The sequence below is a fragment of the Oncorhynchus masou genome, chromosome 25, assembly GCF_036934945.1.
Source record: "Oncorhynchus masou masou isolate Uvic2021 chromosome 25, UVic_Omas_1.1, whole genome shotgun sequence".
Lineage (NCBI taxonomy): Eukaryota > Metazoa > Chordata > Actinopteri > Salmoniformes > Salmonidae > Oncorhynchus > Oncorhynchus masou.
The window spans coordinates 10,924,845-11,038,262 of NC_088236.1; the positions used below are offsets into that span (position 1 = coordinate 10,924,845).

The following is a 113,418-nucleotide window of genomic DNA, read 5'->3' on the forward strand; positions in this document are numbered from 1 at the left end:
GGTCTTCAGTATTCATTCATTAATTCTTACCGGGTAAGTACACTATTTAAAATAATATAATTGTATTGTTTTTGTGTGCCTTTACTGTATTTACCATGCTTTGATCCAAGATCACTTGTTGAATGATTACAGCTAAACCAACCTCACACGAAAACCCTGTTGATTACAGCTACAGAAGTAAAGTGGACTACAGCTTTTAAGACTTGTATTGAGGGTAATTTTCTAAAAAAATATGCAAAACAGCTAATCTGACCCAAGCCAGTGTAATGGAGGTGGTTAGGTAAAGCCTGTTGGTCACATTGGTGCCTGTGACCAGGATGGTTCTCAGTGAAACGTAGGGGGTCAAATAACAAAGGCAGTTTGGCGAACCATGTTTGACCTGAAGACTTGCATTAGCTATAGAGCAAATACAAAGGCTTCCACTCAGTGGGCTAACACAGAAAGATTGATAATATCTTCTACCAATCAAACGATTGAACATACAGTTGTTTAGGTAACCGCATCAACGACCTTTCTCTCAACGTTGAAAAACAACGGAACTTTTAACCACTTTCCCAACAACACACACAAAAAACATGAAATCTTGGAATGTTTCAAATGTGAAATCAGAATAGAAATAGTTGGTGGAACAAACTCCCTCACGACGCCAGGACAGCGGAGTCAATCACCACCTTCCGGAGACACCTGAAACCCCACCTCTTCAAGGAATACCTAGGATAGGATAAAGTAATCCTTCTCACCCCCCCCCCCTTAAATGATTTAGATGCACTATTGTAAAGTGGCTGTTCCACTGGATGTCAGAAGGTGAATTCACCAATTTGTAAGTCGCTCTGGATAAGAGCGTCTGCTAAATGACTTAAATGTTAAATGTAAATGTAGTTACTTCTACAGTTTGCATATTCCTTGTGTAGTAACCTGTGTGTAGTTATTTGTGCTGAAATAATTATGTGATCTAATTCCCTCTGCCTCTAAAGTAATAAGGTTGATATAGTGATCTATCAAAGAAATCAAAATATATGTATATAATATATATTTCACTAAATTTAGCCACTTAAATGTCATGCATCTATTATTTTAGAGGAGGAACGAAGTATATGAGGATTGAGGAGTGGTGGTCCAGGTCGGAAAATGTTTCTTTTTTCAAACACCGGAAACATATTTTTCCTGCGGTCTAGAACCTTAATCGTTATGCCTAATTCTATGTAAATATATATATATTTTCTGCATAGGTTATCTAAGCATGGCTCTTTACGTGTTTCAGTTTAATTAATGATGCACATTGATTCTTTAACATCTTAAATGTAAATAAATTAAATATAAAATGGAATCTACGTAATCCCCACAAGTAACTATTTATCACGAGAATTTTCCAAGCTGTTTAAACTTCTGACCCACTGGAATTGTGATACAGTGAATTATAAGTGAAATAATCTGTCTGTAAACAATTGTTGGAAAAATTACTTGTGCCTTGCACAAAGTAGATGTCCTAACTGACTTACCAAAACTATAGTTTGTTAACAAGAAATTTGTGGAGTGGTTGAAAAACTAGTTTTAATGACTCCAACCTAAGTGTATGTAGACATCCGACTTCAACTGTACTTTGCACACAAACCACTTCTCGTTTGTAAGTAAGAAATCATGAATGTATTTACTTGTGAATGCCTTCGTTCAAAGTTTATCTCTGTCGGAACCAGCCCTCCTTTGGAAGGGTGATGGGTTTTTCAGCGACACGCTTGTAAGGCTCTGATTGTCAGAAAGGGGTCCCCACTTTCTCTTCTTCTACTGTTGTTCACTCTGGAAAATGCTCATTGAAAATGTCACACCGTTTCACCTGTCCTTGTGATTGTCTCCACCCCCTCCAGGTGTAGCTTATTTTCCCTAGTGTATATATTTCCTGTCTCTCTGTGCCAGTTCGTCTTGTATGTTTTTCAAGTCAACCAGCGTGTTTTCCTGTTCTCCTGCTTCTATTCTCCTTTGCTAGTCCTCCCGGTTTTGACCCGTGCCTGTTTTCTGGATTCCGTACCTGCCTGCCTGACCACTTCTGCCTGCCCTGACCTCGAGCCTGTCTGCCACTCTGTACCTCCTGGACTCTGAACTGGTTTTGACCTTTTGCCTGTCCACGACCATTCTCTTGCCTACCCCTTTTGGATTGGTGAATAAATATCAAAGACTCAAACCATCTGCCTCCCGTGTCTGCATCTGGGTCTCGCCTTGTGCCCTTATAACTACTTTGATTTGAGAAGAGTAGAACAGGGGTCCACTTAAATTTGCTATTCTAGATACTCTTCTTAGGACAGCTAATCAGCTGTATCAGTGATTGTCTGAGAGGGGAGTTTCTTGCCTCTTCCTTGTGTTGATATTCACAGTTCATACCACTTTAGACATGGACTGCAGCTTCCCGTCTTTCCTGGTCTGTCTGGGAGTTTGTCTTCATCTCGTGTTGAGGTTCAAAGTTCCAACTGTTTCAAACGTGTAGCTACTGCTTCATGTTTTTCTGGTTGAATGTTAATTTCTTTACCAATCCTTTTATGTACTCTGAGAGATAGGGCGGTTCCGTCAGGGCGACAAGCTCTCTGATTTCACTCGGGGCGTGACTACTTACTGTGCACAGTTTATGGAAGACAATTTCTCTTATGGCTTCTAAAATCACATTCCTATCTTAACAAATGTTTTTTTTTTCATATTTCATATACAACGTGAAGGATGGAAACTTGCCAGATAAAAGGAATGTACTTTCAAAGTTAAAGTATTTCCTTTATAGCCTTTTTAATGACATCACAAAATAAAAGCCAATATGACATTATGACATACACGTTTTCTATCGATCATCTCTGACTATTCCCCACATTCTTATGTTAGAAATATTGTTCCAGTACTCGCTTTAAAAACTCTTTCGGCATGAAGACTGTATAAACAAAGGAACATTCCTTTTGTTAATACTGGAGTGGGAGACCCTAGATCTCCTCTCCTTTAATTTATGACAAGGTGTGAGCTGTCAACCCCCACCAGCTCCATCCTCCCATCTTCTGTGAGTGAGAGAGGTCTGGTTACAGTCATCCATTGCCAAGCTGATCTGACTCATTGGATCCTCACAGGACATTCATGACAACTCTCTGATCATGAAACACCAGATTCTCTGGTCTGATAAAACCAAGATTGAACTCTTTGGACTGAATGCCATAGAGGAAACATGGCACCATCCCTACAGTAAATCATGGTTATGGCAGCATCACTAGTCAGGATCGAGGGACAGATTAAGGGAGCAAAGTACAGAGAGATCCTTGATGAAAACCTGATCCAGAGCACTCAGGACCTCAGACTGGGATGAAGGTTTACCTTCCAATTGGACAACGATCCTAAGCACACTGCCAAGACAACGCAGGAGTGGCTTCGGGACAAGTGTCCTTGAGTGGCCCAGCCAGAGCCTGGACTTGAACCCAATCAAACAGCTGTGCAGCGACGCTCCCTATCCAACTTGACAGAGCCTGAGAGGATCTGCAGAGAAGAGTGAGAGAAACTCCCCAAATACAGGTGTGCCAAGCTTGTAGCTTCATACCCAAGAAGACTCGAGTCTGTAATCGCTGCCAAAGGAACTTCAACAAAGTACTCAGCAAAGGGTCTGAATACTTATGTAAATGTGGAATAAGTTTTTTATTTTTAATAAATTGGCAAACATTTCTAAAAACCTGTTTATTGCTTTGTCATTATGGGGTATTGTGTGTAGATTGATGAGGGGGGAAAACTATTTAATCCATTGTAGAATAAGCCTGTAACGTCACAAAATTTGGAAAAAGTCAAGGGTCTGAATACTATCCGAATGCACTGTACATTAAACAGAATTTGTTCTGTGACACATTTTGATATTGTACTAAATATAGTACAAGGACACAAATGGGTTTTAAAAAGGTAAGTTTGGCTCCTTGTCTTTGAGCTCGAAACAGCACCGGATGTGGCACTCGCGGGCTTCTGGGAAGCCAGGCTTCCCATTTTTTTTTTTTATACCAATATATATTTTTATTATTATCTTTCGTCTCTCTGTGTTTCATAATTTTTGTTCAATTTGCAAGAGGCTGAATGTTTTACAGAAGAAAGCATCCGAGCAAGCACCCCTCTGTCTCTCTACATGTAGGCCACATATCTGATGCTGTCTGGCCCAAACGAGTATGATATTGTTGCCGCCTGTGGCATTGAATGCAAAGGAAGCCAGCAAGCATTTAGCCTCTTTTGATAAAAAAAAGTATAAAAAATATGCCAATCACCATTGAGCTAAACTGAGCGAGCTCAACTGTGAATGGTCCTGGTGCACCAAAAAAAGTGTAAAGAGAAGCCAGCTTGGATTTTGGCATCACTCCTATCAAATCGCATTGAGAGCATACGTCATTGACAGAAACAACTTTAGTTGTTGCATCTTGTTGTGTTGTTGTCCTACGGTGTGGTGTTGTCCTATGGTGGGGACAGTAACATTAGTAATCTAAAAACATTATACTTTAAAATGTTTTTTTTTTAATTTGTGTTTTTTCAGTTCACATCCGAAATGGTGTAATGAGGTGTCCATATGCTATCAGAGGTTTGGAGTTCCAACTGGGAATTTTCATTTGAATGACCCTTCAAGTTGTAATTTCTAGTGGGGAACTCTGAGTTGCTGAATTGTGAAGTTTTACCACTGACCTTTCACTTTTGCAACCAAAAAATTACAACAAATCTGTTTTTGACAGTAACAAACTTATCAATGTGGAAAATGTAGCTAGTTTGGCCATATTGTCAATGTTAAGCTGTCTAGCTAACTTTTTTTTTATTTGCAGCAACAATAGTTAGCTTTTCTAGCTAGCTAAAATCTTATTGGTTGAATTATTGATCTGACTTTAAAAGCACTCGACACAATCATGTCAGACTTGCGACCTACTTATTGTAAAGTTACCTACTTCCAAGGAGCATGTGAACGCCTCGTGTTTCAGACACACGTGTAACGAATGTCATCGGGATAAGGAGAAGGTGAGGACCAAGGTGCAGCGTTGTACATGTTCATCTTTATTTATGAATTGAACACTGAATGAAAAAAAAAAAAGAGAGAATGAACGAAACCGAAACAGTTCTGTCTGGTACAGAATACAAAAACAGAAAACAACTACCCATCAACACAGGTGGGAACAGGGTACCTAAGTATGGTTCTCAATCAGAGACGACAATTGACAGCTGCCTCTGATTGGGAACCATACCAGGCCAAACACATAGAAATACAACACACAGAACAAAACAGAATGAAAAACATAGAATGCCCACCTCAACTCACGCCCTGACCAAACCAAAATAGAGACATAAAAAAATAACTAAGGTCAGGACGTGTCAGCATGTATGTCTCAGCAAACTAAACTCTCGTGAGATAAACTCAGCTATTTGTGTTGCTATTTAAGTTCACACAACACTGTTTTTAAAATTAAACTCAAACTGAGAAAGAAACAAATCATTAGGTTAGTGGAGTATTTGATGTCAGCTCAACAATTTCCCCATTTTAAATCCAGCCAATAAGGATATTGCTACATGGACTTTTTCTAAGTAACTTTTGCCTTTAAACAGCATATATTTTATTTTATTATATATTTGTGATTCATGTATAGCATTTTAATGCTTTTGGGCTGAAATCACAAACTAATTAGAATAGAATATATATCTCAGTAACTGTAATTGCCAAAATATTAACATGATTGAATGTAGATAGTTTTTACTGTTTTATTCTAGTTGCTGTGGTTTGACTAGGCTACATCAGAGGGATTACACTGTTTGTTTGCTTCTTAGAGGGAAGTCAGAGACGCCAGAGAGAGAAGGAAGAAGATGGGAGAGGAATGCCCATTGACCATGGCTTCCCATCCAGAGGAAATAGAATGTACGTTCATCCTTCAACTACTTGTAGTGAATAATAACAACACAGATTCCATTGACTTCATTGTTATGCTCATTAAATTGTTATTTTTGTCGACAGTGAAACACTGGCCAGTGGCTTCCGAACTCAACCCAGGTAAAGTTCATGTCACTGTCAGCTGTCACTATATCAAGTTGGTCTTCATCTCTAACAACCTAACAAATACCAACATATAACAAATAACAAATTGAGCTTCATCACTAAGTATTTTGTCAGGCCAATGCAGTTCTGTATGCTGCAATTATCAATGAACATAAGCTACATGCTGATGCTATATATTGGCCAAAGAAAGTCTCTGAAGCCACCATCCACCATATTGGTACTCCTCAGAAGGAGCAGTCCTCCATAGGAATGAATGGAATACTTCAGTATTTCAATGTAATGTTTCAAGGACAAAATTACACGTATTGAGTATTTATTTGTTGTAGTGGGGACAGGAACATTGGCCCTGTTTCCAATTATGCAGATTTCAGCTTTAAGGTTTCTGTTATAGGTTGTTATCCATAAAATACCACAACAAGGTGCACAGCGTTCGATTTGCCTGCTGAGGGATTGCTAAAGAAATGTTACCATTATTGGGTTGTAACATGATGAGCAGTCAGAAATACTAATTTCCGATTTTAGCTAGCTAGTTGAGGTACCTAGGTTGGTGAAAACAAATCTGAATATATGTCTGTGTGAGCATTTAAATAAAAATGTTTCTAGCTAGCTAGGCAAATGCAACCTACTGCTACACAAGAAGAGTCTACAATGGATGTGAAATCAACATAATCCACACATATGTACTTGTCAGTTAATAATACAGTCTTATTTTATATCAGTCAAATATTCAAATAATAGTGGCCAATCTTGAAAAAAAAGGAGAGGTGTAATCAAGTTGTATTTTCGCCCTGTAATACATGAAGCAGGCTGTGCTTGACCCCCATCCGGGAACGGAATGTTTAGAAAGAAGCTAAAATATGACGTCATTGATAACAACCTATAGAATATACTTGAGACAAAACAAATGTAGACATTAATAAATTCATTTCTATATCTTCCAAGATGTTTTAAACAATAGCGGAAGAGTACAAAGATGGTGGTGCAGTGGCTTTCGAAACAGTGCCCCCTGTCTGCCATTTAGTGTTTATGTACCTCATTAACAACCTCACTGAGTTTCCCTGTTCTTATTTTAGGTCCTCTGAAGACGTTACTCCACAAACTTGGTCTGGAAAAACAATATCCTAATAAACTGACTCTTAGATCTTTGCTTGAGATCAACAAGGACAGCATATCTGATGTCGCTGTTGACTCACTCAAAGCAGTACCACTGTACTTTCTGAGGAAACTATTGATTGTCAATGCAGACTGTAGGAGTTGTACATGTTTACCTGAGGATGAAAGTAGCATAGACCTTTATAGAGATGAGAATCCAGAGGATAATGAGGTAAATCTTCTAGATCTCATCACTGCACTCTTTCTCTGTGCTGACAGTTTCCTGCAGCAGGAAATGGCCCTCAAGATGTCCATGTGCCAGTTTGCTGTGCCACTCCTGCTACCCCAGGGCACTGGCCATCAGAGCACCCTCATGTTGTGGGCCTTGAGGGCTATCCTTAAAGAGTGGCGTCCATATGCTCTATCAGAGTCAAAAGGGTTTGAGGAAGGTAATATTGTCTTTGAGCAAATACCTTTCATCTCCTTTGTCAGGCTTCGAGACTGTAGCGTTTCCAAATCGCAGCTCTTGAATCATATCTTTAGCAGTGGCCAACAGATTCAGAACATTTTCCCTCACAAAGACATGGATGGAGGGACAGCTCCAAGGATGATCTCAGGTGGCTTGGTAGAGGCTTGCTGGTATCTTCCATGTGGAAACAGAAATGTTGATAGATATCCTGAACCACTAACCGTTGCTAATTTGAGAGGAGACATTTGTGCTTCACAAGCACAATTTCGTTTTCTAACCCAAGTGTCAACAGCCATCTTCGTCTTCCTGGACAGTGTTGATGAAGATGAGCGGAAGTTGTTGCTCTCTCTTGGCGTCATGGGATCCAAGCTGTTCCTCGTGGTCAATTCCAAAGGAGAGGTGAGCCGTAATGCTGAAACGTCGGTAAAGGAGATAATGGAGGCATTCAAACTAAAGTCAAACAATACAATAACGCAGAGACCAAATGTCAACTGTGCAAGATTCTCACGTCAGATCAGCATAGCCATTAACAATATTTTGAAGGAATCTAGTTCAAGGATAAGCATAGAAAGTATGTCAAACAAAGCTATCGAGCTGGAGATATCTGTTGATGAATGTAAGTATGAGGTTTCAAAATCAGCAGCTGAGGAGATTCTGAAAGGCATTGGAGACCAGAGCATAGTGGATTATAAGAGGAACCAGCTGCCATTGCAAGGTGAACACGGGAAACAATTAGCTAAGCTTGAGAAAGAGGAGTGCAGGTTAAAAAACTCAGGGGAAAGCAGACTGGAAGAGTACAGAGCCAAACTCCAGGAGGATAAACGGAAGATTAGAGGAGAGCAGAACAAGTCCAAGACTACCACAGCAATGGCAAGCTTTCTAGGATACCTGGCAACCACCGATAACGAGGAAAGGGCCCTATTTCTGAAATGGTTACAGCTCAAGCTGGATATGCGTTCACGGAAAGACATGTCATCTCTGCGCAACAGATTCCAAAAACAGTCTTTGGTGAAGGAAGGTAATAAATGTTTGGAAGAGCTAGATCAATGTATTTTGGACTCGTCTCTGGGAATCGAACATTTCATGAGAGAGATGGGACAAATCTACGAGGCATCCAGTCTTGGAAATCCCCAAGCATCAGCAGAACATTGCCCTCTACCTGCCCTGGCAGCTGAGCTGCTGTTGGATGGCTATCCATTTGAGCTTTTGGATGGAGATGCCTCCAACATCCCAGAGAAGTGGGTGACTGATGTCCTGATGGAGCTTCACAGAAAGGTAGGAGAGAAGAGTAAGCTGTTTGTACTAACTGTATTGGGGGTACAGAGTACAGGGAAATCAACACTGCTCAACACCATGTTTGGTGTGCAATTCCCCGTCAGCAGTGGCAGATGCACAAGGGGAGCATTCATGCTTTTCCTCAGGGTTGGAGAGGACATGAGGAAAGACCTGCATTGTGACTTCATCCTTCTAATCGACACAGAGGGTCTCAAGTCACCGTCTCTAGCACAGCTGGATGAAAGCTGTGAACACGACAATGAGTTGGCAACTGTAGTGATCGGTCTTAGTGATATCACAATCATCAACATTGCCATGGAGAACTCAACCGAGATGAATGATGTCCTGCAGATAGTTGTTCATGCCTTCTTAAGGATGAAAGAAGTTGGGAAAATTCCAGTTTGTCATTTTGTGCACCAAAATGTGGCAGGGGTGTCTGCACACAACAAGAATGTGACAGACAGAAAATATATTCTGGACCGGCTCAATGAGATGACACAGATTGCAGCTGAGATGGAGAAGCGGCCCTCTGTGAATAGATTCACTGATGTATTGGATTATGATGCAGACACAAACAACTGGTATATTCCTGGGCTGTGGCAAGGCACACCACCAATGGCACCTGTCAATACAGGTTACAGTGAAGCTGTTTTGGACCTCAAGAAGAACCTTCTAGAAGTTCTTAAAACATGCAGGAATAAGGATCCTTCGCCGATCCCAGAATTCATCGAATGGATGAAGAGTTTGTGGAAAGCTGTGAAATATGAGAACTTCATTTTCAGCTTCCGAAATACTCTTGTTGCTCAAGCATATGACAACCTCTGGAAAGAAATGACTCAATGGGAGTGGGAAAGCCGAAAGAACATCTATACATGGCAGACGAAGGCAGACCTACAAATCTCAAATCTTGAGGTAAACAGCCTTGAAATTGAGTCAGAAATCCAAGACTTGCAGAAATTGGAGGAATCTTTAAAATCTGAGGCATTGAAAATGGTGGCAATTCTGGAGAAAGAGATGACAGAGAAACTGGATGCATACTACAAAAAGAAAGACAGAAATGTATCCCTGATAGAAAAGAACAAAATAGATTTCTTTCATCATATCCGGGATGTTCACAGAGATATCTTAAACACACAGAATAATAAACTTGACATGGCCGTTAAGCTTAAGATCAGCACAATCGAGGCCGATGATATTCATAGAAAACAGAAAGTCATGATTGAGCAGAAGGTATTGCAGCTTCTTCAAAACTCCAGTGACAACAAAACCTCACTCTCAGACGAGCAGCTGGAAGATGAGTTTGGGAAGATGTGGAGCCAAGAAGTTGTGAAGATTTCAGGGTTGGAAGAGCAGGATATTCCTTCTTACGTTTTCAAGCAGTTGAGAGGAGATTTCTCTAATCGCAATGTGAATGAGGAGTTTCAAAATGTAGAGACTCTGACAGACTACGGCATGGAGCCTTTCAAGGCCAGGGATAGACACATTTGTACTATGACAAAATTCAAACTGAAAATGATGTTGTTTGGGAAAAAAAAAAAAAAAGCGAAAGAAAGTTTGCAGAGATTTTCAGAGAGCGTTATTGATACCTGCAGAAGGATTATCCTAGATTCCACAAAATCTCAAACAGATTACCATGACGCTCTTACAAAAGAAGTTCTTGAGAAGATAAACGAATCTCTGAAAGAAAACCACAAGGACTTAAAAACAAATACAAAGTTTGAGATTGACCTGAAACTGCACATATGTGGTATTGCCTCAAGGGAATTCCTTCAAATGCACAGGAATTTCCTTCTTCGCAAAGATCCTCAAAAGCGTCTGGAGGAGTCCAAGAATCAGTACTTGTCTGCTTTCATAGACTTATACAGAGAGAGAGACCATTGCCAACGCAAAGCACAGGACTTTGTTCAGCACTGTCTCCGACCAGCGATCTTACAATACATCAATAGGTTCCTTGGGACTGACATTGTAGATGAAATGGTGATAAGCAGCCACGCAGCAGAGTACAGCTCACGATCATCCTTCCAGTACTCTGTCCTCAAGGAGCTGCTGGAAAAAGATGACTTCCAGGCCTTTGTCAAATACTTTCAGAAGTACGAGATCTATGTTAAAGATTTGATATGCCAGCACATTAAAGAATGCTTTTCAGCTGAGATGTCGTTTGACATGTTGAAAAACAAGAGGCTGAAGGAGATCAATCAAAAGATAATGGAGGCCATTGGAAAAGCTAGCCAACCTCTGCCCAATGACACTAAAAGTGTCACAGAGTTTATGAAAAACCTGTGCAAACATCTTGACAAAGACATCTCCATATCTATGGACGCTGTTGAGGTGGTCCTCTTTCAGATAAGTACTACCTGCGATCGTTTCACCACGAGTCTCCACGAGTCACTGAGTGACTTGAAGCAGCAAATGCAAGATGAATTCTCGAAATCCATTGACATCATTGAATCCCTTTACACCCTTCCCATCAAACCTCAGGACGAGCTCTTCATGCGTGTGTCGGGTTGTGCGAAGCAGTGCCCCTTCTGCAAAATTCCGTGTGATGCTGGAGGTAAAGAACACAGACAGCATCACGCAAATGCACATCGACCACAAGCACTGGGCAGCTACAGAAGTGTTCAGACTCAAGAACTGATTGAAACACTTTGCACAACTGATGTAAACAGTAAAAAATCATTCAAAAATGGAGACACTGACTGGGAGCTTCACCCTTACAAAGACTATCGTACCTATTACCCAGAATGGAACATCCAACCAGACTCAACCGATGAGGCTTCTGACTACTGGAAATATGTCCTGGCGACATACAACGACAGGCTGGCTGTGATGCACAATGCCAAGCCAGCTGTGATTCCAGAGGCATGGAAGAGCATCACAAAAGCACAAGCATTGGAAGGATTGAAGGTAGCTTTTGGTATAAAAGTGTAGGTGGTAGCAGAATTTTCCACCTGAGTGCAATTTGAGCGACGACTTCATTTATGAAAATCAATGTTCAAAATGTTGTGCTGTGTAAATTCAAAATCATGTTGTAAGATTTATTCTCTGAATGCTCAGTAGATGTATAATCTGTGTTCCAGGTAAATACGGTATCTCCCATGTTTAGACAGGTTGGCCTCCCGCTAGAATGACTGTCCCATGTACCTAATTTATCCTCAATGACAGGAAGCTAAATTACTGTAAAATAATCCCTTTAAAAAAAAACTTTGTAACATGCATATCTGTCTCACTGTTCTAGGTAACATTACTGTAAAATAACCATCCAGATTAAAAATGATAATAGTCTAATCTGTCTCACTGTCCCAGATAATGGCATGTTAAAAATCATTTGAATCATGTTTAAACTTACTTTGAATAGGTTAGAGATATAATTTTTGGGGGCAAGATGAGACAGATATTTTCGTGTTAATTTCTTGTTCATTTAGTCTCTTGCTGTTATGGCCTCTCTCCCACTCTCTCCCATTAATTGTTTGATGTTTGGGTTTGTTTTGCTGTTGCTTTTGTTTTTCTTTATTGTAAAGAGACTTTGTGTTTCAGAAACGAGCTATATAAATACTATGTATAATTATTATTAGATGACGATGACACCTAGAATCTCTACAATGTTCAACAACGGGAAGAGATGACATGACTGAAGAGGGAATTGATCGAGTGGCACTAATAAGTTCACCCTGATCATGTTCACCCTGATCATGTTCACCCTGATCATGTCGTTTTATCTCTTTTAATGGAACTGTGCGTGTAGAAATATTGTATTCAAGACATGATTCAACTGTGACAAGGAGAAGCTTTTTAAACAATGTGTCAAAAGCAAAATATACTAATTAATTAAATCTGATTTGTCATTTGTGGTACAATATTGGTGAGGTTGTACAATAATTAACATATTGATGAAATTATGTTAGTCACTGTAGTCTTGAGAAAATATGCAGAATGTAATAAACAACCTATTAATTTACTTTGACTTAATCAGTATATGATTTATATAAATCTCTCTCTCTCTCTCTTTCTCACTCTCGTTTATGTCAATGGATTTGATTTTTGTAGTTCACTTCAGTGGAGGACTCCCTCTACTGCTCTATTCTGGTAACTCAAGTCACTACATGTCTATAATGTTCACTAATACAATGTAGTTTAACATAAAGTCTTACACACACACACAATAATCCTCTACACTTTTTACATTAAGAGATAATCTGCTCAGCAACCGTTCTGAAACAAGACACCAGTCTTCACCATAGTCAATAGTTACACCAACTGGATTGCGGTAACTTGTCACCTAGACATTGTCGTGTCTTTGGCATCATTAAAACTGAAGACATATTCATCAAATAACACTATGTAATTATTATTATGTGATTAAACTAGCATAACAAACTGTTAAATAATGTTTCTAAGTAGTTTATATACAGAAAGGGTTACAGTCATGGTTTCACTGAAGTGTGGAACCACAACACCACATCTTAACGAGTCCAAGGTTTGGCAGGGATGCCAGGGATTAGTCAATCACAGATGCAGCAGAGAGTCAGTCATCATTACAACACCTGGAAAGTCTAACAGATGTACTGATGATACAATAGGAACACCTAGAACCTTCTATTCGTTAGAGTTGAGTTAAAGGAGCAATCTGTAGTTCAAACAACAAAGCGCACTCCCTGCCACTGTTTTGGTAAAAAGCTGAGGGACATGTAAAAATATAACCACTCTCAAATTCATAGACAGAGCTGTGGAGGCAAGGACTGACCATCCGTGATATCAAAAGTACTGTTTTAATCTCTATTTCGAGGCTATACAGTTTTTGTTTACAGTTACATTTTGGGTTCTGATGGGTGTCACAGTTGATCTGAGTTCATGAGTCATTTCTAAGTTATATTCTTCAATAATCAATGAGTGCTTAAATGCAGTAGTTGGGTACTCATCAATACATAATGAGAGAAGATCCAACATGACTGTTAATCATATCCAGTCAATGATTGGTGTGTATGAAGACTAAAACAATAACATTGTTAGAGGTTACTTCCTGTAGCGTTTCACCAACCAATAGTAAGTGGTCACAGGGAAGTCGTAAGGGGTCATATGACAGGAAGGATAAGATTAAATGTCTGGGGGTGCACATTTGGCCAGGACATCTGGATATCAAACGTGGGTCAAGGCACCATGAAAACTGACCTTTTCTGTTCCTGGGACAGGGAATTAATGCATCACAATCAAACGTGAGAAAACAACTTAAAAATACACTCATTTTATAAGAATGTGTATCTGCAAGTATTAATGGTTAATAACTGGAGGTAAATATTGTCTCACTATTTGACAAAAACTGACAGGTTGCAATATTTTGATCAATACGACAACAGTTTATTAATGGTTAATAATGAATTTACAAATGATTAAATAACTGTTAATAACATAATTATAAACCATTTATAAACCCTTTATAAACGGTACCTTACTGTAAAGTGTTACCAATTGAACTACTTTTGGCTATTTAATATAGGCTCAAAACTTTAAATGAATCCAAACACACCAAGACAGTTGTGAAGAGGGCACGACAACACTTTTTCCCCCTCGGGAGACTGTAAAGATTTGGCATGGGTCCCCAGATCCTCAAGAAGATTTATACAGCTGCACCAGAAAGCATCTGATGGCATCACCGCCTGGTATGGCAACTGACCGTAAGGCGCTACAGAGGGCAGTGCGTACGGCCCAGTACATCACTGGGGCCAAGCTTCCTGACATCCAAGACCTATATATACTAGACAGTGTCAGAGGAAGGCCCAAAAAATTGTCAAAGACTACAGTCACCCAGGTCAGAGGTAGGCCGTCATTGTAAATAAGAATTTGTTCTTAACTGACTTGCCTAGTTAAATAAAGGTTAAATGTAAAAAATAAAACAAAATAAAATAATAGTAGACTGCTCTCTCTGCTACCGCACGGCAAGCGGTACCGTAACGCCAAGTCGAGGACCAAAAGGCTCCTTAACAGCTTCAATCCCCAAGCAATAAGACTGATGAATAATTAATCAAATGGCCACCAGGACTATTTACATTGACCCACCAAGTATAAACTCTGGTGTGTGAAGACATGTTCTGTCACGCCCTGATCTGTTTCACCTGTCATTGTGATTGTCTCCAACCCCTCCAGGTGTCGCTTATTTTCCCCAGTGTATTTATCCCTGTGTTTCCTGTTTCTCTGTACCAGTGTATTTATCCCTGTGTTTCCTGTCTCTATGTACCAGTGTATTTATCCCTGTGTTTCCTGTCTCTCTGTACCAGTGTATTTATCCCTGTGTTTCCTGTCTCTCTGTACCAGTGTATTTATCCCTGTGTTTCCTGTCTCTCTGTACCAGTGTATTTATCCCTGTGTTTCCTGTCTCTGTACCAGTGTATTTATCCCTGTGTATCCTGTCTCTCTGTACCAGTGTATTTATCCCTGTGTTTCCTGTCTCTCTGTACCAGTGTATTTATCCCTGTGTTTCCTGTCTCTCTGTACCAGTGTATTTATCCCTGTGTTTCCTGTCTCTCTGTACCAGTGTATTTATCCCTGTGTTTCCTGTCTCTCTGTACCAGTGTATTTATCCCTGTGTTTCCTGTCTCTCTGTACCAGTGTATTTATCCCTGTGTTTCCTGTCTCTCTGTACCAGTGTATTTATCCCTGTGTTTCCTGTCTCTCTGTACCAGTGTATTTATCCCTGTGTTTCCTGTCTCTCTGTACCAGTGTATTTATCCCTGTGATTCCTGTCTCTCTGTACCAGTGTATTTATCCCTGTGTTTCCTGTCTCTCTGTACCAGTGTATTTATCCCTGTGTTTCCTGTCTCTCTGTACCAGTGTATTTATCCCTGTGATTCCTGTCTCTCTGTACCAGTGTATTTATCCCTGTGTTTCCTGTCTCTCTGTACCAGTGTATTTATCCCTGTGTTTCCTGTCTCTCTGTACCAGTGTATTTATCCCTGTGTTTCCTGTCTCTCTGTACCAGTGTATTTATCCCTGTGTTTCCTGTCTCTCTGTACCAGTGTATTTATCCCTGTGATTCCTGTCTCTCTGTACCAGTGTATTTATCCCTGTGTTTCCTGTCTCTCTGTACCAGTGTATTTATCCCTGTGATTCCTGTCTCTCTGTACCAGTGTATTTATCCCTGTGTTTCCTGTCTCTCTGTACCAGTGTATTTATCCCTGTGTTTCCTGTCTCTCTGTACCAGTGTATTTATCCCTGTGTTTCCTGTCTCTCTGTGCCAGTGTATTTATCCCTGTGTTTCCTGTCTCTCTGTACCAGTGTATTTATCCCTGTGATTCCTGCCTCTCTGTACCAGTGTATTTATCCCTGTGTTTCCTGCCTCTCTGTACCAGTGTATTTATTCCTGTGTTTCCTGCCTCTCTGTACCAGTGTATTTATCCCTGTGTTTCCTGTCTCTCTGTACCAGTGTATTTATCCCTGTGTTTCCTGTCTCTGTACCAGTGTATTTATCCCTGTGTTTCCTGTCTCTCTGTGCCAGTGTATTTATCCCTGTGTTTCCTGTCTCTCTGTACCAGTGTATTTATCCCTGTGATTCCTGTCTCTCTGTACCAGTGTATTTATCCCTGTGATTCCTGTTTCTCTGTACCAGTGTATTTATCCCTGTGATTCCTGTCTCTCTGTACCAGTGTATTTATCCCTGTGATTCCTGTTTCTCTGTACCAGTGTATTTATCCCTGTGTTTCCTGTCTCTCTGTACCAGTGTATTTATCCCTGTGTTTCCTGTCTCTGTACCAGTGTATTTATCCCTGTGTTTCCTGTCTCTCTGTGCCAGTGTATTTATCCCTGTGTTTCCTGTCTCTCTGTACCAGTGTATTTATCCCTGTGATTCCTGTCTCTCTGTGCCAGTGTATTTATCCCTGTGTTTCCTGTCTCTCTGTACCAGTGTATTTATCCCTGTGATTCCTGTCTCTCTGTGCCAGTGTATTTATCCCTGTGTTTCCGTCTCTTTGTGCCAGTTCGTATGTTTTCAAGTCAACCAGCATGTTTTCCCCGTGCTCCTGTTTTCTAGTCTTCCCGGTTTTGACCCTTGCCTGTTTTTATCTGGACTCTGTACCCGCCTGCCTGACCCTTCTGCCTGCCCTAACATCAAGCCTGTCTGCCACTCTGTACCTCTTGGACTCAGACTCTGGTTTTGACCTTTTTCCTGTCCACAATCATTCTCTTGCCTACTTCCTTTTAGATATAACTAGACAAATCTTCCTCCTGTGTCTGCATCTGGGTCTCGCACTGTGTCGTTATAATGTTTGTTGTTTCTTTTCTTTTCATGTTCTGTTATGTTCTAGCACTTTGAAAAGGTGAAGTAGATAATCCCTTTTTAGATAAAAATCTTAAGGCAGCGAAATATGAAGACTGTCTGAGACATGTGCAGACTTACACTAGGCACTTTACCTACAAACCTAGTGTTACGACAAATGAGTGAGGAGGTGTGGAGTCAGGCGCAGAGAGCAAAAGATGTGGGGAAAAACACTCTTTAATGTCCAGAAAAAATAACATGAACAAAAGTAGGAAAACAAATGATCAGAAATAATAACGGACAGCGCGAAACCCAAAATACAAACAAAATACACTCAAACACAGAACAGACGAACAAGCCAGCACGAAACAGAAGCGGGCTGAACAAACTATATATAACCCCACCCTAACAACGAAACAAGAAACAGGTGATACCAATCAGACAAAACCAAAGGAATATCATAATATTTGATCTGATCTTCATCTAAGTCACAACAATAGACAAACACAGTCTGATTAAACTAATAACACACAAACAATGATATGTTTTCATGTCTTTATTGAACACACCGTGTAAACATTCACAGTGCAGGGTGGGGAAAGTATGTCAACCCTTGGATTTATTAATAACTGGTTGACCCTCACTTTGGCAGCAGCAACCTCAACCAAACATTTTCTGTAGTTGCGGATCAGACCTGCACAACGGTCAGGAGGAATTTTGGACCATTCCTCTTTACAAAACTGTTTCAGTTCAGCAACATTCTTGGGATGTCTGGTTTGAACTGCTCTCTGACTGGGCGTATTTTCTACTGTTAAAGCCATTGTGTTGTTGATTTACTTGTGTTTTGGGTCGTTGTCCTGTTGCATCACCCAACTTCTGTTGAGCTTTAATTGGCGGACAGATAGCCTAACATTCTCCTGCAAAATGTCTTGATAAACTTGGGAATTCATTTTTACGTCGATGATAGCAAGCTGTCCAGGCCCTGAGGCAGCAAAGCAGCCCCAAACCATGATGCTTCCTCCACCATACTTTACAGTTGGGATGAGATTTTGATGTTGGTGTGCTGTGCTTTCTTCTCCACACATAGTGTTGTGTGTTCCTTCCAAACAACTCAACTTTAGTTTCATCTGTCCACAAAATATTTTGCCAGTATAAGAATGGTTTTCATGGGAGGACACCACGGAAGAAGCCACTGCTGTCCAAAAAGACTTACATCTCCCTCACTAACTATAAGCATCAGCTGTCAGAGCAGTTTACCGATCACTGTACCTGTACACAGCCCATCTGTAAATAGCCCACCCAACTACCTCATCCCCATATTGTTATTTTCTTTTTCTCTTTTGCACCACAGTATCTCTACTTGCACATCATCATCTGCACATCTGTCACTCCAGTGTTAATGCTAAATGGTAATTACTTTGCCACTATGGCCTATTTATTGCCTTTCTACATTTGCACACACTGTATAGAGATATTTCTATTGTGCTATTGACTGTACGTTTATTCCATGTGTAACTCTGTGTTGTTTTTGTCACACTGCTTTGCTTTATCTTGGCCAGGTCACAGTTGTAAATGAGAACTTGTTCTCAACTGGCCTACCTGATTAAATAAAGGTAAAATTACATTTAAAAAATCATAATAATTCTATAAGTCTTCAGCTGACACTCTAGGATTCTTCTTAACCTCATTGAACATTCTGCGCTGTGCTCTTGCAGTCATCTTTGCAGGACGGACACTCCTAGGGAGAGTAACAACAGTGCTGAACGTTCTCCATTTACAGACAATTTGTCTTACCGTGGACTGATGAACATCAAGGCTTTTAGAGCTACTTTTGTAACCCTTTCCAGCTTAATGCAAGCCAACAATTCTTAAACTTCGGTTTTCTGAGATCTCTTTTGTTCGAGGCATGGTTCACATCAGGCGATGCTTGATCTGAAAAGCAAACTCAAATTTTGTGAGTGTTTTTTATAGGGCAAGGCAGCTCTAACCAACATCTCCAATCTCGTCTCAGGTTAGCTGACTCCTGACTCCAATTAGCTTTTGGAGAAATCATTAGCCTAGGGGTTCACATACTTTTTCCAACCTACACTGTGAATGTTTAAATGATGTATTCAATATAGACAAGAAAAATACAATAATTCTTGTGTTATTAGTTTAAAGCAAACTATGTTTGTTTATTGTGGATGAAGATCAGATCAAATATTATGACCAATTTATGCAGAAATCCATGTCATTCCAAAGGGTTCACATACTTTTCCTTGCCACTGTATGTAATTATCCCTTACAATGCAAAGATTGAATATTGGTTGTAACAGGAGTGGCCTAATATTTACAAGTAAGACCACAAGATGCTTGAGCAAATGTTTGATCACAGCAAGTGGAAACATGGAATTTAGCCAAAAGATATGTGAGACTAGGGTCATATAATCTCAAAAGAACATAACAAAATTATACACATAACCACAGTGGCATATCAAGACATACTTCATCCTTTACAAGACATACTTCATCCTTTACAAGACATACTTCATCATTTACAAGACATACTTCATCCTTTACAAGACATACTTCATCCTTTACAAGACATACTTCATCCTTTACAAGACATACTTCATCCTTTACAAGACATACTTCATACTTTACAAGACATACTTCATCCTTCACGACACAGACTATTGTCTATCTGTAAGATATCCTGATATTTACAGAGTATTAATTCATTGAGCAAATGTTTGGTCACAGAGAGTGAAAACGCACACATGGCATTGGACAAATTTCCACCCCAACCTTGGTGGAGACGACACAGAGAGACGACACAGAGAACATGGTCATTATTCACATCCAGCTCTCCTGTAACAACATTACATTTTCACTCTGTCTGTGTTTTTTCACTTGGTAAATGTGTGAGTCCCGAAAACGTCTGAACTAGTCCATTCAGGATTTAGTCCATTCACACTCCTATGGAGAAATTCCATTCAAATTGAAGTACAGGAATTGACCCCAACTCTGGCTGACAGACCTGTGGTTTGAAAACAAGAGGGTGTGCTAGCACTGAAACATGAGCCACATCAGCACACATGGTTTAAATAGGGGAGCTGGGAAATAGTCAAATTCAGAACTCAATTAAAACGCAATTCATTATTTATATTTCACTCCACTTATTTTCATCTCACATTACACTATTATGAGACCTGCAGGACCAGGATCTATTATGAGACCCACAGGACCAGGATCTATTATGAGACCCACAGGACCAGGACCAGGATCTATTATGAGACCCACAGGACCAGGATCTATTATGAGACCCACAGGACCAGGATCTATTATGAGACCCACAGGACCAGGATCTATTATGAGACCCACAGGACCAGGATCTATTATGAGACCCACAGGACCAGGATCTATTATGAGACCCACAGGACCAGGATCTATTATGAGACCCACAGGACCAGGACCAGGACCAGGATCTATTATGAGACCCACAGGACCAGGATCTATTATGAGACCCACAGGACCAGGACCAGGACCAGGATCTATTATGAGACCCACAGGACCAGGACCAGGACCAGGATCTATTATGAGACCCACAGGACCAGGATCTATTATGAGACCCACAGGACCAGGATCTATTATGAGACCCACAGGACCAGGATCTGTTATGAGACCCACAGGACCAGGATCTATTATGAGACCCACAGGACCAGGATCTGTTATGAGACCCACAGGACCAGGATCTATTATGAGACCCACAGGACCAGGATCTATTATGAGACCCACAGGACCAGGATCTATTATGAGACCCACAGGACCAGGACCAGGATCTATTATGAGACCCACAGGACCAGGATCTATTATGAGACCCACAGGACCAGGATCTATTATGAGACCCACAGGACCAGGACCAGGATCTATTATGAGACCCACAGGACCAGGATCTATTATGAGACCCACAGGACCGGTGTCAGGACACGGTTACGAACCTGGGTCTCCGGAGTGAGAAACAGTCACTTAACCAACTGAGCCACGAATAGTCAGCAGAACCCAGAAGATGAGGCAGACACAGCAGTACTTAAGACGGTGTATTTAATAAAGTAAAAAAAGGAGAAGTCCTTCAATACAAAATGGTAAATCCAAAAGGTGGTAGGAATAGCACAAAAAAGCCTCAAGAGATACTCAAAAACAAAAACAGAATTCCACAAGAGCATCCACCGGAAACGACAAGAATACACAGAACACTAGGGCTGGGTGCTAACATACAAACACAGAGCACAGAACTGAGGGAAACTAAGGGTTTAAATACAATCAGGGAAAACGAGGCACAGGTGCAAATAATAATGGGGAACAAGGGAAAAAACATGAGGTCAAAAAGCACAATGGGGGCATCTAGTGACCAAAACCCGGAACAACCCTGGCCAAATCCTGACAACCAGGATCTATTAAGAGACCCACAGGACCAGAACCAGGATCTATTATGAGACCCACAGGACCAGGATCTATTATGAGACCCACAGGACCAGGATCTATTATGAGACCCACAGGACCAGGATCTATTATGAGACCCACAGGACCAGGATCTATTATGAGACCCACAGGACCAGGATCTATTATGAGACCCACAGGACCAGGATCTATTATGAGACCCACAGGACCAGGATCTATTATGAGACCCACAGGACCAGGACCAGGACCAGGATCTATTATGAGACCCACAGGACCAGGACCAGGACCAGGATCTATTATGAGACCCACAGGACCAGGATCTATTATGAGACCCACAGGACCAGGATCTATTATGAGACCCACAGGACCAGGACCAGGACCAGGATCTATTATGAGACCCACAGGACCAGGACCAGGACCAGGATCTATTATGAGACCCACAGGACCAGGATCTATTATGAGACCCACAGGACCAGGATCTATTATGAGACCCACAGGACCAGGACCAGGATCTATTATGAGACCCACAGGACCAGGATCTATTATGAGACCCACAGGACCAGGATCTGTTATGAGACCCACAGGACCAGGATCTATTATGAGACCCACAGGACCAGGATCTATTATGAGACCCACAGGACCGGTGTCAGGACCAGGATCTATTATGAGACCCACAGGACCAGGATCTGTTATGAGACCCACAGGACCAGGATCTATTATGAGACCCACAGGACCAGGATCTATTCTAGCATGTTTTTTCTCCTGACTCCTGTAATACGACAGCTGGCCCAAGACTCAGCTACAGTACTTTTCCAGGAAAGAGTGTGTCAGGGCAGGTCATGGGCAGGGTCACAGGGGCAATGGACATACATACCTCAGATGCCACGCGCACCACACATACTAGTACACAGTGGCCTGCTACCAGTTACTCACAGAACTGTCAAGATGGGTATTGGGTACCTGCATTGACGCTGCAGAAGACCTGGGTTCACATACTATTTAAGGTATTTCATTTGTTTTTCAATACATTTCAAAAACAAGTATTCAGATTAGGGTGCAAAACTGCCGGTAATTCATCAAAGTTACAGGAATCTTCAGTAATATTGGTAATTAACAGAAGATCTAGAGCAATATATTGTAACTTTGGTAATTTATACTTAAATAACCCTTATAAATGTTTCCATATATGGTATTCATTTTTCATATCTGTCCATATTATCCATGAGTTTCTGGTAGATATGAAACAATGGAGAAAAAAATGTCATTACCTCTGCAACTTATCCAAATATTGACTTTTTTTCACAACTGCCACCAGTTTGACGCCAAAACATTGATAACAAATACATACTGACATAGTAAAACAAATAAAAGTGTGTAACATTTTCTGAAACCTATTTCATGCTGAAACCCTTATATTTAGGATATTGTTTTCCAGATTTGTCATTCAACTATTTTTCTAAATCATCTAATTAGATTATTTCATATATTTTAAATGTGATAAGGCCAGAGATAATTACAGACGCCTGGACTACAGGAAAAGGAGGGCCGAACACCCCCCCATTCACATCGATGTGACTGTAGTGGAGCGGGTCGAGAGATGCAAGCCTCCTTGGTGTCCACATCACCAACAAACTATCATGGTCCAAACACACCAAGACAGTTGTGAAGAGGGCACGACAACGCCTATTCCCCCTCAGGAGACTGAAAAGATTTGGCATGGGTCTCCAGATCCTCAAAAAGTTCTACAGCTGCACCATCGAGATCATCCTGACCAGTTGCATCCACGTCTGGTATGGCAACTGTTCGCCATCCGTAAGGCGCTACAGAGGGTAGTATGTACAGCCCAATACAACGCTGGGGCCAAGCTTCCTGCCATCCAGGACCTCTTTACACGGCCAGTAAAAAGCATTGTATTCGATGCGTGTGACAAATACAATTTCATTTGTGATTATCTGAAATACCCAAAATGGCCACTAGATGTCGTAGAAGATACCAAAAAATCTGTTAGTTTACAAGCAAACTTTAAAAGATACCAGTAATAAACATTCCCTTTGCAACCTTAATTCAGATAGATTTATCTGAAAATATTCAAATACATTGACTCAATTAAACTTCCAAACTTAACCCAGGTATTTCAAATAAGTGTTTGAAAATACTTTCAAATACAATTTGCTAGTCTATTTATTATTATTATTATTATTATTATTATTTTTTAAATAATTAGTATAATACTCAAATAAAAGTACTTAACGTATTTAAATGACAAATACTAAAATACATTAATAAATCAATCAAAAAGATATGTCCAAATGTTCAGCAATATCTTGCAGGTTAGTGGTAGAGCAGTACATCATCATGTAGTCAGTTAGAAATAGCAATAAACCAGGTTCAATATCAGAATTTGGGAATCATCTCGTCACTCTACAATCAGAGTGGGACATATACGTGATGATGATGTTTCCTACCAACAAGGTGCAGTTGACTGCAAATAGGAGCAGCTGCAACACAATTCAGACTTTAAAGGGGAAATCTGCAGTTGCTACATCCATTTTTGGACTTATAGTTAATTATATATACCCAATGATTATTGAAGAATATAACTTAGAAATGACTCATGGGCTTAGTTCAACTGTCGTACCAGAACCCAAAATACAAAATGGTTTAACTTCAATGTTTGTAAACAAAGTAAATGTAAACAAACACGGTATAGCCGAAAATCTATCATTTTGATACCATCAGTTCTTATATCCATATAACGTTCTGACTATGAATTTGAGAGTGGCTACATTTATTTCTGCGGCCCCAAACGTCAACTTTCTACCGAACCAGTGGCGGGGAAAAACGCATGGTTATTGTCTCAAATGTAGATTGCCACTTTAAACGACAACACTGTTCCATCTCAATAACTAAAATAACATTTATACATGCCACAAACGCTATTGATACCCTTGTGTACGGACACCTTAAAAACAATACTAACAGTCCACCTTAAGAAAACAAGAGGGGCTCGCTCAATTTTATTACGTGACGTTTCGGATGCGGATTGGAAGATCCGCAGCATTATGTTAATGACGGGCGGGCTGTGCAAAGTCCGTAGGTGACGTCATCTCCGAGTTCGCTTAGAGTGAAACAAACATGGCGACAGACTGGAGTGGTTGGCAGGGGTACACGCTAACTTTAATCATTTTACTATGGTGTACGGCGGGCACAGAAGCCGAGACGGGGATCCCGGAGACCGGTAGCCCCACCCAGGTCTTCGGCATGCGGCTGGAGAGGAGCGACAAGCCGGCCACTACCACGGACGACGGGGTGATCCAAGTAACAGAGGAGAGCAACATCTTGATGAGGTTCTACGGGCTCCAGATTCTTCCTGACACCTCGTCACAGATCAAGTTCATGGAACATGAACATGTTGATGTTACCAGCAATAATGCTAATTTTAACAGGACTTGCGCCGAATATACCAAAGATATCGTTATTCGGGGTGGCATGAACGTGAGCCACCTCGGAACCTCCGGGGTGGTGAGTTTGAAAATCAAGCCGCTACGGAAGCGCGAGCTCAAGAAGGAGTATGGGCTCTGCGTCCGGGACAGTCAAGATGGCAAGTGGTACCTGTTGGGTGAGGATGACGGGAGGCTGCGAGTGGTGGAGGAAAAGAAATCTATGCTTCCTATGTGGTTCCAGTGCATCCTCATCTGCGCTCTGTTGGTACTGTCAGGTATGTTCAGCGGGCTCAACCTGGGACTCATGGCCCTAGATCCTATGGAGCTCCGGATAGTCCAGAACTGTGGTACCGAAAAGGAGAAGAGGTACGCCAGCAAGATCGAGCCCATTCGGAGAAAAGGGAACTATCTTTTATGTTCCTTACTTCTGGGTAATGTGCTAGTCAACACAACTCTCACCATCCTCCTGGATGACTTGATAGGGTCAGGTCTGGGAGCAGTGGTCGCCTCCACTATAGGTATTGTCATATTCGGGGAGATCGTTCCCCAGGCGCTGTGCTCTCGCCACGGACTGGCTGTAGGAGCCAACACCATCATGGTGACCAAGTTCTTCATGTTGGTGACCTTCCCCCTGTCATGGCCCATCAGTAAACTCCTGGACTGCATCTTGGGCCAGGAGATCGGTACCGTGTACAACAGGGAGAAGCTGGTGGAGATGCTGAGAGTAACGGAACCGTACAATGACCTGGTCAAAGAGGAACTCAACATGATCCAGGGGGCGCTTGAGCTCAGGACCAAAACCGTTGAAGATGTCATGACGCCGATCAGTAATTCCTTCATGATCCACAGCGACGCTGTGTTGGACTTTAACACCATGTCAGAGATCATGGAGAGCGGTTACACGCGCATACCGGTGTTTGAGGATGAGAGGTCCAACATTGTGGATATCTTGTTTGTCAAGGACCTGGCTTTCGTTGATCCGGATGACTGTACGACGCTGAAGACCATCACCAAGTTCTACAACCACCCGGTTCACTTCGTGTTCCATGACACCAAGCTGGATTCCATGTTAGAGGAGTTCAAGAAAGGTTTGTTTTGGAGGCTGAATCCCAAATGACACCCGATTCCCTTTATAGTGCACTACTTCTGCCTGGGGCTCACGTGGAGGGAAGGTGGTTTTGTTAACATTAATTTGTTTGTTTACCTGATCAGTAAATACGTTATTTACCTAGTTTACTACCCTTTACCTAGTTTGTTTACCTTGTCAGGGACAGCAGTGGCTGATGGGGGCTCTTCCTATGGAAGAGTGAGGTCATGGGTGATGGGCCCTAATAGGATTTAACATGTGTGTGAGAAATAGAGACTTATCACTTTTATCAGACATACACATCCAAATATTTGGGCCCTGAAATGCATATTTTCTCTCCATTAGTGTCAGTGAACGTTGAGAGAGATGTTATGGATTCTTTGTGGGCTTGTTCTATGTTTTTACATGGCATCGATGAGTAGGCTGCATTCTATGAGCCGCTCGACTCTACCCTGTTCCTGGTTCACCCCATTGGATTCCATATCTCACACTGTAGTGTACAAACTTCTCATTCACCTAGCTTCTTTAGACACCACACACACACACACACACACGCACACACTCTCTCTCTCTCTCTCTCTCTCTCGCAGGGATGTGTTTTAATTAATCACTCTCTCCCAGGGTTTTGTCTCAAGGTCAGACACCTAGACAGACAGACAGACAGACTGTAGATGGCTTCTTCAGCTCTCATTCGCTGCCAGGTAGACAGACAAACAAACGGTCACACTGTATGTGTTTCTCCTGAATATACTTTTGTGTAGTTTTATTTTAAAAAATGTAACTTTTTAAACGTTTCACTCTTTGTAATTTTATAACATTCACTGAATAGGATGGTCCTCCCCTTAAGCTTTTGGCCGATTTAAAAAAAACAAACAAAAAAAACAAACAAACCTCTCATTGCAAAATAATGCTTTTTAGCCTATTCATTGAAACACTAGTCGATGTAAATACGTTTGACTGGTCAAGCTTATCAGTTTATAGGTTAATTTGCATAATATAGTGGAATTAAATTGGCGAGTGTGTACAGTATATTCATTATGTATCTTATTTGTCACATGCGTACAGACACAGAGCCTTTGAGTGGAAAATCTGTCACAGAGCTGCTGCTACTGCATCTCAAACAGCAAATGCGTAGGCAACGGGAAGCAGGCTTCCTCAGCACCTCACACAGCATAGGCAACGGGAAGCAGGCTTCCTCAGCACCTCACACAGCATAGGCAACGGGAAGCAGTCTTCCTCAGCACCTCACACAGCATAGGCAACGGGAAGCATGCTTCCTCAGCACCTCACACAGCATAGGCAACGGGAAGCAGGCTTCCTCAGCACCTCACACAGCATAGGCAACGGGAAGCAGGCTTCATCAGCACCTCACACAGCATAGGCAACGGGAAGCAGGCTTCCTCAGCACCTCACACAGCATAGGCAACGGGAAGCAGGCTTCATCAGCACCTCACACAGCATAGGCAACGGAAGCAGGCTTCATCAGCACCTCACACAGCATAGGCAACGGCAAGCAGGCTTCCTCAGCACCTCACACAGCATAGGCAACGGAAAGCAGGCTTCCTCAGCACCTCACACAGCATAGGCAACGGGAAGCAGGCTTCCTCAGCACCTCACACAGCATAGGCAACGGAAAGCAAGCTTCCTCAGCACCTCACACAGCATAGGCAACGGGAAGCAGGCTTCCTCAGCACCTCACACAGCATAGGCAATGGGAAGCAGGCTTCCTCAGCACCTCACACAGCATAGGCAACGGGAAGCAGGCTTCCTCAGCACCTCACACAGCATAGGCAACGGGAAGCAGGCTCTGTATGTGTTTCTCTCTATATATGAATGGAGGAGGGGCATCTCTTCCTCCTCTTCGTTATCAGTCATGTGACTGGGATGACATTGTGTGTCTCGTTCTCTGTTTTCATTCATTCAGAATTAGAACCTCAGTAGCCTTGTAATTCTCATTCAGACCTCTCTCAACCTTGAACAATGTAGGCACAATACAGACATAAACAAGGCAGTCTGCATCCTACTACGGTCTGGTAATGTAGCCTAGCCAGCCTATCACAATAGGACTGAGTAAAGTTGTAGTTAATGTCATTATAAGTGTCAGTATGGCAGCACATAAGCTCATTCTCTGGAAGGTCTTCAGAGGTGGCTGGCAGGCAGGCACGGCTACTGGACGACGAGTGAGATTTGGCTGTGAAACATTGTTCCACCTAATCTCTATTGGCTTACCCAGTACACCGTAGAGGGATAGTGGATATACATGACAAGGGTTGACACATTTACAACATGATCCCTCCACTGTGTTGTCTGGCTCTGCATCTGTCTGTTTCGTATCCATGGTGAGTTGGAGAAACACATGACTCCCGCAAAGGCATGTCGAGTTCCAGAGTTCCACTCCCTGCCGTTTGGCATCGGTTGCCATGGCACCCAACACTGTCTGCCATTTGCTGTTATCCTGAGTGCTCTGTCTGTACGATGCCCCACGCCTTGTCTCTGGTCCAGTCTAAAGGTGAATAGGGTCTAATGTGTTGTCATGGAGAGCAGAGACCAAGCTATTCCATTGTAAGGTAATATCCTTACAACAGAGTTGTGGTGGAAACCAGAGCTATTGGTGAGCTGGTAGATCAGTGGCTGTTCAAGATGAGGGAGGACCATCATTTGTTTCATGAGCACGGCCTTACTTCTATTACAGCATGTTGGATGACAGTCATTCATATTCCATTCATCCAGCTCAATGTAACATCGATAGGTTTGGGCTACTACATGAAACTTGAATTGTCCCTATACCCACCATGATGTTGCTACAACATAGCATATGAATGAAAGATTACAATGTAGGTACACAGGTTGAGAGACAAGTTGAGACAATATCTCACATGGAATAGCCTTCATTTCTCAGAACAAGAATAGACTGACAAGTTTCAGAAGAAAGGGCTTTGTTTCTGGCCATTTTGAGCCTGTAATCAAACCCACAAATGCTGAAGCTCCAGATACTCAACTAGTCTAAAGAAGGCCAGTTTTATTGCTTTTTTAATTAGCACAACAGTTTTACGCTTTACTAACATAATTGCAAAAGGGTTTTCTAATGATCAATTAGCCTTTTAAAATTATAAACTTGGATTAGCTAACACAGCGTGCCATTGTAACACACGAGTGATGGTTGCTGATAATGGGCCTCTGTACGCCTATGTAGATATTCCATTTAAAAAATCAGCCGTTTCCAGCTACAAAAGTCATGTACAACAGTAACAATGTCTACACTGTGGTTCTGATCAATTTGATGTTATTTTAATGGACGACAAAAAAGTGCATTTCTTTAAAAAAACAAACAAGGAAATGTCTCAAGTGACCCCAAACTTTTGAATGGTAGTGTAAATATCTTTCCTCTCTGTTTGAGTAGACTAGCTGTATTTGCTAAGTTTATTAGCTAATAAATACTCTTTCTGCTGCTGCTCCTTAATTTGAAGAAATGAATTTATTTAAAACTGTTGACTTTCTCTCTCTTGAGTCAACGACTCACCACATTTTATCCACTGCAGTGCTAGCTAGCTTATGCTTATGCTTTCAATACTAGATTCATTCTCTAATCCTTTTGATTGGGTGGACAATATGTTAGTTCATACTGCAAGAGCTCTGATAGGTTGGAGGACGTCCTCCGGGAATCAACATAATTACTGTGTAAGTCTATGGAAGGGGGTGAGAACCATGAGCTTCCTAGGTTTTGTATTGAAGTCGATGTACCCAGAGGAGGATGGAAAATGGCTGTCTTCGGGCTACACCATGGTGCTACCCTACATAGTGCTGTTGGGGATACTGCTAAAACATTGTGTTTTCAATTAGTTATTTGGTTCCCTGAATATACTTTTGTGTAGTTTTATTTTAAAAAATGTAACTTTTTAAACGTTTCACTATTTGTAATTTTATAACATTCACTGAATAGGATGGTCCTCCCCTTTAAGCTTTTGGCCGATTAAAAAAAACAACAACATCTCATTGCAAAATAATGCTTTTTAGCCTATTCAATGAAATACTTGTCGATGTAAATACGTTTGACTGGTCAAGCTTATCAGTTTATAGGTTCATTTGCATAATATAGTGGAATTAAATTGGCGAGTGTGTACAGTATATTCATTATGTATCTTATTTGTCACATGCGTACAGACACAGAGCCTTTGAGTGGAAAATCTGTCACAGAGCTGCTGCTACTACATCTCAAACAGCAAATGCGTAGGCAACGGGAAGCAGGCTTCCTCAGCACCTCACACAGCATAGGCAACGGGAAGCAGGCTTCCTCAGCACCTCACACAGCGTAGGCAACGGGAAGCAGGCTTCCTCAGCACCTCACACAGCATAGGCAACGGGAAGCAGGCTTCATCAGCACCTCACACAGCATAGGCAACGGAGAGCAGGCTTCCTCAGCGTGTCACACAGCATAGGCAATGGGAAGCAGGCTTCCTCAGCGCGTCACACAGCATAGGCAACGGGAAGCAGGCTTCCTCAGCGCGTCACACAGCATAGGCAACGGAAAGCAGGCTTCCTCAGCACCTCACACAGCGTAGGCAACGGGAAGCAGGCTTCCTCAGCACCTCACACAGCATAGGCAACGGAAAGCAGGCTTCATCAGCACCTCACACAGCATAGGCAACGGAAAGCAGGCTTCCTCAGCACCTCACACAGCATAGGCAACGGAGAGCAGGCTTCCACAGCACCTCACACAGCATAGGCAACGGAAAGCAGGCTTCCTCAGCACCTCACACAGCATAGGCAACGGAAAGCATGCTTCATCAGCACCTCACACAGCATAGGCAACGGAAAGCAGGCTTCATCAGCACCTCACACAGCATAGGCAACGGAAAGCAGGCTTCCTCAGCACCTCACACAGCATAGGCAACGGAAAGCAGGCTTCCTCAGCACCTCACACAGCATAGACAACGGGAAGCAGGCTTCCTCAGCGCGTCACACAGCATAGGCAACGGGAAGCAGGCTTCCTCAGCGCGTCACACAGCATAGGCAACGGGAAGCAGGCTTCATCAGCACCTCACACAGCATAGGCAACGGGAAGCAGGCTTCCTCAGCGCGTCACACAGCACATTGCGATGAACTAGAGGCAGCATGCATTTTGAAAACATATACTTCATTGTTTCATACCTGAATGTTTTACGACATATTATGAGGCATGTCATAACCTTGCTTCAAAGTAGCCGAGCCAAAGTCAGACCATAGAATTGCCTCCACAGATATCAACTTTCTGTCATTGTCCTGTAGCCAAAGGCACAATCCTAGTCATATTAGCAACCCATGCTACTTGTTGCATATTAGATCTCCTGTCTTTCTAACTGTCTCTTTCTAACGGTCTATATTTGAATTTGTCACCTAAAACCGCTCGCGTGTGTGGTGCGTGTTTACCCACTAATTGCATTATGGAATGGACATTGGCGCAGCCTGGGCTACTACTGCCTTGTGTGTGTTGCTGTGTTTATAATCTGAAGAAATAATAGTTTATCAACATTTTAAGATAAACGTTCTGATCTGTTGCGTCAGACTCATTGCTTATTAACATAAAAAAAATGTAGCATAGGCCTATTGGTTGTATGAATTTGGGATCTATCATCCCACAACTGTCCCGGAGTCTGTTTGGAACTGGCTTTTTCTTTCTCCGCAAACTGACCAATAGAATAGGTAACTTTTGCTACTGTGTGTTATTGTAGATCGACAGGCTAGTGATGTTGCTGTTCGTGACTCGTCTTGTTGGCCGAGGAAAAGTACATGTGGACAGTTGTACGAACATCTTCAAAGTGCCCTTCAGAATTCGGTAAGAAGGACCGCACATCTTAGCTAATGCGTTGTTAATATGAATGACCACAATGTGAATGTGTTTGGTGTCATTCTGAGCACCGTGGGTGGATGCCCTAATCAGGTTGCGCACCCCATTGCATATGGGTCGTGTACATTTCTCAATTGTCCTGCGCCACCCTGCTCCATTGATGTAGATTGTCTATTCTGTCTGTAGACATTAATCAATGAAAACACCTGGTCACTGTCCATAAAATTTTAGGGTGATATTACAGAGTTGAGGTGAAACCTTGAGGTGAACATGTAGGCTATATACATTGTCTATGGCCCTTTGGCGAAAGGTAATACTGTACACGAACAGAATCAATGAAAACCTCTGGTCACTGTCCAGGCTAGTGGCTAGCTTCCAGTCCTGCTTTCTTGTAATGATGAGGAAAAACAACATTTTGCTCTTGAGCGTGTGTTGGGGTGTAAGTTTGTGTGGGTAGAGATACGTGTGTATAGAGTCAGTGCAAGAGAGTTAGTTTAAAAAGGTAAATGCAGGTCGTCCGGGAGCCATTTGATTAACTATCTAGCAGCCTTGTTCAGCAGACTTCTGGTTTGGGGGTAGAAGCTGTTCAGGGTCCTGTTGGTACTGCTTGCCGTGCTGTATCAGAGAGGACAATCTATGGTGTGTGTGTGTGTGTTCCTGCTGTGAGTCACCCTGATGATCCTTCATGGCGTCTCATTGTTTCCTCATCAGAGAGAGATAATGCCAGCTGACCTTTTAATACCACTATGTGAAGCCCTTCTGTCATACCTTACTGAATCACTGAGAGATGGATAGAGTGAGTTTATAGATAGACAGACAGATTGCCTATTGTTTATGAACTCTTTAGTAAGTTGACTGACAGAGAACACATTGTCATTTACAACAATGACCTTGGAATGACCTGAGCTCATCAAATCAAACGTTATTGGTCGCATATATATATATTTTTAGCCAATGTTATTGCGTGTGTAGTGAAATGCTCGTGTTCCTAGCTCCAACAGTGCATTAATATTTAACAATGCACACAAACCTAAAAGTAATAAAATGGAATTAAGAAATCTAAAAATATTAGGACAAGCAACATTGGTGTCCGGAGTGTAAATATATTTTTAGTGGATTCGGCTATTTCAGCCACACCCGTTGCTGACAGGTGTATCAAATCGAGCACACGGCCATGCAATCTCCATAGACAAACATTGACAGTGGAATGGCCTTACTGAAGGCACCGTCATAGGATGCCACCAACAAGTCAGTTTGTCAAGTGTCTGCCCTGCTAGAGTTGGCCTGGTCAACGGTAAATGCTGCTACTGTGAAGTGGAAATGCGTAGGAGCAACAACGGCTCAGCCGCTAAGTGGTAGGCCACACAAGCTCACAGAACTGAACCGCTGAAGCGCACAGCATGTAAAAATGATCTGTCCTCGGTTGCAACACTTACTACAGAGTTCCAAACTACCTCTGGAAGCAACGACAGAACAAAAAACTGTTTTGTCTGGAGTTTCATGAAATGGGCTTCCATGGCCAAGCAGCCGCACACAAGCCTAAGATCACCATGCGCAATGCAAAGTGTCGGCTGGAGTGGTGTAAAGCTCGCTGCCATTGGACTCTGGAGCAGTGGAAACACGTTCTCTGGAGTGATGAATCAAGCTCCACCATCTGGCAGTCCAACAGACAAATCTGGGTTTGGTGGATACCAGGAGAACGCTACCCGCCCCAATGCATAGTGCCAACTGTAAAGTTTGGTGGTGGAGGAATAATGGTGGCCTACCCCGGCCAAACCCTTTGCGGCTAGGCCCCTTACTTCCAGTGAAGGGAAATCCTAATGCTACATTATAAATGACATTCTAGATGATTCTGAGCTTCCAAATTTGTGGCAAAAGTTTGGGGAGGGCCCTTTCCTGTTTCAGAATGACAATGCCGCCATACACAAGGCAAGGTCCATACAGAAATGGTTAGTTGAGATCGGTGTGGAAAAACTTGACTGGCCTGCACAGAGCCCTGACCTTAACCCCATCAAACACCCTTTGGGATGAATTGGAACGCCGACTGTGAGCCAGGCCTAATCGCCCAACATCAATGCCCGACCTCGAGAATGCTATTGTGGCTCAATGGAAGCAAGTCCCCACAGCCATGTCCAAAACATCTAGTGAAAAGCCTTCCTAGAAGAGTGGAGGCTGTTATAGCAGCAGAGGGGAGGGCCACATACTTTGTGTGTGTGAGTGATAGGATTTATGGACAGTATGTGGATAGAATATGTAGTATATCTGACGAATATGTAGGATAGAATAGTATGTATGTATGTTATGTATGTTATGTATGTATGCCAATAGTTGAATAGGATGGCATTGACTAGAATACAGTGTATACATAGGAAATGGGTAGAACAGTATGTAAACATGATTAAAGTAAGCAGTGATTCTGTGTCTATGTACATAGGGCAGCAGCCTCTTAGGTGCAGGGATGAGTAACCAGGTGGTAGCTGGCTAGTGACAGTGACTAAGTTCAGGACAGGGTACTGGGAGTGGTCTGGCTACTAATGGCCAGTGATTTGAGTCCGTATGTTGGCAGTTGAACAGTCTGATGGCTTTGAGATAGAAGCTGTTTTTCAGTCTCTCGGTCCCAGCTTTGATGCATCTGTACTGACTTCACCTTCTAGATGGTATCGGGGTGAACAGGCAGTGGCTCGGGTGGATGAGGTCCTTGAAGATCTTCCTGTGACACCAGGTGCTGTAGATGTCCTGGAGGGAAGGCAGTGTGCTTCATTAAACCATCTCAAATATCCCCCCAAAAATAAAACCACAGAATGCATAACAAAAACAAAAAGACAAGTTTGGAAGCCATAGAGCCTGAAGGTACTGTACAGCTACTGTAGGTGGTTGTTTGAATGTTAAAAACACTGTTTCAGATTGAATATCTCATGCCAACCCTCTCCCAATGTTCTGGTGGGTTTTTCAGTTGTCAGGTGTCTATAGTTTGTCATTGTACACATGGACCTTGTAGCCTGTATCTGTGCTGGCAGATAGGCCTGTCTCACCATGTACTGTGCTTTTGTCAGTTGTTAGGGACATCGCTGTGTGTGTGCTCGTGCGTGCGTCACAGACAGTTCAACGACATTCCTTCACGTTGACCCAGCCCAATATTTTTCATTGTCCATGACATTTTATGACACTAGTTATGTTCTGCCTCTGCCTGGTTAGCCTAACCCTGAGACATAGTGTCTGTTGTACGGCTTTGCCTATAACCCTTAAGCTCATATCTAACGAAAAGCAGGTTTTTATTTAAAAAAAAAATTTTTTTACACGTGTGTTCAAGCTGGAATTAGAATGCATGGTAGTGAATGAGCATCAAATCAAATCACATGTTATTTGTCACATGCTCTGAATACAAGAGTTGTAGACCTTACAGTGAAATGATGACTTAAAACCCCAACAATGCAGTTTCAAGAAAAAGCGTTAAAGTATTTACTAAAATATGTTGAAGTAAAAAAATAAAAATAAAAAATAAAGTGGCAAGAAAAAGTATTTGAACCCTTTGGAATTTCCTGGATTTCTGCATAAATTGGTCATAATAATTGATCTGATCTTTATCTAGGTCACAACAATAGACAAACACAGTCTGCTTAAACTAATAACACACAAACAACAATACGTTTTAATGTCTTTATTGAACACACCGTGTAAACATTCACAGTGCAAGGTGGGGAAAGTATGTGAACCCTTGGATTTAACAACTGGTTGACCCTCACTTTGGCAGCAGCAACCTCAACCAAACGTTTTCTGTAGTTGCGTATCAGACCTGCACAACAGTCAGGAGGAATTTTGGACCATTCGTCTTCACAAAATTGTTTCAGTTCAGCAATATTCTTGGGATGTCTGGTGTGAACTGCTCTCTTGAGGTCATGCCACAGCATCTCAATCGGGTTGAGGTCAGGACTCTGACTGGGCGTATTTTCTTCTGTTGAAGCCATTATGTTGTTGATTTACTTGTGTTTTGGGTCGTTGTCCTGTTGCATCACCCAAATTCTGTTGAGCTTCAATTGGCAGACAGATAGCCTAACATTCTCCTGTAAAATGTCTTGATAACTTGGGAATTCATTTTTCCGTCGATGACAGCAAGCTGTCCAGGCCCTGAGGCAGCAAAGCAGCCCCAAACCATGATGCTCCCTCCACCATACTTTACAGTTGGGATGAGGTTTAGTTGTTGTGCTGTGACTTTTATTTTTTCATTCTCTTCATGGTGACGGGGGTCTAAGTAGGAACACAAAAGTAGAAACATACAATATCCTTCCTTCGCATATTAGAGTATTATTCTACACACTAGCTATTATTTAATGAGCTCTACCCCCCCCCCCCCCAAACAAGACCAAATCTGAACCAATCATAGACGTCTGTGTTCCACAAGTTTGTACATTACATTACAGTACAGTAGTATATGGCATGTCATCCGATTTGTATGTACTTGAAAAGCAAATGGAGGACGCTTTTCCCGCGGTTCATTTTCATGCATCTCCGGTTGAAAACAGAATCAACGTGCTTAATATTATGAAAGTTGGGAAATAAATATAATAGGCCTAGCCTATAGAAATCCTCCTCTTTTTAATAGAGGCCATCAAAACACTGTTAGCCTATGAATCAACCTGCTATGAGGAGCAACAGAGCCCTGAGTACCAGGCCATTAGGACCTGATGGAGGGACAACAGAGCCCTGAGTACCAGGCCATTAGGACCTGATGGGGGGGGGACAACAGAGCCCAGAGTAGGCCAAAAGGACCTGGCAGTTGGCAAGTTTGGTACACTACTAGTGACCATCAGAGGCATCACAGCGCAGTTTTGGAGACACATTCACGTGCTAGTCGAAACTCTGAGAAAAAGAGAGCGAGAGTAACAGCCAACGCTCTTAGCTAACAGCCAACGCTCTTAGCTAACAGCCAGCGCTCTTAGCTAACAGCCAGCGCTCTTAGCTAACAGCCAGCGCTCTTAGCTAACAGCCAGCGCTCTTAGCTAACAGCCAACGCAGAAAGGAGGAGTGAATTGCCCAACACTGACCTGTGACCAGTCTTATCAGTATGAGAGTTGGGCAACCTCAGACAGTTATAAAAGGTGTGTGTACGTCCCCAACACTCAGCAGCCAGCTGGACATCACCTGCTCACCTGAAGTAGAATGGAGATGGCACAGAACCTGATCTAAGGTCAGCTTTTTGCATCCCCCTATAAAGAACTACAGATAGGTAACTTCCTTGATCTGTGCTAAAGAGCAACTTCCAGTCTTCCACTAGGGTCAGCCAGTAGGAGTGCCTGAATCTAACCCTTGTGAGTTGAGGGGGAGGAGTTCCCTGCACAGGTGGGGCGTGTTGGGGACACGGGTCAGAGGGCCATGAGTAAATATGAGACAATGGGGCAACCAATTCAATTTTCCATCAATGATAGCAAGCTGTCCAGGCCCTGAGGCAGCAAAGCAGCCCCAAACCATGATGCTTCCTCCACCATACTTTACAGTTGGGATGAGGTTTTGATGTTGGTGTGCTGTGTCTTTTTTCTCCACACATAGTGCTGTGTTCCTTCCAAACAACTCAACTGTAGTTTCATCTGTCCACAGAATATATTGTCAGTAGCGCTGTGGAACATCCAGGTGCTCTTTTGTAAACTTCAGATGTACAGCAATGTTTTTTTTGACAGCAGTGGCTTCTTCCGTGGTGTCCTCACATGAAAACCATTCTTGTTTCGTGTTTTACTTATCCTCGGCTCGTCAACAGAGATGTTAGCATGTTCCAGAGATTTCTATAAGTCTTCAGCTGACACTTTAGGATTCTTCTTATCCTCACTGAGCATTCTGCGCTGTGCTCTTGCAGTCATCTTTGCAGGACGGCCAGTCCTAGGGAGAGTAGCAACAGTGTTGAACTTACTCCATTTATAGACAATATGTCTTACCGCGGACAGATTAACATTAAGGCTTTTAGAGAGACTTTTGTAACCCTTTCCAGCTTTATGGCAGTCAACAATTCTTAATCTTAGGTCTTCTGAGATCTCTTTGTTTGAGGCATGGTGAACAGCAAACTCACATTTTGTGATTTTTTTTTTATAGGGAAAGGCAACTTTAACCAACGTCTCATTGATTGGACTCCAGGTTAGCTGACTCCTGACTCCAATTAGCTTTTGGAGAAGTCATTAGCCTAGGGGTTCACACATTTTTTTCCAACCTACACTGTGAATGATTAAATGATGTATTCAATATAGACAAGAAAAATACAATACTTTGTGTGTTATTAGTTTAAGCACACTGTTTGTTGTGACTTCGATGAACATCAGATCAGAGTTGATGACCAATTTATGCAGAAATCCAGGTAATTCCAAATGGTTCACACACCTTTTCATGCCACTAAATATATATATACATACATACATGCATACACACACACACACACACACACACACACACACACACACACACACACACACACACACACACACACACACACACACACACACACACACACACAATACCGGTAAAAAGTTTTAGAACACCTACTCCTTCAAGGGTTTTTCTTTATTTTTTCTATTTTCTACATTGTAGAATAATAGTGAAGACATCAAATCTATGAAATAAACTTATGGAATCATGTAGTAACTAAAAATATGTTAAACAAATCAAAATATTTTTTATATTTGAGATTCTTCAAATAGCCACCCTTTGCCTTGATGACAGCTTTGCACACTCTTGGCATTCTCTCAACCAGCTTCACCTGGAATGCTTTTCCAACAGTCTTGAAGGAGTTCCCACATATGCTGAGCACTTTCTGGCTACTTTTCTTTCACTCTGCGGTCCAACTCATCCCAAACATCTCAATTTGGGGGATTGTGGAGGCCAGGTCATCTGATGTAGCACTCATCATTCTCCTTCTTGTTAAAATAGCCTGTACGCAGCCTGGAGGTGTGTTGGGTCATTGGTGAAAAACAAATGATAGTCCCACTAAGCCCAAACCAGATGGGATGGCGTTTAGCTGCAGAATGCTGTGGTAGCCATGCTGGTTAAGTGTGCCTTGAATTCTAAATAAATCACTGACTGTGTCACCAGCAAAGCACCATCACACCACCTCCATGCTTTATGGGGGAAAATACACATGTGGAGATCATCCGTTCACACACACTGCATCTCAAAAAGACACAACTTATATTCAAAATAACAAATAATTAAGGAGAAACAATAAAATAACAGTAGCGAGGCTAAATACAGGGGGTACCAGTACAGAGTCGATGTGCGGGGGCACCGTTTAGTCAAGGTAATTGAAGTAATATGTACATGTAGGTAGAGTTGTTAAAGTGACAATGCATAGATAGCGGCAGTGTTAAAAAAAGGGGGAGGTCAATGTAAATATTCCGGTTAGCCATTTGTTTAGCTGTTCAGGAGTCTTATGGCTTAGGGGTAGATGCTGTTGAGAAGCCTTTATGGACCAAGACTTGCGCCCCGGTATCGCTTGCCGTGCGGTAGCAGGGAGAACCGTCTATGACTGGGGTGGCTGTAGTATTAGGCAATTCTTTTGGGCCTTCCTCTGACACCACCTGGTATAGAGGTCCTGGATGGCAGGAAGCTACTACCCTCGGATGTGCCTTGCGGTCGGAGGCCGAGCAATTGCCAAACCAGGCAGTGATGCAACTGGTCAGAATGCTCTCTGTTGCCAAATCTTTTCAGTCAGGGGGAATTGGCGTTGTCGTGCCCTCTTCACAACTGTCTTGGTGTATTTGGTTCATGTTAGTTTGTTGGGGATGTGGACGCCAAGGAACTTGACGCTCTCAACATGCTTCACTTCAGCCCTGTTGATGAGAATGGAGGTGTGCTCGATCCTCCTTTTTCTGTAGTCCACAATCATTTCCTTTGTAACAATTCACATTGAGGGAGAGGTTGTTATCCTGGCACCACACTGCCAGTTCTCTGACCTCCCTATAGGCCGTCTCATCGTTGTCGGTGATCACTGTTGTGTCATGATGGTGTTGGAGTTGTGCTTGGCCAGTCATGGGTGAACAGGGAGTACAGGAGGGGACTGAGCTAGAGGTCGACAGATTAATCGGAATGGCCGATTAATTAGGGCCAATTTCAAGTTTTCATAACAATCGGAAATCTGTATTTTTGGGCGCCGATTTAAAATAAATATATTTTTATACCTTTTTTATTTAACGAGGGAAGTCAGTTAAGAACACATTATTATTTTCAATGACGGCCTAGTGGGTTAACTGCCTTGTTCAGGGGCAGAACGACAGATTTTCACATTGTCAGCTCGGGGGATCTAGTCTTGCAGCCTTACAGATAACTAGTCCAACGCTATAACCACCTGCCTCTCTTTGCACTCTACGAGGTGACTGCTTGTTACTCGAATGCAGTAGAAGTCAAGGTAAGTTGCTAGCTAGCATTAAACTTATCTTTATAAAAAAACAGTCAATCAATCATAATCACTAGTTATAACTACACATGGTTGATGATATTACTAGTTTATCTAGCGTGTCCTGCGTTGCATATAATCGATGCAACGCTGGGGGATGATTTAACAAAAGCGCATTTGCGAAAAAAGCACAATCGTTGGACGACTGTACCTAACCATAAACATCAATGCCTTTCTTAAAATCAATATACAGACGTATATATTTTTAAACCTGCATATTTAGCTAAAAGAAGTCCAGGTTTGCAGGCAATATTAACCAGGTGAAAGTGTAATTTCTCTTGCGTCCATTGCACGCAGAGTCAGGGTATATGCAACAGTTTGGGCTGCCTGGCTCATTGCGAACTAATTTGCCAGAATTGTATGTAATTATGACATAACATTGAAGGTTGTGCAATGTAACAAGAATATTTAGACTTAGGGATGCCACCCGTTAGATAAAATACGGAACGGTTCCGTATTTCACTGAAATAATAAACGTTTTGTTTTCGAAATGATAGTTTCCGGACCATATTAATGACCAAAGGCTTGTATTTCTGTGGGTTATGTTATAATTAAGTCTATGATTTGATAGAGCAGTCTGACTGAGCGGTGGTAGGCAGCAGCAGGCTTGTAAGCATTCATTCAAACAGCACTTTCGTGTGATTTGCCAGCAGCTTTTCGCAAGCACAGTGCTGTTTATGACTTCAAGCCTATCAGCCTAATGGCTGGTGTAACCAATGTGAAATGGCTGGCTAGTTAGCGGGATGCGCGCTAATAGCGTTTCAAACATCACTCGCTCTGAGACTTGGAGTAGTTATTCCCCTTGCTCTGCAAGGGCCGAGGCTTTTGTGGAGCGATGGGTAACGCTGCTTCGAGGGTGGCTGTTATCGTTGTGTTCCTGGTTCGAGCCCAGGTAGGGGCGAGGAGAGGGATGGAAGCTGTACTGTTACACTGGCAATACTATAGTGCCTAAAAGAACATCCAATAGTCAAAGATATATGAAATACAAATGGTATAGAGATAAATAGTCCTATAAATACTATATTAACTACAACCTAAAACCTCTTACCTTGGAATATTGAAGTCTCATGTTAAAAGGAACCACCAGCTTTCATATGTTCTCATGTTCTGAGCAAGGAACTTAAACGTTAGCTTTCTTACATGGCACATATTGCACTTTTACTTCTCCAACACTTTGCTTTTGCATTATTTAACCAAATTGAACATGTTTCATTAAATAGATTTTTATTGATGTATTATATTAAGTTAAAATAAGTGTTCATTCAGTATTGTTGTAATTGTCATTATTACAAATAAATAAAAATTGTCCGATTTTAATCGGTATCAACTTTTTTTTTGGTCCACCAATAATCGGTATTGGCGTTGAAAAATCATAATCGGTCGACCTCTAGACTGGGCACGCCCCCTTAGGGGGCCCCCATGTTGAGGATCAGCGTGGCAGACGTGTTGCTACCTACCCTCACCACCTGGGGGCGGCCCGTCAGGAAGTCCAGGATCCAATTACAGAGGGAGGTGTTTAGTCCCAGGGTGATTAGATTAGTGATGAGCTTTGAGGGCACTATGGTGTTGAACACTGAGCTTTAGTTAATGAATAGCATTCTCACGTAGGTATTCCTTTTGTCCAGGTGGGAAAGGGTAGTGTTTTAAAGGGTAGTGTTGAGTTGAGATCCACAGGTTGCATCATCTGTGGATCTGTTGGGGCGGTATGCAAGTTGGAGTGGGTCTAGGGTTTCTGGGATAATGGTGTTGTGTGAGCCATGACCAACCTTTCAAAGCACTTCATGGCTCCAGACGTGAGTGTTACAGGTTGGTAGTCATGTAGGCAGGTTACCTTGATGTTCTTGGGCAAACGTGAACATCGTCAACGGCGTCATGCGCTTCAGATTAGAAAGCAAGTTTATTTTTTTCGCGTCTATGCGAAGCAATGCATGTAAAGTGAAGATAAATTCACAGAAAATAGACTGTTGTGCGTTGTTATGTCTGGAATTGTGACGTGAAGTTAAAAAGTGTCTATTTAGTGTTTATTTTAGCTTCCAGTGCGAATTATACATATTTCAAAACAATAACTTCATGCCTACCTTTTTTGATTTTGAGTACAGGGTTATAGCCTAGGCAGGCAACAGTTGGGAAACTCTGTCAAATGAACACCTGCGGGTAGATTTTGGTAGTTAAGATGTCTATTTCACCAGCCACGTTGGTGGGTGGTCAGGGCTTCACAGTGTGAGCATTTCACTAGCATTTGTGATAAAAAAATAGTGAAGTATGATCACATTTATAGTAAAATAAATGCTGCAGTAGGTGATCTGAGTGAAATGTACATTTTTAGAAGCGCTGCTAACAGGCATAAAAGTTGGTCTAATTCACTTGAAACGAAAGTCTACTGAAGTGAGACTTTGTCCTTGTGGTTCTTGGCTATTTACCTTGTTTTGTTCACAAGCTATGTTGTTTTTCACTGTTTTGAGTTTCAACTGCTAGGGAAGAGAAGGCTGCTACTGGTCAGACTGAATCTCACAGGCACAAACATGACTAGTCACATTACCACAGGAATCTTCTGCCCTTAAAGGGGCAGGTAAACATTTTTGTGCCAGTGATAATTTGTTTAAAAGACTCGTATCACAAAAATGAAATGAAACAATACACCACATTACTTACTGGTAATAAATTTATTGTTAAAGAAACATTACAAAGCATGCTTATCCATTTGTTTTGTATTTTGTTGGTGTAAATCCTCACTGTCTGCCCCTCTCCCTTTCCTTTCCTTTCCTCAGTCTGCCCCTCTCCCTTTCCTTTTCTTTCCTCAGTCTGCCCCTCTCCCTTTCCTTTTCTTTCCTCAGTCTGCCCTCTCCTTCACTCACTCAGTCCGCCCCTCTCCCTTTCCTTTCCTCAGTCTGCCCTCTCTATCACTCAGTCCGCCCCTCTCCCTCTCCTTTCCTTTCCTCAGTCTGCCCTCTCTATCACTCAGTCCGCCCCTCTCCCTCTCCTTTCCTTTCCTCAGTCTGCCCTCTCTATCACTCAGTCCGCCCCTCTCCCTTTCCTTTCCTCAGTCTGCCCTCTCTATCACTCAGTCCGCCCCTCTCCCTTTCCTTTCCTCAGTCTGCCCTCTCTATCACTCGGTCCGCCCCTCTCCCTCTCCTTTCCTTTCCTCAGTCTGCCCCTCTCCCTCTCCTTTCCTTTCCTCAGTCTGCCCTCTCTATCACTCAGTCCGCCCCTCTCCCTTTCCTTTCCTCAGTCTGCCCTCTCTATCACTCAGTCCGCCCCTCTCCCTTTCCTTTCCTCAGTCTGCCCTCTCTATCACTCAGTCCGCCCCTCTCCCTCTCCTTTCCTCAGTCTGCCCTCTCTATCACTCAGTCCGCCCCTCTCCTTTCCTTTCCTCAGTCTGCCCTCTCTATCACTCGGTCCGCCCCTCTCCTTTCCTTTCCTCAGTCTGCCCTCTCCTTCACTCAGTCCGCCCCCCACCTCACCTTCCCTCTCTTTCACTGTCTGCCCCCTCCCTCTCCTTCACTGTCTGCCCCCTCCCTCTCTTTCACTGTCTGCCCCCTCCCTCTCTTTCACTGTCTGCCCCCTCCCTCTCTTTCACTGTCTGCCCCCTCCCTCTCTTTCACTGTCTGCCCCCTCCCTCTCTTTCACTGTCTGCCCCCTCCCTCTCTTTCACTGTCTGCCCCCTCACTCTCTTTCACTGTCTGCCCCCTCACTCTCTTTCACTGTCTGCCCCCTCACTCTCTTTCACTGTCTGCCCCTTCCCTCTCTTTCACTGTCTGCCCCTTCCCTCTCTTTCACTGTCTGCCCCCTCACTCTCTTTCACTGTCTGCCCCCTCACTCTCTTTCACTGTCTCTCAATTCAATTCAAGGGGCTTTATTGTCATGGGAAACAAGTGAAATAGATAACTTTTGTTTATCCCCCTCTTATCATAAATGGTTGCCCCATTGTCTCATATTTACTCATGGCCCTCTGACCCGTGTCCCCAACATGCCCCACCTCTGCAGGGAACCCCTCCCCCTCAACTCACAAGGGTTAGATTCAGGCACTCCTACTGGCTGACCCTAGTGGAAGACTGGAAGTTGCTCTTTAGCACAGATTGAGGAAGTTACCTGTAGTTCTTTATAGGGGGAAGCAAAAAGCTGACCTAAGATCAGGTTCTGAGCCATCTCCATCCTACCTCAGGTGAGCAGGTGATGTCCAGCTGGCTGCTGAGTGTTGGGGACGTACACACACCTTTTATAACTGTCTGAGGTTGCCCAACTCTCATACTGATAAGACTGGTCACAGGTCAGTGTTGGGCAATTCACTCCTCCTTTCTGCGTTGGCTGTTAGCTAAGAGCGCTGGCTGTTAGCTAAGAGCGCTGGCTGTTAGCTAAGAGCGCTGGCTGTTAGCTAAGAGCGCTGGCTGTTAGCTAAGAGCGCTGGCTGTTACTTTCTTTCTCTCTCTCTCTCTCTGTCTCTGTCTCTGTCTCTCTGTCTCTGTCTGTTTCGACTAGCACGTGAACGCGTCTCCAAAACTGCGCTGTGATGCCTCTGATGGTCACTAGTAGTGTACCAAACTTGCCAGGTCCTTTGGCCTGGTACTCAGGGCTCTGTTGCTCCTCATAGCTGGTTGATTCATAGGCTAACAGTGTTTTGATGGCCTCTATTAAAAAGAGGAAGATTTCTATAGGCTAGGCCTATCATTTTTATTTCTCAACTTTCATAATATTAAGCACGTTGATTCTGTTTTCAACCGGAGATGCATGAAAATGAACTGCGGGAAAAGCGTCCTCCATTTGCTTTTCAAGTGCATACAAATCGGATGACAGGTCTTTCCCCCTCCCTGCCCCTGTTCTGACAGGTGCATGAGAAAGGCCCATTCTAAATCAAAATTAATTTCTCATATTATTTAGTGTATTTAACCTCTAGCGACGAGCAATCCCGTATCCGGGAGCGTAATCATAGCCTCAAGCTCATTACCATAACGCAACGTTTCCTATTCATGAAAATCGCAAATGAAATGAAATAAATATATTGAAACACAAGCTTAGCCTTTTGTTAACAACACTGTCATCTCAGATTTTCAAAATATGCTTTTCAACCAAAGCTACACAAGCATTTGTGTAAGAGTATTGATAGCCTAGCATAGCATTAAGCCTAGCATTCAGCAGGCAACATTTTCACAAAAACGAGAAAAGCATTCAAATAAAATCATTTACCTTTGAAGAACTTCGGATGTTTTCAATGACGAGACTCTTAGTTAGATAGCAAATGTTCATTTTTTCCAAAAAGATTATTTGTGTAGACGAAATAGCTCCGTTTTGTTCATCACGTTTGGCTAAGAAAAATACCGGAAAATGCAGTCACTTACAATGCCAAACTTTTTTCCAAATTAGCTCCATAATATCGACAGAAACATGGCAAACGTTGTTTAGAATCCATCCTCAAGGTGTTTTTCACATATCTATTCGATAATCTATCAGTGGTGGCAGCTGGCTTCTCATCAGAAACAAATGGAAAAATACTGCAGCTGGAGATTATGCAATAATTGCAACGGAGGATACCAAGCGACCACCTGGTAGATGTAGTCTCTTATGGTCAATCTTCCAATGATATGCCTACAAATACGTCACAATGCTGTAGACACCTTGGGGAAAACGTAGAAAACGTAAGCTGACTCCTAGCTCCTCCACAGCCATATAAGGAGTCATTGGAATGAGGCCGTTTCAAAAAATACAGCACTTCCTGATTCGATTTTTATCTGGGTTTCGCCTGTAACATCAGTTCTGTGGCACTCACAGACAATATCTTTGCAGTTTTGGAAACGTCAGTGTTTTCTTTCCAAAGCTGTCAATTATATGCATAGTCGAGCATCTTTTCATGACAAAATATCTTGTTTTAAACGGGAACGTTTTTCATCCAAAAATTAAAAGAGCGCCCCCTATATCAAAGAAGTTAAAGCCGAGATTAAATTGAGAATAGTCTGATAGGTGAGAATATATCTTGTAAATGATGCCCAGGGTGCTCAGTCTAAGGGAATAAACAGACGAATGCATCTTTTTTTGCGACTTTTTCAAATCATACTCACGTGCATCATGTAAAAATATTCAATGGTCAATTGTATTCTTCTCACTATAAAATAATGCCAATGGAATTCTCAGCAAATATTGTCTGCTAAATGAACTACTGTAGCCCACAGCCATATACTACTGTACTGTAATGTAATGTCCAAACTTGTGGAACACAGACGTCTATGATTGGTTCAGATTTGGTCTTGTTTGGGGGGGGGGGGGTAGAGCTCATTAAATAATATCTAGTGTGTATAATAATAATCTAATATGCGAAGGAAGGATATTGTATGTTTCTACTTTTGTGTTCCTACTTAGACCCCCGTCACCATGAAGAGAATGACAGTCATATTAGTGCTCTGTGTGGTGACTCATAGCCCGCAGTCCCCGCGGTTATATCCGCGGCGTGGAAGGTCGTAAGGTCATGAAATACCGTGTGGATGAAGTGCGGGTGGGTGGCGGGCGTGTGTGTCTGTCTGAGTGTGTGTCTGTCTGTGTGGCAGGTGTGTGTCTGTCTCTGTGTGTGTCTGTCTGAGTGGCTGGCGTGTGTGTGTCTGTCTGAGTGGCTGGCGTGTGTGTGTCTGTCTGTGTGTGTGGCAGGTGTGTGTCTGTCTGTGTGTGTGTCTGTCTGTGTGTGTCTGTCTGTGTGGCTGGCGTGTGTGTGTCTGTCTGTGTGGCTGGCGTGTGTGTGTCTGTCTGTGTGGCAGGCGTGTTTGTGTCTGTCTGTGGCAGGCGTGTTTGTGTCTGTCTGTGTGGCAGGCGTGTTTGTGTCTGTCTGTGTGGCAGGCGTGTGTGTGTCTGTCTGTGTGGCAGGCGTGTGTGTGTCTGTCTGTGTGGCAGGTGTGTGTGTGGCAGGCGTGTGTGTGTCTGTCTGTGTGGCAGGCGTGTGTGTGTCTGTCTGTGTGGCAGGTGTGTGTGTGTCTGTCTGAGTGGCTGGCGTGTGTGTGTCTGTCTGAGTGGCTGGCGTGTGTGTGTCTGTCTGTGTGGCTGGCGTGTGTGTGTCTGTCTGTGTGGCTGGCGTGTGTGTGGCTGGCGTGTGTGTGTCTGTCTGTGTGGCAGGCGTGTGTGTGTCTGTCTGTGTGGCAGGTGTGTGTGTGTCTGTCTGTGTGGCAGGTGTGTGTGTGTCTGTCTGTGTGGCAGGCGTGTGTGTGTCTGTCTGTGTGGCAGGTGTGTGTGTGTCTGTCTGTGTGGCAGGTGTGTGTGTGTCTGTCTGTCTGTGTGGCAGGCGTGTGTGTGTCTGTCTGAGTGGCTGGCGTGTGTGTGTCTGTCTGTGTGTCAGGCGTGTGTGTGTCTGTCTGTGTGGCAGGTGTGTGTGTGTCTGTCTGTGTGGCAGGCGTGTGTGTGTGTCTGTGTGGCAGGTGTCTGTGTGGCAGGCGTGTGTGTGTCTGTCTGTGTGGCAGGTGTGTGTGTGGCAGGTGTGTGTGTGTCTGTCTGAGTGGCTGGCGTGTGTGTGTCTGTCTGTGTGGCTGGCGTGTGTGTGTCTGTCTGTGTGGCAGGTGTGTGTGTGTGTCTGTCTGTGTGGCGGGCGTGTGTTTGTGTGTGATGTGTTCTATTTTTAACAAGACAGACTCTCAGGTATTCTGCTGCTACTTGAATATCTCGTGTACACACACACACACACACAGACAGACAACACGTGGCTAATCAGCAAACTCACTGACCTTGCCTGCAGTACTGTGGTTTTCTCTTTATACAGGTATATACCATTTTATTACTGGGGAGAAAATAAATCGCTGACAGAAGTTAAATCAGTCAATGTAATCCTAATTCTTAATAATAATATATACACTGAGTGGACAAAACATTAAGAACACCTGCTCTTTCCATGAGAGACTGACCAGGTGAAAACTATGATCCCTTATTGATGTCACTTGTTAAATCCACTTCAATCAGTGTCGATGAAGGGGAGGAGACGGGTTAAATAAGGATTTTTAAGCCTTGAGGCAACTGAGACATGGATTGTGTCTGTGTGCCATTCAGAGGGTGAATGGGCAAGACAACAGATGTAAGTGCCTTTTGTACTGGGTGTGGTAGACAACCGTGGGATGCTTTTCTGATGGCAATGGAGGGGGGGGGGGTTTGCAACTCAATATTAGGAAGGTGTTCTTAATATTGTATTGTACACTGTATATTAAAACACTTTTAATTAGAGCAAGAACCATGAAGAGAAATACACCAACAGGCTCAAGAGGGTAGACTGGTAGAAAGGTAGTTGACTGTGACCCTGGTCAACAGTCACATGGGGAGAACACACACACAGACACACACACACACACACACACACACCCGGTCAACAGTCACATGGGGAGAACACACACACACACAGACACACACACACACACACACAGACACAGACACAGACACACACACACAGACACACACACACACAGACACAGACACACACACACACACACACACACACACACACACACACACACACACACACACACACACACACACACACACACCCCGGTCAACAGTCACATGGGGAGAACACACACACACACACACACACACACACACACACACACACACACACACACACACACACACACACACGGTCAACAGTCACATGGGGAGAACACACACACACACACACACACACACACACACACCACTCCCCTAAAGCCTTCCTCGTCCTTCGGTTCAGCTGGCACCTTGCCGAACGATCGCATCCTCCCTTGAAACAGGTTTTCTCAGGCCCCCCCCATGCGTCGAGCGCCACCACATCTCTATAGGCACAAGCACTGTTCATGACACAAACTGAGAACATGTCGTCATGGGGTGCAGAGAATATTTCGCACTTTTAATGCTCATTTACAACTAAATCTATGGGCTAAACAACCCTAGCTTAAAAAAAACGTAAGTCACTTTGTCATTATGGGGTATTGTGTGTAGATTGGTGAGATAAAACATCTATTTAATCCATTTTGGATTTGGTCTGTAACACAAAAGTGTGGAATAAGGGGGTATGAATACTTTTTGAAGGCACTGCGTTTCTGTTTTAGTGTTTCACCTCAGTGGAGACGTAAACTACGATTTCCTGGTTTTGTGTTTTTCGTTGAATAGGTTTCTCAATTTCTTTTTTAGGCTTTTGCGTTCTTCATCAAACCATTTCTCATTGTTGTTAGCTTTCTTAGGTTTACTGCCTGAATAAAAATGTGAAAGGTTAGTTGGTACAGTAGCACAAATATATTGTTCAGGCTTCCTACTGCTAAGTTTACACCTTCATTAGTTCAGGGAATTGAATGTATTGTTTGCCAATAGTTTTTTGGTAGGGTGGGGGTATGCTGTCACCTATGGGCACTTATGGGCTATTCACAATATACCTCGATGTAATGTTTTCTCTAAGCTTTGTTGCACAATTTAAAGGTCAATACACTGCATTTAAAACAGTCAGCAATAATCTATTGAATTCAAGGCTTGTTAAATTATACCTAGGCTAAATATAATCAAGTCTGTCTATGAAAATGCCATTTTGGTTACAAATGTAACCAGATCGATGCACACATCCACTAATAATGACTGACTTGAATCAGGCATTGTAGAAAATTAACAGCTCTCATAAACAATCTCTCCCCACATTCTAGTGAGTTGCCAGCTAATTATTATTATTTTTTGTTTTACCCCTTTTTCTCCCCAATTTCGTGGTGTCCAATTGTTGTAGTAGCTAGTATCTTGTCTCATCGCTACAGCTCCCGTACGGGCTCGGGAGAGACGAAGGTTGAAAGTCATGCGTCCTCCGATACACAACCCAACCAAGCCGCACTGCTTCTTAACACAACGTGCATCCAACCCGGAAGCCAGCCGCACCAATGCGCCGGAGGAAACACCGTGCACCCGGCCACCTTGGTTAGCGCACACTGTGCCCGGCCCGCCACAGGAGTCGCTGGTGCGCGATGAGACAAGGACACCCCTACCGACCAAGCCCTCCCTAACCCGGGCGACGCTAGGCCAATTGTGCTTCGCCCCACTGACCTCCCGGTCGCGGCCGGTTACAACAGAGCCTGAGCGCGAACCCAGGGACTCTGATGACACAGCTGGCGCTGCAGTACAGCGCCCTTAACCACTGCGCCACCCGGGAGGCCCTTAATCATTATTTTCAAGTGTCGCCAAACGTGGATCTATTTGTGTGCAAACCAAGTAGAACAGTTGAACCGTTCTGAATACCCCATCCTGTCCGTCTCCAACTGTTTGAGCCTGTTCACTTTAGATATTGAAATCAAGCGGCCTGCCAAGATGAGAAGATTCTTATTTTTCAGAATGAGAACGAGTTGCCATTTCCTGAAATAAATGCATATTCTTATGCTCGTTGCACACGAATCAAACACAGACGAGCACATAACTGTCTGTGGCTAAAATGCTGCTAGCGGTACGTGGGACCGTAATGCCACGCGCGACAGAAACTGAGCATTCATTTTCCACATGTTCACTAACCAGGTTTCCATCCAACCTTTTGTATGCGAGTAAAGTACATGGTGAATAAAACATGTCACGACAGGCCTGATGGAAACACAGTGAAGTACATGGCGAATAAAACATGTCACGACAGGCCTGATGGAAACACAGTGAAGTACATGGTGAATAAAACATGTCACGACAGGCCTGATGGAAACACAGTGAAGTACATGGTGAATAAAACATGTCACGACAGGCCTGATGGAAACACAGTGAAGTACATGGTGAATAAAACATGTCACGACAGGCCTGATGGAAACACAGTGAAGTACATGGCGAATAAAACATGTCACGACAGGCCTGATGGAAACACGACATTTGTTGATAAACTTTCCAAATGTTGATAAAACGAGATCGGCGAGACAAGGTTGGATCTTTTTAGTTGTTTAAATGAATTATGTGGGAAATGTCTGAACTCTCTTTTCTGCTCAAATATTGCTATAATAACCATCCTGTTGAGGTACTGTGTACTCCTCCAACTACGACTCAGGAAACCATTCAGTTTATTAGACTGCAGAAGAAATAATTGATGATGAACTTCTCAGGGAGGTGACGGTGCACGGCGATGAGCTTGATGCTCCTTTCCAATAAATATCTAGGGTCTCATTCTGGTGACATGATCATCGATGTTTGCTTGGCTGCAGTTTGACAAATCAAAATGATCTCATTATTTTGTCCGTAATAATGTCATCATGTAGACTATAGGCCTACCTGAACTGTAGCTACGAGCTGTTTGCTAGAGGACACGTGCCAATACCACAGTGGGCACATTCTCTATTTAACTATTTACCACAGTGGGCACATTCTCTATTTAACTATTTACCACAGTGGGCACACTCTCTATTTACCTATTTACCACAGTGGGCACACTCTCTATTTATCTATTTACCACAGTGGGCACATTCTCTATTTAACTATTTACCACAGTGGGCACACTCTCTATTTAACTATTTACCACAGTGGGCACATTCTCTATTTAACTATTTACCACAGTGGGCACATTCTCTATTTAACTATTTACCACAGTGGGCACACTCTCTATTTAACTATTTACCACAGTGGGCACACTCTATTGAACTATTTACCACAGTGGGCACACTCTCTATTTAACTATTTACCACAGTGGGCACACTCTCTATTTAACTATTTACCACAGTGGGCACACTCTCTATTTAACTATTTACCACAGTGGGCACACTCTCTATTTAACTATTTACCACAGTGGGCACATTCTCTATTTAACTATTTACCACAGTGGGCACACTCTCTATTTAACTATTTACCACAGTGGGCACACTCTCTATTTATCTATTTACCACAGTGGGCACACTCTCTATTTAACTATTTACCACAGTGGGCACATTCTCTATTTAACTATTTACCACAGTGGGCACACTCTCTATTTATCTATTTACCACAGTGGGCACACTCTCTATTTATCTATTTACCACAGTGGGCACACTCTCTATTTAACTATTTACCACAGTGGGCACATTCTCTATTTAACTATTTACCACAGTGGGCACACTCTCTATTTAACTATTTACCACAGTGGGCACACTCTCTATTTAACTATTTACCACAGTGGGCACACTCTCTATTTAACTATTTACCACAGTGGGCACACTCTCTATTTAACTATTTACCACAGTGGGCACACTCTCTATTTAACTATTTACCACAGTGGGCACACTCTCTATTTAACTATTTACCACAGTGGGCACACTCTCTATTTATCTATTTACCACAGTGGGCACACTCTCTATTTATCTATTTACCACAGTGGGCACACTCTCTATTGAACTATTTACCACAGTGGGCACACTCTCTATTGAACTATTTACCACAGTGGGCACATTCTCTATTTATCTATTTACCACAGTGGGCACACTCTCTATTCAACTATTTACCACAGTGGGCACACTCTCTATTTAACAAAACATTTCTTTGTGAGAAAACCATCAGTAGAGATGAAAATGTGATGGAAACCCATTTAACTTGTATTTTTTTTATTGGGTATATGGGAATTTAACTGCAAAAGGTATTTGATGTGCTCTACCTCATCACACACAGCATTGTATCTGCTACAACTCAATTTGATGGAAAATCTCTTATGGGAAATGCGTATGGTTTTAATTTGGACAAACACAAAAACGACTTTATCGGTCTGGACCTTTACAGGCCTTTGGTCTATACACTCTAAATAAAATGTAAAATAGCCTATAAAGGAAGATAAAATATCTCACAGACAAATGTAACTACTCGCACCTTACACAACTCGCTGGCTCCACTAGGGCCCTCTCTCTCAGTCAGCTGGCTCCACTAGGGCCCCCTCTCTCAGTCAGCTGGCTCCACTAGGGCCCTCTCTCTCAGCCAGCTGGCTCCACTATGGCCCTCTCTCTCAGTCAGCTGGCTCCACTAGGGCCCCCTCTCTCAGCCAGCTGGCTCCACTAGGGCCCCCTCTCTCAGCCAGCTAGCTCCTCTAGGGCCCTCTCTCTCAGCCGGCTGGCTCCTTTAGGGCCCTCTCTCTCAGCCGGCTGGCTCCTTTAGGGCCCTCTCTCTCAGCCGGCTGGCTCCTCTAGGGCCCTCTCTCTTAGCCGGCTGGCTCCTCTAGGGCCCTCTCTCTTAGCCGGCTGGCTCCTTTAGGGCCCTCTCTCTCAGCCGGCTGGCTCCTCTAGGGCCCTCTCTCTTAGCCGGCTGGCTCCTTTAGGGCCCTCTCTCTCAGCCGGCTGGCTCCTCTAGGGCCCTCTCTCTTAGCCGGCTGGCTCCTCTAGGGCCCTCTCTCTCAGCTGGCTGGCTCCTTTAGGGCCCTCTCTCTCAGCCGGCTGGCTCCTCTAGGGCCCTCTCTCTTAGCCGGCTGGCTCCTTTAGGGCCCTCTCTCTCAGCCGGCTGGCTCCTCTAGGGCCCTCTCTCTTAGCCGGCTGGCTCCTCTAGGGCCCTCTCTCTCAGCTGGCTGGCTCCTTTAGGGCCCTCTCTCTCAGCCGGCTGGCTCCTCTATACCCTCTCTCAGCCGGCTGGCTCCTCTAGGGCCCTCTCTCTCAGCCGGCTGGCTCCTCTAGGGCCCTCTCTCTTAGCCGGCTGGCTCCTTTAGGGCCCTCTCTCTCAGCCGGCTGGCTCCTCTATGGCCCTCTCTCTCAGCTGGCTGGCTCCTTTAGGGCCCTCTCTCTCAGCCGGCTGGCTCCTCTAGGGCCCTCTCTCTCAGCTGGCTGGCTCCTTTAGGGCCCTCTCTCTCAGCCGGCTGGCTCCTCTATGGCCCTCTCTCTCAGCCGGCTGGCTCCACTAGGACTCTCTCTCTCAGCCAGCTGGCTCCTCTAGGGCCCTCTCTCTCAGCTGGCTGGCTCCTTTAGGGCCCTCTCTCTCAGCCGGCTGGCTCCTCTAGGGCCCTCTCTCTCAGCCGGCTGGCTCCTCTAGGGCCCTCTCTCTCAGCCGGCTGGCTCCTCTAGGGCCCTCTCTCTTAGCCGGCTGGCTCCTCTAGGGCCCTCTCTCTTAGCCGGCTGGCTCCTCTAGGGCCCTCTCTCTTAGCCGGCTGGCTCCACTAGGGCCCTCTCTCTCAGCCGGCTGGCTCCTCTAGGGCCCTCTTTTAAGTATAAATGTGAAGGGAAAATAAATCAACAGATAACAGCCTAGGTTCTATTTACTGTGGTGTTTGTTCTCCACTGGGTCCCTTATTGCAACAGTTCACAAATTTTGCTGCAATTGATTGCACACTGCGGTATTTCAGATATGGGAGCTTGTCAACATTGGATTTGTTTTCAAATTCTTTTTGTGTCCGTCCTTGTAATCTGAGGGAAATATGTGTTTCTTATATGGTTGTACATTTGGCAGGAGGTTACGAAGTGCAACTCAGATTCTACTTCATTTTGTGGGCGTGTGCACATAGGCAGACCTGGCTCTCAAGAGAAAACGGGCTATGACGGCCTCTCTCAATAGCAAGGCTATGCTCACTGTCTGTACGTTTGTCCATTTCCCTCTGTTTTCTATCCTTCACAGTGGTCAGATAGTCTGCTACTGTCTGTTTAGGGCCAAATAGCATTTCAGTTTACTTTGAGATTTTGTCATGTTTCCGCAGTAGGTTATATAATTGTATTTTAATTTGCTTATAATTTGGTAGGGCCACATTGTAAGAGTGTTGTCCTGAGGCTTTGTTGGGTTGGTAGTGGTTTGTGAACTTAGAATCAGGACCAGTTGGACGAGGGGACTCTTCTCTATGCTCATCTCTTGGCATTACAGGGTTTTGTACAGGGAGGACTGGGTATGGCTTGTTTTTAGGTGGTTCTAGAATTTGATGGCTAGTTTTTATATATTTGTCATGGTTATTGGCCTATATATTAGTCATATAACTTATATACACTGCTCAAAAAAATAAAGGGAACACTAAAATAACACATCCTAGAAATGAATGAATGAAATATTCTTATTAAATACTTTTTTCTTTACATAGTTGAATGTGCTGACAACAAAATCACACAAAAATGATCAATGGAAATCAAATTTATCAACCCATGGAGGTCTGGATTTGGAGTCACACAAAATTAAAGTGGAAAACCACACTACAGGCTGATCCAACTTTGATGTAATGTCCTTAAAACAAGTCAAAATGAGGCTCCTCTAGGAGCCAGTAGTGTGTGTGGCTTCCACGTGCCTTTATGACCTCCCTACAACGCCTGGGCATGCTCCTGATGAGGTGGTGGATGGTCTCCTGAGGGATCTCCTCCCAGACCTGGACTAAAGCATCCGCCAACTCCAGGACAGTCTGTGGTGCAACGTGGCATTGGTGGATGGAGCGAGACATGATGTCCCAGATGAGCTCAATTGGATTCAGGTCTGGGGAACGGGCGGGCCAGTCTATAGCATCAATGCCTTCCTCTTGCAGGAACTGCTGACACACTCCAGCCACATGAGGTCTAGCATTGTCTTGCATTAGGAGGAACCCAGGGCCAACCGCACCAGCATATGGTCTCACAAGGGGTCTGAGGATCTCATCTCGGTACCTAATGGCAGTCAGGCTACCGCTGGCGAGCACATGGAGGGCTGTGCGGCCCCCCCAAAGAAATGCCACCCCACACCATGACTGACCCACCGCCAAACCGGTCATGCTGGAGGATGTTGCAGGCAGCAGAAAGTTCTCCACGGTGTCTCCAGACTCTGTCACGTCTGTCACATGTGCTCAGTGTGAACCTGCTTTCATCTGTGAAAAGCACAGGGCGCCAGTGGCGAATTTGCCAATTTTGGTGTTCTCTGGCAAATGCCAAACGTCCTGCATGGTGTTGGGCTGTAAGCACAACCCCCACCTGTGGACGTCGGGCCCTCATACCACCCTCATGGAGTCTGTTTCTGACCGTTTGAGCAGACACATGCACATTTGTGGCCTGCTGGAGGTAATTTTGCAGGGCTCTGGCAGTGCTCCTCCTGCTCCTCCTTGCACAAAGGTGGAGGTAGCGGTCCTGCTGCTGGGTTGTTGCCCTCCTACGGCCTCCTCCACGTCTCCTGATGTACTGGCCTGTCTCCTGGTAGCGCCTCCATGCTCTGGACACTACGCTGACAGACACAGCAAACCTTCTTGTCACAGCTCATATTGATGTGCCATCCTGGATGAGCTGCACTACCTGAGCCACTTGTGTGGGTTGTAGACTCCGTCTCATGCTACCACTAGAGTGAAAGCACCGCCAGCATTCAAAAGTGACCAAAACATCAGCCAGGAAGCATAGGAACTGAGAAGTGGTCTGTGGTTATCACCTGCAGAACCACTCCTTTATTGGGGGTGTCTTGCTAATTGCCTATAATTTCCACCTGTTGGCTATTCCATTTGCACAACAGCATGTGAAATTTATTGTCAATCAATTTATTGCTTCCTAAGTGGACAGTTTGATTTCAAAGAAGTGTGATTGACTTGGAGTTACATTGTGTTGTTTAAGTGTTCCCTTTATTTTTTTGAGCAGTGTATTAGTCATGGTTATTGACCTATATATTAGTCATATAACCTATATATTAGTCATATAACCTATATATTAGTCATATAACCTATATATTAGTCATATAACCTATATGTTAGTCATGGTTATTGTCCTATATGTTAGTCATATAACCTATATATTAGTCATATAACCTATATATTAGTCATATAACCTATATATTAGTCATGGTTATTGGCCTATATGTTAGTCATATAACCTATATATTAGTCATGGTTATTGGCCTATATATTAGTCATATAACCTATATATTAGTCATATAACCTATATGTTAGTCATATAACCTATATGTTAGTCATATAACCTATATGTTAGTCATATAACCTATATATTAGTCATGGTTATTGGCCTATATATTAGTCATATAACCTATATGTTAGTCATATAACCTATATATTAGTCATATAACCTATATGTTAGTCATATAACCTATATATTAGTCATGGTTATTGGCCTAATATATTAGTCATATAACCTATATATTAGTCATATAACCTATATATTAGTCATGGTTATTGGCCTATATATTAGTCATATAACCTATATGCTAGTCATATAACCTATATGCTAGTCATATAACCTATATATTAGTCATATAACCTATATATTAGTCATATAACCTATATATTAGTCATATAACCTATATGTTAGTCATATAACCTATATGTTAGTCATATAACCTATATATTAGTCATATAACCTATATATTAGTCATATAACCTATATATTAGTCATGGTTATTGGCCTATATATTAGTCATGGTTATTGGCCTATATATTAGTCATATAACCTATATGTTAGTCATATAACCTATATGTTAGTCATGGTTATTGGCCTATATATTAGTCATATAACCTATATGTTAGTCATATAACCTATATATTAGTCATATAACCTATATGCTAGTCATATAACCTATATATTAGTCATATAACCTATATGTTAGTCATATAACCTATATGTTAGTCATGGTTATTGGCCTATATAGACTGCTCCAAAAAAAATAAAAGGAACACTTGCTTTTGTAGAATTCTGTATGCAGGATTTCAGTTGGATGTTTGTCCCATTTAAAAATATATATATATTATTAAAATTAAAATTAAAATAAATATATTAGTAGTTTGCAGACCCCACACTTCACTTCCATACAGGGCAATTAATTTGTTCAATTATAGATTTGAAGATTTTGAGGCAGATTCTATTTGAAATGTTAATTTTTATAGCGCAAAAAGCCCTTCTTGCTTTCTCTTTTAGTTCATTGACAGCCAAACATAAATTACCGGTGCAACTTATTTTAAGCCCAGATATAAATAGACTTTAGTGTGTTATGTCTTGTTCCTAACTGTGAAATTGTGAAACTGTGAAGTCTTGGGATTTTGATCTGTTTTTGGAAAATAATGTTCTTTATCTTCTTGAAGTTTACTGTCAGGGCCATGTCTGACAGAACTGATGTAGAATATTTAGATTATGTTGTAGACCCACGTTTGTGTGTGGCAACTGAACTAGATAGTCTGCATACAGCAGGAATTTAACTTCCCTCTCTCTCTCTCTCCTTCTTTCTGTGTCTCCCTCTCTCTCTGTCTGACTCTGTCTGTCTGTCTCTGGCTCGCTCGCTCTCTCTGGCTCGCTCTCTCTGGCTCGCTCTCTCTGGCTCGCTCTCTCTGGCTCGCTCTCTCTGGCTCGCTCTCTCTGGCTCGCTCTCTCTGGCTCGCTCGCTCTGGCTCGCTCGCTCTCTCTGGCTCGCTCGCTCGCTCTCTCTGTCTGACTCCGTCTCTGTCTGACTCTGTCTCTGGCTCGCTCGCTCTCTCTGGCTCGCTCGCTCTCTCTGGCTCGCTCGCTCTCTCTGGCTCGCTCGCTCTCTCTGGCTCGCTCGCTCTCTCTGGCTCGCTCGCTCTCTCTGGCTCGCTCGCTCTCTCTGGCTCGCTCGCTCTCTCGCTCTCTCTGGCTCGCTCGCTCTCTCGCTCTCTCTGGCTCGCTCGCTCTCTCTGGCTCGCTCGCTCGCTCTCTCTGGCTCGCTCGCTCGCTCTCTCTGGCTCGCTCGCTCTCTCTCTGGCTCGCTCGCTCGCTCTCTCTGGCTCGCTCGCTCGCTCTCTCTGGCTCGCTCGCTCGCTCTCTCTGGCTCGCTCGCTCTCTCTGGCTCGCTCGCTCTCTCTGGCTCGCTCGCTCTCTCTGGCTCGCTCGCTCTCTCTGGCTCGCTCGCTCTCTCCGGCTCGCTCGCTCTCTCCGGCTCGCTCGCTCTCTCTCTGGCTCTCGCTCGCTCGCTCTCTCCGGCTCGCTCGCTCTCTCTCTCCGGCTCGCTCGCTCGCTCTCTCCGGCTCGCTCGCTCGCTCTCTCCGGCTCGCTCTCTCCGGCTCGCTCGCTCTCTCTGGCTCGCTCGCTCTCTCTGGCTCGCTCGCTCTCTCTGGCTCGCTCGCTCTCTCTGGCTCGCTCGCTCGCTCTCTCCGGCTCGCTCTCTCCGGCTCGCTCGCTCTCTCCGGCTCGCTCTCTCCGGCTCGCTCGCTCTCTCCGGCTCGCTCGCTCTCTCCGGCTCGCTCGCTCTCTCTGGCTCGCTCTCTCCGGCTCGCTCGCTCTCTCTGGCTCGCTCTCTCTGGCTCGCTCGCTCTCTCTGGCTCGCTCTCTCTGGCTCGCTCGCTCTCTCTCTCTGGCTCGCTCGCTCTCTCTCTCTGGCTCGCTCTCTCTCTCTCTCTGGCTCGCTCTCTCTGGCTCGCTCGCTCTCTCTCTCTGGCTCGCTCTCTCTGGCTCGCTCGCTCTCTCTGGCTCGCTCGCTCTCTCTGGCTCGCTCGCTCTCTCTGGCTCGCTCGCTCTCTCTGGCTCGCTCGCTCTCTCTCTCTCTGGCTCGCTCGCTCTCTCTGGCTCGCTCGCTCTCTCTCTCTCTGGCTCGCTCGCTCTCTCTCTCTGACTCGCTCGCTCGCTCCCTCTCTCTCTGACTCTCTCTCTGACTTGCTCTCTGTCCCCCTCTCTGTGTCTCTTTCTCTCCTCCTTGATCCATCAGTGGGGAGGGGGTGTCTGTTCTGTGGGGAGGGGGTGTCTGTTCTGTGGGGAGGGGGAGACTGTGCAGCATCTGTATTTTTCTTGTTCCAGGCTGGTCGGGTTGTTTTCTGTCCTGGATGGGTGGTGTACAGGGTTGGGGCTGGTGTACAGGGTTGGGGCTGGTGTACAGGGTTGGGGCTGGTGTACAGGGTTGGGGCTGGTGTACAGGGTTGTGGACCTGTATGTTGGAGGGCCGAGGTATAGTGTAGCGAATAGGCGTAGGGACTGTTTAGTAAATGACCAGTTGAGGCAGGCAGAAATGGCAGTGTGGAAGTCCAGGTAACATGTGATTCAGGGGGCGGGGGGTCGACAGATCGCAGAGCTGTGTTGTTGGGGCTTGTGCGGGCTCGTCTCACACTGGGGCATATGGGGGCAGGTGAACCTTCTGGAGGACTTTGTAGTGGTGTGGGGCGTATGGGAGGTTCTATGTACAGTGGATGAGAAGGGGGGCTTGGTTCTAACTTCCTAGGTTTGTTTAAATTTCAGTGACGTTTGTGCTTTTAATGATGTAACAACAGGGCTCGACATTAACACTTGTCCTCATGTCCGGGACAAGTTAAAAAAAACACACACAAAACCATGTTGGCCAAGAAAACTATAGATTTAAGTTGTCTGAATGGACGAGGGGGAAAAAAATCACATCACAATGTCAAACAATTACTCAGATCATAACTGGATCAGAGAGACCAACAGTGGAATAATATTCAAAGCCATCTGGTCATTGTGTAGATGATATGCAGATTGGCTACAGTCTCATGTCCAACCCAGGCACCAGAAAATGTAGCCAAACTTTTTTGAGACATTTAATTACATAAATACAGGCTAAACGCCAGTCATGTTTTAGAGATATGATGAAGGATAATTTACATTAACTTCTAAAGGCTTGATTCTGTCTACGTACTCGAGGCTTGTTTCATTCAGATCAATTGGTCACCTGACCGGAGAGTGAAGGACAGTGGCTGTTGCACATCACCCACCTTGAATCGAAGCGGAGGCGGTCAGCATTTTTTTTAAAACTATTTAGGCCTAACCATAAACATAATTGTTTAAAACCTAAAGGTTTTATGACATTTTATGAAGCATGTCTTTCCTTGTTTCAAAGTAGCCTAGCCAAAACACAGCCATATAAATGGCGAGGTAATTATTTCATAAAGACTTAATGATATTGAAACCAGCATTTTTCTCATGTTCTATTGGTTTTCAAATCAACGTTCTTTCATTGTCCAGCAGGCAAAGGCATCATTCTGGTCATTATAGTAACCCTAGTTACTGTAACCCTAGTTACTGTAGCCCTAGTTACTGTAACCCTAGTTACTGCATCTTTAGATCTCCCCTTACTTCATTTCTAAGGTATGTTCATCTCTAACATGAAACCACTCCTGCATGTGTTGCACTTTTCAGAACAGTGTTTTCCTGCTAATTTGATTTTGGAACATTCGCAGTAGCCTACAGGCATGTGCACATTGTTAAACTTATAATATGAAGAAATCCAATGTTAACGACATTTTAAGCTCATCTGTTGCATCAGCCTCATTGCTTTACTTATTTAATTTGTTATGTTTGTAGTGGTCGTATGAATTTCAGATCTGCCGTCCCAGGGATGATGGGATGCCATTCATTTTGAGCTCTGGAGGGAATTATTTTACAAAGACATAAAGTATTTGTTTGTAATTGTAGTGTTGGGTGGCCAACCATCCTACAGGGGAGCCTTAAAGGGGCAGTGTTGTATTTCGAGACAAACTTGAACAGGTAGAGTGTAGCCTACATTTTTAGTCTGAATCTCTTTGGTGAAAAAGATGGTCAAGCATTTTATTTTGTAAATTGGTTCCTTGCATCTTGCAAATGTAAAAAAAACAGTCCTTGTCCAAAGGCAAAAAAAGGTCAATGTCAAGCTTTTAACTATTGGGCCAATAAAGGTATTTTGAACTCACTCACTCACTCACTCACTCACTCACTCACTCACTCACTATGGGCTTTATTGTCATGGGAAACAGATGTTTACGTTGCCAAACCAAGTGAAATGGATAATAAACAAAAGTGAAATAAACAATAAAAAGAATAAAGACATTTCAAATGTCATATTATATCTAAATACAGCGTTGTAATGATGTGCAAATGGTTAAAGTACAAAAGGGAAAATAAATACATGTAAATATGGGTTGTATTTCCAATGGTGTTTGTTCTTCACTGGTTGCCCTTTTCTTGTGGCAACAGGTCACAAATCTTGCTGCTGTGATGCACACTTTGGAATTTCACCCAGTAGATATGGGAGTTTATCAAAATTGGGTTTGTTTTCAAATTCTTTGTGGGTCTGTGTAGTCTAAGGGAAATACATTTATCTAATATGGTCATACATTGGACAGGAGGTTAGATAGTGTAGCTCAGTTTCCACCTCGTTTTGTGGTCAGTGAGCACATAGCCTGTCTTCTCTTGAGAGCCATGTCTGCCTATGGAGGGCTTTCTCAATAGCAAGGCTATGCTCACTGAGTCTGTACATAGTCAAAGCTTTCCCTAATTTTGTGTCAGTCACAGTGGTCAGGTATTCTGCCACTGTGTACTCCCTGTTTAGAGCCAAATACCATTCTATTTTGCTCTGTTTTTTTGTTAATTCTTTCCAATGTGTCAAGTAATTATCTTTTTGTTTTCTCATGATTTGGTTGGGTCTAATTGTGTTGCTGTCCTGGTGCTCTGTGGGGTGTGTTTGTGTTTGTGAACAGAGCCCCAGGACCAGCTTGCTTAGGGGACTCTTCTCCAGGTTCATCTCTCTGTAGGCGATGGCTCTGTGGGGTGTGTTTGTGAACAGAGCCCCAGGACCAGCTTGCTTAGGGGACTCTTCTCCAGGTTCATCTCTCTGTAGATGATGGCTCTGTGGGGTGTGTTTGTGAACAGAGCCCCAGGACCAGCTTGCTTAGGGGACTCTTCTCCAGGTTCATCTCTCTGTAGAGAGGCTGATGGCTCTGTAGGGTGTGTTTGTGAACAGAGCCCCAGGACCAGCTTGCTTAGGGGACTCTTCTCCAGGTTCATCTCTCTGTAGAGAGGCTGATGGCTCTGTAGGGTGTGTTTGTGAACAGAGCCCCAGGACCAGCTTGCTTAGGGGACTCTTCTCCAGGTTCATCTCTCTGTAGAGAGGCTGATGGCTCTGTAGGGTGTGTTTGTGAACAGAGCCCCAGGACCAGCTTGCTCAGGGGACTCTTCTCCAGGTTCATCTCTCTGTAGATGATGGCTCTGTAGGGTATGTTTGTGAACAGAGCCCCAGGACCAGCTTGCTTAGGGGACTCTTCTCCAGGTTCATCTCTCTGTAGATGATGGCTCTGTGGGGTGTGTTTGTGAACAGAGCCCCAGGACCAGCTTGCTTAGGGGACTCTTCTCCAGGTTCATCTCTCTGTAGAGAGGCTGATGGCTCTGTAGGGTGTGTTTGTGAACAGAGCCCCAGGACCAGCTTGCTTAGGGGACTCTTCTCCAGGTTCATCTCTCTGTAGAGAGGCTGATGGCTCTGTAGGGTGTGTTTGTGAACAGAGCCCCAGGACCAGCTTGCTTAGGGGACTCTTCTCCAGGTTCATCTCTCTGTAGAGAGGCTGATGGCTCTGTAGGGTGTGTTTGTGAACAGAGCCCCAGGACCAGCTTGCTTAGGGGACTCTTCTCCAGGTTCATCTCTCTGTAGAGAGGCTGATGGCTTTGTTATGGGAGGTTTGGGACTCGCTTCCTTTTAGGTGAGTGTAGAATTTACAGGCTCGTTCTCCGTTTTGATAATTAGCGTCTGCTCTTCATGCATTATTTGGTGTTCTACGTTGTACACTGAGGATATTTTTGCATAATTCTGCATGCAGAGTCTCAATTTGGTGTTTGTCCCATTTTGTGAATTCTTGGTTGGTGAGCGGACCCCAGACCTCACAACCATAAAGGGCAATGGGTTCTATGACTGATTCAAGTATTTTTAGCCAGATCCTAATTGGTATGTTGCATTTTATGTTCCTTTTGATGGCATAGAAGGCCCTTGCCTTGTCTCTCAGATCGTTCACAGCTTTGTGGTTACCTGTGGCGCTGATGTTTAGGCCGAAGTATGTATCGTTTTTTGTGTGCTCTAGGGCAACGGTGTCTGGTAGAATTTGTGGTCCTGGCAACTGGACCTTATTATTTTGGTCTTACTGAGATTTACTGTCAGGGCCCAGGTCTGACAGAATCTGTGCAGAAGATCTAGGTGCTGCTGTAGGCCCTTCTTGGTTGGGGACAAAAGCACCAGATCATCAGCAAACAATAGACTCTCTCACTGTCTCTCACTGTCTCTCACTGTCTCTCTCTGTCTCTCTCTGTCTCTCTCTGTCTCTCTCTGTCTTTATATCACTTCCTGTCTTGTCACCAGAGGAGTGCTGACAGAGCAGTCACAATCCACTCACATCCTCAGTGTGTGTGTGAGTGTCAACACTTTAGATTTGGTAATGTAATGACATCATTCGGGGAGTCGAGAAGCCGCAGAAAAATGATTTGTCGTCTCTCGCACTTCCTCAGTTGTGATTTTCGTCTGCTTCAAGTAGAACAGGAGGAACAGAAGTGTAGCTAGGCTTACCCTAGATATTCTTCCAGAACTGTAATGAAGTCTTTGAAAGGATTTCAGAGTCAGACAACTAGGTTGTGACCAGGACCTGTCGGTAGGCTGCTGGCGCTGGAAAAGCAGGTTGGAACAGTTGAACTGACCCCCAACCTAGATGGGGCGTAGGCAGGCAAGTCTCCTATCGACATAACACTACAGGAGTAGCCTAACCTAACGTTCATACTGACCCAAGCCTCCCAGGCAGATGACTACAGAAATGTGTGTGTGTGTGGGTGGGTGGGTGAGCGTGCGTCTGTGCATGTGCACTAGTGTGTTTGTGTGTGTGGGTGGGTGAGCGTGCGTTTGTGCATGTGCACTAGTGTGTTTGTGTGTGTGGGTGGGTGAGCGTGCGTTTGTGCATGTGCACTAGTGTGTTTGTGTGTGTGTGGGTGGGTGAGCGTGCGTTTGTGCATGTGCACTAGTGTGTTTGTGTGTGTGGTTTTGTGAGAGATGGAGGAAGTGCGTGCGGTGTAGCCTGTCTTTGTATTCTGTGTTTGTTTGTGTTTTTTTCCATGCTAAGTCATGTACTCCCAGGTCCTTTGTCAGTGATGACACTGGTAAACAGTCATTATCTATTTGAGAGAAGTTTCAAGATGGCTGATGAGGTAATGATGATGATGTGTATTAGATGTTGTGTGGGAAATACTGCCCTGGTTTCGCAGGGCCTAAAATGTACATTTTGGTCCTCCAGCCACCGTGGCAGATAGATTTAAAAATCTACCAGCCACTCAGATTTTTTTACCAGCTAAAATTACACCAACAAAACACAAAAAAAATTGATGCGCATGTTTTGAAATGTTTCTTAAACAATACATGTATTCCCAGTAAGAAGTAATGTGGTATATTGTTTAACTTAATTTCATTTTTTGTGACCTGAGTCTTTTAACCAAAATATCACAGATGAGATAAAATGTTCCCCTGCCCTTTAAAGGGTTGACGGTTACCTTGGTAACGCGACTCAGACGTGTTTGTGCCTGTGAGATTTGACTCTGACAAATAGCAGCGTTGTCTTCTCTTCCCTAGCAGTTGAAACTCAAACTGTGAAAAACGAACTAGCTTGTGAACAACACAAGGTAAATAGCCAAGAAACACAAGGACAAAGTCTCACTTCAGTAGACTTTCGTTTCAAGAGAATTCGACCAACTTTTATGCCTGTCAGCAGCGCTTCTGAAAATGAACCTTTAACTCAGCTCTTCAGGTGCGCACAGCTCCCAGCCAGGCAGTGTTGCAGCACGAGGTGGAATAGGCTATATAGGATTCATAGTTAATTTACCAGCTGTTCATTTACTGTGAAACAAAACGGCAGAAATACTTTGAAACCAGCTACTGCATCATTTATTTTACTGTAAATGTGATCATACTATTTTTATTCACAAATGTGAGTGAAATGCTCACACTGTGAAGCACTGACCACCGCCAACGTGTCTGGTGAAATAGACATTTAGCCCGCAGGTGGCAGGTGGTAATTTTAGGCCCTCCTGGTTTGCCACTTGTATCATAATCCCCCTCAACTTCATGAGACATCTCAGCATCCTCCCAACTCCTCACCAGTCACTTGTGACTTTGGCTGACTGGCTGACTATTGTGCCCCACATGTTTTAATATACGTTTTTGGAATATGGGCTTTATGATAATTCCATAACTATAGGCGAGCCTATGTCATAAACAGTCATGTCAGCTGATGTCAGTTCTGACTTCTCAGTCACGGCACAAACTGTTTACTGTAGCTCAACCAATAACTGCTGTCCTACTGTTAGCCAGCTGCCTACTGTTGGCTAGCTGTCCTACTGTTGACCAGCTGTCCTACTGTTGGCCGGCCAGCTGTCCTACTGTTGGCCGGCCAGCTGTCCTACTGTTGGCCTTTTAGCTCAGCCAGATAACAGTTTGTGTCATGACTGTTTTTAAGACGATTGTCCATAAACTGACATCAGTTGTCATTTATTGATTTTTATCTGATGTCACTGGTATGACAGTTATGTATGTTGTACCCACAGCAACTATTAAAACCTTCCCCAACCAGAAACTGTGGATTGATGGCAGCATTCGTGCAAAACTGAAAGTGCGAACCACTGCTTTTAATCAGGGCAAGGCGACCGGAAACATGACCCGAATACAAACAGTGTAGCTATTCTCTCCGCAAGGCAATCAAACAAGCAAAGCGTCAGTATAGAGACAAAGTAGAGTCGCAATTCAACAGCTCAGACGCGAGAGGTATGTGGCAGCGCCTACAGTCAATCACGGATTACAAAAAGAAAACCAGCCCCGTCACGGACCCCGATGTCTTGCTCCCCGATGTCTTGCTCCCAGACAGACTAAACAACTTCTTTGCTCGCTTTGAGGACAATACAGTGCCACTGACACGGCCCGCTACCAAAACCTGCAGGCTCTCCTTCACCGCAGCCAACATGAGAAAAACATTTTAAACGTGTTAACCCTCGCAAGGCTGCCGGCCCAGACGGCATCCCCAGCCGCGCCCTCAGAGCGCAGACCAGCTGGCTGGTGTGTTTACGGACATATTCAATCAATCCCTATACCAGTCTGCTGTCCCCACATGCTTCAAGAGGGCCACCATTGTTCCTGTTCCCAAGAAAGCTAAGATAACTGACTACCGCCCCGTAGCACTCACTTCCATCATCATGAATTGCTTTGAGAGACTTGTCAAGGATCATATCACCTCCACCTTACCTGACACCCAAGACCCACTTCAATTTGCTTACCGCCCCAATAGATCCACAGACGGCGCAATTGCAATCACACTGCACACTGCACACTGCCCTAACCCATCTGGACAAGAGGAATACCTATGTGAGAATGCTGTTCATCGACTACAGCTCAGCATTTAACATCATAGTACCCTCCAAGCTCGTCATTAAGCCTGAGACCCTGGGTCTCGACCCCGCCCTTTGCAACTGGGTACTGGACTTCCTGACGGGCCGCCCCCAGGTGGTGAGGGTAGGAAACAACATCTCCACCCCGCTGATCCTCAATACTGGGTGCGTTCTCAGCCCTCTCCTGTACTCCCTGTTCACCCACGACTGCGTGGCCATGCACGCCTCCAACTCAATCACCAAGTTTGTGGACGACACTACAGTGGTAGGCTTGAATACCAACAACGACGAGACTGCCTACAGGGAGGAGGTGAGGGCCCTCGGAGTGTGTTGTCAGGAAAATAACCTCACACTCAATGTCAACAAAACCAAGGAGATGATCGTGGACTTCAGGAAACAGCAGAGGGAGCACCCCCCTATCCACATCGACGGGACAGTAGTGGAGAAGGTGGAAAGTTTCAAGTTCCTCGGCGTACACATCACAGACAAACTGAATTGGTCCACCCACACAGACAGTGTTGTGAAGAAGGCGCAGCAGCGCCTCTTCAACCTCAGGAGGCTGAAGAAATTCAGCTTGTCACCAAAAACACTCACAAACTTTTACAGATGCACAATCGAGAGCATCCTGTCGGGCTGTATGACCGCCTGGTACGGCAACTGCTCCGCCCACAACCGTAAGGCTCTCCAGAGGGTAGTGAGGTCTGCACAACGCATCACCGGGAGCAAACTACCTGCCCTCCAGGACACCCTCCAGGTCACGGACACCTCAAGAACAACAACCACCCGAGCCACTGCCTGTTCACCCCGCTATCATCCAGAAGGCGAGGTCAGTACAGGTGCATCAAAGCAGGGACCCGAGAGACTGAAAAACAGCTTCTATCTCAAGGCCATCAGACTGTTAAACAGCCATCACTAACATGGAGTGGCTGCTGCCAACATACTGACTCAAATCCAGCCACTTTAATAATTAAAAATTTGATGTAATAAATTTATCACTAGCCACTTTAAACAATGCCACTTAATGTTATAATATAATGTTTACATACCCTACATTACTCATCTCATATGTATATACTGTACTCTAAACCATCTACTGCATCTTGCCTATGCCGTTCGGCCATCGCTCATCCATATATTTTTTTACGTACATATTCTTATTCATTCCTTTAGACTTGTGTATAAGATATTTGTTGTGAAATTGTTAGATTACTTGTTATATGTAACTGCACGGTCGGAACTAGAAGCACAAGCATTTCGCAACACTCGCATTAACATCTGCGAACCATGTGTATGTGACCAAAACAATTTGAAATATATTTATTTTATTTTTGAAGTTAAGTCTTATGACAGCTATGTACAGGTTCATTTCCTCTTTAGCAGAATAAGTGACAGAAATGTCTGTGCCTACATGGTCACTGTCCTCCTCAAGTTCCTGTTCTATGTTCTCTTTCTCATTGCACCAGTTCCTGATTTCACTTGTTGTGTTCTTCTTTTCCACCCTCTCTGAATCAAATAATACCTTTGACTCCTTTTCTTATTTCATTGTGTCGTTTTCAAGGGTTGTTTTTCTGCTTGTCTGTTAGTCTATTTCTCTCGAACAAGGTGTTCTCAATCAGGTTAGAATAAAAGTAGAAGCCCTTTCCCGTAAACCTGTGCAACTTCCTCAACAACACTGGTTGGCCAGGTTGAGAAGTGGATATTGTGTGTCTTCAGAGGGCAGCCTAGTGGTTAAGAGCGTTGGGCCACTAATCAAAAGGTTGCTGATTCAAATCCTCGCGCCCACGAGGTGACGAATCTGTCGGTGCCCTTGAGCAAGGCACTTAATTGCTCCTGTGAATGGCTCTAGATATGACTGACCGAATGTACATCTACGATCTCCGCATTCACTTTTCCGCTGCCTCAAGCCGTTTGTGTGTCATTACTGCGCTTGTGTGTTAGAGTCCACAGCAGCCGTGGGTACAGTGCTCCATCCCTGCAGTCTCATGAGTAATAGTGTACAGTATGTTTCCAGTTTTAGCCAACTATGCACCAGTCTAGTCCCTCTGGTTCTGATGGGGCACTAGTAACTATCTGTTCCACTGGTAAATGTGTCACGGTGGAGAGTATCATTGCCCGAACGTCTGTGTGTCTGTGTGTGTGTGTGTGCCTGTGTGTGCATGTGTGTGTGCCTGTGTGTGCATGTGTGTGTGTCTGTGTGTGCATGTGTGTGTGCATGTGTGTGTGTGTGCCTGTGTGTGCATGTGTGTGTGCATGTGTGTTTGTTCGCCCTTGTCTGCGTTAGGGTGTGTCTGTGTTTGTTGTACAGTAACGGATTGTCTATGGCTAAAGTCCGGCTACAGACAGTTTGGCAGTTGTTTTAATGCAGTCATGCCGGCCCTTGAGCAAGAACTTCAACTCAAATTTGCAATATTAGATATGAGTTGTTAAATATTGGTACATCTTGGAGGTATAAAAGACTTGTTCAATTGCAAAAGTAATGTGTTAATATGTGAACCCATAAATTAACCTCTCTCTCTCTCTCTCTTGCTCTCTCTCCCTCTCTCTCTCGCGGTCTCTCTCCCCTGCCTCTCTCCCCTGCCTCTCTCCCTCTCTCCCCCTCTCTCTCTCTCGCGGTCTCTCTCCCCTGCCTCTCTCCCCCTCTCTCTCTCTCGCGGTCTCTCTCCCCTGCCTCTCTCCCCCGCTCTCTCTCTCTCTCTCTCCCCCGCTCTCTCTCTCTCCCCCGCTCTCTCTCTCTCCCCCGCTCTCTCTCTCTCCCTCGCTCTCTCTCTCTCCCCCGCTCTCTCTCTCTCCCCCGCTCTCTCTCTCTCCCCCGCTCTCGCTCTCTCTTCTCCTCCCCCGCTCTCGCTTTCTCCTGCCTCTCTCTCCTGTCTCTCTCCCCCTCTCTCTCCCTGTCTCTCTCCCCCTCTCTCTCCCTGTCTCTCTCCCCCTCTCTCTCCCTGTCTCTCTCGCTCTCTCCCCTGTCTCTCTCGCGCTGTCTCTCTCGCGCTGTCTCTCTCGCGCTGTCTCTCTCGCGCTGTCTCTCTCGCGCTGTCTCTCTCGCGCTGTCTCTCTCGCGCTGTCTCTCTCGCGCTGTCTCTCTCGCGCTGTCTCTCTCGCGCTGTCTCTCTCGCGCTGTCTCTCTCGCGCTGTCTCTCTCGCGCTGTCTCTCTCGCTGTCTCTCTCGCTGTCTCTCTCGCGCTGTCTCTCTCGCGCTGTCTCTCTCGCGCTGTCTCTCTCGCGCTGTCTCTCTCGCGCTGTCTCTCTCGCGCTGTCTCTCTCGCGCTGTCTCTCTCGCGCTGTCTCTCTCGCGCTGTCTCTCTCGCGCTGTCTCTCTCTCCCCTGTCTCTCTCTCTCTCGCTCTCTCCTGCCTCTCTCTCCTGTCTCTCTCGCTCTCTCCCCCTCGCTCTCTCTCTCGCTCTCCCCCTCTCTCTCTCTCTCCCCCTCTCTCTCTCTCTCTCTCTCCTGTCTCTCTCCCTCTCCCCCTCGCTCTCTCCCCTGTCTCTCTCCCCCTCTCTCGCGCTGTCTCCCTCTCTCACCAGGTAAGTCCCACCTGGCCATCGTTCAGAAGGTGAATAATGAGGGCGAGGGGGATCCGTTCTACGAGGTGCTGGGATTGGTTACCTTGGAAGACGTCATCGAGGAGATCATCAAATCAGAGATCCTGGACGAGTCGGATCTTTACAGTGAGTCTACTGGGTTATAACATGCTTATTACAACGTGTGTGTTCATAGAACATGAGCCCATAACTCCTTTATTAGCCTTTATAGATATTTAGTACATACCCTTAGAATGCAAAGCTGAGGATGTTCATGCTCATCCCGAGAGGAAAGAAGAAAAAGAAAAATAAATATGGAAGAAAATTAAAAGTATTTTACAAGAACAAGTATCACTACCTAAAAACACAACATTATGGAACAAACCTTGTTTCGCTTTTCAGAATTCACCGATTTAAATTGGTCCACATGGAAAACTAAAGGCTTAAAAACCAAAAATGACCTGGTAATAGGAAATACATTTATTTCCATGACAGAATTAAAAAGCATTTTTGGACCAATGTAGATATTTTCAAGTACATGCAACTTAAAAGTTTATATCACAAAAACGTTGATTTTGAAATCGTTTGGACATGAGAGCAATCTTGGGGGAAACCTGTGTCATAAAAGGATGTTCATATGATTGCTAAGGAAAAGAACCTTTCAGAGAGCCAGCTGACAACCTCTTAGAAAAAAAATATAAACTATTGGAGCTAAGACTTAATAACTGATATTGGCACAAGATGGAGTGTTGAAACATAACGAATGAGATTACAGTTAACGAAAATGTACGCTTAAGCCAGTATTTATTACTATACAAAAGACACAATTCACAAATTATACAGCACAACGTCAGAGTCCCGTTTGAAGTGTAAGCCCTACTAATGACTCAATAATTCATGCCTTCTGGGAATGTTACAGAAGTTATGGGCGGAGTTGGAACGATGGATGTGAAGCGACATTACAATGTAAATGTGCTTTCCATTCGTCTGGCTGTGTATTTCAAGACATGAGGGTGCAGTGAGATACCCGATGGGTTGGACAAAACTCTTCTCGTCAATTATCTTAAAACAACAAAAACCTATACTAAAAAAACTGAAACTCAGCCAATCCTCCCCACGCAATGGAAGGGTCATGTGCTTTATTATCTAGACATTTTAAAGAGCGTGGACGACAGAGAGAGAGACAAAATGGTGCAGTTTGTGGCTATGAGGCAGAAAGTTATTAGGGTGGGGGCTCGTGGGTCATTGTATGATGTAGTTGTTTTTTACTATGTGTATGTTTTTGTATTGTTTATAAAAGAGCAAATAAAATCTTAGAAATCACATTTTTCAAAAGAATGCAAGGCTGACCCGTGGTTCTACAATCTACCGTGTGACACAAATTAACAATATTAATCCACTCGGGATAAACTGTTTTGAGATAAGTGTCCTCGGTCAGATGCTGATCCGATGTCCCTCCCCTCTGACCTTCTCCTCCACTGGGTTTTGAGAAGGAGAGGAGAGGGGATTCAAGGAACAAAGGAAATGCAGTTTAGATTCTGCCCTAATCTGTAACCTGTCCTTTTGTGTTATCTCTCACCTAGCTGACAACAGCAGAAACAGGAAGAAGGTGGCACCCAATAAGAACAAACGAGATTTCTCCGCCTTCAAACAGAGTGAGAGCGAATCCAAAGTCAAGATCTCCCCTCAGCTGTTATTGGCCGCTCACCGTTTCCTGGCAACAGGTTAGAATGTGTGACCTCCAAACCACACAATGCAACCCCCACACACTGTCACACACTACCCAACCACAATATGCTTCTACACCTGCATTGCTTGCTGTTTGGTTGCTGTTTGGGGTTTTAGGCTGGGTTTCTGTACAGCACTTTGAGATATCAGCTGATGTACGAAGGGCTATATAAATAAATTTGATTTGAAATGCCACAATACAGTACATTTGGAAAATATTCAATCCCACTTTTTCCACATTTTGTTACGTTACAGCCTTATTCTAAAATTATATATTTTTAAATCCTCATCAATCTACACACGACACCCCATAATGAAAAAGCGAAAACAGGTTTTTAGATATGTTTGCACATTTATTAAAAATAAAAACAGAAAAACCTTATTTACGTAAAGTATTCAGACCCTTTGCTATGAGACTCGAAATTGAGCTCAGGTGCATCCTGTTCCCATTCATCATCCTTGATGTTTTTACAACTTGATTGGAGTCCACCTGTGGTAAATTAAATTGATTGGACATGATTTGGAAAGGAACACACCTGTCTATATAAAGTCCCACAGTTGACAGTGTATGTCAGAGAAAAAAACCAAGCCATGAGGTTGAAGGAATTGTCTGTAGAGCTCTGAGACAGGATTGTGTCGAAGGCACAGATCTGGGGAAGGGCACCAAAAAATGTCTACAGCATTGAAGGTCCCCAAGAACACAGTGGCCTCCATCATTGTTAAATAGAAGAAGTTTGGAACCACCAAGACTCTTCCTAGAGCTGGCCGCCTGGCCAAACTGAGCAGTCGATGGAGAAGGGCCTTGGTCAGGGAGGTGACCAAGAACCCGATGGTCACTCTGATAGAGCTCCAGAGTTCCTCTGTGGAGATGGGAGAACCTTCCAGAAGGAAAACCATCTCTTCAGCACTCCACCAATCAACCCTTTATGGTAGAGTCAGACAGAGGCCACTCCTCGGTAAAAGACACATGACAGCCCGCTTGGAGTTTGCCAAAAGGCACCTACTCTCAGATCTTGAGAAACAAGATTCTCTGGTCTGATGAAACCAAGATTGATCTGAATGCCATGTTTCACGTCTCGAGGAAACCTTGCACCATCCCTACGGTGAAGCATGGTGGCAGCATCATGCTGGGGATGTTTTTCAGCGGCAGAGACTGGGAGACTAGTCAGGATCGAGGGAAAGATGAACAGAGCAAAGTACAGAGAGATCCTTGATGAAAACCTCCTCCAGAACGCTCAGGATGTCAAACTGGGACAACGGCCCTAAGCACACATCCAAAACAATGCAGGAGTGGCTTTGGGACAAGTCTGAATGTCCTTAGTGGCCCAGCCAGAGCCCGGACTCAAACCCGATCGAACATCTCTGGAGAGACCTGAAAATAGCTGTGTAGTGACGCTCCCAATCTAACCTGACAGAGCTTGAGAGGATCTGCAAAGAAGAATGGGACAAACTCCCCAATTACAGGTGTGCCAAGCTTGTAGCTTCATACTCAAGACTCGAGGCTGTAATCGCTGCCAAAGGAACTTCAACAAAGTACTGAGTAAAGGGTCTGAATACTTATGTAAATGCCTTTTCTTTTCTTTTTTCTTTTTTTTTCTCATACGTTTGTAAAAATTCCTAAAAACATGTTTTTGCTTTGTCATTATGGGGTATTGTGTGTAGATTGATGAGAGAAAAAATATTTGATCAATTTTAGAATAAAGCTGTAACGTAACAAAATGTTGAAAAATTCAAGGGGTCTGAATACTTTCCGAGTGTACGATATGTCTAGCTCAGTTGGTAAAAGCGTGTCACGACTTGTTAAGAATTCCAATGTTATTCAATTACCTCAGTGATTGCTTATTCATAGTAGAAATGTATGTAAAAAAACAATACAACCATGGTTGAATATTGTGATGTAAATGATTCACTTGTGTTGCCAGCACCACTAGTCTTGTGTCTGTTGTAGCGTGCTCAGACAGAATTACGTTGCTGTTCCCTCTTCTCTCTCTAAAACAACAGAGATTGCAATATTACAGCATGCCTGTCTGTGTCTGCCTCTACCCTCTCTGTCTGTCTGCCTCTACCCTCTGTCTGTCTGCCTCTACCTTCTCTGTCTGTCTCTACCCTCTCAATCTGTCTGCCTCTATCCCCTGTCTTTAACATAATTTCAGTTCAGTCAAATTATAATTCGTCTCTCTCTCTCTCCAGAGGTGACGTTATTCAGCCCGTCCCAGATATCGGACAAGGTTCTGTTGAGGATTCTGAGACACCCAGACGTCATCCAGGAAATTAAGTTCAACGACAGTGACAAACGCTGTCCTCAACACTTTATCTACCAGAGAGGGAAGGCTGTCGACTATTTCATACTCATACTGCAGGTAGGCCACACACCACACACACTCTGTCTTTCTGGCTGTCTTTGTGTGAATCAGCCAGTGATTGATTCAATGAGTCACCATTGTGACATGGTTTTAAATTCCCATGTGAAAAGTTCCTTCTTAGTTTTGTTTTTATATAAAGTCCTGACTTCCTCTGTTCATCCTGGCCTGGAATAGACCCCAGAAACACTCTCTAACATCTCAGTGTTTCTCATTGTTGAAATCAGCCATGTCCCGCTACCCGTAACAGATGGCAGCTCCCTGCCTCGACAGGGGGTGGCAAAGCATGTACTTATTTAACCAGGGTTGACGGAAGGAGGCTTTCTGTGTCACAACACTAACCCAGAGGGAGTTGGCTCTACGTTAATCAACCACACAGCCAGACTAAGCATCCTGTTGAAGGTCTGTTGTGAAAGCTGCCACTGGCCTCATTCAAGGCCTTCACACCTACACTCCCTCCAACACATTGTTCTCCGGAAGCAGAGGAGAAGAGACGAGGAGGCCATTTTATACTAGTGTTGCATTGATATGACATTTTTGGCCGATATCAATATTTTCTTTACCCCCAAAAATACGATACCGATAACCAATATTAAGCATTCCAGTGCAGTTAAATAGTTAACACATGGCCACAGCAGTCTAAGGCACTGCATCTGTGCAAGAGACGTTACTGCAGTCCCTGGTTCGAATCCAGCTGTATCACATCCGGCCGTGATCGGGAGTCCCATAAGGTGACACACAATAGGCCCAGCATCGGCCGGGGGAGGCCGTCATTGTAAATAAGAGTTTGTTCTTAACTGACTGGCCTAGTTAAATAAAGGTCACACACACACACACTCACTCACTCACTCACACACTCACACACACACACACACACACACACACACACACACACACACACTCACACTCACACTCTCACACACACACTCACACACACTCTCTCTCTCTCTCTCTCTCTCTCTCTGACCAAACAGTTATTTTGTTGGCATTTACGTATGTCCCAATTTACCAGTAAAACATAATCAAAAGCTATTTCTTTCACTTACTTGCTGTGCTGTTTGGTTGTTCAGTTGTTTCATTCTCAGAGGGAAGTTCTATGGAACGTCGTTTGGGTCTTAGCGTGTCAAAAAAGTTACACTTCAAATAAGCTTGTTGACTAATCAGGACCTGAATGTGACTTCACGTCACATAATAATTGAACGCGCTCATACGTTTTTCCGTAGTTATTACACATTGATTACTCTGTCACTCCTATTTCATATGTCACAACGATGCATCGATACGTGTGCTATGATGCTGGTAAAGTTGTCTCGGGCACCGACAGCGCTGGTCATAATAAAAGCTAGCTAGCTCATTGACGCAAACAATGTTCTTCCTCCAAAACATAGTGAAACGACATCTGTTTCAGTAGCTTTAGTTAGTTAGCTAACTGTAAAGATGTGTATCATCTAAAATAACCCTAATCATGATTTACAATAACATCACAAATATTGTTTTCTAAATAAGCTTTTGTTGTACAATTTTTTTAAAGGTAGAATAAACAGCATTTTAAACAGTCGGCAATAATCTAATGAATTCAGAGTTTGTGATATTATATATAGGCTAAATATAAGCCTTCCACAATCATAAGACCCACTAATAATGTAATTATTTTATCAAAATTGTTTAACCTGCTTTTCTGTTGTAATTACTGATTTGGCTTTCAAGTCTGTCTATGAAAATGCAATTTTTGTTACAAATGTAAACCAGAACCATGCATAATGCACGTTCACTAATAATGAATAACTTGTTGAAGCAAGTGTTATAGACAATTAACACAGGTCTCATAAACAATCCCACAAGCCCACATGCTGGTGAGTATCCAGCTAATCTTTTATATTTCTAGTTTAGTCCATTATCGATATATTTGCTAGCTAACAAGGCAGAGCAGTTGAATTATGAACACATAATTGGTGTGTGTGTAAACTGAGATTAAGCGGTGAAGCGAGAGGTTTCACTCTCCCCCAAATTTCTCCTGACTTCCCGCTTTTGGGACAACGAGAGGAGGAGAAAGGGGGGGAGAGAGGAGGAGAAAGGGGGGGAGAGAGGAGGAGAAAGGGGGGGGAGAGGAGGAGAACAGGGGAGAGGGGAGGAGTACGTGAGAGACTGGGAGACACCGTGTGTGCCACACTGTCAGTCAGCTGTGTATCAATAGGCTAATACCAAGTTTAATCTAACCCCCAGCTAGCCTCTGCACCACTCTGCGTAGAAAGACACACACACACACACACACACACACACACACACACACACTGTTTTCCCATAAATCACTTATGGCATTAGTCCCCAAACAGTCATTAGCCAGCGCCAGTAATCCAGGGATCGTTTGGCTCAGCTTGTTAGCCACCCACCCCACCCTCATCATGATGTTATCTACTCAGTGGGAGGGCCCATAGGTGGAATAATCCATTGAGCTCCACTGCTTGGAGAAAAGTATGTGGACACCTGCTCGTCTAACATCTCATTTCAAAATCATGGCCATTCATATGGAGTTGGTCCCCCTTTTGCTGCTATAACAGCCTCCAGTCTTCTGGGAAGGCTTTCCACTAGATGTTAGAACATTGCTGCTATAACAGCCTCCACTCTTCTGGGAAGGCTTTCCACTAGATGTTAGAACATTGCTGCTATAACAGCCTCCACTCTTCTGGGAAGGCTTTCCACTAGATGTTAGAACATTGCTGCTATAACAGCCTCCACTCTTCTGGCAAGGCTTTCCATTAGATGTTAGAACATTGCTGCTATAACAGCCTCCACTCTTCTGGCAAGGCTTTCCACTAGATGTTGGAACATTGCTGCTATAACAGCCTCCAGTCTTCTGGGAAGGCTTTCCACTAGATGTTAGAACATTGCTGAGGGGACTTGCTTCCATTCAGCCACAAGAGCATTAGTGAGGTCGGGACTGATGTTGGGCGATTAGGTCTGGCTCGCAGTCGGCGTTCCAATTCAGGTGTTCGATAGAGTTGAGGTCAGGGTTCTCTGCAGGCCAATCAAGTTCTTCCACACCGATCTCAACAAACCATTTCTGTATGGACCTCGCTTTGTGTATGGGGGCATTGTCATGCTGAAACAGGAAAGGGCCTTCCCCAAACTGTTGCCGCAAAGTTGGAAACACAGAATCGTCTAGAATGCCATTGTATGCTGTAGCGTTACGATTTCCCGAACCATGAAAATCAGCCCCAGACAATTATTCCTTCTCCACCAAACTTTGCACTATGCATTGGGGCAGGTAGTGTTCTCCTGGCATCTGCCAAACCCAGATTCGTCTGTCGTGATTCATTCCAAAGTCCAATGGCGGCGAGCTTTACACCACTCCAGCCGACGCTTGGCATTGTGCATGATGATCTTAGGCTTGTGTGCGGCTGCTCGGCCATGAAACCCATTTCATGAAGCTCCTGACAGCACAAGAACTGTTCGACATTGCTTCCAAAGGAAGTTTGGAACTCTGTAGTGAGTGTTGCAACCAAGGACAGACTATTTGTAGACGCTGCATGCTTCGGAACTCGGCGGTCCCGTTCTGTGAGCTTGTGTGGCCTACCGCTGAGCCGTTGTTGCTCCTAGACATTTCCACTTCACAGTAACAACACTTACAGTTGTACGGGGCAGCTCTAACAGGGCAGAAATGTGATGAATTGACTTGTAGGAACGGTGGCATCCTATGACGGTGCACAATTGTCTGGGTTTGGCCGTCATTGTAAAAAAATATTTGTTCTTAACTGACTTGCCTAGTTAAATAAAGGTTCAATAAATCAATATAAATAAATGGCAGTGCCACGTTGAAAGTCACTGAGCTCTTCAGGAAGGCCATTCTACTGCCAATGTTTGTCTATGGAGATTGCTTGGCTGTGTGCTCGATTTTTATACACCTGTCAGCCATGGGTGTGGCTGAAAAAGATCAAGGACAACAACCACCTGAGCCACGGCCTGTTCACCCCGCTACCATCCAGACGGAGAGGTCAGTACAGGTGCATCAAAGCTGGGACCCGAGAGACTGAAAAACAGCTATATTTTTCAATCTTAACATCAGACTGTTAAATAGCCATCATTTTCCGGCTACCACCCGGTTACGCAACCCCTCACCTTAGAGGCTGCTGCCCTATATACATAGACGTGGAACACTAGTCACTTTAATAATGTTTACATACCGCTTTACTCATCTCATATGTATATACTGTATTCTATTCCACTGTATTTTAGTCAATGCCACTCTGAAATTGCTCAATCTAATATAACAGTTGAAGTCGGAAGTTTACATACACTTAGGTTGGAGTCATTAAAAATAGTTTTTCAATCACTCCACAAATTTCTTGTTAACAAACTATAGTTTTGGCAAGTCGGTTAGGACGTCTACTTTGTGCTTGACATAAGTCATTTTCACAACAATTGTTTACAGACAGAATATTTCACTTATAATTCACTGTTTCACAATTCCAGTGGGTCAGACGTTTACATACACTAAGTTGACTGTGCCTTTAAACAGCTTGGAAAATTCCAGAAAACGATGTCATGGCTTTAGAAGCTTCTGATAGGCTAATTGACATAATTTGAGTCAATTGGAGGTGTACCTGTGGATGTATTTCAAGGCATACCTTCAAACTCAGTACCTCTGTGCTTGACATCATCGGAAAATCAAAAAAAAATCAGCCAAGACCTCAGAAAAACAATTGTAGACCTTCACAAGTCTGGTTCATCCTTGGGAGCAATTTCCAAACGCCTGATGGTACCACATTCATCTGTACAAACAATAGTACGCAAGTATAAACACCATGGGACCACGCAGCTGTCATACCGCTCAGGAAGGAGACGTGTTCTGTCTCCTAGAGATGAACGTACTTTGGTGCAAAAAGTGCAAATCAATCCCAGAACAACAGCAAAGGACCTTGTGAAGATGCTGGAGGAAACGGGTACGAAAGTATCTATATCCACAGTAAAACAAGTCCTATATCGATATAACCTGAAAGACTGCCATTAAAGAAGAAGCCACTGCTCCAAAACTGCCATTAAAAAGCCAGACTACGGTTTGCAACTGCACATGGGGACAAAGATCTTGCTTTTTGGAGAAATGTCCTCTGGTCTGATGAAACAACAATAGAACTGTTTGGCCATAATGACCATCGTTATGTTTGGAGAAAAAAGGGGGAGGCTTGCAAGCTGAAGAACACCATCCCAACCGTGAAGCACGGGGGTGGCAGCATCATGTTGTGGGGGTGCTTTGCTGCAGGAGGGACTGGTGCTCTTCACACAAAAGGTGGCATCATGGGGAGGGAAAATTATGGGGAAATATTGAAGCAACATCTCAAGACATCAATCAGGAAGTTAAAGCTTGGTCGCAAATGGGTCTTCCAAATGGACATTGACCCCAAGCATACTTCCAAAGTTGTGGCAAAATGGTTTAAGGACAACAAAGTCAAGGTATTTGAGTGGCCATCACAAAGCTCTGACCTCAATCCTATAGAATATTTGTGGGCAGAACTGAAAAAGCGTGTGCGAGCAAGGAGGCCTACAAACCTGACTCAGATACACCAGCTCTGTCAGGAGGAATGGGCCAAAATTCACCCAACTTATTGTGGGAAGTTTGTGGAAGGCTGCCCGAACCGTTTGACCCAAGTTAAACAATTTAAAGCTAATGCTACCAAATACTAATTGAGTGTATATAAACTTCTGACCCACTTGGAATGTAATGAAAGAAATAAAAGCTGAAATATATAATTCTCTCTACTATTATTCTGACATTTCACATTCTTAAAATAAAATGTGGATCCTAACTGACCTAAAACGGAATTTGGCTAAGGTAAACGTCCGACTTCGTGTGTGTGTGTGTTAATTCCATTATTTTACTTTTAGATTTGTGTGCATTGTTGTGAATCGTTTTTAGATACTACTACACTGTTGGAGATAGAAACACAAGCATTTCGCTACACCCACAACATCTGCTAAATTGTGTATGTGACCATTAACATTGATTTGAAGTTGCAGAATCCACTAATTTGAAGGTGTGTACTTTTGGCAATGTAGTGTATGTTTCGGGGGGTGGGAGAGCACTGATATGTGGAGCCTGTCAACAATAGAATTTTATTTGGATAGAGCCTGCCAACAATAGAATGTTAGGAGGTGGATGGAGCCTGCCAACAATAGAATGTTAGGAAGTGGATGGAGCCTGCCAACAATAGAATGTTAGGAGGTGGATAGAGCCTGCCAACAATAGAATGTTAGGAGGTGGATGGAGCCTGCCAACAATAGAATGTTAGGAGGTGGATGGAGCCTGCCAACAATAGAATGTTAGGGGGTGGATGGAGCCTGCCAACAATAGAATGTTAGGAGGTGGATGGAGCCTGCCAACAATAGAATGTTAGGAGGTGGATGGAGCCTGCCAACAATAGAATGTTAGGAGGTGGATGGAGCCTGCCAACAATAGAATGTTAGGAGGTGGATAGAGCCTGCCAACAATAGAATGTTAGGAGGTGGATGGAGCCTGCCAACAATAGAATGTTAGGAGGTGGAATGGGAATTGTTTGTTGACGGCTGCTCTTGTACTGCTACAAAGAGATTGGTCTAAAGGAGATGGAAAGAGGAGAGATTAGGTTATTTGTGGTATTATGACATACAATGCCAATGGAAAGTATTCAGACCCCCCTGAAGGCATTTAGACCCGTTCAATCACCAGGTGCGCGCCTGGACTTAGTCTCTGGGGCAAAAGCTGAACATTTTTTTGTTTGGTTTTTTGAAAAATGTCCAAAACGACCCGGGTGGGGTGGGGGTCCCCCAACCCGGCCATGGACCTCCAGCACCCACCAGAAGGCCCCACAAACCATCTCGAAATTTGCATCTGATAACCCGTTCAATCACCATGTACACGGCTGGACTTAGTCTCTGGAGCAAAATTAAAAAGTGGGCACTCATTTTGTTAGCTTAGAGCCTTATTCTAAAATTGATTAAATTATTTAAAATTTATACAAAAGTAACAAACCGGAAATATAACATTCACATAAGTATTCAGACCCTTTACTCAGAACTTTGTTGAAGCACCTTTAGCAGCAATTACAACCGTGAGTCTTCTTGGGTACAAAATTGGCACACCAGCATTTGAGGAGTTTCTCCCATTCATCTCTGCAGATTCTCTCAAGCTCTGTCAGGTTGGATCGGGAGCATTGCTGCAGAGTTATTTTCAGGACTCTCCAGAGATGTTTGATCAGGTTCAAGTCCGGGCTCTGGCTGGACCACTCAAGGACATTCAGAAAGCTGTCGCAAAGCCACCCGTGTTGTCTTGGATGTGTGCTTAGGGTTGTTGTCCTGTTGGAAGGTGAACCTTCACCCCAGGCTGAGGTCCTGAGCGCTCTGGAGGAGGTTTCCATCAAGGATTCTTTGCTCTGTTCGTCTTTCCATCAATCCTGACTTGTCTCCCAGTCCCTGACGCAGAAAATCACCCCCACAGCATGATGCTGCCACCACCATGCTTCACCGTAGAGATGGTGCCAGGTTTCTTCCAGATGTGACGCTTGGCATTCAGGCCAACGAGTTCAATCTTGGTTTCATCAGACCAGAGAATCTTGTTTGTCATGGTCTGAGAATCCTTTAGGTGCCTTTTGGCAAACTCCAAGCGGGCTGTCATGTGCCTTTTTACTGAGGAGGGGCTTCCATCTGGCCACTCTACCATAAAGGCCTGATTGATGGAGTGCTGCAGAGATGGTTGTCCTTCTGGAAGGTTCTCCCATTTCCACAGAGGAACTTCGGATTCTTGGTCACCTATCTGACCAAGACCCTTCTCTCCCGATTGCTCAGTTTGGCCAGGCGGCCAGCTCTCAGAAGATTCGTGGTGCTTCCAAACTTCTTCCATTGAAGAATGATGGAGGCCACTGTGTCTTTGAGGACAATGATGCAGAATTGTTTTGGTACCTTTCCCAAGATCTGTGCCCCCGACACAATCCTGTCTCTGAGCTCTACAGACAATTCCTTCAACCTCATGGCTTGGTTTTTGCTCTGACATACACTGTCAACTGTGGGACCTTATATAGACAGGTGTGTTCCTTTCCAAATCATGTCCAATCAATTGAATTCACCACAGGTGGACTCCAATCAAGTTGTAGAAACATTTCAAGAATGATCAATGGAAACAGAATGCACCTGAGCTCCATTTAGAGTCTCCTAGCAAAGTGTCGGAATACTTATGTAAATACAGTATTTCTGTGTTTGTTTTTTAATAAATTTTCAAAAATGTCCAAAAATATGTTTTCGCTTTGTCATAATGGGGTGTGTCGATTGCTGAGGAAACTGTTTATTTAATCTGTTTTAGAATAAGGCTGTAACGTAACAAAATGTGAAAAAAGTTGAGGGGTCTGAATAGTTTCCGAAGGCGCTGTGTTCATGAATGAATTGGTTGTTTTTTGGAAGTGTGTGTGTGTGGGGGGGGGGCAGCATTTGTTAATAGCATAGGCGTGGGAGCAGAGTCATGAGAAACGGGACCGTTCTCTTCCAGATAATCTCCCTCCGCCCCAATCTTCATTCCACCATTATTACAGCTACGTGTGTGTGTGTGTGTGTGTGTGTGTGTGTGTGTGTGTGTGTGTGTGTGTGTGTGTGTGAGAGACTGTGTCCTTCCTGTTACACGCCATTACATAGGCCTATTTTTGGTTGGTTGTTTGTTCGTGTCTGCTCCCAGACGTCAGTCGATTCTGTTTCCAGAATATTGTCATCAGCGATCAAATATTTGCCCCTTGGTGTGGGGAAGGAGAGAGGGAGGTGGAGAAGGAGGAGGGGATTGAGAAAGGTGGGGAGGCATGGAGGGGAGAATGATTTTTGGTGGGAGGATGGGTTGTGGGTGCAAGTAGATTGTGTGTATACTGGCGTTTTGCTGCTCCATTGTAGCTGGTCACTCTCATCACATGATGTGCAGCCGTTTGCAAACTACTGGCAGCCCTATTCAGTAATATATCAGCCATTATTTCATAAAGCCTTTTTATCACACAACATGCAGGCAGGCAGGTGAGACCGGTCCGACAGGGACGGACAATTTCAGTCGGTTATGAAGGCAGAACATTTTGACACACACCCAGCTGTATGCAAAGTACAGGCAGTCCGTTCAGGAATATGGCAGCCATCATTTCAAATAGGCTATGATTTTACACACACACACACACACACACACACACACACACACACACACTGTCTCTCGCTCTCTCTCTCTGTCGCTCTCTCTCTCTCGTCTCGCTCTCGTCTCGCTCTCTCTCGGGTTCATGCAAGTTCGTCCTGTCAACAGATACACCAGCTGTAATCTAGATAACCTCTGCTCCTGGAGATAATAGACTGTGCAGCCTTTTGTTCCAGCCCAGCACTAACACAAATAATCAAGTAATCATGGTGCGAGATACACCCACAGTGCAGGGCTTGTTTGGACTAGAGTTGCCGGTCCCTGCTCTAGAGGTTCATCAAGTTCTAGTACACAGTCAGTGGAACAAAGAGAACTCTCTTCTCGGGAGGGGTCAGTTAGGGTTCTCTCACTGTTGATGATTCATTCATAAACACCTGAACTTTGACCCCGACCTACCTAGACCCATGTGGTTACAGGAACACACACACACACACTATGAGCACTGCCTTCTGTTCAACGGCTAATGTGTGACCTGATCATAATGTTCAACTAACCATATCAATTGAAGCTAAACGTATTATGGTGTTCCCAGCTATCATTAAATGTCTCATAATGTGCAATGTGTATTGCACTGTAAACCACACCTGGGTTCAAATGCTATTTGAAATCTTTCAAATACTTTGAGCCAGATGGGCAGAGTTTGCAGTTTTGGGACCATTCTGTTGATTCATTGAGCCAGACAAGCTCAATAAAGCACAGATAAAGTATTTAAATGATTTTGAACATATTTGAACCCAGGACGTGTGTGTGTGTGTGTGTCAGTAGGGTGTATTGTGAAAGCTGATCGATGGACATGTAGAGCAGGTCAGACTAGAGTAGCGCCTAGCTTTTCACCCCTCCTGTCTGGTTCTCTTCTTCTTTCTCTCTCTGACCTCCTCTACTTTAAACATACCACGCATGGTGTGGAGGTGTGTAAACACGTGTCTTTTGTATACCCTGATGGTCAATTCAAGGGCTGTATGTCCTTTACAGAGCTGAGCTGGGTCAGAGTGGCTTTTTTTTATTTTTATTTAATTTTACCTTTATTTAACCAGGCAAGTCAGTTAAGAACAAATTCTTATTTTCAATGACGGCCTGGGAACAGTGGGTTAACTGCCTGTTCAAGGGCAGAACGACAGATTTGTACCTTGTCAGCTCGGGGGTTTGAACTCACAACCTTGTGGTTACTAGTCCAACGCTCTAACCACTAGGCTACCCTGTCGTCTGAGGAGGCTTCTGTTCTGACAGAGATCTGAGCTGGGTCAGAGTGGCTGATGTTTCTGTTCTGACAGAGATCTGAGCTGGGTCAGAGTGGCTGAGGAGGTGTCTGTTCTGACAGAGATCTGAGCTGGGTCAGAGTGGCTGATGTTTCTGTTCTGACAGAGAGCTGAGCTGGGGCAGAGTGGCTGATGTTTCTGTTCTGACAGAGATCTGAGCTGGGTCAGAGTGGCTGATGTTTCTGTTCTGACAGAGATCTGAGCTGGGTCAGAGTGGCTGATGTTTCTGTTCTGACAGAGAGCTGAGCTGGGTCAGAGTGGCTGATGTTTCTGTTCTGACAGAGAGCTGAGCTGGGTCAGAGTGGCTGATGTTTCTGTTCTGACAGAGATGAGAGCTGGGTCAGCTGGTGGCTGATGTTTCTGTTCTGACAGAGATCTGAGCTGGGTCAGAGTGGCTGATGTTTCTGTTCTGACAGAGAGCTGAGCTGGGTCAGAGTGGCTGATGTTTCTGTTCTGACAGAGAGCTGAGGAGGTTTCTGTTCTGACAGAGATCTGAGCTGGGTCAGAGTGGCTGATGAGGTTTCTGTTCTGACAGAGAGCTGAGCTGGGTCAGAGTGGCTGATGTTTCTGTTCTGACAGAGAGCTGAGGAGGTTTCTGTTCTGACAGAGATCTGAGCTGGGTCAGAGTGGCTGATGTTTCTGTTCTGACAGAGAACTGAGCTGGGTCAGAGTGGCTGAGGAGGTTTCTCTTCATATGTATATGCTCTTTTATTTCTGGGTCAGAGTGGCTGATGTTAAATCTGTTCTGACAATCCCTCTGAGCTCCTCTCTTTCCATCCCCTCCTCCACCTTTCCTCTCTTCCTCTCTCCTTCCCTCTCTCCTTCCCTCTCTTCTTCCCTCTTCTTCCCTCTCCTTCTCTCTCCTTCTCTCTCCTTCCCTCTCTGCTCTCTTCTTCTCCTCCCTCCTCTCTTCTTCTCCTCTCTCCTTCCGAGAACTTCTATCTTCCTCCTTCCCTGGCTTCTGTTTCTGTTCTGACAGAGATCTCCCTCTTCTCTCAGAGTGGCTGAGGAGGTTTCTGTTCTGACAGAGATCTGAGCTGGGTCAGAGTGGCTGAGGAGGTTTCTGTTCTGACAGAGATCTGAGCTGGGTCAGAGTGGCTGAGGAGGTCCCTCTGTTCTGACAGAGATCTTCCCTGGGTCATCTTCCTTTCTGAGGAGGTTTCTTCCCTTCTGACAGAGAACTCCTCTGGGTCAGAGTGGCTGAGGAGGTTTCTGTTCTGACAGAGATCTGAGGAGGTTTCTCCTTCTTCCACTGTTTAGATTCCAGGGTCAATGTTGTATGTGAGTAAGGAATATGAGCGGGGGGAATTAACTGTGCTGTGTTGCTGCAGTTCACACATTCCTCACCCACTCCCCCCCCCACAGCACCCTACCCTGGGTCTGAGTGGCATAGAGGGTTTCTCCCTTCATATCTGTCCATCTATGTCTCTTTCCAGCCATCTTCTGTGGAAGGACCATAAATTGCTGGTCTCCGTCCATCTACCTCTGTCTCTATTCCAGCCATCTCTTAATCCCCTCCTCTTCTCCTGTCTCCGTTCCATCCCTCTCTCTCTCTATTCCAGCCATCTCTCTGTGACGACACCATAGAGGCCTCCTCACCCTGTCGGTCTCCGTCCATCTACCTCTCTCTGTCTCTATTCCAGCCATCTCTCCTTCCCCTGTCTGTCTCTGTCCATCTACCTCCTCTGTCTCTATTCCAGCCATCTCTTCTTCCATAGAGGCCTCCTCACCCTGTCATTCCATCTACCTCTCTCTGTCTCTATTCCAGCCATCTCTCTGTCTACACCATCCTCCTCACCCTGTCGGTCTCCGTCCATCTACCTCTCTCTGTCTCTATTCCAGCCATCTCTCTGTGACTCCATAGAGGCCTCCTCCCCTTCTCCGTCCATCTACCTTCTCTGTCTCTATTCCAGCCATCTCTTGTGACTTCCTCTCACCCTGTCGGTCTCCGTCCATCTACCTCTCTCTGTCTCTATTCCAGCTTCTTTTCTCTCCTTCCCCTCTCTCCGTTCTCCTCTCCTTCTCTCCAGCCATCTGTTTAGAGTCCAGGGTCAATGTTGTATCCGTCCATCTACCTCTCTCTGTCTATTCCAGCCATCTCTCTGTGACGACACCATAGAGGCTGTGCCCTGTGTTGTCTCCGTCCATCTACCTCTCTCTGTCTCTATTCCAGCCATCTCTCTGTGACACACCATAGAGGCCTCCTCCCACAGCACCCATCTACCCTGTCTCTATTCCAGCCATCTCTCTGTGACGACACCATAGAGGCCTCCTCACCCTGTCGGTCTCCGTCCATCTACCTCTCTCTGTCTCTATTCCAGCCATCTCTCTGTGACGACACCATAGAGGCCTCCTCACCCTGTCGGTCTCCGTCCATCTACCTCTCTCTGTCTCTATTCCAGCCATCTCTCTGTGACGACACATTCAAAGAAGTCTCCTTACGCCCTCCTTACGCCCTTGTCCCGTCCAGCCATTCAGGAGGTCTGGGGTTGTTCTTTGTCCCTAATCCATTGTCTGTGTTTCCCTGTGTGTCGCTCAGGGTCGGGTGGAGGTGGAAGCCGGGAACGAGAACATGAAGTTTGAGACGGGACCCTTCTCCTACTACGGAGTCATGGCCCTCAGTGCTCCCACGTTAGGTGAGTCCTCTCTCTCTCTCCTCCATTACTGTATGTTTCTCTTCTATCTCTCTCTCCTCCGTTACTCTGTCTGTTTCTCTTCTACCTCTCTCCTCCGTTATTCTGTCTGTTTCTGTTCTCTCTGTTATTCTCCTCCATGTTACTCTCTGTTTCTCTTCTACCTCTCTCCTCTGTTACTCTGTCTGTTTCTCTTCTACCTCTCTCTCCTCCGTTACTCTGTCTGTTTCTCTTCTACCTCTCTCCTCTGTTATTCTGTCTGTTTCTCTTCTACCTCTCTCTCCTCCGTTACTCTGTCTGTTTCTCTTCTCTCTCTCCTCCGTTACTCTGTCTGTTTCTCTTCTATCTCTCTCAAACTCTCCTCCGTCTGTTTCTCTTCTACTCTCTCTCCGTTTGTCTGTTTCTCTTCTACCTCTCTCAAACTCTGTTCTCTCTCTCCTCCGTTACTCTGTCTGTTTCTCTTCTATCTCTCTCTCCTCCGTTACTGTCTGTTTCTCTTCTACCTCTCCTCCGTTACTGTCTGTTTCTCTTCTACCTCTCTCTCCTCCGTTACTGTCTGTTTCTCTTCTACCTCTCTCCTCCGTTACTCTGTCTGTTTCTCTTCTACCTCTCTCTCCTCTGTTATTCTGTCTGTTTCTCTTCTATCTCTCTCAAACTGTTCTCTCTCTCCTCCGTTACTCTGTCTGTTTCTCTTCTACCTCTCTCTCCTCCGTTACTGTCTGTTTCTCTTCTACCTCTCTCTCCTCCGTTACTGTCTGTTTCTCTTCTACCTCTCTCTCCTCTGTTATTCTGTCTGTTTCTCTTCTATCTCTCTCAAACTGTTCTCTCTCTCCTCCATTACTCTGTCTGTTTCTCTTCTATCTCTTTCAAACTCTGTTCTCTCTCTCCTTCACTCCAGTAGCATTTTACTCCCTTGGTTTCAGTGGCTTTCTGTTGTCATGACCGTTGAGGATTGCCAAACTTCGGTGGGTAATGTGGTGACAGTGTTGAGCCGTCTCACTGCTAACATCTAGTGGCCAGGAGATAGATTGACGATGCAGATGTGGCCAGAGATATACACTGATTATACAAAACATTAGGAACACCTGCTTTTTCCATGACATAGACTAAACAGGTGAATCCAGGTGAAAGCTATGATTCCTTATTCATGTCACTTTGTTAAACCCACTTTGATCAGTGTAGTTGAAGATGATTCGCATTAGTGGAAATGAAAACTGCCCCCAGAACAGTCTGTTGTGTTGCTGCCATGTTGTTGTCATGTTGTGTTGCTGCCATGCTGTTGTTGTCTTAGGTCTCTCTTTATATAGTGTTGTGGTGTCTCTCTTGTCGAGATGTGTGTTTTGTCCTATATTTATATTTGATTTTTAGCCCCAGCCCCAGTTCCGACAGGAGGCCTTTTGCCTTTTTGTAGGCCGTCATTGTAAATAACTGACGTGCCTAGTTAAATAAAGGTTAAATAATGACATTTAAAAAAAAAAAAACTCAGTCTCGCTGATTGGTCAGTTCACAGCACTGCTAAACCCTTGTTTCTGATTTCAAGGGGAGGAGACAGATTTAAAGAAGGATTTTTAAGCATTGAGGCAATTGAGACATGGATTGTGTGTTTGTGCCATTCAGAGGGTGAATGGGCAAGACAACAGATTTGAAGTGATCAGAGTAGTTGTCAGTAGTTGAAAAGTGGTGTAGTTGAAAAGTGGTGTAGTTGAAAAGTGGTGTAGTTGAAAAGTGGTGTAGTTGAAAAGTGGTGTAGTTGTCGGAAGTTGATAACTGTGGTAGTTGACCAGTGTGGTAGTCAGTAGTTGGTGAGAGTAGTAGTTGTCGGTTGTTGATCGGCGTAGTAGTCGGTAGTTGATCAGTGTTGTGGTTGATCAGTTTAGTTGATCAGTGTAGTATTCAGTAGTTGGTGAGAGTAGTAGTTGTCCGTAGTTGATCAGTGTTGTGGTTGATCAGTGTAGTAGTTGATCAGTGTTGTGGTTGATCAGTGTTGTGGTTGATCAGTGTAGTAGTTGATCAGTGTTGTGGTTGATCAGTGTAGTAGTTGATCGGCGTAGGTGTCAGTTGGTCAGTGTGCTTGTCAGTAGTTATTGAGTAGTTGTCAATGGTTGATCAGTGTAGTTGATCACTGTGGTAGTCAGTAGTTGATCAGTGTAGTTGTCACGAGTTGGTCAGTGTAGTCGTTGGTCGGTGTGGTAGTCTGTAGTTGATCGGTGTCGTTATCAGTGGTTCGGTGTGGTAGTTGATCCATGTAGTAGTCAGTAGTTGATCAGTGTAGTTGATCACTGTGGTAGTCAGTGTAGTTGGTCAGTGTAGTAGTCAGGAGTTGGTCAGTGTAGTTGCCAGGAGTTGGTCAGTGTAGTTGCCAGGAGTTGGTCAGTGTAGTTGCCAGGAGTTGGTCAGTGTAGTTGCCAGGAGTTGGTCAGTGTAGTTGCCAGGAGTTGGTCAGTGTAGTGTTGGTTAGTGTGTTGCCAGGAGTTGGTCAGTGTAGTTGGTCCAGGAGTTGGTCAGTGTAGTTGCCAGGAGTTGGTCAGTGTAGTTGCCAGGAGTTGGTCAGTGTAGTTGCCAGGAGTTGGTCAGTGTAGTTGCCAGGAGTTGGTCAGTGTAGTTGCCAGGAGTTGGTCAGTGTAGTTGCCAGGAGTTGGTCAGTGTAGTTGCCAGGAGTTGGTCAGTGTAGTTGCCAGGAGTTGGTCGCTCTCTCTACCTCTCTCTCTCTACCTCTCTCTCTCTACCTCTCTCTCTCTACCTCTCTCTCTCTCTACCTCTCTCTCTCTTTACCTCTCTCTCTTTACCTCTCTCTCGACCTCTCTTTACCTCTCTTTACCTCTCTTTACCTCTCTTTACCTCTCTTTACCTCTCTCTCTCTCTCTCTCTCTCTCTCTCTCTCTCTACCTCTCCCTCCCTCTCTCTCAATTCAATTCAAGGGCTTTATTGGCATGGGAAACGTGTTAACATTGCCAAAGCAAGTGAGGTAGATTCTCTACCTTTTACTAGTTTCTCTCCCTCCCTACCTCTACCTCTCTTTCTCTCCCTCCCTCTCTCTCTGTCCTTACAGATTATTTTGTCTCTCCCTCCCTCTCTCTCTCTGTCCTTACAGATTATTGTCTCTCCCTCCCTCTCTCTCTGTCTTTACAGATTATTGTCTCTCCCTCCCTCTCTCTCTGTCTTTACAGATTATTGTCTCTCCCTCCCTCTCTCTCTCTGTCCTTACAGATTATTTTGTCTCTCCCTCCCTCTCTCTCTGTCCTTACAGATTATTTTGTCTCTCCCTCCCTCTCTCTCTGTCCTTACAGATTATTTTGTCTCTCCCTCTCTCTCTCGCTCTGTCCTTACAGATTATTTTTTCTCTCCCTCCCTCTCTCTCTGTCCTTACAGATTATTGTCTCTCCCTCCCCCTCTCTCTGTCCTTACAGATTATTGTCTCTCCCTCCCTCTCTCTCTGTCTTTACAGATTATTGTCTCTCCCTCCCTCTCTCTCTGTCCTTACAGATTATTGTCTCTCCCTCCCTCTCTCTCTGTCCTTACAGATTATTTTGTCTCTCACTCACTTGTGTCTCTGTTTATACTTATCTCCTTTTTCCTTCTCTCTGTTTCTTGTTTGTTTTTTATCTGAGAATAATTTATCACTCATCTACAGCTCAAATTGAACAGAGATTCTCTCTTTTACTGTCACATGTGAACATTGCATGCAACCTGTCAGTGTCTGTCAAGCAATGGTTTATCTAAGCACTATAACGTGTATATTTTCCACCTTGTTTACTCAAACCCACACTAGCCTGTGCTGTCGCGAGTGGGCTTTATGGATCTCTACTATCGTCTGGGCTTGATGTGGCCAGCCGGTAATACACTTGTGTCCCCCGGCGGCCGGTTCATACAGAAACCGTCCTCCATTCAGGCTGCAATGGCTTCAGTTTCCTCCTTAACTAGATTTAATTTAATTTATTTTACCTTTATTTAACTAGGCAAGTCAGTTAAGAACAAATTCCTATTTTCAATGACGGCCTAGGAACAGTGGGTTAACTGCTTGCGTCGAGCAATCCCGGATCCGGGATCCTATTTATAGCCTCAAGCTCATTAGCATAACGCAACGTTAACTATTCATGAAAATCTAGAAAAAGAAAGCAAATGAAATTTTCACAAAAACAAGAAAATAAAATAAAATAATTTGTTCTGTTTTCAATGAGGAGACTTAGATAGCAAATGTTCAGTTTTCAAAAAATTTAACAACACTGTCATTGTCAGATTTTCAAAAAATGTATCCAGTTATATAGAACTCATAGCAAAACAAGCATTTGTGAAAATCGAAATATTAAATGAATGTGCTAGCTAAGCGCCTTTTCTTAACAACACTGTCATCTCAGATTTTCAAAATATGCTTTTGAACCATAGCAAAACAACCATTTGTGTAGCGTATTGATAGCTTTTAGCAACATTTTTCGCACAAAAAACCAGAAAAGGATTCAAATAAAATCATTTATTTCGGATGTTTTCAATGAGGTCCGTTTTGTACATCACGTTTGGGTACCAAAAAAAAACGAAAATTCAGTCATCAAAACGGCGAACTGTTTTCCAAATTAACTCCATAATATCAACTGAAACACGGCAAACGCTGTTTAGAATCAATCCTCAAGGTGTTTTTCACATATCTCTTCATTGATATATCGTTCGTGGATGTCTACTTTCTCCTCTGAATCGCTTGGAAAAAGACGTGCAGTTGAAGATGACGCACCAATTTCGACGGAGGACACCGGGTGGCACCTGGCAAATGTAGTCTCTTATGGTCAATCTTCCAATGATATGCCTACAAATACGTCACAATACTGCAGACACCTTGGGGAAACGATAGATCGGGCAGGCTCATTCCTTGCGCATTCACAGCCATATAAGGAGACTCAAAAAACCTGCTCATTTCCTGTTTGAAGTTTCATCTTGGTTTCGCCTGTAGCATCAGTTCTGGGGCACTCACAGACAATATCTTTGCAGTTTTGGAAACGTCAGAGTGTCCTCTTTCCAAAGCTGTCAATTATATGCATAGTCGAGCATCTTTTTGTGACAAAATATTGCGCTTAATACGGGCACGTTTTTTTATCCAATAATGAAATCGTGCCCCCATAGATGTAAGAGGTTAACTGCCTGTTCAGGGGCAGAACGACAGATTTGTAACTTGTCAGCTCGGGGATTCGAACTTGCAACCTTCCGGTTACTAGTCCAACGCTCTAACCACTAGACTACCCTGCCGCCCTAAAGGTGTGAAGGCGAGAAAGAAACAGTGAAAATATGCGTACTTTCCTGATGAAGCACAGTTTTCCACCACAATACGAGAGTGGCTAATGCCTAGGAAGGCCACTTCCTGATTTTTACACCCCGCGTTCAGCTAGAGGTACAGACTGCGGTATGTGAGACGTTTGGGACTAGCGTTACTAGTTCGGGAGGAAATGGAATCTTTTGCAGCCTGAATGGAGGACGTTTTACGTACGAACCTGTCGCTGGGGGGCATCAGTATAGTGATCCAGACGATAGTGAAGATCCCAAATCCCGTTTGGAAGGTTCCCGGATTCAGGAGGGAATTAGCAGGAAATACCGAATCCTCCAACCAGGACTTCTGGAAAACCAGGGATTTTATTGACATTTTCTAGAATTTGTAACCTTACTCATGTCCTCTGTCTGTCTGTCTCTGTGTCTCTCTGTGTCTGTGTCTGTCTGTCTCTGTCTGTCTGTCTCCATCTCTCTTCTTTGTCTTTCATCTCCTCCCTCCATCTCTCTTCTTTCTCTTTCCTCTCCTCCCTCCATCTCTCTTCTTTCTCTTTCCTCTCCTCCCTCCCTCCATCTCTCTTCTTTCTCTTTCATCTCCTGCCTCCATCTCTCCTCCCTCCCCTCCATCTCTCTCTTCTTTCTCTCCTCCCTCCATCTCCTCCCTCCATCTCCCTCCATCTCTCTTCTTTCTCTTTCATCTCCTGCCTCCATCTCTCCTCTTTGTCTTTCATCTCCTGCCTCCATCTCTCTTCTTTCTCTTTCCTCTCCTCCCTCCATCTCTCTTCTTTGTCTTTCATCTCCTCCCTCCATCTGTTTCTCTCATTTCTTCATTTCTGTATTTCCTCTCCTTCATCTGTTTCTCTCAGTGGTGTCATCTCGTCCTCGTCACCTCTCTCTAAAGCGGTTCTCTCTGTTCTCCAGGTTGCCAGGTAACCTCCGGCATGTCTGGGCACTGGGGAAACATTTAACTGTAACACCCAGGTTGGGGGGGGGGGGCTGGGGAAGAATGTAACCGTAACACCCACTACTTTATTGTACTTTATGTAGTTGTTTAATAGAAAATGGTAGTGACTAGTGAGTAGTCTACGGAATCATCAGCATCAGTCACACACAACCCTTCACCAATCAAAAACGCTAACAAGCACTAACGATGCGAGGAAATGTCCTAAATGACTTCTGTTTCTAGCCTTCATCTGCAATTTAAACCAACAAATCTCAAGCTACCTGCTGACTCTCACTAGCTTTGGTGGAGTGTGTGTTGTACCAAATGACACCCTCTTGATAATACCAGGTAATGTGTCTTCCTGGCCTGCAGAGGGCAGTGGCGGGCAGTTTGTTGATGTGATTAGTGGTTACCTACCTTTTTAAGGCTTTGGGGTTGGCAACTGGGCTAAGACTGGCACTGCCCCTTCTCTACCTGGCATCACAGGCCAGGGTTTATGTTGCAGAAACTGGAAGCTGGGTGTCTTCTCTACCTGGCATCACAGGCCAGGGTTTATGTTGCAGAAACTGGAAGCTGGGTGTCTTCTCTACCTGGCATCACAGGCCAGGGTTTATGTTGCAGAAACTGGAAGCTGGGTGTCTTCTCTACCTGGCATCACAGGCCAGGGTTTATGTTGCAGAAACTGGAAGCTGGGTGTCTTCTCTCTGAAGGTCAAGTCCAGCTGCGGGACTGTAAGGTTTTTAAGAAATCCACGTGAATACATTTTAGTGAGGCACTGACATGGCATCATGTTATTCAATGTGTGCCAAATATTGTGAGCAGTGTGAAATTAACAGATTTCACATTTTTGAGGTGTGTAGAAACTGGTATTAAATATTCTGTCTCTAACAGGTCTGTGTCTCTCTCTCTAACAGGTCTGTCTCTCTCTCTAACAGGTCTGTGTCTCTCTCTCTAACAGGTCTGTCTCTCTAACAGGTCTGTCTCTCTCTCTCTAACAGGTCTGTGTCTCTCTCTCTAACAGGTCTGTCTCTCTCTCTAACAGGTCTGTGTCTCTCTCTCTAACAGGTCTGTCTCTCTAACAGGTCTGTCTCTCTCTCTCTAACAGGTCTCTCTCTCTCTAACAGGTCTGTCTCTCTCTAACAGGTCTGTCTCTCTCTCTCTAACAGGTCTGTCTCTCTCTCTCTAACAGGTCTGTCTCTCTCTCTCTAACAGGTCTGTCTCTCTCTCTAACAGGTCTGTCTCTCTCTCTCTCTCTAACAGGTCTGTCTCTCTCTCTCTAACAGGTCTGTCTCTCTCTCTCTCTAACAGGTCTGTCTCTCTCTCTCTCTCTAACAGGTCTGTCTCTCTCTCTCTCTCTCTAACAGGTCTGTCTCTCTCTCTCTAATAGGTGTCTCTCTCTCTAACAGGTGTCTCTCTCTCTCTCTAACAGGTGTCTCTCTAACAGGTGTCTCTCTCTCTCTAACAGGTGTCTCTCTAACAGGTGTCTCTCTAACAGGTGTCTCTCTAACAGGTGTCTCTCTCTCTCTCTCTCTAACAGGTGTCTCTCTAACAGGTGTCTCTCTCTCTCTATAACAGGTGTCTCTCTCTCTCTCTAACAGGTGTCTCTCTCTCTCTCTAACAGGTCTCTCTCTAACAGGTCTCTCTCTAACAGGTGTCTCTCTAACAGGTGTCTCTCTCTCTCTCTAACAGGTGTCTCTCTCTCTCTCTAACAGGTCTCTCTCTAACAGGTGTCTCTCTAACAGGTGTCTCTCTCTCTCTCTAACAGGTCTCTCTCTAACAGGTGTCTCTCTAACAGGTGTCTCTCTCTCTCTCATAACAGGTGTCTCTCTCTCTCTAACAGGTCTCTCTCTAACAGGTCTCTCTCTAACTTGGATGGATATGTGTGAGTTTGGTTGTGTGTTAGCTCTGACTAGTTCCTTCTCCAGACCATGTCTCTTGTCCCTCTCTGTCTGTCCCGTTGACATGTGCGGGCCTGAATTAACTGTGTTTTGGCCTCTAGAAGGCAGCTTTGCCTGGTTCGCCCATTATTCACAGTTCGCCTTCCATTTCATTAACCGTTTTACCTGTGTTAGTGTGTTTACATGTTTTGTGTACCATTGCCATACCTTTTTGTTTGTGTGCATCTGCACGTGTGATTATTTTCTCTTGTTGCTCACTCTAACGCTACGACCCTGTGTGTGTTTCAGAGTTCCGCTCCCCATCACACATCAGTGGTTTGAACAGGACAGCGTCTCTGAGCGCTGCAGATCGGACGGAGTCTGTGTCTGTCAGCGGCAGTAACAGCCAGCTCAACACTCAGTTCACGGTCCCCTCACCGTCATACACACCCGACTTCTACGTACGAGCTCTCTCAGACCTGCAGTTCGTCAAGGTGAGGATACCCGACCATACATTGATACCTCCTGCACTGAGCGTTAATGATTTGTTGAGGAGAGAGACTGTGTGTGTAGGCTTTTGTCCTATCACTACATTACAACACCTTGATACTCTCCCTCTTCTCTCTCTCCCTCCCTCTCTCCCTCTTTCTCTCCCTCTCTCCCTCTCTCTCCCTCGCTCTCCCCTCTCTCTCCCCCTCTCTCTCTCTCCCCCCTCTCTCTCGCTCCCCCTCTCTCTCGCTCCCCCTCTCTCCCTCGCTCCCCCCTCTCTCCCTCGCTCCCCCCTCTCTCCCTCGCTCTCCCCTCTCTCCCTCGCTCTCCCCTCTCTCCCTCGCTCTCCCCTCTCTCCCTCGCTCTCCCCTCTCTCCCTCGCTCTCCCCTCTCTCCCTCGCTCTCCCCTCTCTCCCTCGCTCTCCCTCTCTCCCTCGCTCTCTCCCTCGCTCTCCTCGCTCTCTCTCTCCCTCGCTCTCCCCTCTCTCCCTCGCTCTCCCTCGCTCTCCCTCGCTCTCCCCGCTCTCTCCCTCTCTCCCTCGCTCTCCCTTCTACTCTCTCTCCCTCGCTTTCCCTTTCCACCCCTCTCTCCCTCTCCCTCTTCCTCTCCCTCTCTCCCTCGCTCTCCCTCGCTTTCTCCTCTCTCTCTTCTCTCCTCTCCCTCCCTCTCTCTCTTCCCTCTCCCTCTTCTCCCCCTCTCTCCTTCTTTCTTTCTCCCTCCCTCTTTCTCTCCCTCCCTCCCTCTCTCTCCCCTCTCTCTCCCCCTCTCCCTCCCTCTTTCTCTTCTCCCTCCCTCTCTCTCTTCCCTCTTCCTCCCTCTCTCTTTTCCCTCTTCCTCCCTCTTTCTCGTTCTCCTTCTCTCTTTTTATCTCAATCTCTTTCTCTCTATCCCTCACCGTGTCCCTCTCTCTCAGATCACACGTGCCCAGTACCAGAACGGTCTGATGGCGTCTCGTCTGGATTCCTCCCCCCAGTCACCTGATTGCGGCCACCCCCGTCTGGAGGGTACCCCGCCCCCCGTGGGCACTGCCACCCTCTTCTTCCTAGCTGACGACAACCCCACTCCGGAGAAAAGCCCCCTCCTGGCTGACGAGACCACCTCTCTCCTCAACGAGCAGAACTCTCTGCCTCACAACCACCACCACAACCCATCAGAGAGCAGCATATGACACACACACTAGTACACACACTTATATATGTGCGTTTACACACACTACCAGGGACTGAGGAGACTGTGTGTGAGCGTGCACGCACACACACACACACACACACGGATATTATGCCAAACTGTCTTGAGGAACGACTCTCTCCCCCCATTTTAAAAGTCAACCCTGTGGCTGGTAGTGTGTACAGTGTCAGCTATCCCCACTGTACCCCCTCTTCCTGCATGGTCAGCTATTCCCCACTGTACCCCCTCTTCCAGCATGGTCAACTATTCCCCACTGTACCCCCTCTTCCAGCATGGTCAACTATTCCCCACTGTACCCCCTCTTCCAGCATGGTCAGCTATCCTCACTGTACCCCCTCTTCCAGCATGGTCAGCTATCCCCACTGTACCCCCTCTTCCAGCAGAGTCAGCTATCCCCACTGTACCCCCTCTTCCAGCAGAGTCAGCTATCCCCACTGTACCCCCTCTTCCAGCATGGTCAGCTATCCCCACTGTACCCCCTCTTCCAGCATGGTCAGCTATCCTCACTGTACCCCCTCTTCCAGCAGAGTCAACTATTCCCCACTGTACCCCTCTTCCAGCAGGTCAGCTATCCCCACTGTACCCCCTCTTCCAGCAGAGTCAGCTATCCCCACTGTACCCCCTCTTCCAGCATGGTCAGCTATCCCCACTGTACCCCTCTTCCAGCAGAGTCAGCTATCCCCACTGTACCCCCCCACTCTTCCAGCATGGTCAGCTATCCCCACTGTACCCCCTCTTCCAGCATGGTCAGCTATCCCCACTGTACCCCCTCTTCCAGCAGAGTCAGCTATTCCCACTGTACCCCCTCTTCCAGCAGAGTCAGCTATCCCCACTGTACCCCCTCTTCCAGCATGGTCAGCTATCCCCACTGTACCCCCTCTTCCAGCAGAGTCAGCTATCCCCACTGTACCCCCTCTTCCAGCAGAGTCAGCTATCCCCACTGTACCCCCTCTTCCAGCATGGTCAGCTATCCCCACTGTACCCCCTCTTCCAGCAGAGTCAGCTATCCCCACTGTACCCCCTCTTCCAGCATGGTCAGCTATTCCCCACTGTACCCCCTCTTCCAGCAGAGTCAGCTATCCCCACTGTACCCCTCTTCCAGCAGAGTCAGCTATCCCCACTGTACCCCCTCTTCCAGCATGGTCAGCTATCCCCACTGTACCCCCTCTTCCAGCATGGTCAGCTATCCCCACTGTACCCCTCTTCCAGCATGGTCAGCTATCCCCACTGTACCCCCTCTTCCAGCAGAGTCAGCTATCCCCACTGTACCCCCTCTTCCAGCATGGTCAGCTATCCCCACTGTACCCCCTCTTCCAGCAGAGTCAGCTATCCCCACTGTACCCCCTCTTCCAGCAGAGTCAGCTATCCCCACTGTACCCCCTCTTCCAGCAGAGTCAGCTATTCCCACTGTACCCCCTCTTCCAGCATGGTCAGCTATCCCCACTGTACCCCCTCTTCCAGCATGGTCAGCTATTCCCCACTGTACCCCCTCTTCCAGCATGGTCAACTATCCTCACTGTACCCCCTCTTCCAGCATGGTCAGCTATCCCCACTGTACCCCCTCTTCCAGCATGGTCAGCTATCCCCACTGTACCCCCTCTTCCAGCATGGTCAACTATCCCCACTGTACCCCCTCTCCTGACTGCAATGTGTGTGTCTGTGTGTGTGTGTGTGTGTGTGTGTGTGTGTGTGTGTGTGTGTGTGTGTGTGTGTCTGTGTGTGCGTACACACTGTAACAGAGTTAGGGACAGAGATCAAAGAAGACGACAGAGATGTCAGAAGCTGTGCTGTTGGAGAGAAGGACTAGGACCATGTGGAGGAAGGGGCAGAGGTATGAGAGAGCAAAGTAGAGCGCGATGGAGCATAGAGACGATGTGACTTGGTCGTGGCGTTGGGATCAATTGGACTGAGAGAGGTCCCTGATGACCCTTTTATATGGATTAACTGTTGTTTTCCTTCTCACTTTTTATAAAAAGATGATCAGCGTTTCAGATATAGACAGGTCGTAGCTAGGTACAGATGCCTACAGGGAGAGGTGTGTGTGTGTGTGTGTGTGTGTGTGTGTGTGTGTGTGTGTGTGTGTGTGTGTGTGTGTGTGTGTGTGTGTGTGTGTGTCCTCCGCCTTGCTGTTTCCTGGTCTGCTCTGTCTCCACTGTGTAAAGCCACACCACTCAGGGAGACTCAAACAAACAGATAGAAGCACCAACAACAACCGCATGTGTCGTAACCCCCAACCATTAACTAACGGCAACTATACAGCTAAAGACCAATCAGAACAAAGCATGTCAAAGATGAAACTAATATATGTTATAAATATGTAATATTACCTTATTGAAAAAGAAAATGCTATTTATTAATTTCATGTATGGCGAGAGAGGGGGACAAGTGTCTGTTGGGTTTGTATTTTTGGATATTCGTGTCAAGGTGTATAGTAGATGAGTGGTCTTTGTGAGGTTCCTCAGACTTCTATGGGGAAAAGTGTAAATAAAAGACAGATCGCGTTTTAGCTCGGGGCTTCTCCTTTTCTCCCGAAGATGCCAATGGATTCATCAGGGATGGACCACCAGTGTGTGTTGTAAGACAATCAATGTGATGATGATGATGAATGTGACAGATGTGTAGGGTACATTACTATAACGGGGACAGCGAGCCTTTTCCTGCTTTCAGATGGACTGGGGTGAGAGGTCCTGGTCTAAGATTTTGGGGTGGGAAAACTGAAAGGTTTGTTTCTGTCTGTGTGACTATGTGACAATCGGAACAGTAACCTAATTAGAAAAATGCCTCCTGTCCTGACAGATATACCTATATATATACATATATATATATATATATATGTGTGTGTGTTTATAATTGACTATTTATTTTGCATAAAATTCAAGTTGTATATTTTTGAGTTTTTTTTTTTTTTTTTTTTTTTGCATTGTAAATTTTGTTGACTGTGTTTTATAATCTAGCGTTTTCATTGAGAATATTGTCATTATCACGATGAGATTTCTTTTAAATGTAGCAGTTGAACGCGGTGGTTGACAGCCAGTCCAGTGCACAGTGAGTCCGTTTTACGCTTTGGTCTTCTAGACCCATCTCATCAGTCCTAAATCATATCTTATATTTCCCAGACCTGTCCTGCACATTTGCCCATGTATCTATCTATTGAATAACACTGTGACGTTATAATTTTACCAAGTCTATAGTAGGTGTCCAAATTATCAGCATTGTTATACCAAATAATCAATGAACCTTTCCTCTCAATTTTATATCAAATGTTTCACATACAAAACAAAGCACAGTACCACTGCAGATTCCACAAAAAGACACCGTCAGCAAAGGGATATTCTCTGAAGTAACATGTTTGTGCTGGACTGGTATGTGCCAACCCTCAACTCCTTTAAAACAAGTGTTCACATTGATCATGGAACCAGAACTGGGCTGGACGCTCCTGAAGGGGAATGATCAAGCACTTTTTTTCTACAACATAATTTTTCATTTTTAATAGTTGAGATGTGGTTTAGTTATGAATCCAAAAGGATGTGGATGAATTCTGTGGAGAAAAAATAAAATAAAAATCTCTTCTTTTTAAAAAATAAATAAATTGGAATGATTCAGGGTTAATATGTTATGTTGAACTGTACGCCTTGTTCAGAGCAAATGTGACTCTGAGTGGTCTAGACAGACACAGGGAATATTAAAAATGACTTCAAATATATGTTTCCCTGTGACATCAATGCATGATTTAAGGTTACGTCCCAGTTATTATTATTCTTCTTCTTTTGCACACTCGTGGATGTAAAAGCATAGGATCGATGTAAACATTGGCAAAAGGGTAGTTTCCACCATTTTCTAAATCCATGCAAGAGAGTACGCAAGTGCACACTTGTGGAGAATAGGGACATGTCCTATGTGACAATTGGACATAATTAAGTAGAAGGATAGGATTTGGTCTGACGCGACCTGCAGCCCATCTGATACATTTGATTATATTCCAAAAGTTATATTTCTGCTGAATAAATCACATTAACATTGAAAGTTTATGTTGTAAACTGGTGTTATCAACTGAGTTTAAATATGGGGCTCGTCAGTCATGATTACAGATGACATTGTAATGTATATGGTGTATTGATTGGAAGAGCCTAAATGGTCCCTGGTGAATAACTTCTACTCATCGAGTGGTAGGCTTTCCGATGAAATGTTCTTGGAGAAAAGCCTAAGAATTAGATGGCTTTGTCAGTTTATACCGATTCCCTTCAACCAATAAATTGTGAGGAAGGCATGATGGACTAGAATGTATGATGTAATGAAATTCTTCACATGGTGCAGTCCAATGTGGATGTTCTTCACACTGCCTTGAAAACATTTAGCTAACCTTGGGTCTGTTTCTTGGGCACAGATTAAGCCTTGTCCTGGATTAAAAAGCATATTTCAATGGATAATCTTCACTGAGCATATTTATTCCAGAACTAGGCTTAATATGTGTCCGGGAGACTGAATCCCTTCTGTCAGATTTAGTGGTAGTACCTGTCTACTGTAGCAATGTGACCAGGTGAACACCCACAACAAGAACAGGGCTCTCCAACCCTGTTCCTGGAGAGTTACTGTCCTGTAGGTTTCCACCCCAACCCTGTTCCTGGAGAGTTACTGTCCTGTAGGTTTCCACCCCAACCCTGTTCCTGTAGGTTTCCACTCCAACCATGTTCCTGGAGAGCTACTGTCCTGTAGGTTTACACAGGGTTGGAGTGGAAACCTACAGGAGGGTAGCTCTCCAGGAACCGGGTTGGAGTGGAAACCTACAGGACAGTAGCTCTCCAGGAACATGGTTGGAGTGGAAACCTACAGGACAGTAGCTCTCCAGGAACAGGGTTGGAGTGGAAACCTACAGGAGGGTAGCTCTCCAGGAACAGGGTTGGAGTTAAAACCTACAGGAGGGTAGCTCTCCAGGAACAGGGTTGGAGTGGAAACCTACAGGAGGGTAGCTCTCCAGGAACAGGGTTGGAGTGGAAACCTACAGGACAGTAGCTCTCCAGGAACATGGTTGGAGTGGAAACCTACAGGACCTACAGGATGCAACATCTTTGGAAACATGTCAAGTATTTCTGAAGATGATATTTGACAGGCACTACCGCACTTCAGCTCTTAATCTTTGAATTTCACTTCCTGATTTACACACATGGTATCGGTTTACAGGCCATGCCATTTCTGACAACAGAAAAAATAATACACAAAAAGAGACCACAGATTGTCAGACAATGACACCTCATTCATTCATGACATGAAAGCACAAACAGACCAGGGACCAGACTACATGTTTCAGCCAATTCATAAACACGTCACCCCATCGGCTCTCTGCTCCCAAAAATAAAGACAATAATGATAACGATTGCTTGAGCTCGATTACTGACGGTGTTCTGAGGTACAAAATAAGCGACCAGAGACTCAATGCGCATACTGGACCCAAACCATGTACACTTTGGGATGGGGTCAGGTTGGGGGTGGACTGGACACAAGTCAACAGGTACATTAACAAGAGTCTTGAGGACACATGTGTTGTGTCCCCAATGGCATCCCATTCCCAGAGGGCACTTGTCAAAAGTACCACACTATATAGGGAACAAGGTACAATTTAGGACACATACATTACATTTAAGTCATTTAGCAGACGCTCTTATCCAGAGCGACTTACAAATTGGTGAATTCACCTTCTGACATCCAGTGGAACAGCCACTTTACAATAGTGCATCTAAATCATTAAGGGGGGGGGTGAGAAGGATTACTTATCCTATCCTAGGTATTCCTTGAAGAATACATACCATAGCAATCTCTACAGACCCAGATAGATAGAAAACTAAAACAATCCACGGTTGATCTGCTTTCTGAAGGGAGACGGGAGGATCTGTAAAGACCTGGAATGTGAAGAATAGAGTATTTTCAGACTACATGTTGGCTGAAACATGTAGTCTGGTCCCTGGTCTGTTTGTGCTTTCATGTCAACTCCTTGTCCTGCTAATGTTTGATATGACAAGTAATTAACCTGTTAGCACAAATCAATCTGGGGCCAGGTTATAAAAACATGCATAAGTCCTCTGTTTTTTCTGGTATGCTTTAATGTAAATAATAATGTGTACATTTTGTTTTATAATTACTGTCTTAGCGTGTTTTGGAGATGAAGAATGTTAATAAACATGATTATTTTTCTGGTTGTACTTTTTATTTGGTCCTGATTTCTTCTCAAATGACTACGAGCGAAAGTGTGTGTTCTTTACTTTTAAAGTTACGTAGCATAAAATCAACGTCAATTTCTGGTTGATATTTAATTGACTTGTAAACGTTTGCTTTTTCGGTCCTGCTTTCTGTTCAGTTGTCTCATCAAAAGCCTTTACTTTTCATTTTAGCATGTTTTAATGATACACTGTGAGTATGAACCCCCCTAATGTTTGAATTATACACTATGAATATGAACCTGCTTGACCAATTGATGAGGAATGATGTCATGAGTTGTATCACACATGGTATGTGGCATGGGCTAAAGCCATTCAGATTTTAAAATAACGTTACACTTACGAACACGCTATGCAGACACATCGATCACTGACTGCCACGACTTCTTCAAACATGAATGAGGTGTCATTGTCTGACAATCTGTGGTCTCTTTTTGTGTATTATTTTTTCTGTTGTCAGAAATGGCATGGCCTGTAAACCGATACCATGTGTGTAAATCAGGAAGTGAAATTCAAAGATTAAGAGCTGAAGTGCGGTAGTGCCTGTCAAATATCATCTTCAGAAATACTTGACATGTTTCCAAAGATGTTGCATCACTGGGAATTCTGTTCCTTGTTCGGTTCTGCGATATCCATAACAACAAAGACCTAAGACTGAATCCAAAATGGCACCCTATTCCCTAAATAGTGTTCTACTTTTAAAGGAGGTGGGGAAATAATAGATTAAGTTCATTGTGACTTCACAATATGACGAGCCGAGATAATAAAAGGAACTATCTCACATCTGAAAGTCCTTGAAATGTAAGCAGGCTTGACATCACGGGATATTTTGATTGACGATATTAAGAAATTATAGAATAGAATCAAAACTTCTTTCATTTCACCTGAGGAAACAACATGCTTACTCTCCATTTAGCTCTATGACCTCGGACATCTTCAGTAACGAAGTTTCATTTCCGAGGCCTTTAGGAAGAAAGGTTGTGATTTAAACATTCAGTAGATGCAGTGGTGTAGTGCAATTTGTTGTTTTTTTAATGATGTCAATTTCTCAATCAAAGTTTGTACCGACAGATGTAGCCTATTGAATATTGTGGAATAGGCCCACATACAGTGGGGCAAAAAGGTACTCAGTCAGCCACCAATTGTGCAAGTTCTCCCACTTAAAAAGATGAGAGGCCTGTAATTTTCATCATAGGTACACTTCAACTATGACAGACAGAATGAGGGAAAAAAAATCCAGAAAATCACATTGTAGGATTTCTAATTAATTAATTTGCAAATTATGGTGGAAAACAAGTATTTGGTCACCTACAAACAAGCAAGATTTCTGGCTCTCACAGACCTGTGACTTCTTCTTTAAGAGTCTCCTCTGTCCTCCACTCGTTACCTGTATTACTGGCACCTGTTTGAACTTGTTATCAGTATAAAAGACACCTGTCCACAACCTCAAACAGTCACACTCCAAACTCCACTATGGCCAAGACCAAAGAGCTGTCAAAGGACACCAGAAAGCAAATTGTAGACCTGCACCAGGCTGGGAAGACTGAATCTGCAATAGGTAAGCAGCTTGGTTTGAAGAAATCAACTGTGGGAGCAATTATTAGGAAATGAAAGACATACAAGACCACTGATAATCTCCCTCGATCTGAGGCTCCACGCAAGATCTCACCCTGTGGGGTCAAAATGATCACAAGAACGGTGAGCAAAAATCCCAGAACCACACGGGGGACCTAGTGAATGACCTGCAGAGAGCTGGGACCAAAGTAACAAAGCCTACCATCAGCAAGGGCATTGAAGATGAAACGTGGCTGTGTCTTTCAGCATGTTAATGATCCCAAACACACAGCCCGGGCAATGAAGGAGTGGCTTCGTAAGAAGCATTTCAAGGTCCTGGAGTGGCCTAGCCAGTCTCCAGATCTCAACCCCATAGAAAATCTTTGGAAGGAGTTGAAAGTCCGTGTTGCCCAGCAACAGCCCCAAAACATCACTGCTCTAGAGGAGATCTGCATGGAGGAATGGGCCAAAATACCAGCAACAGTGTGTGAAAACCTTGTGAAGACTTACAGAAAACGTTTGACCTCTGTCATTGCCAACAAAGGGTATATAACAAAGTATTGAGAAATTTTTGTTATTGACCAAATACTTAGTTTCCACCATAATTTGCAAATAAATTCATTAAAAATCCTACAATGTGATTTTTCTGGATTTTTTTCTCTCTCATTTTGTCTGTCATAGTTAAAGTGTACCTATGATGAAAATTACAGGCCTCTCTCATATTTTTAAGTGGGAGAACTTGCACAATTGGTGGCTGACAAAATACTTTTTTTGCCCCACTGTATATTGTCAGAAGGACATTTTTCTATTTTTGAATACCCTCAAAAACCAAAATAGGCACACTTATTTCAAAATAAGCCATCGCTGTCGATCATGAATGATAATACCAGAAAGTGAAATTCCGATGTTAAGAGCGAAAGCAGGGTAGTCAAGTATCATCTTGAGAAACACTCGACGTGTTCCCACACGTTGCATCACTGGGAATTCCGTTGCTGATCCGGTTCTGTGAGATCCATAACAGCGAAAGACCCAGGATGCGTCCGAAATGGAGCCCTATTCCCTACGTAGTGAACGAATGTTATATTCCCCTATAGGCCCAGGTCAAAAGTATGGTGTTGTACAGGGAACAGGATTGGCATTTCAGACACACCCCAGATATACATTGGGATGGTTCTGGGATGTAGTCAACATTCTAATGCCATGTGTTTCACCCAGTTTACAGGGCTGATTAGGATTGATTTACTGTTACACCACTTTTTTTCATTGAGAGTACAGTAGTTATTCTTTCCAGGTGAAACTTTATTGAGCAAAACACAATATACTAGAATAATACTTGTTTTGTGGTATATTATTGAACACACTGACCGGATATTAAGCATAGCTCCATAGGGAGCCTACATATTATAGACATAGTCCTGATGTTTTAGTGAATTGGGGAGATTCCCCTGAACGAGTCTTAACAATGTCTAACACCTTATTGGCAAGGGTAAAGTCTAATATAGTAGTAGGAAGTTGGACACAGTCCAAGAGTCTGCCAGTCTGTACTGGAAATCTATCCAGCTGGCAGATTCTAGACTCTCGTGACATCACACAGGAAGTGAGGAAATAATGTAGTCAGTTCCTTGTTATTTCACAATATGGTGAGGAATTTTCTCACATCTGAAAGTCCATGAAACTTAAGCAGGCTTCGCAGAATATTTGATTGACAATATTAGGAAATTAAAGAATAGAACCAAAACGTTGATGTCAAAGGGAAACATAGAAACTCAGACATCTTTAGAAATGGTTGAAGTTTAGTTTCCTAGGACTTTAGGAAAAAAGGTAATGATTAAAACACAGTATATTGTATTAGCACTTACATTTGCATTATATGACATTTCAGTCATTTAGCAGAGGCTCTTATCCAGAGCGACTGACAGTCAGTGCATTCATCTAAGTTTAGTAGGAAAAAACAACCACATATGATATTACAGTCATTTCAAATGTAGACCCCTCCAGTAGCGGATTTAGGTAGAGGGGACATGGGCAGCCGCCCAGGTCGGCATCTTGCCGGGGGCGACACGGGGCGCCCGCACAAAAACATTTGGAACAGTGACATTCGCGCGATCGGTTTTCTATCGCTCATTTGCATGTTGTGTCAATGATATCATGTCACCGTGTGGGACTGTGGGTAAATGAACCTTGTCGGAGTGGGCGCCCTGATTCTAGTTTGTGAGCTTGGCAGGCTACTGCCTGGGAAGGTCTCCCACTCAGAAGTACGAGATGGGGATGGGGGGCGGGGGTAGGTTGACCTCAGGTCTCCCCACTGGAAGCCCGAGGTAGGGGGGCGGGGGCGGGGGTAGGTTGACCTCAGGTCTCCCCACTGGAAGTCCGAGGTAGGGGGGCGGGGGTAGGTTGACCTCAGGTCTCCCCACTGTAAGTCCGAGGTAGCGGGGCGGGGTTAGGTTGACCTCAGGTCTCCCCACTGGAAGTCCGAGGTAGGGGGGCGGGGGTAGGTTGACCTCAGGTCTCCCCACTGGAAGCCCGAGGTAGGGGGGCGGGGGTAGGTTGACCTCAGGTCTCCCCACTGCAAGCCTGAGGTAGCGGGGCGGGGGTAGGTTGACCTCAGGTCTCCACACTGGAAGTCCGAGGTAGGGGAGCGGGGGTAGGTTGACCTCAGGTCTCCCCACTGGAAGCCCGAGGTAGGGGGGCGGGGTAGGTTGACCTCAGGTCTCCCCACTGCAAGCCTGAGGTAGCGGGGCGGGGGTAGGTTGACCTCAGGTCTCCCCACTGCAAGCCTGAGGTAGCGGGGCGGGGGTAGGTTGACCTCAGGTCTCCACACTGAAAGTCCGAGGTAGGTGGGCGGGGGTAGGTTGACCTCAGGTCTCCACACTGGAAGTCCGAGGTAGCGGGGCGGGGGTAGGTTGACCTCAGGTCTCCACACTGGAAGTCCGAGGTAGGGGGGCGGGGGTAGGTTGACCTCAGGTCTCCACACTGGAAGTCCGAGGTAGGGGGGTGGGGGTAGGTTGACCTCAAGTCTCCACACTGGAAGTCCGAGGTAGGGGGGTGGGGGTAGGTTGACCTCAAGTCTCCACACTGGAAGTCCGAGGTAGGTGGCGGGTGAATCTATCAAATAGCGAGCCTCTAACTTTGTACAGTACTAATGGAATTAGTCAAATCTGTCACACTATGAAATGCTACCAAATAAACCACAATTCATTCATAATACTGTGAATACATGGTTTCACAGACATATTGTTGCATTTTTTTCTGGTTTGTGTGAAATCGTTAAGAATAATATAAAACCAGTCTGCACACCACCAAGGTGAATTAGCTTAGTCATGACTCTTGGATAACAATGTTGTGGGATGAATAATGTATTGATGCATCGAGTGCCAAATCAACACGTTTGTTTCTATTCGTCTTTGTTACTTCTTTTTTTTGTCTTATTTTTGTATATATTTTTATATTTATATAGTTTTAAATGTTATGATTTATTTATTTGTGTTGTTCCAAATGTCTGAATAAAATGAAGGTTAGTGCAGAATGGTGCTTTTCTATTTTGGTCTGCCACTGAAAACCGTCTTAGAAAATAGCCCTTCTAAGAAAATAGCCGTTATCAACACTTTAAACGTTAAAGTGTAGCATAATGTATGAGAAGTCCTTTAGAAAAGGAAGTTATGCAAGGTATATTATAATACAGACATGTACATTTGTCTAATCGTAACTAATTTTACGTAGTGTTGACATGAACAATATTTAATATTTTGTTCATCCAGTAATATTGAGATCTGAAATACAATTTCTAAGGGAATCCTGGCCAAGAACAGCATGAAAACACAATTCTTTGAATAAAGTATATTGGCAATATTACAAAACAATTACACCCCATCCCCCCATCCTGTTGGGTGTGAGTCCAGTATTTCATCACCAAAGTCATTAAAAAATACCTTGTCACTCATTGGTCTGGTGAGACTAAAGCATCGTCCTTCCTCCTGTGTGCGTAGAGGGGAATTTCTGGAGAGTGTGCCCAGGATGTATATAAGGCATACAGGTTACCACATGTAGTCAGAAAACATTGGTTCAGAGAACAAGTTGGGACTCACAACAAGGACCAAGGACTAGAAACAAGACGTTAATACCTACTATCTACAAACTACAAAACAGCCAACTGCAAACCTATTCATCCAGGTAAATGTAGTGTGTTTTTATTCACATTGGCAACCATAAACGTACTCTTTCTGTATGGCTGACCATGTATTATGTTGTCGATCTGTTGTGGCAGAGTCTTTATTTCTATATAGTGTTTAGTAAAAACTTTTCTTTAGGACTAACTGTATATTGATTGCCTGTTTACACCAGATCTCTGAATGTGTTTTCAGATCTTGGCCATCTTTAAGCAACTGACTAAGCATGATACAATCTATGATGGACAGGAGTTTTAAAATATCTGTTTTTATTTTCCAGATCTAACTACAAAGACAATATGGAATTTGAGTCAAACTGCAGTTTAATGAAGGTGAGTCCCAACTTAGACATGATGATAAGACAGACCTACAATATTCAGGCATGACAGACATTCAAATGTTATTATACAGTAAATGTTAAAACAGAAGAAAGGAACAAAACAGACTAACCACCATTCTCCATACACTGATGCAACAATGTTAGATGAATGTTAAATCGACTTTCTCTGTCCTGGTCAGAACACCTCTGCCAGTGTAGCATGGAGCTCCAAACTGCCTCAGGGTCTGGATGTGGAGATATCCCATCACCCCATCACCCTGCGCTGTGTGGCCAACCTCATCATCGCCATGGAGAGGCTAAATGGCGGCAAGGGGTTTACCCTGGGAACCAAGTTCAGAGAGGAGAACCTGTTAAATTTCTTGCTAGAGAGTGCAGTGGAAGGTAGGTCAAAGATCACTGGACTGTATTATAGAAGCCCCTTCGGGGCTAGCCTGGCCCCATATCTGATTGTACTGTCTTGCTTCTGATGACAATGACCATAGGAGTTGACAAGACAGCACAAACAGAACGGGGTATTTTCAATGTGTACCACTATAATACCATTAGCTATCACCATTGGGCTATGTTCCAATGTTCACACTATAGAATAGCACTTAGAATGCATGCCCAACACATTGTTTAATTCTAACTGGCATACTGCTTGTGTGGATATCTTAGCACAACTCACGGACTAGTAGTTCTGGAATTCAATCAAGCGTATTTATTCAATCATTCACTCATCTCCTACATGCTTTCTCCTCTCTCTCTCTCCTCATCAAAACATATAGTGTTGGAGTTGGAGTCGGCGCGCACTGAAGCCTTCAGCAGAGCAGGGTTCAGCAGTAAAGGAGAGTACGAGTGTAGTGTCACTGACTCTGAGAATAAGTCCTGGGTGCTCAACGAAGGGTCTATGGAGCTGCATGCTATGATGCTGCAGGGAGGCAGCAGCTACCATAAAGGTATGTTAACAACCAAGGCTCAGTCCCAATTTGCATGTGTCTTAACATAGTGCGTTACATTTTGCCAAAGACTTTTAAGTGTGTTCTTTGGCGACCATAGATCGTTAAATGAATGAATTACAATTTGCCTTGGGGCACTAAGCAGTGGCACTTCCTATGAATCTGAAATAATTGGAAAGGTTAGGTATCTATGAGCTATATGAGATTCAGTGGAGAGGTTAAAACCAACCCCACCCTGAGACTACAGATAGGTAGCGTACTTAGTTCACAGTTGAGTTCTGATGAATGATGCTGACTGACTCTCTTCTCCTTTCCTCTGTCCTCAGTGCATTTGAACCTGTCTACGTACATCACGCCTTTCCCCAGTGAGACTAAAGCAAGACCTGTAGCCCTGGGCATCAAGGGATCCAACCTCTACCTATCCTGCATCACATCAGAAGGCATGCCCACCCTGCACCTCGAGGTAAATAGCACTACTACTGCTGAATATATTGTGATTCAGTATTGATAGATAGGATAATTGGCTGTTGAGGCTGGAGTTGTTTGAGTCAGACCTGGACCGTATCATGCATCACGTAGAGATGGCCATGGAGATGGTGTCTGAGCTGAACAATGCTGACATCATCACATTGTGTCTGAATCATATGTGGAATGTAAAAGGTTGAGTTGCAGTGTAATTAAAGGAAACTGCCAGAGAGACCAAGAGAGACCGACCCAGGTGAAATGTGACTGGGAATAGGATACAGCGAGGATGACAATGAATTAGTCCTGGAGAGTGACCGTGTGTCGGCTTGTTCCAACCAATGATGTGTTGATTATATAAGTCATTGGTTCCAACAGCCACAAACTCAAACCAATAGCCAGAGTAACATTTCTATCCACCCCTGGTGTATGACATTTGACCTTTAAGTCAGTTTTGAGTCAGACCATTGATATTAACTCCCTGACCATCTATCTCTCTCTCTCTCTCTCTCTCTCTCTCTCCAGGAGGTGGCAGACAAGGAGCAGCTGAAGTCCATCAACCATGAGAGCGACATGGTACGCTTCCTCTTCTACAAACAGGACACCGGAGTTAACATCAGTACCCTGGAGTCTGCCCATTACAGGAACTGGTTCATCAGCACGGCCCTACAGCAGGACAACACCAAGATGGTGAACATGTGCCAGAGGGAAACCTCCAACCGCAACACCACAATCATTATCCAGCGCCACAACTAAGGTGGGTGCCGAAACGGACACCACAGATCTCTCATAGAGATCCTATATAATTCAATGTTATTTTTATGTGGCCAGGGCTGGATTTTCACTTTCTGTACGTCTAAAGATTAGGTGTATGTTTGTAAGACACAATAACGTCTTCGGGTTGTATGTATGTATGTGTGTACTACTAGAGCAATTCACCATTGTGGTGTATTGACTTGGTCAAATTTTACCACAAGATGTCGCCGTTGAGTCAGATTGTGGCAAGCGCCCATGATATTTATTGTACCTTATTTATTGTTGAAAGCCAAAATGAACGTATTCCTTACTGTAATTACATTTCTACTAATCATAATATTGTTCTACTATTTATTAATGTATTTATATTTCAGTGATTATACTTATTTATCATTGTATTTATTTGTCAATATGTTGATGTTGCACTTATTCATTGATGCATGCAAACATTTGAATTGTCCTACATATGTGCTCTTTTGAATAAATATTCAAATGAAAATTGATATTCTCTGTCATCGATTATTATGGTTGGCTACTGTAATAACATGGTTATGTAAAGAATCAGACAACATCCATCAAATACCAGAACCACAACAAGAACAAATATGAGAGGTATACCTACATTATACCAGTAATAATATCAGTGGTGTAAAGTTAAACTACTTTAAAGTACTACTTAAGTCGTTTTCTGGGGTATCTGTACTTCAGTACTTATATTTTTGACAACTTTTCCTTTTACTTCAATACATTCCTAACGAAAATACTGTACCTTTTACTCCATACATACATTTTCCCTGACACCCAAAAGTACTTGTTATATTTTGAAAACTTAGCAGGACTGGAAAATGGTCCAATTCACTCACTTATCAAGAGAACATCCAGGCTCTTAAACATCCTAATGTTCAGATGGAATTGTTCATCAGTAAAGCAGACGCCAAGGGATTCGTAAAAACAGAGGTTACAAATGAGTGGCAAGAGTTGTGGATCAGGAAGAGTAAAGGAAGACACCTGTATAAGATCCAGGAAAAGGTGGGGGCAGGGGGTCCTCAGACCAAGAGAGAAGGGAGGAAAGTGTAGGTGCGAGGCTGAGACTGGGACACACAAGGCTCAATAGTAAGTTGAAAGTGGCGGGGAAACATGATCATCGTCACACCTCTCAGATGGAGACAGTGGAACATGTTATATTTCAGTGCCAGAAATGCATGAGACAAAGGGATCAGTTGATATTAGATTTGAGGAGTAATGGGTGTTGAATAACCTGGATTAAGTGAACTGCTGGGAAAATCTTCAAGGGATGATTTGAAATCCTACCCAATAATCTTGTCTCCCTAACGAAACTAAAGACATAAT

The 113,418-nt window shown here is 44.2% G+C and overlaps 3 protein-coding genes across 3 annotated transcripts in view; all 3 read left to right on the forward strand.

The window, feature by feature from the left end:
- LOC135513773 (up-regulator of cell proliferation-like) overlaps positions 1-12,810 on the forward strand; it is a 13,086-nt gene extending 276 nt beyond the window's left edge. The window contains exons 1-4 of the mRNA XM_064936688.1: positions 1-33; positions 5,794-5,881; positions 5,978-6,013; positions 7,093-12,810. The exon at positions 1-33 is cut by the window's left edge and continues 276 nt beyond it. Coding sequence (XP_064792760.1) covers positions 1-33; positions 5,794-5,881; positions 5,978-6,013; positions 7,093-11,783 — 4,848 coding nt within the window. The 3' untranslated portion in view covers positions 11,784-12,810. The remainder of the gene's footprint in view (positions 34-5,793; positions 5,882-5,977; positions 6,014-7,092) is intronic.
- Positions 12,811-24,667: 11,857 nt separating this feature from the next.
- LOC135513775 (metal transporter CNNM4) lies at positions 24,668-98,176 on the forward strand. The gene is made up of 7 exons (XM_064936690.1): positions 24,668-26,068; positions 70,744-70,887; positions 72,324-72,464; positions 74,659-74,828; positions 87,805-87,901; positions 96,275-96,459; positions 97,369-98,176. Exons 1-7 carry the CDS (start codon positions 24,673-24,675, stop codon positions 97,621-97,623), a joined length of 2,388 nt encoding a protein of 795 aa, XP_064792762.1. The 5' UTR covers positions 24,668-24,672; the 3' UTR covers positions 97,624-98,176.
- Positions 98,177-109,472: 11,296 nt separating this feature from the next.
- Positions 109,473-112,555, forward strand: LOC135513776 (interleukin-1 beta-like). The gene is made up of 6 exons (XM_064936691.1): positions 109,473-109,576; positions 109,853-109,904; positions 110,092-110,293; positions 110,680-110,850; positions 111,177-111,313; positions 111,838-112,555. Exons 2-6 carry the CDS (start codon positions 109,872-109,874, stop codon positions 112,066-112,068), a joined length of 774 nt encoding a protein of 257 aa, XP_064792763.1. The 5' UTR covers positions 109,473-109,576; positions 109,853-109,871; the 3' UTR covers positions 112,069-112,555.
- The last annotated feature ends 863 nt before the right edge of the window (positions 112,556-113,418 follow it).

What these genes read in the sequence shown, in the direction of transcription:
- LOC135513775 (XM_064936690.1), top strand. Translation starts at nt 24,673, where the DNA reads ATGGCGACAGACTGGAGTGGTTGGCAGGGGTACACGCTAACTTTAATC. An exon ending in GTTAGAGGAGTTCAAGAAAG is followed by an intron (nt 26,069 to 70,743) that starts GTTTGTTTTGGA and finishes CTCTCTCACCAG; the next exon opens with GTAAGTCCCACCTGGCCATC. An exon ending in TCACCGTTTCCTGGCAACAG is followed by an intron (nt 72,465 to 74,658) that starts GTTAGAATGTGT and finishes CTCTCTCTCCAG; the next exon opens with AGGTGACGTTATTCAGCCCG.
- LOC135513776 (XM_064936691.1), top strand. Translation starts at nt 109,872, where the DNA reads ATGGAATTTGAGTCAAACTGCAGTTTAATGAAG. An exon ending in GCTAGAGAGTGCAGTGGAAG is followed by an intron (nt 110,294 to 110,679) that starts GTAGGTCAAAGA and finishes CAAAACATATAG; the next exon opens with TGTTGGAGTTGGAGTCGGCG. An exon ending in TGCCCACCCTGCACCTCGAG is followed by an intron (nt 111,314 to 111,837) that starts GTAAATAGCACT and finishes CTCTCTCTCCAG; the next exon opens with GAGGTGGCAGACAAGGAGCA.